The sequence below is a fragment of the Amblyomma mixtum genome, chromosome 2 (genome assembly GCF_055824585.1).
Source record: "Amblyomma mixtum isolate Tamu chromosome 2, ASM5582458v1, whole genome shotgun sequence".
Classification (NCBI taxonomy): domain Eukaryota; kingdom Metazoa; phylum Arthropoda; class Arachnida; order Ixodida; family Ixodidae; genus Amblyomma; species Amblyomma mixtum.
Window position 1 is genome coordinate 205,569,228 of NC_143013.1, and position 144,179 is coordinate 205,713,406.

A 144,179-nucleotide genomic window follows, 5' to 3' on the forward strand; every position below is an offset into this window, starting at 1 on the left:
CACCAGAATTCCTGTAAATTTGTTGAGTTCAGCTGTTTTCTTTGTGAAGTTGAAATTATATGAAGTATGAGCTTTATAAAATTATTATTTTGAGTTCTTACAGGGAAGACACACTGATTAAAATGTATGGTCGTAGAGTAACGGCAAAGTAACGTGCGATACTTTTTTTCGGTAACGGTAACGGTAACACGTTACCTTTTTTGTAGGCAACGTAGGGCGGTAACGCGTTCTTTTTTTTAGTGTAACGAGTAACGTATTTAGTTGCTTTTTTTCGGTAACGCCTACAACACTGCGTCAAAGTCACCCCTGTGGTGGCATGGCTGGGAAGTACGACCACTGCGCTTCTGTTAATTTGCTTGACATAAGCTTTGTGCTGCTTCACCCTTTCCGTCATATTGTTGGTGTCCCCAGCCTAAACCTCGTTTACATGAACCGGCCTGCGGTAGATTGAATCGGGGGGTCGAGTTGTGTAAAGTCAGCCTGACTCGACGATTGCGTGTTTGCATGAACTAGATTTTAGCGAGTCGAGACCGGTTCAACTGCAGCGACACCAAGCGTCGAGCAGCGCAGCGGGTGAGGGCAGTGGCAGCCTCCAAGACTGCGGCATGGCACCGCTGTCTCGCAGGGGCGATGGCGCAAGCGTAAAAACAGGATCGCAATTTATCCTCTCCCCTCCCGCTAACTCGACTCTTCGTCTCGATCCGGTTTACGTGCTATCTTCCGTTTGGGGTTGAGCGAGTCAACCCCCCTCCCCTTCCTCCCCCCCCCCCTTTCGGCAGCGGAGTCGACTGGACTCACTTCCTCGACTCCCGGAACCGACTGTGCGGTGTTTACATGAAAGCAGTAACCGGTTTTCAACCCAAAGCAGGGTTTTTGCGTACCACGCCTTGCATCTTTTGTGTAGGACGACGAGTCTTTGGGGCAGTGGGGGAGGCGCCAGATAATGGTGTCCGGCTGGTACCCAGTTTCCACCGCTTCCTTTCCGATAATGCTGGCCAAGGTTTTGCTGACGCCTTTTACGTACGGATTGCATACGCGTTTTTGCTCCTGGCGTGTACTTAGCCTAGGCGTAGAATTGTTTTCGTTCCGTGTTTTCTATAAGGATGTTTTCTTTTGTTGAGTTTTAATGCTGCAAGGGCAGCCTTGCACCAGAGAGCGCCATGGAACAGTGTTTTATTCTAGATAAGGTTAGGTCAAAGACTTTTTTCGAATCAATTCACCTCAGAGAAACCACGAGAAAATTTGTATGCATTGGCAACCGATAGGTACCCGGCGGCACTTGGAAGCGAACAACCGAACCGCCCGCGAACCGCATGCGCAAAGCACTGCTGTCGCTGATTTTAAAATAAATAAGGAAGAATTGGGAATCGCTTTCAACCTAAACTTGCTTGAATTTCACCGTACCCTTGAGACACAACTCTTTGACAAAGTTCCTCTCAAAAAGGCTATGACAACGCGACACAAGATTCGCAGAATTAAATGGATGACGAATAGGGAGGGGCGATAGTGTTACATTTCAGAAGAGATGAGGCTTGGGCATGTTGGTAAGACGTACTTAAAGGGAAAAAATAGCGCACACGAGAAGACGGGACAAGCGAGGAGACATAGACAAGCGCTAACTTTCAACAGACGGTTTATTGCAAAATCGGGAGCATATATACACATGTCCAGAATGGCAACAAAGAACAGGAACGAAGATAACATCAACAAGACACACACCCCCTCGGTAGCCATCTGCTTATCGTGCCAGATATGCAAGCTCTTTTTTGTGACAAATTAACGGAAGGTTCACTGACACAATCCGGTCAAGAACGCACGATGTTCGAAGCTTCAACAATCTCCCTGGTAAGTGACTGTGCCTGGGAGAACGAGAGGCGAACAATGGGAGCCCGCCGTCGGGGCTAGTACGGCGTTTCGCCGCCACGCACCGCCACCGGAGTAGGATCACTGCCGCGCCGTCGCTCATAGAAAAGCAGACCGTTCGCAGCTGTTCTGTCGTTGAGTTTTCGGCTGCATTCATGTTGTTTCAAGTACAATCAAAACTTTTTTTTAAAGGGAGCTCAGAAGCACTTGTCGCTAAGGGTAACCGGACCATTTTAGTCGTGTCTTTCGCGGCTACTGCTGTGCAATGCGCTCGCGCGTCGTCTGCTGCGCTGATATGACAGCGCGCGCCTGCTTAAATCCACTGCGTGGAAAATTGTTCTGTCACCTTTAAGTTCACTTGTCTGAGGGTCGTTATTTGAAAGCAGTGCTTGGCAGCAGCTAATACTGAAAGCTTAGGCTCTGAAAGAGCTCCGTCGCGTGTTGTTTACTCATGTAAGTAGCACGTAAAGCCATTAGGCTGCTTCCAAAGCGGTACCTGATCCCGCGTTTCCTTCGTAAAGTTTTTGAGAGTTACCATTGTTGTCACCGAAGCCAGAGTTGGCGCCAGAAAATGTGGAGCTTTGCCAACTGGTTTCATCATTTGATCTGCCGCGCACTTCCTGCAAGACTGCATGGTGTCTCGAGTCGCATCGTTGACGCTCAACTTGAGCGCCCTGCTGTCAGTGCCACCAGCTATGTAACGGGAGACGCTGCATCATCTGCCTGCACATAACGCTGCGCTGAGGTTCATATATTCAATATCAGTGCGCTGTGAGTCAACACTTACTCAAACACGAAAAAAAAAGTATTTATTGTGGAGGCTAACTTCAACACGGCAGTAAAACGTACGCCATCCTCAGAGCCTCGCGTACTTTGGCGAAAGGGGCTTTTTTGTGAAATGTTTAACTACGTCATGCTTGTCACTGACATTCAATGCGTAGATGCAGACAAGCGGCCTCAGGAAACGAACCGATATTAGGTTCATGAGCTCGTTGATGCCATCGCTTGCACTTCAGCAACTTTGAAGCACAAAGGGCTGGGACAGCGTGCTCTACTAATGTAGTGATAGGCTTTTTCAAGGTCTCATCGTCCTGCAGGGCGAGGTCAGCAAAAGCTCTTAATGTGTCGAGAACGAAGAGAAGTTGATCTGACGGGTAGAGCAGCCCACCTCGGTCTTGGCTGCGGGTGAACTGAAGGAGTGGCTGGTTGCTAACCGGCTTCGTACACAAAGTAAGGCAGTTCTCGCAATCCATATGCTCGCCAACAACTCGTGCAATGTAACCGCCCACATAAGCGGTAGCCGAGATCTGAAGCGACGGCAGGTGCTGTGGCAAAATTGTGGTAGTAAGCCTCAGAAGCACCAATCTTGCTCTCGACAGCTTCGGCGCTGCTTGCACAGTCGACGTCAGGGGAGGCTTTGGAGCTGAAGTAGAAGTTGGTTGCGCAGGAGAAAGGACGTCAGCAGGTAGGAGTCTTGGCATCGAAGGACATTCTTTGTGGGTAATATTGGATACTGAATTAGACGCAGCGATCCCGGTAGTAGCTTTTCGAGACCTTACAATGCAGCCCGAACATCCTACATGTCGTTACACCCGGATGACATTCGCAAACTACCAAACAGGGATTCGATAGGATCGCTGCTGAATTTTCGGGTGGGGACGAAAAAGAACTCTTCAGTCAGCATGCTGACTGAAGAGTTCTTTTTCGTCCCCACCCGAAAATTCAGCAGCGATCCTATTGCAGATATTTGACAAACGCGGTAGTAGTGATCAGAATTGCCTGATAGGTTTCGTCTGTGAGAAATTCATGGGTATGCCCAGATCTTTATTTTAGCCCTTCTAAATACATAGGGAAAGTGACTTCAAGCCATTCAAGCCGCGGATCAGCACTGTCGTCGAATTGGCGAGCATCCGGAAAATGTTGGTGTATGTGCTGCGTCGTGTTTCTGCTATTGTGAAGCACGAACCACCAATAAACGTTCTTCATGAACGTAATGGTTGGCCCTACAGCTGAAAATGACACGGGAGAAGTGCGTCCAGCCTGATCCTAGAAAAAGAAACAAGAATCGTACTCCGCGCGTACGATCAGCAGTAGCCGAGCTTCTCGTATCCTCGAGGAGCGCGGGCATCGAGGCACCCGCCGCGCGCGACGTATTCTACTCACACAGCGCCTCCTTGCGGCAGCCGCGAGCGGCGGCGGAGCCAGCGCCCGACGGCCTGAGGAGAGCGTTCGCCCAGGCAGAGAAAGTATAAAGGAGGCGCTGGTTGGTCGCGGTGATGGTACAAGATTAAAGTATCTTCAAAAATTGGACGGCAAGGAGGGTCACAGTCACATGTAGTGCAATGCAAAGCCAGATGCCCGTCGACACCACCTCTGACTTTCTTCGGGTGCTCTTGTAGGCGTACGTTGAGGCATTTGCCCGTTAGCCCGATGTAGAATCTACCGCATGACAAGGGGATCTAGTAGGCTACCCCCAGCCGACAATGGACGTAGGTCTGCCTATGTCTGATAGTACAGTCGGGTGTACGCTTTTTGACCGGGCAACTCATTCTGCGCAACCGCGACCAACTTACCAGGGAGATTGTTGAAGCGTCGAACATCGTGCGTTCTGGACCGGATTGTGTCAGTGAACCTTCCGTTAATTTGTCACAAAAAAGAGCTTGCATATCTGGCACGATAAGCAGATCGCTACCGAGGGGGTGTGTGTCTTGTTGATGTTATCTTCGTTCCTGTTCTTTGTTGCCATTCTGGACATGTGTATATATGCTCCCGATTTTGCAATAAACCGTCTGTTGAAAGTTAGCGCTTGTCTGTGTCTCCTCGCTTGTCCCGTCTTCTCGTGTGCGCTATTTTTAAGCGCGAAGAAGGATGTGAGCAGGGGCACAGGGAGAAATGGGCACCTGAACATCGAGAGAGCAAACTCCGCAGAACTGCGCATGCGCGCCCAGAGAGTAGGTGGAAAGGAGGACGTTTGGCGGATGTGACGCCGGAGGGTTTTTCGGTTTTCTGTTTTTGCGGCATGTAACTCTCAAACCCAGACGCCTAAAATTAAGCCGAGACCGAGGATGGCGCGCGTTTCATTGAACGGGCGAACTCGTGTACGCTCCAGCGCCTCGTTGCGCTATCTGCGCTTTCGTTTCTCTCTCGTGAATCGGCCCGCTGCTGTTTTGGTAGATGCGAGCTCGGTGAATTTGCTCTCAGTTCATGGTTTAGGCAGTCCTACCTTCAACCTTTTCCAGACTGAGGTGAGTGCTGTCAAAATAATTCATTGTGCACGCGCGATGGATGTTGTTTCGTACTTGCCCGCCAACTAGATAAAAAGTGTTCGTCGTCGCTCTGTCACCGCCTTGTGGCTTGTTGAAAGAGCTGCTGCACGACTGCGCAAGTATGTGACGGTCTCGATTATTAATGCAGCGTCTTCTGACGTAAATTTCGCGACATCGTGCGGGTGAAGGCGCGCGAGGAGACCGCGGAGTGGCGTCGATGAGGTCGTTTTTTCGCGCTTGAAAGGACTGTTGCATGTTTGCTACTGTGCACCTATCGATAGTCGGTTGCCTCTAACGAAGGTTTGTCTTTATCAAGATTCATCTCCTTCGCTCATGGCCTCTGTACAATTTGGCCGCAGCTGTTATTTATGTGTGCGCCAGCGTAAACGCGCTGGACTGTGGGATTTTACTGCCTTCCTCGCAGCTTCAGCAGATGGGGTACGTGACTTGCGCTATGAAAGCGTCGGGATTCCCGACAGGTAGGTGGCGTTTACCTGTGCAGAGCAGTTGTATGTTTTCCTTCCTTTTTCACGCGGTGCTGCAATGCAGGAGATCAGCTTCTTTGTGATACTTCCGAAGAGCGAAAGAAGGGGTTGCTGGCCAGCGGAGAGCCTAAGTTTAAATATGAGCTGGCTCAGTGTGAAAAAAATAACTGGCGTACCTGGGAGTGCCACGAACCTTCTGTACAGCATGAGACTGCAGCAATGCATTCATTGTGCTTATCCGCTCAGGCCCGTCACTGCCAAGTAACTCATGTGTAAGGCGACGGATGCCGCAAGGAATACGTGAATTCCCCAGACAACACACCTACATCCTAAGGGCGTCCTTGGGAAGTCCGCGGCAGGACTTTACGCACATCCCGCGGATGTCCCGAAAAATTCCTGAAAACATCCGAAGTGAAACGCCGAAAGAAGTCCTTCGGATGTCTGACGAGTACATTTTTGGGACCTTCGCAGGACTGCAACAGGACGTTACTATTTTTATTTTTTCCTTGGCCAGGACCCAATATAACCTCGTGTCCTTTTCAGAAGTGTCGCTACTGGTCACGCATGACTGACCAAAATACCAAAAGCAGAAGCAGTGCCTCATAGCCGCAACAGAACCAGCTTCCGCTTCTGGCATTTCGGCCAATTGCATATGGCCGAGAGCGATGCTATAGTAAAAACGACACAAGGTTAGAACACAGGCCTGGATTATGCTGCAGAGTGATTTAAAACACAAAGCTTTGGCTAAAATAGTTTTATTCAAATATATGGGGCATGCTGATGATCAGGCCGAATGCTGATTCACAGCTGAATTTTATTTTTTAATAACAGCACATGAAACAGAACTCACATAAAGGAAGCACTAACACAGCTTTAACAGCTCCTCTCAGGCATTTCTCGTTATTAAGAGCAAGTTCATGGATGGTGTGCACATAGACCTTGCTTCGCAATGTGTGTAATAGGCTTCATTAATTATGTTTAGCTTGTCTGGTTATTATGAGCCAACATTATCACGTTTTCAAACTTGAAGCAGTAGGATTCCGATACAATAAGTAGCCAAGCCAACCCCAGATGCAGAGTTGCAAAATAGAGATGCAAAATAACTATACGGCTAAAACAGCAGGTATATACATATAAGTCATGTAAGGTCTAAACAGGCTTCGGGATGATTATCTTGGTCAGAACAAAAAATATTAATTGCACTACAAAGGGCATGACATTAAAACAAACAGTAGCGGCATACTGTAAGGCATGAATATTATATGACTGTCTCATAAATAATGAACGCAACAAAACACAAATATGCCACTCAGTGCCTCATTCGTCATATGGTGCTCGGCTGCTGACCCAAAAGACGCGGGCTTGATCCCAGCCATTGCAGTCCCATTTCGAAGGAGGTGAGAAGTTGATGTCACTGTGCGATGTCAGTGCATGCTAGAGGACTCCAGGTAGTCGAAATTATCTGGAGCCCTCCACTATGGCATCCCTTATAGCCTGGGTCGCTTTGGGATGTAAAACGCCAAAAACCAAACTAAAAACACAAATGCAACTTTTTTTTTGATGAAACAACAATACAAGCATACGCAGCAGAGGTGAAAAAATCTAGATCACACTGCACGTAGCATAGCTACATGAGGCAAATTATGTGACTGCAATAAAGCATAGGAACTATTTGTCTTATTTAGAATAATCAATGTTCTTAAAACACAAATGACCCTTTCTTGCTATAACAGCAATACAACCCAACTACACAGATTACAAATTAAAATAATAACATAAGCACTATCTGTCAGGATCAAATTTCAGCAAGCAAGCAACTAGAGATAAAAGCAGGCATATAGCTGTGCATAAGTAGTAGGTGGCCTTCAAGGCAATTAGCATGGTCGGAAGATAAACATTTCAGTCAAGCTGCATGTGGAATGACTAAAATAAGACAGGTTGTCTGACTGCTACAAGGTACAGGAACTATACTTGTCTCACTCAAAACAATAAAGATTATTAAATCACAAATGAGCCTTTTTTTCGCTATAACAGCAATACATGCACACAGATCAGAGGTTGAAATATTGACACAAGCACAACCATTCAGAATCACATTTCAGCAAGCACAGGACTAGAAATAAAAAGCACGTATAAGTGTGCATAAGGAGTACATGGGCTTTAAGGCAACTAGCGCGGCCAGAAGAAAAAAATCTAAAACACGCTGCATATAGTATGATATTAACATTAACAAGTTATAAGACTGCTACAAGCCACAGGAACTATGGTCGTCTCTTACATAGACAATAAAAGTCATTAAAATCCACATATCCTCTTTTTTTTGCTGGAACAGCAATACAAACGCACTACGGGGGTGAAAAATAACTCTAGTAGTAGCAGTCAGGAGCAAATCTACACAAGCATAGTGGGACTAGAGACCATAACAGCAAGTATAGCTCGATACAAGCAAATTTCAAATGGGCAACAAAATCCCCAGCTTGGTCAGAGAAAAAGAAATTGTTCAAGCACAAAGCATCGCATTTCTAGACACTTGAGTATACTATGTACAACTGCTAGGTATCAATAAAGTGACACGTTCAAGATATCGCTCGGCTTCTCATTCTAGGCAGTCTTCTTTTCGGTTCTGCTATAATGTCACCGAAAAGAAGAGTCATATATACATGTAAAGCAGAAATCCTGCCACCTGGGCCAATGCTGAAATAGGCTGCCTTGCTGGAAGGAAGACAAAAAAAAAACCCAATACATATAGACACTTCTTTCAGTTCACCTTTTTTTTTCAATCACTGACTGCATTTGAAAAAAAAAAAAAAACTTGCAGCACAATATACAAATTGCAGCACCTTCACATGGTGTTGGCACCAAATGGTACTTGCGGCAAGGAATTAATCCTTGCACAAGTAAATGTATATACTTCCAAGATTAAAACCACCACAAACAGACGGCCAAGTAAAGAGAGGTGCGTGAGGACTTAGCAGGCTAAGAATACCCAAGTTAACTTAAAGATACATTTCATGATTCTACCTAACTACACAGGCTGATATGCAGGCTGATATGCGTTTTCACGGTATCTATTGAAATAATCTACTGAATTCAGTGCTCTCTCAAAATCGATCATCTCTCAGCACAGTGTCACAGGAAAAATATCAACAGTTTGGAATGAAAAATCCTCAACCCAAGATAAAAAATCAACAAAAAAATGTAGCACACTAGCAACACACTCACCATTGTTTTCTCAGGAGCACAGCTTTGTTCCCCCGTTTTCTTGCGCATTACCCGTTCAGTTGCATGCCGAAACCATGACATGGCTGCCTTTTCGATTTCTTTCAGCGTAGTTTGCTGTGCCTGAGTTGAGGTCTGCTGGTCGGTTAGGCAACCTATATACAAATGAGAGGGTATATGTTATGTATTTTTTTATAGAAAAATATATCTCACCTCTAAAAATTTTTGTACCAAACTTTACTGCATTTCCTTAATTTTGAACCAGCAGGCAAAGGGCATGGGCTTGAGTAACAAAGGATGGCATATTTCTACACATCTTATTACCAATTCCATTGCTGGACCATGCCTTCTGTGCAGGCAGTATGAAAACAGTCCCAAATGCACACTACGAAAGCTGTAATTCTAGCTTGTTCTAACCTGTGGTAACATTCATGGCACTGCAGCCATGAGCCAATGAACCAGATGACAACAAAAATCCATGTGGGTAGTTGTGAAGTGCGTGAATGTGCAGATCTGAAAATAAACAATGAAAATTTGGCATTTTTTTTTTCGAAGCAAATATCACTGGTCTTGACGCAATCCTACCAAGAGCTACAAATTCAATTATAAGCACTTAATGTAGATATTGATTCTGTGATCTTATTTATATTCGAAGTCTTAAAGGGATACAGACACAGTGTTTTGAGGTGTTCATTTTTCTGCTTTTAATGAGACGTAAAAGCCTATTAATCATGGAAATGAGCTTAAATATCTAGTCCACAGTGTGAACAGTTAAAATGTTCTATATGAGTACTTTTGGTCTCTGTCAGGTCAATGCCAGTGCTGGAGTCCATTATGGCATCATATGATGGCATGGTTAGGACTTACCCCATGTTTTGCTAGTGACTGCCAACCAGTCCATATATAGAAGATAGATGTCAGCATTGGCTAACAGCTCCTCTGTCAATGATTTTTGGCATGTGGAATCAGTGGAATCAGAGAATTTGGAATTGCAAAACCCTTTGTGCCCAGGACACAGATTGGATCACTTATTTGAGTTTAAAATTTTATATCCGTGCTCCTTTAAGATTTGAAATAGCTTCCTCCAAATAATACTTACTGCACATGATTTTGCATATATTCAGCTCACAGAGCCTGTTCTTCCCTTGGCGCCATACCAGCTGTAGCTAGAAGCCAGTTCAGATGTTAGAATACTTCGCAGAATGTGAGATGTCTTTTCTCTTGCAGTGTCTCCATCTTGCACAGTCATGTGATTTCTCTAGATCAAAACAGAATTAGGTTCGAAATGAGACCAAGAAAATAAAATCAGGATTTCTAAAGTTAACAGTGGGGAACTCTATTGCTATAGTCAGTTTTAATCATATTGAAGGCAGCTGGCATGCTGTTGTGAGGTATCCCTAGGCGGTACAATTAAACATGCATATACCCTCCATTATGAGCCGTCCATATGACACGGGCAGATTTGGCCCTCGCCAGCAAAAAATTCATATGTAAAAACATGCATGACCTCATTTTTTGGATGCAAAAGGCCCAAACAACACATATAGTTCAAATGAAATTGCAATAGTTCTCTTCAATACTATATATATCTAGGTTACAAACCAATAAAAGAAAATCTATGTGCATGCAACAGTTATAAACAGAATACAAAATTAAAACAGCCCCGGCCCCGCTCAGTGGTTACTGCGCTCGGCTGCTGTCCCGAAAGGTGCGGGTTCGATCCACGCCGCGGCGGCCGAATTTCGTTGGAGGTGAAATTCTAGAGGCTCGTGTACTGTGCGATGTCAGTGCCCATTAAAGAACCCCAAGCGGTCGAAATTTCCGGAGCCCTTCACTACGGTGTACCTCTGAGCCCGAGTTGCTTTGGGACGTTCAACCCAAACAAACCAATAAACCAAATCAAAATTAGAACATGAACTTTAAGCGCATATTCAGTCGAATGTTGAAGGCACGGAACATGCGACGAGCTAGTATCTAGTTGCTCTTGCGACTTTGCAGCAGCACAAGGATCAGGAAGGGTCGTATGCAACACCATCGCCAGCAGCCGACGCTATTAGCTCAATATCACGACGTGCCTCTCGGCGTGCACGCCTGTAAGCAGTACTCCTCGGCACCGTAGCCATTATGCTGTCACCAAATTAATATACTGGCCCCCAGTAAGCTTCTGCTCATGTTGAGCCAGCACCAGTCACTGAACTTTAATACCGCCGCTAAAATTACTTCGAAAGCTAGAAATCACGCTACACGGCTCACACACCAGGCGAGGACTACCGACTGCCACTTACTTTCACTTGCCGCATGTGCCATCCGTGTTTCCCGCTGCTGGAACCTTGCTAGAACCCGTAAAAAAAAATTACACTCGTTACGCAACCAACATGCAGTAGGAGCGTCAATAATTGCCTGAAATTTTGGTCCAAAAAACGGAAAACTGGCTAATACACGCCTCAAACCCTCAAACCTTCAGTAGTGCGATGACGATGGTGGTGCCATTGAGCTAATGAGCAAAGAGCCTTTTTAAGCAACATGCACCTAAGACAAAAATAAAACTGTGATCCTAAATAAACAAAAAAATAACTGCAAAAAAGGATGTGTGTTATTGATTTTCATGATAATTGCTCTAAAAGCACGAACAAGTTGCCAGTTGTTGTTGCTGTGGTGTCACTGCCATCGTCAGTGGCTGTTATGGTCGGGAGGCGGGAATACAATTTTGCGTCAATGTGGTTATGTTGTGAGCTTGTGTAAGCTCACCCTCGATAGCTATAACAAAACGGGAATTAGACTATTTGAGCCAGGTTCAGTTAGAGTAATTAGGTCGCCCTTCCCTAATTTCGAAGTTTTAAAATTTAGGGTTTCTGTATTCAGATGGCCCTTTTGGAATTGCTTATTTTCGTCCTGCTTTTAACAGTTTTTTGGCTCTTTCAAAAAATAAGTACTGGGTTGTGTATTACTTTGTGACATCTTGCGCATATACATCGCATGGATTATTGTTTACTTGTTCTAAACAGCTGTATCAAGCCCGCTTGCCAAAGACGTCGGAAAAGGACAGTGGAGCGTGCCACTCGAGCGCTCATGAGAATTGTATGGCCATCTGCACGATTCAGACCCTCTGAATATAAACACTTCCTTATAACAACCGATCTGCGACTGTTTTCGGGATGATCCCACCGCGGCTTTTATACGGACGTCATGTCCGTATAACGTTCGAGCCGCGACTGTTCCCGGGATAATCCCAGTGCGGACTTCATACGGATGTCCCAGGGACGTCCTGTTAGGGATGTGGGACGTGCGTACATTTTTGGGACGTCCTACGGATCTTTGGTGTTGTCTGGGTCATTAGCCTTCAGCTAGCACTAGGTCGATGCCCATGGAAATATTTATCGTTTTACAACCGAAATAACTGCACTGGTATAATTCTTTGCGTTTGTTTAAACATTTGGGATGCCTGTCCCTACCATAGTTTCCCAACACTTGTTCTGTGTGCTCCAATGCATTCGAGGAAGCTATGGGAAAGATTTCCAGAAAAAAATTAATGCATTCATAAGTAACAGGCAGTGCGTGCCTTTAAGTCGCTGCCAAGGGCACTGAGAGGGTATTCAGACAAACCAAAATGACGCTGAGCCAGCATGTCTTTTGGAGGAGAGCTAGCGGCCGCTGTGTGGACTTCATGTGGCTGTCAAGGGACAAGGCAGCAGCTGCTATAACCACTTTCCAGCGCAGTTCCATGCAAGCAGCATGTGCAGCACTTACTGTATCAGTGAATCCACTACACTGTTTCGTTTGTTGTAATTAATTTTGGAAATGCACATCTAGTGCATTTACGAAACAATTAATTCGTGTGTGTATCAACCAGCAGCTACCAATGTCGTTACTTTGTTTTTCTGCTGCAGCAGGAGCCCTCACTTGCTGTACTCAATTCTGGGAGTGAGTTTGTTGAATTCATCTGTGCAAACGGGCCGTGTTTGTAGCATTACTCTGATCTGCAGCGAGCGCCTTTGCTTATTTGCAGATCCTTCCACCAGCTGGATTCTACCTTGACCTCATTACCACAGTGAGCAGAGATTGGCATGGCATAATGCATACTTTCGCTGTTTCCACAGGTTCAGAGCATGCTCCTGGTCAAGTTTTGAAAAGTTTGAATTTTTGAAAGCATGCCCGCAATGTATTTACTTTTATTGTGGAGTGTGTATTTTGGCACCTCTGTATTTTACGGTACGGTGTTGTTTGAAAAGTTGTTCGGAGCACTTTCGGCTACGTGATTTGCAGAGAGAGAAGTTGGGGAAACACAAATGCACCTATGTAATTTGCCTACGGAATGAAAGCAGCAGATTTAGATCTGTACAAGTCTGTACTAGATTCATAAGCAGACAGTGTGCCATATAGAACAAGCTATACACAGCCTCTTGTACATATATAACAGCTATTGTTCTGTGGGAGCACCCTTTATGTGAAGCTGCTGTGATGCCTCAGTGATTATTTTGCTCTGCTGCTGACCTGAAAGATGCGGGTTTCCTAATGCCTAAAATTCCTTAAAAAAAAAGTCTTGTGTGGAAGCACTGTGCGATGTCAGTGCACATTAAAGAACCCCAGTTGGTCGAAATTTCCGGAGCCCTTCACTATGGCGTCCCTCACAGCCTGAGTTGCTTTAGGACGTTAAATCCTCATAAACCATAAACCTTCATGTGCGGTGGTGTCCAAAACATAGCTTTGTTGAAGGTAACTTGGCACGTAATAGGCCACAGCTTCTTGCAATCACTTGAGAGCGTCTGTTGCAACTTGTATGAGGCAACATGCCCCCAGATCTGTCGCCGTGTATAGCAGTTGCTTGGGTATACTAGAATTCAAGACAACCCCTCGTCTGGTTGCCTTTGAGTCAGGTGCCCAAGTGGTTCAAAGTTGAAACTCTTAATGGACTACAGACACCTATTTTTAGTTGCATGTTTTCTTCTTGCAAATGACGCATTGGACAGTGAACTTATGAATCACCACTTGCTTTTGCCTGCAACTGCTAAATAATTTATAACTGAATTTCTTATTTCATGTTGTTCTTGTTTCGGTTTTTTCAACCGAACAATGGCAGTGACATGTAGTTGGCCTTTAGGTTGCGTCAGCAGGAAGAAACTTCACTATACATGCTTTTACGTAGGTTTGATTCACTACAACATTTAAACCAGCCTGCTTCTAGAAATGGAGTTGTATTGCCGTTTTTATCGTGTCTCATGTGACCTAGATACCAATTACACATCACAGCCATCGTTCAGTTGATGAAACCGAAACAACGTCAAGAAGAAATATAATTCTAAATTATTTACCGGCCATAGGCAAATATCACACGGTGGTACATGTATATTAATGTCTAATGCATCATTTGAAAGAAAACACGAAGCAAAAATTTGGTGTCTGTAGTATTTTAGGCACCCTGTGAAATACTCTTGTGGAAGTGCTACAGAGAGGAAAGGAAAGCCCACTGCATTGACAGCATTTTTGCTGTTTTCCTTCATGCGTTTTCTCACCTGAAGAGTTTTTCTGTAGGTAATGTGCAAACACAAAGAATTGAAACTTCTGTTTCTTCAAGTGAGGACTAAATTTATCTTAATATCTAATATTTTATTATTGTATTATTAGTGCACGATTTATATTGATGATTCTTCTTCCAAAACTTCAGGGCCTTATTTAGCTCTCTTAGGCTGTTATGCCATTCTTTAAATCTCTAGAGCTGGTTAACTGCTTCATGTTTTTGTGCTTTCTGTTGTAGTATTTCTGCTCTGTTAGCAAGAAAGATTAATCTCCAGCAAAGTGCGCCCTCCCAAACAGAGTGGTGACATGCTCGGTTTATTAATACCCCTCCGTCTCTTCGTTATACTCCTGTGTACATGTAGGTCTTTGAGGAACTGAAGTTTTTGTGCATAGGTGAGTATATATAGTTTGGAATTGAGATTTGAACTTACAGTTGTAAACCACAATTCTCAATTTCGCAGTACATGCACCATGACATGGTGCACCATGACATGGTGCATGTACTCGTGTGGGAAAAAGTAACACACCTGTCCCCTTTGTTTCAAACTGCATTTGATTTCCACTCTTTGGAGTGCAACTTTATTAAATCAAGCTCTGAATATAGAATCACAGCAGCAGCTTTGTTAGCCGGGCCACCAGCAATGCAGACAACAGTACCGTCGATACACCCATCTCTGTATGGCATTTGCGAGTGCACCGTAAGCACAGTTAGAGTAGTTCTAGGCAGTGGTGGCGGCAGCGAAGGTAGCACACTATTGGAGAGATCAGTTGCCAGTGCTAATCAGTGGCAGTCGTGGAAGTAAGCCAGAATCTTGAGCTTCTCTCAGCAGCAGTCCTAGTGGGCAGGTCGGTGCAGGCGTAAGTCATGAGCAGGAACAGGGCAGTCTGAAGTCCATAGTCACCACTCATGGGGAACTCTGGGACAGAAGAAGGTATCTGGGTTCACAGACATATACTTTGGTGAGGAGTAGCTCAGCTGCAAAAGAGCAATGTCATTAGAGGGCAGGGACTGCGGAACTTTTTTTGGGGGGTTGGGGGTAGGACTTGGAGTTTGTTCAGTTATTTGTTTATTTATTCCATGTTTTACTAAAATAATTATTGAATTTTATTTACTTTTGGTTTATACTCTTGCATTTTACTGCTCAAAAGTATATTTTATTGCATGTAAAACTTAAATTGAAATCGGCAGCTTTATAACCTTTTTCTGACCTAGCGACCGGTACACTGGACATCAGAAAAAAAGCAATGAAGAGATCAAACAAAGCTCAATCAAAACCAAAACTATTTCCACGGCTTCTGGAAGAGACGAGGAATATCTCCATCATGATAGTTCCTCTCTTGGCCGCATTTTTTTAGGAGGGTAGCTTCCACGAGCAGACCGCCACGCGCGACGTGCTCAAGCAAACAGTTTCTTTTAAAGTTTCCTCCATCCAATTCAAATATACAAATTCTCGCAAGTGAATCAAATTTCATTTTAAACAATGTAGTTAAAAGTTTGCCCTAGTTGTGAATAGTTTTTCCGCAATGCAATAATATTTTTATCTCCAATGTTCTGGTCACTAGGATTGAATTGTTCGTATTGTTCTAATCCCTGCGCAAGCAGGTTACATTTGATTTTCAATATTCTTTGGCGCCAAAATTACATAACTCCCACTATCGTTCTAGAAACACCCTGATGTGGATTTGTCGTGCAAGTAACATGCTTCTGAGCACCATTTGGTTGTTTTATTTATAGGAAAGACTCTCACTAATGAGGAAATTTAGGAAATTTTGTTTGGAGACTACTCAAACCTTGATGTCAATTCGTACTCAGGTGGCAAAGCAGAAAAATTCCAACCACAGTCTGCTTCATAGTGAAGAAAGTAGCTACAATTCTTAAAGTGCAGATGAAAATGTGCTACTCCTAGGGCAACAAATAAATTCCAGTGTTCAGTATACTGGGCATGGTTCTCCCTTGAAAACCGCTGTACTTACTGCCCATAGCTCCGACGAAGAGGTGGCCGCCGTCGTCGTCCAAGTATGCCGCACGGTAGTAGAGCTTGCCCTGAGTGAACACCTTCGCGGAGAGCTCAGGCGTGGGTGGGCGCACTGCGCAGCACGGTCGGTGACATGATCTTTTAAGCACGCATATATCCCACACAGACAGCGACGTGCTTAGAAAATTAGCGAAGAGGAATGAACTATGCCGTCGGCACGTCGAGCTTTTTTGACGTGCCGAGCTTTTTCGAGCTTTTTAATAGCTTCTTAACGAGATAAAACCACCACAAATTTTTGTGCTCGCCCACAAAAATTCGGGATGAAAAGGGATAAAGATGTAGATGCAAGGAGTGCATTCAGAAAGTTTGCGCATAGTCTGTGTGAGTTCTGCAAATCACATTCATGAACAGGGGTCAGTAAATCAACTAGTACTGTAGCGATGTGATTGGTTGAGGATACTCAGATGAAATGCTTTATGACTGGCTATAAAGCAACTAGCTGAGCCCCGCTGTGCTTTACATTAATAATGTCCTAAAACTGAATGTCAGAAATCTCATCTGGGTGCATATATTAAGTTGGTCCTTAAGGTGTATTACAGTATATTTAAGAAAGTGATGAATACATGCATGATACAGTAATATACAGTGAACATTCCAGTAACCTGTATAAACATTTCTTTCATAACAGCTATATATGAAAATCAAACTTTATTTGGCTGTTAGCACTCCCCTTCCCCCACTTCTATGAATTTGCCAGTCATGCCAAAATTAAATTTATTCATTCATTTACTTGGCCGTCATGTTCAACAATGGGAAATGGGCACTTGCTGCTGGAGGAGTAAGGTAGAAATTGAAAGCTCCACCTTAAGGGTATGAGCGATGGGTTGAGCGTAGCGGGTTCTTTCCCATAAATGCAGAACATCATTCTCTATTTTACATTCAGAGGTCCCTGGGAGTCCTCATACCACTCCTGGTGCAGTGGTTTAGAGGTGCCCCACTGCTCTTCTATGGCAGGTGCTGTCACCGGTGGGACTTGTGCGACAAAGGTTGCTCTTCCTGAGCGACCAATCATTAATTTAAATGCCACCCGCCACGGTCACCAGAAAATCCGGTGTCAGCGTCAGCATTGTGAGCGAAAAACCGCGTGCATGGCTCGGGCAGGTGGTGCCCATAGAGCAACCTAGGAGGCAGGCGGGCCGCCTTGTGTCACGTGACCTTGCGGCCTCATCACAACCTGCCCACCGGATAGTGAGCAAACTGCCTACTTTGGCATGTGGCAGTTAAATTAATGATTGGTCGCCCGGGAAGAGCAACCTGGGTCGCACAAGGCCCAACACTGGGAGCACCTGCCATCACAGGGCAGTGGCGCATCGCCTAACTGCTGCACCACTGCTCCAGGAGGGGCATGAGGAGTCCCAGGAGACCGATAACGCTATCGTGCCATACCCTTAGGGCCGAGATTGAGTGTCCCTTCCAATTTTTTTTATGCTAGGTCGTGGTCTGCAATTCCTTCTGTTTCGGTTGCTATAATTTTTTACCAGCTGCATAAAAACCTGCTTCTTAATTGTGGCTGTCAGTGCAATTGCTTCATCCACTATGCATTTCACTGTGCTAAACAAAAACTTATTCAAGTTGTCGGGAAGCATGGGTAACCACAAGGGGAAAGTTGCACTTCTACTGCCAGGGCAGCTGTTGTGGTTCTTTTGTGTGCTTGCAGGTCCAGGTCAGCTTCTTCAAGCCCTTGTGCTTCACTGACAGCATCCTAGCAAGTTGTATTCCTTCTGTCAAGGAGGATGTTGTTTTCTGAAAATGTTCTGCGAGGACTACAGCAATGCATCGATTGCTCCAGTGATGACATACACTGCGTGCAGCATGAGAAACCAAATGGCAATAGAAAGAGCACATACACATACCAGCACTGCCTCACAAGTTCAGGCTGCAGATATTATTTTGTCACAGCTACAAGACAGTGCTGGCACGCATATGTGTTTGTTCTATTGCTGTCTAGTTTCTCACACTGTGCACAGTTTTATGTGCTGCCTCCAACTAGCCCAGCTTGCATTGCAACCTACGTTCACGGCTGATAGGAGACTGTGTATGCAAGCTGCTGTTTACAGAAGTGGTATGCCTTGATATACAGGGTGCCTCGTATTTATCAGTCGGGGTTGTAAAAAAATTCTCCTGCGCAAACTACTTACCTGTTTGGGCTTGAGCACTGGTCATAACATAGCTTATGATAGTCTGCATTTTTCAATAATTGGTTTAAACATCAGAACTTGCTTGAATTGTCCGGAATCGGCAAAAAACTACAGTTGTCTGCGCGGAGAATTTTCGTCTAGGTAAGCGGAGCAGCATATTTGACAGGCTGTGCCAACTGGGGTACTGCGAGACCTTCCCCAGCTCTGAGCAGAGATATTGTTTGCCTCGCAGTTCACCAGATGGCAGAGCCTCTCAAATCGGCTATCCCACTCGCCTCCATGAAAATTCCGCGCGCAGACGACTCCAGTCTTTCGCCAATTCTTGGCAGTCCAGGCAAGTTCCGACGTTAAAGTATTTATTGGAAAACACAGATATCATAAGCTACCCTGTGGTCTGTGCTTTAGCAGAAATAGACCAGTGGCTTGCACAAGAGAATTTTTTTACAACCCTGACTGATAAATATGGAGCACCCTGTATATAATGCCTGTACCATGCAGTGAATGCACTGGCACAAAGTACTGCAAAAAGCGACCTACATTAAGATGGTCATTTTTCTTTCCACGATTTCATTCCAGAGTGAAACAGTTATATTTTACTTCTGTTCTTGGAAAAAAAGGACACAAACACACACACACACACACAAAAAAAAACTCACGCAGTGGCTCAGTGGTTATGGTGCTTGGTGTCTAACCCGAAAGACGTGGGTTCAATCCTAGCTGTGGCAGTTCCATTTCAATGGAGGTGAGATGCTGGAATCCTGTGTACTGTGTGATGTGTCAATGCATGTTAAAAGACCCCGGGTGGTTAAACCCACAGCCCTTCCTCCACTATGGCATCCCTCATAGCCCGAGTCGCTTTGGAACGTTAACCCAATAAACCAGACCAAACCTGTTCTTGCAAAATGTGTTTCTAGTTCATCATTCTGATGCTTTCTGCTCTCATTTGGAAGATAACACTGCACAGTGCTGTGATCGACAAGAAAAATGGCCTGTAGTTGATCTCCCGCTCTTGGCTTCCACTTACCAAATCTTGGCAAATCGTGCGGCTGATAGCAAGGGCCTTGACGAGTCGGAGAGTGCCGCTTCACGCATGCCTTTTCCGTGCCCCACTATTCGGCGGATCATGCGGGTGACATTGAGACCTGAGGTGCGGAGTGTCTACAGGGTGTGGGTGGGTTTTCCGTCATGCTGAACCCAGAGGCCAAGGACCCAGATAAGCGGGCATTTCTCAATGAGATGGTCATGGCTTCGGAGGCAGATAGAGCCAGGTGACTTGTAGCGGGGTCCGTGTGTTTGAATCACTTCAGTTTTTTCCAGGGCTCGTTGCATGCCACTGCTGGTGACGAAATCCTCAACGGTTGGGATGGCTTTTTGAAGAGCCTCTTTCTTGGCTGCGAGGGAGCCCCATGTAGACCTTGAGGAAATATTGTCTGCATACATGGTGTAGCTGAGGTCCTGTTGAGCAGCTAGTTGGTGGGCCAAGGGGGCCATAGCAATATTAAAAAGGAGTGGGGAGAGGACAGCTCCTTGCAAGGTGCCCTTATTATGAGTGTCGAAGGGTTGGGATCGCATAGTGCCTATGCCGATTGTGGCGGTGCGGTTGGAGAGGAAGGCGGTGATGTACTGATAGATGCGGGTGCTGTAGTTGATATGATTGAGGTTGTTCAGGATGGCTGTGTGGGTGATGTTGTCAAGTGCCCCCTTGAAGTTCGCCTCCAGATGGCATGCCCGTGAGTACGTCGTTTTTAGCAGGAGAAAGGCGTCCAGGGTGGAAAGTCCAGGGTGGAAACCGATCATGTACAGGGGAAAGAGGTTTTTAGCATCAGTGTGGTTTCGGAGACTGGTATGAACGATCTGTTCATAGATCTCGCCGAGGCAAGACATGAATGGGGCAGAGTGCCTTAACTGAAGGATGTTTGTTGAACTTCGGAATGAGGATGACCTCCACATGTTTCCACTCTGGGGGGAGCTTTGGCTGGTGCATGGCACAGGGATAATGGCAGATCATTGGGAGAGCCCTTTATCCTGCACAGGCATGATGAATCGAAAACGCAGTTTCAAATGTATTTGACCACCATTCAGAGTTATCTGTCTGAACAAACATTCAAGGTCCGTGTAGGGAATTCCTTATCTAAGCAGTTTTTCACATGAGAATGGTTTCCCTCAAGTCGGCGTTCTTAGCTGCACCCTTTTCATGGTCAAAATGAATTACTTGAAGAGCATCTTACCGAGATCAGTATCCTACACTATTTATGTTGACGATTTGCAAATAAGCTACAAGTCGTGTAATTTGTCCATCTGTGAGCAGCAAATTCAGCTAGGAGTGAACAAAGTATCAAAGTGGGCACACAAGAACGGATTTAAACTCAACACAGAAAAGACAGTCAGTGTACTCCTCTAAAAAAAAACGTGGTGTTAGATCTGAACGCGACATCACACTGAACGGGCAGAGTATTGCTGTCCAAAAAGACCACAAATTTCTTGGCGTCATAGTCGACGAAAAGCTTATGTTCGGCACACACATTGAGCAGTTATGGCTTAAATGTATGAAGGCAGTGAACCTTCTAAAAATCGTGTCACACCAGTCGTGGTGTACAGATGGAGACTGCCTGCTGAGTCTTCTAAATGGCGTAGTTCTATCATGTATAGACTACCGCTGAGTAGCGTACGAGTCAGCTCGAAGAACCACCTTAAAAATGGTTGATGCAGTGTACCACCTGGGTCTGCGGTTGGCTACTGGTGCTTTCCGTACAAGCCCAATTGCTAGTTTGTACAATAAGGTGGACTGATAGCCACTTGAACTAAGGCGAAGTTTACAAGTATAGCATACGCCACCAAGGTATTATCTCATGCCGACCATCCATGCAGCGTGCCTATGTGAAACCCGACCAGTACACTGACTGTTTTCAAAGAGACCGTCTGAAACCCCACCTTCACCTATTAGAGTCGCCACACTTGTCCAAGAAATGAGCATACCAGTCTCTAATACTGATGACTTCTTCTAGAGACGTGATTGCTCCCTGGGAAGTGCATCAAGTTGTCTGTGACAGAACTTTTTGTGAGGTTGGCAAGCATGGGTCGCCAATTGGCATAAAACAGCACTTCATGTCCCTAAAAGCAAAGTATCAGTGCACAGAGTTTTACACTGATGACTCCAAGACATCTTCAGTTTGGCCCTGCCGCGGTGGCTCAGTGGTTACGGCGCTCGGCTGCTGACCCGAGAGACGCGGGTTCGATCCCGGCCGCGGCGGCCAAATTTTGATGGAGGCGAAATTCTAGAGGCCCATGTACTGTGCGATGTCAGTGCACGTTAAAGAACCCCAGGTGGTCGACATTTCCAGAGACCTTCACTACGGCATCCCTCATAGCCTGAGTTGCTTTGGGACGTTAAACCCCAATAAAACCAAACCAAAACCAAACATCTTCAGTTTCATGTGCAGTTCACAGCTGTCAATTTTCTGAGACAAAAACAATGAATAGACACAAGCATATTTACTGCAGAATGTCATGGTATCCTGCTGGCTGTTAGGTCCATCCTGCAAAAGAAAATCCCTACCTCTGTTATTTACTGTGATTCCTTACGTGTGGTTGTAGCCCTGTCCTCTGGGAAACCCTATAAAAGCCCCATTATGAATTCCCTCTTGAAATGCTTTATGTTTGCGCGCACATTGAACCTTAAAATTACAATATGCTGGGTACCAGGTCACTGTGGCATAGATGGAAATAAAGAAGCTGGTAGGCTTGCTGCGTCAGCTGCTGAACTGAGTCTTATTAATGTTAACCAACTTCCATACCAGGACCTCAGTCCACATATTAGAGGACTACATTCCGCAATGAGTGACAGCAGGACTGGGATGAACCTAGAACAAACTGCACACAATAAAACCAAGGATTGCAAGGTATGCCACGGAGAAACAAAATAGATTCAAAGAAGTTGCTCTCTGCACACTGAGGATAGAACATACATACATCACACACTTGCATCTTTTAAAGGACACCAGCAACACAGTGCGCAAGATGTGGAGCTTACCATCTTAGTTGTGCACATTTTAATCATGTGCCCGAGATTCGAAACAGAAAGACGGCAGCACTTCCCAGAGCTATACACATACAAAATACCATTGCACCCTTCTTTATTTTTAGGTGATGACTGCATGCTTTCATTGGGTAGGGTTTTCAGAATTTTAACACATGTAGGGTTCCTGCAAGAGATCTCTTACTCCAAGCAACCTCAGCCCCTCCTCATTGCTGAGGAGAAGGCTGAGCTTAGCCGTAGCTGCTAGATGCCTCGCTCTTCTTTTCCAAGCAAGGACTGTGGTTGAGGCTACCTGGCTTCGTCTTTTATATGCAACAATTCTTAACACAATTTTTTATTGCGAAAGCAATACTACTTGCACTTTCACGCCTTTGCCGTGCCGCGGCGGTGTCCACCACTGACCTCCATTTGACCTTGATTGCATTAGATTGGATCAGATTAGATTGGACTGGATTGGATTGGATTGTATAACCGATGCATCACCACAAGTCTAACCACAAGCACCACCACCAGCTGTACCATGGCGTAGGTACGGATATTGCTTTCGCAATTACCGGGCTTAACCAAGCTAAGCCACAGCGAATCTTTGGCACTATACACCTCTTTAGGCCATTCTAGCTGATTTATACACCCTCCTGACACACTGTGGTCATGAACATACTCACTACTCTTGGGCTCTATACACCCGGTATTGATTTTAACACGTGTAGTACGTACTTTAGCCTGAGCCAACCAAAAACCTTGTGTTTGGCGCTCTTTGGCCTTAGATGCCCTTGAGTCAAGAAAACCCAGCATCATCAGTTTCCAATGTATTTCAACTTCACTGCCCATCACTGAGTGGGAAGCTTATTTGCCCAATTTATTCCATGTCAAGGTTTCATTATGAACGGAGTGAAAAGACACAAGACTAACAGTCTTTCACTTGGTCTTCATCTTTTTGCGCTTTTTGTCATGATGAGCTATTTCCACTTGCCTGTTAACTGTCCATTTATCACCAAGTTTTGACCTGCAGTAACTGGGGAAACTCATTTTCTTGGGAATGTTGCAGTTATATCATAACTGAATCAGACCACATCTGTTTCTTTGCCACTTCTGTCCCACTGAGACAATGGATTTTCTACAGCGTAAAAAAAAGTTTAGCATTGCTCAACAGCAGGTGCTTGTGTGCAGACCCGCAACGACACTCGTACGCGCACGCTGAAACTAGCGAGTTCAAATGACGCGCCGTTGCGAAGGCTTGAGTGACAGCACTACAGATGGCGACACTGCCAAAACTCAACTAACTTTTTTTTTTTTCAAAAAGCAGTGCACTTAAAGAAAGCTAAAATTTGGTGCTTTTGATTTTGTGCACTGTTAGTCTTTCTCTAATTAAAAGGCGTAGTTTCGCCTGCAACAAAATTTCAGTAATGGCGCTGCGTGCGCTTTTCTCTTTGTCCCTCCCCTCTTTTTTTTGTGTGTGACGTAGTGCTAGGGTCGTGGCGCGTGTATGAAATGTGTTGTAAATGATGTGTGTCGTGTTATTACTGTCCTTTTCGTGCTCTGCTGCACCTGTCGTATGCTTTTGCCAGGTGCTGTAAATGCTAACGAACCAGGCAGGCATCCCTGCAGAGTGCCGGCGAACCTTCTCACGCAGTGAGCATCATTTCGGTAAGTTCAGCAAGACAACTGGCAGTTCTGCGTAAGGAAAAGGTGGTGTGTGTTAATAATTTCTCGAATGTCAACATACTTGAGTACCATGGTGGCAAGTACCGCGCCTGCCGTTCGCATATCGTCCACAAATCGCTATGTGAAATAAGCGGGAACGATTTGCTTCGGCACGTTGAACTCAACGAAACTTAGCGGCTAAAAAATATTTTCTGGCAGCACATGAGCTTGTCTACGCGAAACGTATGCCAGAAATGTTTTCACTTGAATTGAGCACGAACAGGATGCGCGCGGCTTTCACTGGCAGTTCTACCAAGATCATCGAAACCATGAAACATCGGGTTTACATTCGCAGCTGACATCGGACGCAACCTTTCGAGCTGATTTTTCAAGTGTGCTGCTCGATCTTTTATGCATGATCATCGTAAGGTTTTAGCTTGCCGACTAATTGAAAATGTATGTTTGAAATATGCTGGCCGCTTCTTTTCTTTGTGGAGTGTAATAGTAGTTGTCTAGGAAGGAAGCTTTTGCACAAATGGGAAGCTTTGCTTAAGTGGTGCACTGCAGAGCAAGCAAGAAAGCGTGATTATTCTTTAGCTGATGGGGTTACATACTCGTTGACCTGATTTCTGCAAGTACAGTGCACTAATGTAGGCGTACGTAAAGCTGTCGGTTGGTCCCTTCCTCATGTATTCTTTTAAAACAGATTTACTGAGCATAGCCGCGCAAAAATGTGTAGTGTCTCATATTTTCCAAGTTTTTAGGGAAGGCACTGAAACAGGCTGACTGAATGAGACGGCATAGGATCTTCCTCTGTTCCTGCTCAAATCTGAAGGCAACAGATTTCATCTCATTGTAGGCTTGATTTCTGCTCAACTCATTTGTTTCAGAATATTGTGGATAGCCATTTGGCTTCCCAGTGCTCATCCCTCTGCCTGTTAGGATAGCCGTTTTTGTGGACCAGAACATGGAGGAAGCCTGTTCATCCATCTTATCCGCTGATAGCTACCTGCCCCGTGGAAGTGGTGTGTGGTCAGCCATCGTGGGGTCTGTGATGCCATGTACGAGTCATCTTATGTTGTTGCTTTTATGCAGCCCACCTTTGTGCACTTTGATGCAATGCTCTTTCATGCTTCTCAGAAAGGGCAGTATTTATTCTGTTCTGGCATCATTTATGGAGTTCACGCTTGCACTTTTACATTGTTCGGTTGATCGACATCTGAAAGCTGTAAAGGACCTTGAGGATTTACCCAGTGCATTCAACTCTGGCTGCAGTATGTGCATGCAGTCAGTAAAAGTGCCATTATTTTTGTGTATACAAAATAAAGTTCTGCCTTTTGCATGTTGATTTTTATTATCCAGAAAATATTAGTTGCTGCTAAGAAAGGCTGCAGTGTAGAAGAAGCTTTTGAATGCCTTTTTGCTGTTTTATGTGCCTGGTTATTATTGTCTAGCACACTAAACTTTGCAGCTTATGTGCAAAATATGAGAACATTTTTACTTTACTTATCACTAGAAAAAACAAGGGAAAAAATGTTTCAGTCCACCAAAATGTCTAATTCTATACACTGGTGTGATGTGTGTTAGTCCTCTGCTTCTTAATATAAAACCACACTAAAACAAGCAAAGGAGTCATTTTTCAATCACACTTTGCCACTGATGCTAACTGATAACCAACAATTTCGGAACATTGCTAACAAAACGGATTACTTTACAGTTAATCTAAAAGCATCAGGTGGCCAGGTAATATCACATATCCTCGTTATCCACCTTGTAATTTCTTTCTTGTGAACCCCATTGTTATGAACCTGTTGGGGTTGAAGAAATCAAGATATCACCTCCATGCGGTATGGACAACATCAACTCTAAACTTCTAAAAAAATATGAAAGTTTATAGGGCTATAATTAATTTCTAAACTGTTTGAGCAATTTATGGAGTCTGGTTAGATCCCCAATGATTGGAAGGTGGTTTTAATGCACAAGTCTGAAGACAAGCATTCTTCTATTAACTACCAACAAATTTCATTTATTAGCATCCTCTGTAAGACCATGGAACATGGCATCTACTCTCTCCTTGCAAGTTTCCTAGAGTCAAATTCCTTTCTCAGTTACTGCCAGCAAGGGTTTCATGGAACATTTTTATGCAAGACACAGCTTTTTTTTGTATTACACATGATGTGCATTTCATCCTGGCCAGGGTTCTATGGCAGACTGCATGTTCCTCAATTTGTACCGTAACTACAAGCGCACCTTCTTCACAAAATCAGATGCCTCCCAACTCGCCAAACCATATACCCAGGATGAAAAGAACTGCCTCTGGAACTCGCCAAGTCATCATTACATCTTTCTCCATTCCATCGACCCACAGCTCAAATCAAGACTACCACTTGGGCCTCCGCGTCATCTAGAAACAGTATATCATTGTGTTTGTCTTAGTGTTGCGTTTACGAACAGTCTACGATACTGCTTCAAGCAAGCAGACAGTCCATATTGTGACAACTGCAGCTCAGTTGAGACTGTGCTTCATATCCTCTTCGAATGTCCAGCGCACGCCAACGGACGTGCACACTACGAACAATGCATGCAGTCCGTCACCCGAGTGCCACTCACAGTGGACTCTATTAGGTTATTCACAGACAGCAGCAACGTGCAATGATATTCTTATTTGCCTATTTCGACGCTTTTGGTGTTTTAGACAAACTCTAAATTGCCAAGCACTTGATCACCCTGCTGTCCATGCACAGAACTTGACTTTGGTCTCATCCAAAGAAGCCATCATGCGGTGAACTACTTCGTTGCGACCCTCTACAATGACTGCGCTGTTTTCTACCACCCTTCTTCCATCTTTACTTCCCTATTCCCTCCCCTACGCAGATTAGCATGTCAGCGAATATTCACGCCGGCTAAAACCTGTTTTTCATTAAATAGCTCTCTTTCTCGAAAGCCTTTGAAAAAGTTCAAATTCAGTAACCTCGTCTTCCCTCACTAACTAGTATTCTCAATGTGTGACTGCAGATCAACTTACCTCCTGTTCTTCTCCAGTGGGCTCGAGCATTCCCCAGGGTTCTTGGGCCCTTACTTTTTCTCGTTTGTATTAATGACTTGCCTAACAATGCTGCCTCTTTTGTCTTTAGGCTGTGAAATTAACAGTGACTCTTACGCTTCTATTCTTCAACCTGATATTAACCGAGTTTTGAAACGAACATGGCACTAGGAACTTAACATTAACAAGTGTGTGCTTCTTAATGTGGCGTTGTAACAGCCACTTTTAAACTTTGCAATACTACCTTGGAAACTGTCTTTGTACTAATACTTCAGTGTGCATATAACTTCTCACCTCTTAGAAATCGCATTTTGAATTTACTGCTAACAATGCTAACCGTACGTAAGGGTGTCTGTATCTGCATCTAAATTCTACCTTTCCTCTCGCTCAGTAAAATTACTTCACTCGTTCTGTCTAAATTGGAGTATGTACCATAAGTCTGTGGTAGATCACTAGCATCTGAATTTGAATCTGCACAAAACCAACCATTGCGATTCATGCTTTCCAGTTATCACCATAGCTCCAGTGTTACCGCTGTGAAGGCTACCTTATCATTGCCGCTGCTCTCATGCCAAAGAAAAATTTCTTGCTTATGTCCTGTTCACAAGATATATGATACCAATCCCCTCCTTAAGAGGTGGCTGCTAACCAGGCCTACGTGTTACAGGCTGCACAGATCATCTCCACAAAATAGGTGTTCCTTCATGTCACACTGAACATTTCTTTTATTAATTCATCCCCAGTACCTGTGCGAGTTGGAACGACCTTCCCCACCATGTAGTTGACATTACTAATACTTTTTTAATACTGCCATATGTAGTCTCTCTCTTCAAATTTGTCTTTTCTTTGAATTTGTTCTCACTGGCTTATTTCCCACAATAATTGCATTTGTTCTTGCCGTTTTCTTTTTCTTTTCTTGCTGTACTTTATGGTATTTACTGTACGTTATCCCACTCCCCTCTGTAATGCCTTCAGGCCCTGAGGGTAATTAATAAATAACGGTGGTACGCACAGGTTGTTTTTGATACGCATTCTTCAGCGTCATACTTGATCTCCGGTTTCAGGCGAGGTGCAATCTATTTTTACAAATACACGATGTCCTGTATCCACATTTTGTAGAACTTGGCTCATGGGCAGTGGTTATGCGGTGTCCACTTTCAGCTAATGTATTCTATTTTAGCATGGCCGTGGTATTGCTATGAATTCTGTCAAGTGTATTTTTAACAGTGCTGTTAGTGGACAGCCATATCCAGTTTTTTTCATCATGTTGTGCGAGTTGTCTGGCGTATGGCTGTTGAAAAATACCAGATGGTTACCGAAGCTTTTGCAATCATTGTGGTCAATTACGTACCTTTTAGGCCTTCTCATGAAGATGTGTGCCTGTCACCAGAAATGTTCTAAATTGTGCTTAAATAAAGTATGGCCGTCTGCCATTTCTGTCCTCAAAACTGCTTCAGAATACAGCTGTTTTCAAATCTTTGTGGACAATCATCCCACCAAAGAATCGCCAGTCTGCATGCTAGTCATCGATGTTGGTCTCTCTGCCTCTTCCTGCGTGATGGCACATTTGCCAGGAACACATGTATGTATTGCCAAGTTTAATTTAAACAACCATATGCCGTATTTTTCTGGACAGAAAAAAAAGCTGCTGTGAAGCTCTCATCTTCACTGTAATCTCTTTTGCTTAATAAACACCAAAAAGGTCAGGAACCAGACGTCCTAATGAACTAAAATTGGTTAGTGCACGTTAGTTACTGGTTGTGAGGCCTAGGCTGCAATGGTAGGTACAGACGAGGTTAACTTGGCTGCCTTACACGATCTTAACCATTCTCGAGATATTTGTCAACACTCTTGAAATGCATTTTTTCTGCTACTCATGAAAGATGAGGGACAAGGAGAATGCTACACAGTGTACGCCAGATTGGTCACCGACTAGTGCGGTGACATGAGTTAAAGGAGTAGAGGCACCAAATTTTTCGGCGTGTGCTTTTGCCCTGGAATAAAGTACGAAACATTAGTAAACATTGATCATCGCGTGAAGTTCAGTACTCAATAAATAATTTGTAATTTAATTTTTTTTTTCCATTTTAGTTTCAGTTGCCATATCACTAGCAAGTACAAGGTCACGTAAGGCACACAGAAGCGACAGTATAACCACTGCTCTGTAGCTTTAATGCACTGAAACACTAGCACTAAACTGCTCCAGAAGCCACAATGGCAGCACGTGAACAAAGAGCTATTATAGTTCAGACTGTGTATGCCTCGCATGATCGGATGCTTACTTGTGATGCCACAACCATCTTTCAACTGCTGAAACCAAAACTGCATCGAATAATTAATCCAATAATAAGGTTAGGCAAAAATAAAGTACACCGAATTCAGTTTTCAAAATTTGGTTATAAGTGAAAAAGGATAGTATTCTTTAATAGACACGTTACACGCACTAGGGCAAAGAAGAAAATTAAGATTAAGTAGCGCAGTCATGCATTCTAAGGTATTACTCTGCTATTCTGCACACCTCTGCAAACTGGGAGGCTTCAAGCAGTCAAATTGATGGGCTATAGTGCAGAGGGTCATAAAACAGCCAACACCCGGATCCACTAGCTCAATGTTTTCTTCAGCTATTTCCTTGGGGCTTATTGCGAGGCCCTCTCTCCCTTCTCCTACCTTGTGCCATATGAGTGGGCTTGTTTGAAAACAAACGCTGTAAACTGCAGGAACGGCGGTCTACGAAAAGTCAAGGCCTTGGAAGGTCTTCCTTCCTACAAGGCGCAGTCAACACACAGATTCCTCAGGTTTGGAAAGGGACATGAAATGTGGCACTTCAGCACCACACCGCGTGATGAGGACCACATGTTCCAGAGACTAACAGTGAAGAAGTGAGCGCGGGCAGAGTCGTGCGCTCAGACCTAGCTGCATGGTGGCTCCCATTCAGTAGCTGCTATCGTTTTGAGTGTGTGGTCTGTGCTGTAACTGTACTTAAATGGCTTCGTGGAATGCACGTAGTGCTCGTGGGCATCAGCATGCTACAGGTAAGGTGGCTTTCTGGTGCCAAAAGGGGAGACTCGACCCTGCTTTTGGTGGAGTGACGGAGAGAGCAGGCAGGGCCAAGACAGGGTGCTGACGCCAGTCCAAAAGAGAGGAGCCACTGCGCTCTGCACTTGTTAGGTTGGTCAGGCTGATGGAGTTGTGTGAGAAGGAAGCTCTGGCCCAACATTCCTGATTGTTAAATTTGCATGATAGCAACCGCCTTGGTTGATTTGTAGACAGGTTGTAAATAAACTGCTGCATGTTGTTAACTGCCATCACCCACTTAGTGCAGTTGCTTAGTTGAGTGGGCTCCTCCACTGTATGTAGGGACACTCATGCGAAGCCATACACAAGTGCCACGAAAAAGTATGATATTCCGGCTACCTCGATGGTTAAGCAGCAGTTCCGTCGCTGTCAACATGCAGACCACGTGAGACCCAACCTCTCTCCATTCAGTGCAGAAACCCAACATCAGCATGACAACCTAGCTTTTGCAAGTCAAATTGCACTTGTATTTTTGACTTACAGTTCCTTCCATATCTTTTTTATAGGTGATGGCATTTCTTCCTATAAGTACAGCTGTAAATTTTTTGCACCATTTTTGTGCTGATTACTAGTAAATAAAATCCTCTGGCTGAAAAAAGGTTAAAAGAAATTGTAGGCAACTTTTTACCACACAAGAGTATTATGTTGCCGAAAAAAATTCATTCCAAAATAAGCACCAAAAAAAAGAGCCAAATTTTAGAAAATAAAAACCGAAAAGCCTGACACCTGTATATAAGTTCACTACTGAGCGCAGGTGAATTTCACATGGTGATTTATGTTTGCTAATGTCTTGCACATCACTGAAATGCAAAAATACACTATGAAAATTTTGGTGTCCCTAAACCTTGAACAGTTGTCAGCAGTTCCTTGTTTGAAACTGGACAGTGGCACGCACACAGCACCGAAAGTGGCACCCATGTAAAGCTTGTGCAACCAGTGCTTCTGAGGTAGGGACACAGGCGCTGGTTCGGGTCTGCACAATGGCTTGCCTAACCTGTCATTATTGGGACCCACAATCAGTTGTCTGTCATCAAGACTTAATGAGATAAGCTGCATGCATGGACAATGACTGCCTACGGACTTAAAAGGACTAACTGAACAAAACACCCTACTAGGTTAAGTAGGAAACAAAATGACCTTGCCTCATATTGGCAGATCCAAGCATTATAATACCCGTGGAATCAGAATAATTTTTATTTACCGCTGAAAATTTCATAAATCAAGCTGAAGCAACATTCCGCAGAGCAAAACTGAGCCATTATTGATGTATCTGGCTCAGTGGTTTGGCGCTCGGCTACTGAGCCGGGGTTCCCGGGTTCAAACCCGGCCGTGGCAGTCGCACTTTGATGGAGGTGAAACGCAGACGCCCATGTGCACGTTAAAGATTCCTAGGTGATCAAATTTATTCCGGAGCCCTCCACTACGGCACCTCTTCCTCTCTTTCTTCTTCCACTCTCACCTTGATCCTTTCCCTTGCAGTGCTGTTCGGGTGCCCACCAAGATACGAGACATTTCCTTTCCTCAAAGACCAAAAATGGTGCAAAACCATGTGACGACATCTCAGTAAAATGTGATATACAGTTGATTTTTTTTAACTTTTGCACAATTTTATTTTGAAAAGCATGAGAGATACATCAATGTGGCCTGTTGAGTTGGATTGTACAGCAAGGCAGACATTATGTGCCTCATATGAATTTATAGCATGCCATCGCGGTTCGGCCACAGAAGACGACGACAGTCCCAGCACACCTGCCAAGCACGGGCAGACTAGATTTCGTGGCTGCTCAACTGGATGCCGGAGGCGCTGTCCCGCTCCCGCCTGGATGAGTGGGTCCTGCCAGATATATTTGTGGAGACCCGACAACGACTTGTGTCTGCGATTCATCTCCACAAATTTGGTGACCCAGACTTGATACATCGATAGGTTGCCCTCGACCCTACGTGCCTCCACCATACCGACAAACTGTCTTTGATGCCCCCATTCTTTGGCCCATCCTGGCATCCGCGCAACACAGCGCCTTGTCACGGCTCGTTATGTCGGGCCTTGCATCAACATCGACGTTCACTGGTGCTCGCGCACATGGCTCAGCTGTCAGCAAAGCAAAGTGCACTGACACACTGCGACTTCGCTTGGCACCTTCCCGCCTCCCCGCTTCAGCCACCTGCACGTTGATATTGTCGGTCCCCTTCCTCCCTGCGGGAACCGCCGCTACCTGTTAACCTGCACTGACAGGTTCACGAGATGGCCTGAAGCGATGCCCCTTCTGGACATAACCGCGGAGTCGATCAGAACAGCACTCATCACACTCTGGGTAAGCAGCTACGGTGTCCCTTCCACCATTACAACTGATCGTGGCTGTCAGTGCAACTCCACATTACTTGCCAACCTAACTCGGCTTCCCGGCGTCAATCACATCAAGATGACCTCTTACCACCTAATTTCGAATGGTGTCATTGAGCATTTTCACCGGAAGTTGAAGGCTTCAGTTATGGCATCCGCTTTTCCTTTGCCATGGATCAAGTGCCTACCCCTACTCCTGCTTGGTTCCCGCACCGCACTTCGCAGTGACTCTTCTACCTGTGCAGCAGAGCTAACGTTTGGCACTACTCTCCGTGTTCCTAGAGAATTCTTCTAGACCTCGCCACCCATGCCTGCTGACATCTGAGATTACGCATACCATATACGCAGCGCTATGAGCACTGTCGTTCCACCACATCAGTGCCAGTATTCCGTTGTGTCCATGTCCCTCCCAGACCTTCAGCAGTGCACTCACATCTTTGCTCGCCACGACGCTGTACGCCCACCCTTGTGGCCACCATACGATGGTCCGTTCAGGTGCTCCGGTGTGCTTCTAAGCACTTTCTTCAGCTCATCAACGGCCGAGAGGACACAATCTCAGTCGACCGCCTTGAACCTGCTCACCTTGACACCGACGTCATCGCCAACTATGCAGCTGCATCCACACCCGACCGTGCCAGTCCTCGTCGCGTACGATTTGCGCCAAGAGTATTCGCTTTTCGCCATTCACACTTTGCTCATGGCTTCATCGCTAGAGGGGGGGCCCTATAGCGTGCCATCTTGGTCCGGCCGCAGAAGATGGCGACAGCCCCAGCACGCCTGCCAAGCACGCCCGCCAAGCACGTGCAGACTGGATTTCAGGGCTGCTCAACTGGATGCCGGCGGCACGCTGTCTCGTTTCTGCCTGGCTGAGCGGGTCCTGCCAAATAAATTTGTGGAGACCCAACAATGACTTGGGTCTGTGATTCATCTCCACAGACTAATGATGAATTAACTAAAATCAACTAATTTTTTATAGCAAAAGCAAGGTTATATTGAAAAATTGATGGCAGTCAGCATCGAAGGTAAGCTACATTTTTTAAAATTTATTAATTACCAGTGTGGTTCAAAATATCGACCACCAAAAGTATGCATTTGAAAGCTAGCAGAGTTTGCATTCCTGCATTGAATATTTATAACAAGCCTTCCCCCACACGTCTTACGTGTCAGAAACAGCAGGTGCAATTGGAGCATTTGATGATGTAGAAGAAGTTGATTTCGGCAATGCCAGGTGCAGTGACTGCATTCTATAATTAGTGTGCGAAAATCAGCTCAACAAGCTTTCAAATGCATGTTTTTGACAATATTTCGAATGATATCGCGTATTAAGAAAATTTAAAAACAGGACTCACTTTCGATGTTGAAGGCCAGCAATTTCGCAGAACTTTGCCCCCTAAAATGAAAACTTAAATAGTTCATCTAGGTTAACTAATCGTCTAATTCTTGATCCATATGAGGTACCAATATCCGCCTTACTGTACTAATGTAGCTCAACAGACTGCACCAAAAATCTCAGTTTTTTGAAGAAAAAAAAATCTGTAAAGGTTAAAAAAAATCACCCTGTATGTGGTTAAATGGCCACAGTTAAAGTGCCATTGTGTTTTGCATATGTCAGTCAGTGTCAGTGTGCTAAAACTCATCAGCAAGACATACGTGAGTGTGCTGGCTTTCATTAGAGAGAGGCAGGTTAACACTGATTGCCAAGCTCGGTTTCTGATTCCTTAGTTTTGTGAGTGTGCAATTGCTACTGCACTCACCATTCATTGTTTCCAACATTGGGAGTACTACAAACAACTGTAACTGCTGAACAAAACTTTACCCATAAAATGCTATGCCATTTCTAACAAAACCATTGCCAAATTGCGTGTCTTGCATACTAAAGGTTCATCATCATCAGCCCGACTACGCCCACTGCGGGGCAAAGGCCTCTCCCATGTCTCTCCAATTAACCCTGTCCTTCGCCAGTTGCGGCCACTGTAATTACTTCTAATTACAAAATTACAGGTAATCAATTACCTGTAACACATTAAGTACATCTCTGGCACTGGCTACCTGTGTGTTTGAGGTCGTGATGCACTGTGTCAAGATGTGCAATGGTGCTGTTCAGTCCAACATTCCCATCGTCTCAACACACCCGTGGCTTTTGCATTTCCCTCTCTCTCGAGATTCCGTGTAAAGGATACCCAATGGATGCCTACCTGTGGCATCCATGTCAATATTCTGATGTGACCTTTGTCAATTAAAGTATAATTAGAAAAATCTATTTGGCTTACTGTTATAAACTTTTTCTGCTTTTAACTGAGAAGCCAACGTGTAACTATGCGCGACCAAGTTCTTTCTTGGAGTCCTATTCTCAAGTTCATCAACTGTATCGTAAAGCGCTAACTGCATGAGGTGATGATTTGCAGCAATGAGCTGAGGGCCGCTGAACCACTGTCCCTCAGGTTCTAGGTTTGTAGGAAACTTCGCCCATTGCCCAGTCATCTTGTTCCACTCCTTAAACCGGGAAAATCACCACTCGACATTTCAGCATACCGCCCAACTGCACTCTCCAGCAGTGTCGGGAGAATCATAGATGAATGTTGTTAACACATGCGGAATGGTACCTGGAGCGATATCAAATCTACCCTGGATTTATGTCTGGGTTTCGACGTGGCCGCTCTTACATCGACAATGTGGCTGACCTTGTAACATCCGTCCAGCACCAAAAAAATTTGAAAAGATTGAACGTGGCGCTGTTCTTGGACATAAAGGGCGCCTACAACGTAACACAGGCCATTTTGGATGCATTAGAAACTGCTGAGATTTGAGGCCTCATGTTCAGCTGGATACGCAGCTATTTGGTCGAGAGGTCGTGTTTTGTTCAGACTCAAGACGGACCAATCTCTTTGCATCTAAATTCACGCCGAGTCCCACAGGGTGGAGTGCTGAGCCCAATACTTTTCAACCTTGCTCTCATCAGCCTGGTTGACTCATTGCCACAATCTGTTCAGATCTCTATATATGCCGATGATATCTGTATTTGGGCATCAAGCGTGACCCGTCCCTAAGCTCATGTGAGACTGCAAAAGGCGGCAACGGTACTGACGTTATACCTTCGTCAGCAGGGCCTAAATATTTTGACAGAGAAATGTTCCCTCGTGGCATTCACACGAAAAAAAAAATGACAAGTTACCCCATGTTTATTAATGGCAATGCCATTCCCTATGAGAGAAGTCACCGCTTTGTTGGCACTATTATCGATAGGAACCTCTCGTGGAGTCCCCATCTCTACCTCATGCGAAAGAGACTGACAGCGATTGTTCATATTCTCTCCTTCCTCGGGGGAAAGCCCTGGGGCACATCTGTGCACTCGACGCTTCTACTATACCGTTCGCTGTCCCTGGGATATATGCGGCATACCTTTCCCATTTTAAGCAATATTAGAAAGACAAACATTCAGACACTTCATAGTGTTCAAGCGCTAGCTCTACAAATCTGCCTTGGACTACCTAAATGTGCCTCAACAGCAGGCACAATTTTTGTCGCTGGGGGGCATCCCGTTACTTCATACATTGCTGTTGAAACCATGAGAACACACATTCGGCACGTCACACGAGTTTCGAGTCATCTTGAAGCTCTTCCAGTGCTCAGACCACATACTGCATTGGCAAAAGTAATTCAAGCTCATCGTGCCTATCTTCCTTCACAGTTCACTCATGCTTCAAGACCATGCTCACCCACATGGAGTCTCCATGAACCTTGGGTACACCTCTCTATTCCGGAAATTACTAAGAAATCTGGTGTATCATTGCCTGCTCTCAAACAAATGACACTGTATCATGTGCATTTTAACCATAAACACCGCATACATGTCTACACAGATGGCTCAGTGACTTCAACAGGCTCTGCTGGGTCTGTGGTGATACCGGCCAGGTCTATTTTAATGAAGGTGAGGACTACCTATCTCACCTCTTCAACTGGTGACAATGCAAGCAACATGGCTGGCAAGTACTCCGGCATGCAGGCGCAATTGAAAAAAATCAACCCTCAAGCTAATTTTATCCCTTGCGCTGCCCACTCACTAAACCTGGTCGGGGCACATGCTGTAGATCCTTGTGTGCAAGCCATTAGTTTTTTTGGGTTTGTACAGCGTGTATACGTTTTCTTTGCTGCATCTACTCATCGCTGGGCTGTGCTCAAGACCCACCTGAAACAAAATGCGACAGCGGTAATCCCAAAGCAAGTCTCAGACACGCGGTGGTCAGCTCTAGCAGATGCAACGAGGGCTCTCGTGGTCGGCTCTAAAGAAATCATAGCCCCCTTGATGCAACTATCCGAAGGTCAAGATGAGAGAGGAGGAACGAAGCACGAGGCAAAGTGCTTGCTGAAGGCAACGACAACGTTGGAAACTGCACTGATGGCCGAGTTTTGGGACAGAGTTTTGCAACATTTTGACGCCACCAGCAAGGCACTTCAAAGCCCAACGCTCTCATTGAATGCTGCTGTCAGCCTAATGAAATCATTGTGTGAAGGAAGCATCAAACAATGCTTCATACAAGGCAAGCACCCAGAGAAAACCAAAACAGTCGACACGACACGACAGCGCTGAATGTACAAGCACACCAGAGACGCAAGATCCTTCAGCTAAATTTCGTTGTGAGACTTTCTTCGTCATGATCGACAACCTCCTGCATGCGCTCACAGCTCGCTTGAGTGCTTACACCGAAGTCTGCTCGCAATTAGCTGTTATTGCGGATTGAAAGAGCTTTTCCCCAGCACAGCGGCAGCCTAAGGCAATGGGCCTCGTCACAAAGTATCCTTCTGATCTGGCCGGCACATTTCCCGATGAGCGTGAGCAGTTTATTTCATTTGCGAGCAACGAAGGCTGTTCTTCTGCGACAGACACGCTGAAACTTCTAATTCGAGAAAAGCTTGAAGGTTCCTTTCCGGATGTTCACGTCGCTATTAGACTTTTTTTGTGCTTGATGGTTACGAACTGCACAGGCGAACGATCATTCAGCAAGCTAGAACTCATCAAGAACAGGCTTTGATCAACGATGACTGACAGCCGCCTGAGCGATTTGTCGCTGCTAAGCGTGGAGACGGAGATTCTGAGGCGGGTCAAAGTTGAACATCTGATCAACAAACTCTCCCTGCAAAAGGCCCGAAAGCGCTTGTAGAACTTGTAGGATGTGGGTTAACATCCCTGCCTTTCCGCCCTCTCTGTATCTATCTATCGCCCATTACCCGAAAAAAATGGCTCGTCAAAGTAGCCAACAGAAAAAGGTGTTTCGGGTACAAATGTGACTAGTTTTTATCACATCTGCTTGCGCTAGCGCACGCATGTGCGCCAGTCATGGGCTCCAGCAGTCGGGAGCGTGCCCCTGTCGGATGCACGATGACGCATTCGCCTTCTTACGTACAGAGTGCACTAAAAATAGCCGCGTTGCATCAAGCAGCACGAGAAAGGCAGAGATGTGGAACAGGCACAGAGGCGGCCATAGCCCTGGTTTTAAAAGGAAGGGCTCTTTCGCGGGGAGAGGACTACTGACGGCAGGAGTGCTTGCCCAATTGCGTCATACATAAGTGTGTGCTCGGGCGCTTATGCCCAATTTCTTTATGCCTATTCGAACGGGTTACCATTGCCTAGCCTAGGCGCTTCATTTTTCGAACTCGCGCAGGCGCGGGCGTTTATGTTGTGCTTTGTTTTACATTGCCATAATAAAGGCACCTTTTTTGTTGAACCTGCGTTGTTTGTCGGATCATTCGCCATTCCCGAACCCCTTTGGATCAAAAGGCGTGGATTCCAGCATTTAATAAAGAAAATAGTTCACTGTTCTCTGTAGGTGCATCCACAATTCACTTCGGCAAGCCCAGCAATGATACGTATTTTGCAAGAAGAGTTTGTGTTTTCAGCATGGTTTAAGCGAACAAGCTGCCAACATGCATACACAATTCACTGAAAGTTTGGTAGGAGCTGTGGAAAATTGAAGGGAGTATAGGCTGCACCTCTCACTTATTACATTTCATAGCACCTCAGAAATGTAATTAGGCACCACTGTGCAGTGTACTAGTGCAGGTGTCTGATAACACAAGGTCACTGAAGCAGCCACAACCAAGCAACACTGCTGAACGCGCCGCTCTGCTGCCAAGTTTCGCTTCACACGGGTGTACCAGTGGCAACGGCAGGCAATCGCCGTTGTCATTGTACAGTACGTCGCGACGAATGTCACTTCATGCTGTTACACTTCAGGTAAGATCAAATGCGCTTTTTCTGCCGACATACATTTTCTTTTTAATTGTTTACATGTTTTCAATGTGCTATGTGCCATTAGTGAGACATTAGCCCAGAAATTTGCTCAAACAAGATTTTTTGTTTTTCTATCGCTTTCCCTTGTTTGATCAGAACATTATAAATAGAGGATCTCATGTTACTTAGCCCAGCCACATACCGCATTAACATTTCTTTCTTATTCGGGCCAGTGTTTGACTCGATAACAGGTCATAAACGCGAGCAGGGCCGCAGGAAAAGAAAAAAAAAGATTGTCACTTCTGTAGGCACCCATCAGTTGTAAAAGTGCTCATACTGAACAAGGGTCATGCCTGTGGAACAAGGGTCCTCAAGTTGCTGTGGAACCCTGTGTCCCGACTTCACACCTTCCTACCTAACATGAACAAAAATACCCAAATGCTATTTGTAACAACTGGATGAACAGTGAAATATCCTGCTATCAGTAGCCATACTATTAATCAGTCCCAAAATAAAGTGGGCAAAGGGAAGAGGGCAGAGAAAGGAGACTGATCTCGGGAACCAAAAAAGTACTCCAAGGAGCCCATTTTCAAAACCCCCGCTTTGAAAGGAGTCCGAGTCTAGCTTGTTTATATGGCACACTGTATGCTTATGAATCCAGTGCAGATTTGCGCAGGCCTAAACCTTCCATTCATTGTGAACCTGGCAAGGAACTGCACACGCACATTGGTGTTTCCCCAACTTCTCTCTCTGCAAATCATGTAGCCGAAAGTGCTCAGAATAACTTTCCAAACAACAGCATACCGTAACATGCAGAGGTGCCAAAATACACACTCCACAATAAAAGTAAATACATTGCGGGCATGCTTTCAAAAATTCAAACTTTTTAAAACTTGACCAGGAGCATGCTCTGAACCTGTGGAAACAGCGAAAGTATGCATTATGCCATACCAATCTCTGCTCACTGTGGTAATGAGGTCAAGGTAGAATCCAGCTGGTGGAAGGATCTGCAAATAAGCAAAGGCGCTCGCTGCAGATCAGAGTAATGCTACAAACACGGCCCGTTTGCACAGATGAATTCAACAAACTCACTCCCAGAATTGAGTACAGCAAGTGAGGGCTCCTGCTGCCGCAGAAAAACAAAGTAACGACATTGGTAGCTGCTGGTTGATACACACACGAATTAATTGTTTCGTAAATGCACTAGATGTGCATTTCCAAAATTAATTACAACAAACGAAACAGTGTAGTGGATTCACTGATACAGTAAGTGCTGCACATGCTGCTTGCATGGAACTGCGCTGGAAAGTGGTTATAGCAGCTGCTGCCTTGTCCCTTGACAGCCACATGAAGTCCACACAGCGGCCGCTAGCTCTCCTCCAAAAGACATGCTGGCTCAGCGTCATTTTGGTTTGTCTGAATACCCTCTCAGTGCCCTTGGCAGCGACTTAAAGGCACGCACTGCCTGTTACTTATGAATGCATTAATTTTTTTCTGGAAATCTTTCCCATAGCTTCCTCGAATGCATTGGAGCACACAGAACAAGTGTTGGGAAACTATGGTAGGGACAGGCATCCCAAATGTTTAAACAAACGCAAAGAATTATACCAGTGCAGTTATTTCGGTTGTAAAACTATAAATATTTCCATGGGCATCGACCTAGTGCTAGCTGAAGGCTAATGAATTCACGTATTCCTTGCGGCAACCGTCGCCTTACACATGAGTTACTTGGCAGTGACGGGCCTGAGCGGATAAGCACAATGAATGCATTGCTGCAGTCTCATGCTGTACAGAAGGTTCGTGGCACTCCCAGGTACGCCAGTTATTTTTTTCACACTGAGCCAGCTCATATTTAAACTTAGGCTCTCCGCTGGCCAGCAACCCCTTCTTTCGCTCTTCGGAAGTATCACAAAGAAGCTGATCTCCTGCATTGCAGCACCGCGTGAAAAAGGAAGGAAAACATACAACTGCTCTGCACAGGTAAACGCCACCTACCTGTCGGGAATCCCGACGCTTTCATAGCGCAAGTCACGTACCCCATCTGCTGAAGCTGCGAGGAAGGCAGTAAAATCCCACAGTCCAGCGCGTTTACGCTGGCACACACATAAATAACAGCTGCGGCCAAATTGTACAGAGGCCATGAGCGAAGGAGATGAATCTTGATAAAGACAAACCTTCGTTAGAGGCAACCGACTATCGATAGGTGCACAGTAGCAAACATGCAACAGTCCTTTCAAGCGCGAAAAAACGACCTCATCGACGCCACTCCGCGGTCTCCTCGCGCGCCTTCACCCGCACGATGTCGCGAAATTTACGTCAGAAGACGCTGCATTAATAATCGAGACCGTCACATACTTGCGCAGTCGTGCAGCAGCTCTTTCAACAAGCCACAAGGCGGTGACAGAGCGACGACGAACACTTTTTATCTAGTTGGCGGGCAAGTACGAAACAACATCCATCGCGCGTGCACAATGAATTATTAGAGCGCAGCTCTTTGGCGTCCGTTCCTGGGTTTCGCGTCGGCGTCGGCGTCGGCCTCGTAACCAGCTCCGCCCCCAATGTCACGCTTTTCAATTGGTCGAAATGCTCGTGACGTCACAGTGCGCGAATTTCAAATGGGGCCAATTGTACTTTGGCTAGTAACCATGCAACCAATCAAAGGGATCGTATAGTGATGCTGCAACTAAGTTGTACTGAGTTTAGTTAATTGCTTAATTAATCAATTAGCCTAATTAATATAGAGGAGAATGAAGAGGTCAGAAGAAAAGAAAAGAAAGACGCGCGCCGCAGCGACAATAGCGTCCGCGGAAGGAGACGCTGCTGAAAAAAACAGATAAGTACGAAGCCGCGTTCCCTCCACCACCACGCACTTCCCCACTCAGTAAGACGTTGCTCGTTTCATATACTTTGTGTCGAACATCCTAGACAGTTCCAACAATTGACAGGTTAATGACAGAACACGATGGATAGAAATACAATAATATAAATATGAAATAGCCTAATTAACCTTTCTAGTTAGACCGCATAAATCAATAAAACCGAGAACAAAATTGGTCGAGTTGGGGAATCGAACCAGGGTCTCCGGAGTGCGATACGAGCACGCTAGCCACTCCGTAATGCCAGCTGAATGGTTTGGAATGAACAAAGGCGCGTCTAGCTAATACGGCGTCTTCGTTCACTCCCATCTTCTCCCTTTCCCTTACGGCGAGGTGCAGGTGTCCACCCAGATATGCGAGAGAGAGAGATACGTTTCCTTTCCTCAAAAAATAAATTTACCGTCCAGCAAGGCGTACAGCCGAATTGGCGATGGCGTTCTGTGGACTCCCTGGCAGCGTTGCAAGACGCTGTCGCGTTCCACTCTTACAGGCGAAGCTTAACATGTTAACCACACATCAGTAACACACGCAGACAGCCAATGGACGCGTAATTCGCTGGCAGCACTTGATTCATCATTCACAACCACATTCTTAACGTACGCTCCCTTGCCGCACATGCCAAGGACGTACACCACGATCACATTCTGCGCCATTCCTCTGTACTTTGCTTTGCTGAAACCTGGATGGATCCCGAAGAGCCTCTCGAAATCATAGATTTCCTATACTGCTGTGGTGCTCGCAGAGACCACAACAGAGCGGCGGGAGTCGCTATCTACTCGCGCACAGGTCTCTCTGCAATACCAGTCGAAATGTTTGGCACGTCACATGAAGTTGGCGAACTGTGCGCCGCAAAGTTGCCCAACGGCTCGCTGGTAGTAGCTGCCTTCTTCGCCCCTACCGCACTCACGAAAGACGTCGTGCACTTCCTGCAACTCGCATTAACCGTCCATCGATCCACACCGATGTTAGTAGTGGGGGACTTATATGTTGACATAAAGACAAACAGCAATTTCCTAACACTTATGCGGGAGAACATCCCGTTCCTCTCGCTCGTAACGCGTCCCACGGCTGTGACAACCTCGCGAGGCACTTGTATAGATCTCGCCTTTGAGAATCAAGCATTGGTGTACCAAGTCGAACATATATCAGTCTATTTCTCCGACCACAAAGCTTCCTTCATGACTGTCAAGAACTGTTAGTGGAGTCTTTGTTAAAGGAATACGTGTGAAAAATAAAAAAAAATTATGTGATAGCGCATACATGTGTTGCTCGATTTCTTTGCCTCAATCTATCGAAAAGGTGAAACAGCTTATTTGCTGCGCTCAAATTTCGCATTAGGAAGTAACGTAATCGTCGGTAAGTTTTTTTTTTGACAGCACTCACCTCAGTCTGGAAAAGGTTGAAGGTAGGACTGCCTAAACCATGAACTGAGAGCAAAATTCACCGAGCTCGCATCTACCAAAACAGCACCGGGCCGATTCACGAGAGAGAAACGAAAGCGCAGATAGCGCAACGAGGCGCTGGAGCGTACACGAGTTCGCCCGTTCTCTGAAACGCGCGCCATCCTCGGTCTCGGCTTAATTTTAGGCGTCTGGGTTTGAGAGTTACATGCCGCAAAAACAGAAAACCGAAAAACCCTCCGGCGTCACATCCGCCAAGCGTCCTCCTTTCCACCTACTCTCTGGGCGCGCATGCGCAGTTCTGCGGAGTTTGCTCTCTCGATGTTCAGGTGTAATGGGCGTTATTTTCAAGAAGTACGTGGGTGACTGGTGCGGGGGTAAGGGGGAGGAGGGAGCAAAGGGCAGTAGGGAGAGGGTGCTGTCTCCCGCTGTACCTTTGCGTGCGCCTTTCTCTTTTTCTCCTTTTGCTTTTCCTCGAGCCGTGGACCGCAGGCCGAGAATTCTTCTAAAGTGCGCTGTTTTTTTTACTTCCGACGCTGAAGAACGACAAAGCTGGCGTGTCTGCCAAACCGGTCCTGACAGGTCTCATGCATGAACGCAGCCTTGCCGGCTCACGTAAAAAAAAAAAAAAAAAAAACTTCACAGCGCCTAATGTGTCACTCCTGGCGAAGGGTCAGTCCTGAAGCGGTGAAACATTTCTGACAAATCACATCAGAGTTTTGGGAGAGAATCAGTTGCATTCTTTGACGTCCTGGTTACGCAAGACTGCCACCAGCTTTGTGAAGAGCGCAGTGCAAGGCACAAAGAGTGGCACAAGAACAAATTTTGGTCGATTTGGCGTGGCTACGGCAAATGCGAATTAGGTGTGTTAGCACTGCGGTTTCGATATTCGGATCCACTGCGCACGGCTGGAAGTTGATGCAGAGCAGAAGATACCCAAAGCACACCGCGAGAGACTGGTAGTTTAGGACACGGGATGTTCGGCTGCGGCGATGTAAGAGCGAGTGCTGTGCTGCTGAGGTGTGTCGTATTACGCGTCATGTCGATCTGCCACTGTTTTCCTCATGGTTTGTACATGGTTTATGTACATAGAAAAAAAGGCGATGATGTAGTGGTCTGATGCAGTGGCCAGCAAACTAATCTAATCGCGCCGTCCGAATTGGAAACCCACTCGCGGCCGTAAGGTATTTTATTTTAGTTAATTTTATTTAAGGTCAAGAAAACTCCAGACATGCAGACGGACCTCGGCGAACACTAAGATTGAAAGCCTCACCGCCGGATAAAAAATTACCGACGATTACGTTACTTCCTAATGCGAAATTTGAGCGCAGCAAATAAGCTGTTTCACCTTTTCGATAGTGAGTCAACCCCAGCTGCGGAGTTGGTTTCAGGGACAACGCCGCCGATGCCGACACAAACAATATGATACCCTCGCTTCCGCAGCGCTAAGAACCAGGTCTAGCCGTGGGAAGGTGGTCACGTATTCGTCGACGTGCCGGGGCCTACGTGAAATAACCGGCACGTCGGCAACTGAAGAGCACCCTATCCGCCACACAAGAACAGGGGGGGGGGGGACCCTTTCCTCCTCTTTCTGCATGGCGGCGACGGTGTTCTATGCAGTCACGTTATCTTGACTCTCTAGCGGCGTCAGCGGCATCCAGCGGTATCAGTCGGTCGCTGCTAGCGCTGGGGGGATGAAAGGGGGGCGGAGCTGGTTACGAGGCCGACGACGACGCGAAACCCAGGAACGGACGCCAAAGAGCTGCGCTCTAAAAAAAAATTCGATCGCATCAGGTCGCTGTTGTCCCACCGCCATGCGGAGGCAACGGCAAGGTGTTCTCCGGCCGCCCGATGGAAACGCATCATCGTGCGGCCGTGGTTCGCGTCTGTTCACTTAATGAAGAAGACGGTACAAGAAAAGGCTCTACCTTAGAGCCTTTACTTCGTAAACAATTCATTACACAACCATTATGAACAGGCGAGACTTTTGTGCGGCCACGTAATTGGTGAAAGCTTCGGACACCACGTGTCCTCAGCCTGTGTGTTGCAATAAACCAGCCGTATGGAGCAAGGTATCCATTTCTCTACAGATCATTTGTAGGTGATGAAAGCGACACAGCCGGAGGATCTGGTTGCCTGTTGCGTTCTCGAATATCTTATTTACACTATCACAAGACAGACGCCTGCACTTGCAAAGCATCACGTCCTGTGCCGATCCAACCCCTTCTAACCGCTGGTAAGGTTCCACCAGCGCTGGTGGAGGCCTATCGGTGGTCTAGCTCTTAGGCCTATATCAGATGTTAGGTGTGTGTGTGTGTGTGTGTATGCGTGTGTGTGTGCGCGTGTGTGTGCGCGTGTGTGTGCGCGTGTGTGTGCGCGTGCGTGCGTGCGTGCGTGCGTGTGTGTGTGTATGTGCGCGCACACACACACACACACACAAAAGGCAGCGAAGAGTGTCAAGAAAAAGTTGCGTGAATGCAAGCGCTATTCCTATGCAAGCGCATCAAACTATATCATATACGAGGTCTGTTAGAAAAGTATCCGACCTTTGTCCGAAGAAAAAAAACTGGCATAACTGGAGCGTTAAAAACCTAATAACCTTCAAAGTAGTCTCCTTGGGGCTCCATATACATCTCCCAGCGGTGCTGCCATTGTTGGAAGTATTCCGAAAAGGCCCTTTTCGGAATGGAATTTAGCTCTGCTGTCGTTGCAGCCATAATGTCTATTTTTTTCTGAAATCGCGCTCCTTTCAATGGCATATTGATTTTAGGAAACAGCCAGAAGTCGTAGGGGGACATATCAGGAGAGTAAGGAGCCTGTTGAACTACAGGAGTCAGGTTTTTAGACATAAAAGTCTGAATCAAATGCGAGGAATGTGCAGGAGCAATGCCGCGAGGGATGCGCCAATTTTTTGTTGACCTTAATTCCGGTCTCTTGCGCCACACAGCACCACGTAGGCGATGGAGGACATTCCTGTAGTACTCTTTAGTCATTCTTTGACCCTGTGGGGTGCGTACTCGTGGTGTGCCACACAGAGGGAATCAAAAAAGCAGTCAGCATCACTTTGACATTGCTGCGCACTTGGCGGGCCTTCTTTGGTCTTGGTGACGTGGAATGCGTCCTCTGTGACGACTGGGATTTGGTTTCCGGGTCGTACCCGTACACCCAAGACTCGTAACTAGTGATTACGGCGTCGCTAAAGTCAAGGTAACTGTTTGTGGAATCCAGCATCTCCTGTGAGACTTCAACACGAAGCTGCTTTTTCTCCACCGTCAGCAGCTTCGGCACGAACTTCGCCGCAACTCTCTCCATGGCCAAATCTTCGGTGATAATGGAATGTGCAGAAAAATTGCTGATGTCCACCTCTTCCGCAATTTCTCGGATAGTCACACAACAGTCCCGCATCACCACAGCGTTCACTTCGGCAATTACGAGGGGGGACCCAAAAGAAACCGGATTTTTTGTATAAAAACATTATTTATTAACTCTTGCGCAAAATTCCTTCAGTCACCTTCAAAGTACTCTCCATGAAATGCGATGCCCTTGTCAAGTCTTTTTTCCCACTCTTTGAAGCATCTCTGGAACTCTTCAATTTTGATATCGTGCAGTGCCCTTTGCGAAGCTGTTTGTATGGCCTCCACATCACCAAAACGCTTCCCTTTTAGACTTTTCTTCATTCTCGGCAAGAGAAAAAGTCGCACGGGGCTAGGTCTGGTGAATATGGAGGGTGGGGAACGACAGTCCATCCCCGAGAGGCCAAATAGGGGGTCACTCGTAAGGCCGTGTGTGCGGGGGCGTAGTCGTGATGAAGGAACCAGTCACATGATCGCCAACGTTCCTTGCGTTTCCTCCGCACACCCTCTCGCAGACGTCTTAAAACTTCCAAATAAAAGAGCTGGTTGACAGTCTGGCCAGGGCGAACAAATTCTTGGTGCACAATGACACGAACATCACAAAAGACAATGATCATTGTCTTCACATTCGACTTCAACTGCCTTGCTTTTTTTTTTGGTCTCGGAGAGTTGGGAGACTTCCACTGGCTTGGCGCTTGCTTAGTTTCTGGTTCATACCCCTAACACCGACTCTCATCACCTGTAATGACTTTGGTCAAGAACTTTGGATCACTTTCAATCTCTTTTTTAAATCCCTACTCAAATTTAATCGAATGTTCTTTTGATCCTGTGTGAGAATGCGAGAAAGAAATTTAGCGGAAACACGTCTCATTTGCAACTGCTCAGTCAAAATTCGCTGACAAGAGCTCCAACTCACCCCTATCTCTTCTGAAATTTGGTCTATCGTGAAAGGACGATCTTTGTTCATTTTTTGACGGATTTTTTCAACGTTTTCATCGTTTCGCGACGTTGAAGGACGCCCAGAACGAGCATGGCCTTCGACACTCATCTCACCGCGTTTGAAGCGCCCAAACCACTCGAAAACTTGTGTGCGGCTCATAGCATACTCTTTAAAAGCCTGCTGCAACATTTGATAATCTTCCGTTGCCGATTTTTCAAGCAGGAAACAAAACTTCAAACACACTCTCTGTTCTTTTAAATTCGCCATAAAGATTTCGCAGGCGGAACAAAATAGCTGCAAGCGAAACACAGCACTACAATCAAATGTTTGCCTACAAATTTATGTCGTCTGCACAGCTGTTTCGTGAAGGTCTCCACTAACCCCATCTAGCGGTAGAACTCTCTACTACGTCTACGAATGGCAGGGCGCTCTCAGTTCGGTTTCTTCTGGGTCCCCCCTCGTACCTGGTCATTTCGGCATGTTGATGGCCGACCGGAGCGTGGCTCTCTCTCCACGGATGTGCGGCCGTCTTTAAAACAGTTGCACCGCTGCTTTATCTGTGTGCTGCTCATAGCATCATCACCGAAAGCCGCCTGAACATTTCGAATGGTTTCCACTTGGCTATCGCCAAGTTTCTGGCCAAATTTGAGGTAGTAGCGCTGCTCCTCTCGCGCCGCCATTTTCCTTGCAACAAAAAACCGACGAGAGCACTGCGCACTGCCTCACTCAAACGCTGCTTCCCAGCGACTGACGCTATCGGCAGGCGGGGAAAAATTCGTGCATGCGCAAGAGGGTTCAAGGTCGGCTGCTGTAAGCGCGCTTGTTTCATATCCATCAGGTGTTCGCAAAAAAATAAAAAATAAAGTCGGATACTTTTCTAACAGACCTCGTATGCGACGGCAGATCTCATGAAAATGGATATACGTTTCAGTAGAGCTATCTCCATAATACTGCACGGATGCAGGAAACGGGCGCGGTGGATATTGTGTTTCTCCGTTTCGGAAAAATGAAAAGAACATGGTGACTGAGATTATGCGTAGGTTTGAAATACCGTAAATTAGCCGCATGTCCTGCTGCATGTATCCGGTCACCATACGAGATCAGCCTACATTGACGGACCCATATGACTGCAACACATCCGCAATGCCGTGTTTTCAATAATGCTTATGAGGACGCTAGTTTGTTCAATAACAGTTTCGCGTGGCGGGTATAGCATGTGGTAACATCTGTCCTGCTATAGGTAATCAGTCCTTCCTCTGCGTCTTGAGGCAAGCTCGTCGTACTTTAGGCGGTGCGGCAGGGCAGTATTATATTTTTAACTGCCCACAAGGCACCTATCGAAGCCCCCCCCCCCCCCCCCCCCCCCGCCCCCGTTAGCTCGACATTTAACCCGGGCTACTCTCGAAAAAAATTCCTGCCTACGTGCCTGCTGTCCGCACTACATGTACATTGAGGTGTTCAGGATGTAACTGGGCTTTAAGCTTACGACATGTGTTTCTGATTAGTCGATATGGCAGTGATCTGCAGAAATTATTTCCTCACAGAAAAACCCAAATAACTGATATGGAAATAATTTCGTAAATGCAAAAATCATTCGTACTACGTAGAACATGTGCTGAACGCAATTATGACAAAACTAGGCGTTTAGACTATCTCAATTTCTCACGACTCAAATCAATCTGTTTGCGTGGTTCTTAAGTTTCTTAGGTTCCATTTTTCGTTTGATGCACTGTTCACCTCACGGCTGTCCAGACTCTTAATTTTTAGTGATACACTTTCTCTCAGAATGTGTGTGCGCATTTACCTTGTTCTTCATACTTTAGAGAAGTTGTCGATGGTGTTAATGAGAGCAACTGCCGGGCTTTTAAGGCGCCAGTGTCTGGTTATCGCAGCAACAAGCTTGTCTTTATCAGCTGCTTTGGCATACTCCTTGTTTCGAAGTTCTGAACGGCGTTTGGAACTTTTGTGTATTTCTAGTCTCGTATGCAGACTTGCATTATTTGTACGAAATCACTGTTCCGGTGTGTAAATCCCGAGCAAGATCTTGCTATAATTGTAAGTTTGTGCCAAGAACATAGCAACTGCAACATAGCATCCGCAGCGACATAGCAGCGCTGTAATGTAGCTATGTAAAAAAATGAACAAACAAACAAAAGAAATATTGCCGCGACGGAGTTTGCAACCCGCGGCGGTGCAAACAGATGTCTCGCTGGCCGGTACACGAGAGCACTATGCTCTCGCCGAAGCCGATCACCGCCTCGTGCTAAACTGCAACACACTCTCACGCTGTGCTTTGCGCCTCGTCGTCTCCAGCAACTTCCATCTGTGCCCAAGTCAAGAAAGGAAAAGAAACAGGTACGCGGCGTTGGTGTCCACATGCAAAAACTTGCTTTCGAAAAATATTTCGTAGTTAGCAGTGCTAAACCACCCGCAATTTTTTGATGAAGACGGCGTGCCTACACCGCAATAGCCACGGTCCGGCTTCTTTTCGTTCACCCCAGCAAAGAAGGGAGCGAGTAGGGGAGCCACACAATCAGCGCGCCCTGAACACGCTGGGTGACAAAAGAATAAAGAGAATCTCAGCCGGGGCGCCGAAAAGCTGGGTTCACGGTGGGGGAGTACCAGTACACACTAAGTGGACAATGGGGGAAGGCGAAGGCATCTCTCTCCCAAACCAGGAAGGAGGAATGTAAGAGGAGAAGGAGGAGCTCAACTTCTTGCGGCGCGTGGTGGCGGATTTGTGAACTAGGGGCGCATGAACCAGAATCCTGGCCATGAGCGTAGTACTGCTTCCACAATAAAAACTTGTACAACAAAATGAAGCTCCACTGCCTTACCTTGATTACACCAATCAAGTTCGATCTAGAGCTTCAAGGCTAGAACAGCTTCAATGTCCTACTAGGTTGTTGGTTGGAACATGAGAAAATTACTATCGCAAGCTTGCGAGAGAATATTTACCCGCTCATCATTTAATAATTCATCTGTTTGCAACACACCTGTGCCTTAAAGACCAAGAAAAAGGGCAAAAACTTGGCGCTCTTTATTCCATTCCTTGCGTTGATTCAAAATGCTAACAGTTACTGTTTTTTTTTAGTGGGCCGGCTGTCTGACACCGGTCCGTAATTTTCGGCTTTATTTTCTCACTTCAGAGGTTTTTCACTTTTTTTGTGGCGTGTGTTCTCGACGTGCGACGACCTGGGGGTCCCTGGCAGCCGGCAAAAGCACGTCGAGCGACCTCCTCGGCGCTGTGCGCCGTATCAACGCCGACACGGAACATCACCACCAGCTGAACTCCATGCTGCACTGATGGCAGCAGCGGCAGCGGCGGGTCCAGCGGCCCCTGTAGTTGCGGCTACAGACCAGGGCCCGGCAAACAAGAGGCTGCGTGACGACCAAGCCAGCAACGAGCCTGACCGACCATCCAGAGGACATGGACCAAGCAACGTTCACAGTTGTCTCGTACAAGAAAAAGAGAGCTACCGGTGTTCCTGTAGTCTTCAGGCCCACCGAGGAAGGAGGAAGCCTATGGAAAGCCAACCCCAACACTGTGGCGTCGGCGGTTGTAGCATCGGCACAAGAAAAAGTCTTCAGCCATCGCATTCACAAGGATGGGAGCCTGATGGTTACAGTATTGACGCTGCCCGCCGCCAACCGTCTGCTCACGGTAACTAAGCTGGCTGGAGTGGCCGTAGAGGCCCAAGTCCCATACTCTTACTTGGCAAGCTATGGCAAAATACAAGATGTACCTGTCACCTACACAGACGAAGATCTGAAGGAATATCTACGTGACCAAGGTGTCCTTTCAGCAAGGAGGCTAACCGCCTACACTCCTGAGGATGGTGGAAAGATCAAAGAGGTACGCCGTCGCGCAGTTATATTGGAATTCGCAAAAGATGCGCCGCTACCAAAAAGAGTAACGCTTGGGTTCTGTAGTTACCCTGTAACTGAATACGTCGGAGCAGCAACTCAGTGCTATAAATGTCAGAGGCATGGCCACATATCAAGATATTGTAACGGTCCCGTGCGCTGCAAACTGTGTGCGGGCCCCCACTCGCACAAAGAATGCACTTCGAGAGCACAACCTAAATGCGCTAACTGCGGTGGCCCTCACCCTGCTTCCTATGGTGGGTGTTATAAAAAGAAAGCAGCCACAGTTGCTCGCACCGCAGAGCAAACACAAGGGAAACCCCCTAAGCGCCATGAACCACCACCTAACCCCGACGTGGTTTTCACGACTACGCAAGCTCTTTCCGAGAATCAGTCAACACAGCGTGGGAAAGCACCTGACAAGACCTACGCAGATGCAGTAAAAAAGAAGCGTGGGAAGTCCGTTGGTTCTTCTCCTTCATCAAAGCTGCTGCAGCGCACTGCACAAGACCCGACAAACAGCGTCGCTCGCTCTGAGCCTAAGGCGCCACAACATGACAGGAAGATCAGCGACAAGCAAACCGGAAACTCTGAACAAGATATCACAAGCCTACTCATTCCGATGCTGTTTGCAGCCATCAAGGCTCTTATCCGTGCAAACCCCTCGTCAGGAGGACTCCCAGAAGTAGAAGCTGTCCTTGCAATGGAGCCGTTGGTGTCGGTCTCCTACGCTCTGCAGGGGCGTAATACCACACTTCAGTAATTATGGCTTCAACAGCGAGAACATGGCCGCAGCTGACAATCCACAACATCTTTCGTACATGCACCATTTTCCAGTGGAACGCTCGCGGGCTACGCTCTAAACTCAGATTTCCGACAGCTCGTGCGAGCGTACCGCTTCCCCTTCATAGTCATCTGTGAATCACGCGTCGAGGAAACTTTCCGACTCCACGGATACTATTTCCATCATTCACAACGACCAGATAACGTCATCAGATTGCTGATAGGCTTTCGCAAGGATATCCCGGCCTCATCGGTTGATGTCCCGCCGCACAGCGACAATGAATACGTGTGCGCTGTCACAGTTATTGCCGGACAACAGTACGATCTGATTGGAGCATATCTTGAGCCAGGCACGCCATTTGATGCTATGAGACTTGATAACTTGATAGCAAGGATGCCCTCACCGCATATTATTTGCGGAGACTTCAATGCTCATAATGAAATTTGGGGCAGCTCACATACATGTGCCCGAGGTGCCAAGCTTGCAAAACTTCTCTCCAAGCATTCAGTTCAGCCATTGAATGATGGCAGCATCACCTACCTCCGAGGCCCGACGACTACCAGCAGCATTGACGTGACATTTTTCACAAGTTCATTCGCCCACAACTTTGGCTGGTGCACTGATTTGGAGACACGCGGAAGCGACCATTACCCAATCCTCATATCGGCTTTCCATGCCCAGAAATTCCCAAAGAAATTCCTTACAAAATCTACAAACTGGGACGCATACAAGGGCGCTTTAAGCAGAGGAATTACTGAGGCAACTCGCAATGAGGAATTAGCATCAACAATGGCGTATTGCCTGAGAGTGAGTACACAAATTACAACTAAAAATGATAGCCTACCTTCAAATGATGACACATTTCAAAGGTTCTGCGCTATACGCAGGCGAGCTGAAAGGAAAGCTCTGCGCACAAAAAGCCTCAATGACCTACGTGCATGCCGACGGGCACAACGTCACATTCGACGCTATATGGATGAACTCAGTCGGGAAAAGTGGCGTGACTTTTGTTCTACGCTGGATGTGCGCCAACCAGTAACCAATATTTGGCGGATAGTTAGAGGTATGCGCACGCCGCCTCAACAACTCCACCCCTTCGCTGCACCCTCCCTACAAGAACAAAAATCTATAAAAGAAGTCTCAGAAGAATACTGCAGGCTACTGTCGGCAGGGTCAGGGCATTCGACACTCTCCGCAAATGGTCAATCAGGCATCCCAAAGGCGGCAGTGCCAGCGTTAGACCTGCCTTTCACAATGGAAGAACTATCTACAGCTATCGCGGAGACAAATAGACACACGTCTCCGGGTCATGATGAGGTGACTTATGAAGCCATTGCAAAGCTACCCCACACCTCCCGTCTTCGACTCCTGGAGTATTGCAATTCTTCCTGGATGACTGGTGAGGTCCCCACGGAATGGAAGCTGGCGAAAATTGTGCCTGTTTTGAAACCCTGTAAGCAGCCAACAAGCTACGCATCATTCCGGCTCATTGCCCTACTGAGCTGCGTAGGTAAGCTCATGGAGCGCATGATCTGCAAACGCATAACTTGGTTCCTAGAAAGCCGAAATGAGTTCCCCCAAGAAATGAACGGGTTCCGTCAAAACAGGTCTGCGACTGACAATATCATCTCCCTCGTCTCATCAATTGAGGAGTACCTTCATGCTGGGTACATCCCGACAGCCGTTTTCCTAGACATCAAGGCCGCCTTTGACTCTGTCTTTCATCATGCAATTCTCGCCGCCTTTTCCAGTCTTGGCCTTGGAGGAAAGCTATACAAATGGATTGGGCATTATTTGAAAGAACGGCAAATTTTTATGACCACTCCGAACGGTCCAACGCGCTTTCACGCAGTAGAGAGGGGCGTACCACAGGGAGCGGTGCTCAGCCCTCTCCCGTTCAATATTGCCCTTATACACATAAGAAGAAACCTTTCGCGAGGGGTACGTATAACAATTTATGATGATGATATCTGCATCTCGACCGCATCACGCTCGCGCTATATCACCCAGCAACGTCTACAGAGAGCGCTATTGCACATTTCGATGTACCTGGCTTCCAGAGGTCTTCGTCTCTCGCCAGAAAAGAGTGTTGCAATGGCGTTTACAAGAAAAACGATGACCCGATATCCGCTGCTCCTAGGCGGACGATCGCTACCATATGTACGATCTCAGCGATTCCTGGGTGTTGTAATCGACTATAATCTGTCATGGACACCTCAGATAAAAAAACTCCGCGAGAGGATCACTGCAGCATCGCAAGTGTTTAGGTTCATGGCGGGAACAAGGTGGGGTAGCAACTGCCGATCAATGCTTCTGCTTGAAAAAGCCTACGTTGAAGGAACCTTGCGCTACTGTCTACCAGTGTTTCAAAGATTATCTACATCAAGCAATAAGTCTCTCGTTGCCGCACGGAACAACTGCCTGCGAATATGCCTTGGCCTCCCAATGGGTTCCTCTGTATCAGGAACAGTAGCGGAGGCAGGATGTCTCCCACTAGAGGTGATTGCCGCCCAGGAAACTATGCGTACCCATCTCCGCCATGTTGTTCTTCAAGGGAAGAAGCACTTCCTGCACCGTGTCCACCTAACACACAGCAACTCTAGCTTTGGCCAGGCAGTGCAGCTCCTGCCCATCGCTACTATTAATCAGCCACAGAAACTACTACCTCTGGCCTTTCCTCCATGGACACTCTCTCCTCTAAAGGTGAAGAAGTTTGTTCCAGGTGTGAATGCAAAGAGCTGCATGCCACAGGCAGCGCTTCTGCAAACTACTCTCGCCTACTTAACGGAGGAATATAGGCAGCACACCCATATCTTCACCGATGGTTCAACTACTAAAGAAACCTCTTCATGTGGCCTTTATGTGCCCTCAACAGGCCATGCCCTTTCTTACCGGCTGCAGCGGAGGACATCCTCTACGACAGCTGAGCTTCACGGCATAAAGGAAGCTGTTTCTTACATCCTGCGCCGAACCGCCGACCATTGGGTTATCTTCACCGATTCGAAAGCATCTCTCCAGATCCTGGCCAACCTGCTGAAGAAAACGAATCACCAGCCAGTTTCCCTGGACATCGGATATCTACATCATTTAGCTATTGCCGCAGGCCACTGCATAACATTTCAGTGGGTACCTGCTCACTGTGGCATTCAGGCTAATGAAAAAGCAGATGAAGCGGCCCGTAAGGGCCATCAACATCGGAGATACATTAGAACTTTTTTTACGAAATCTGATGCGTCCCAGGTGGCCAAAAGTTTTGCTTCCGAAGAAATGTATCGGCTTTAGAGTTTGCCGACATATCAGTACCAATTTCTTCACTCAATCGACCCACATCTTAGACCAAGACTTCCACCCAGAATTCCTCGACATCTGGAAACACTTTATCATCGACTTCGTCTTAATGCTGCATATACAAACGGCTTACGATACCGTTTTGGACAAATGGACAGTCCGCACTGTGACAACTGTGCCGCGATAGAAACTGTGGAGCATATCTTGCTTGAGTGCCCTGCATATGCTAACGAGCGTGCGTACTATGAACATTGCATGCAGAAGCTCTGCTCAGTGCCCCTTACAATGGACAAAGTTTTAGGTCCCTTAGCCTGCCTTAGGCAACAGAGACTTGCAATGACTTTTCTATTCACATATTTAAAAGACATTGGACATCTCGATAAGCTTTAAATTCACTTGCACGTCACCTTCATGCATTTTTCATGCAGTGAACTTCGTCAGCCCATTTGACGGACTATGCACTCCATCACTCCATAGGTTACATCAATACTCGCCATTGCATCCTTAGTACCCATTTCATGGCCGCATTTTATCTTCGTTTTTTTTTACCTCTTCCACTCTGCTCTCCTTCCGTCTTTATCTCCCAAATTCCCCTCCCTACGCAGAGTAGCATGCCAGCGATTTTTAAAACGGCGGCTAAATTCTCTGCTCTTCATTAAAGAGTCTCTCTCTCTCACTGTTTTTTTGATAACAATCATATTCCTAATGTCGCTTCTATTCTATTTGGCTACAAATTTGGCGCTAAGATTGAATGACATGGCTACTATTGGCTACTTTTGAGCTCAAGCTTTGGCTCCTTTTAAAATGTTCCCAACGGCAACCCTGCATGGTTTCAACACGACGGGGTGCCTACGCACTTCTCGTCGAGTGCAAGGGATTGGCTCGACAGAAACTTCCCCGTTCAGTGGATAGGACGCGGTGGAATCATGTTCTGGCCACCTAGGCCACCCGACCTAACTCCATTAGGCTTCTTTCTTTGGGGTTACGTCAAAAGCGGTCTACGCAACTGAACCCGAAAACTTAGCAGACCTCAAACAAAGAATCATCAAGGCATGTGCGAATATACCCCCGCACATTGTGAAACGAGCTTTCTAACCGCTACCAGTATCTCGTTAACAGCCACAGGTCCAAACCTCTTCCAGTATGTATCAGTTCGCAATGACGGCACTCGACAGCATGAAGGCCAGAACAAGAAGAACAATGTTTATTGCAGGGCATTGATATATATATATAGCCTTCGTAATACCGCGGTTTACGCACTGCGCATGTCAGGCACATTGTTATCGTGTTATCACGCAAGCCCGGTACATCCTTCCAAGGTTAGCACAAGGTTGGTTCAAGTTCATGATAACTGATTGAAAGCAGCGTCATAACGAAGACGTTGGGGAGGCTTCACGGTACGAGTCGACCTCCTCAGACTGATGACACTTGTGGCTTGCTCTGGATGGGTAATCGAAGCTGAAGGCGTGGCACCGTGGGCTAGATGTTGGTCACAGATCCCCGGAGGCTGCTGGGGTGCTGCACTTGTGCCAGAAGGCTGCGGTGTCACACTCCCTGGACTGTTCCTTGCATTTGGGTCAGCTTCGTCTGCGCAGTCGTCGTCGGTGTCATCGTCACTTGTTTCAGCATACTGCTCGCTGGAATGAAGCAGGTGTCGCCTGTTGCGCCGAAGAACACGACGACTTTCAGTAACAACGTGGTAGGACCTCGGGGCAGCTTCCCCAACCACCTTTCCTTTCTGTGACCAAGTTGTGTCTCGCAGCCTGACGACGTCACCTTTACCTAGTGGAGGCAACGGCTGTCCTTTGGGCGTCTGGCGGTGCTTCTTGACTTCGATAGTCTTCATACCGCGAAAATCGGGGAGATTAGATCGAAGGCGCCTGCCTTGAAGAAGCTCGCCAGGGGATTGACCATCAATCAGTGGCGTTGATCGGTAGGACAGAAGGCCTAGCCAGAAGTCGTGTTGTGCATCTTCAGTTTTCTTCATTATCCGCTTGACAATTTGCACACCTTTTTCGGCAAGGCCGTTAGACTGCGGGTAGTGTGGGCTAGACGTGACGTGCGCACAATCATACTCTTTCGCAACCGATTTCGCATTATCGCAAACTGTGGTCCATTATCAGTGCACAGTTTGATAAGAATGCCGTATCGAGCAAACATAGCACTGAGAGCCGCAACAACACTTCTTGCACTTGTGTCTGGAAGCCTCTCGACATCTGGGAAGTTGGAAAGAGCATCATATACGACAACGTAAGAATTTCCCCCAAAACAAAAGATGTCCGCTCCGACCCTGTACCACGCACACTGCGGCACCGGGCGCATTATCAGCGGTTCTTTGGCGTGCTGGTACGCGAACTTTCTGCATGTAGAACAGTTTTGGAGAAGCACTGCTATGTCGTTGTTCAAGCCTGGCCAAAAAACGAGAAGTCTTGCTCTTTCTTTGCATTTGTTGAAACCAAGGTGGCCGGCATGAATTCTTGCTAGCATTTCTTGTCTCATGCCTCTCGGTATGACAGCTTTTGTTCCTTTGAACAGAATTCCGTTGATTACGGACAGTTCAGAGGAAAACGGCTTCAGCTCACCTTGAATTGGTTTTCCTGCTGATAAGTTGCTGACGACAGCCTGGAAGGAGCTGTCACGAGCAGTTTCCTTTGCCAGTTTTTGCTGAGTTGTTACCGTGACCATGCCGTTCAGGAGCTGTAGTACGTGAACTTCGACGTCTTCTGTGGCACCAGCATTGTCGACACCCCCGGGTGTAGTCGATCGTGAGAGCATGTCTGCCAAGACCAGGTGCTTCCCTGGAACGTACTGTAGAACATAGTCATATCTGAGAAGTCTTAAAAAAAATCTCTGCAATCGTGGGGGCATGTCACAAATTCCTTTAGCAGCGATTGACAGAAGTGGCTTGTGGGCGGTCTCGATAATGACCGTCTGTCCATACACAAACTGATGAAACTTCTCGCAACCGAACAGAATGCCCAGCGTCTCCTTTTCAATTTGCGCGTAACGCTGCTCCGGTGGTGTTAAGACTCGTGAAGCATATGCCACCGGTCGCCAGTGACCACCGTGACACTGTAAAAGCGCCGCTCCGACGCACTCCTTGGACGCATCGCAAGTTATTTTTGTTTTCTTTTTGGGGTCAAATATTGCTAGTAAGGGTGATGTCGCAAGTGCCTGCGTGATGCATTTCCATTCCTTCGCGTGGTTTTCGGTCCACTCGAACTCGACTTGCGGTTTGATAAGCGCTCGCAGCATCGCTGTTCGTTCTGACAACACTGGCACGTATTTTCTGAAGTAGTTGATCACTCCTAACATGCGCTGTAGATCGGTTTTGCTTTTTGGTGTTGGCATTTCCAACAGATTGCGCACAAGCTTCGGGTTCGGGGAAATTCCTTTTTGTCCGATAACGTCACCCAGAAAATGCACCTCTGTTAAACCAAACTTGCATTATTCGGCGTTTAGTGTCAATCCTGCTGTTTCGGCAGCTTTCAGAACTGCTACTAGCCGTCCATCATGCTCTTCACGTGTAGTGCCCCACACCAAAATGTCGTCGATATACACGTGAACGCCTGGCAGCCCGTCAAACAACTGACTCAGCATTTTGTGAAAAAACTTCCGGTGCCGATGAAATGCCAAACGGCAGGCGCAAGTAACGGAATTGACCGAAAGGAGTGGCAAAAGTGCAAATTTTTGATGTTGCGTCGTCGATGGGTATCTGGTGAAATCCAGAGTTTGCATCTAGGCAACTAAAGTAGCAAGCGCCGGTCAATTCTGCTTCAATATCTTCTCGCCTGGGAAGCTGGTAGTGTTGCCTCTTTATATGCTCATTGATCCTTCTCGGGTCCATGCGCACCCTAAGACTGCCGTCTTTCTTTTTGACCAAAACCAAAGGGCTTACCCAGTCGGTAGGTCCATCTTTTGTGATGATACCAGCTCTCTCCATTCTTTGAAGCTCGTCGCGAAGCGGTTGGCGCAAAGACAGGGGCACCCGCCGCGCTGGCTGGACGACTGGGGTAGCATCTGGCTGTAGTACCATGCTGTATGGTTGCTTTAGGCATCCTAAACCCTCAAAGACGTGCCTGAAGTGCTTGATCGCTTCGTACTCAGCAGAAGTGCTGACAGTGTCCACTGTGCGCTGCACAAGGCCTAGAGCTTCGCATGCGTGAAGCCCCAGTATTGCACGACGTCCATTTTTCACCACGTAGAATTTCACTGTAGTTGCAGCATCTCCAACTGTTATTTTTTGGACTGTTGTTCCGAAGTTGGTGATGATGCCTCCATTGTATGCTCGCAGCACAGAGCTCTTAGGATTCAGTTCGGCAGTTTTTAACTTGCGGTATATTGAAAATGGTAAGAGGCTTGCTTGTGCTCCGGTATCCACCTTGAATAATGCTTTACGACCCCCAACTTTGGCTTCGACAGTCCAGTCACCAGTAATGCAGCTGTCGATGCAGACGTCAAGAACATCAAACTCATCATTGAACTGTGCGCCTACTTCGTTGACGACCGCCCTGGCCGGACAACAAATCGCAAAGTTATGCAGCTTTCGACAAGTGTTGCATCTTTTTCCGTAAGCAGGACACTGCCTCGGCTCGTGCCGTCGGTTGCATTTCTTGCACCGGTACGAAGTACCGTTTACTGCACTGGTCTCTTGCACTGGTCTCTTGCCGGTCTACGCAGCGGTGGCACGATGCCCTACTGCGAGAGACGGAGTCAATGCTGTCACCAGGCCTGGCCCAGACCTGATTTCTTTGTGCAACTGATTCCGCTACCCTGCACATTTCTTCAGCCTTTAACAACGTTAAGCCCTTTTCCCGCAGCATTTTTTCACGCACTTTGGAATTATTCGTCCCAAAGACGATCTGATCCCTGATCATGTAATCGTGCAGTCCTTCGAAGTTGCATTGCGCTGCTTGCTTCTTGAGGTCTCTAATAAATATTTCGAACGGCTCTCAGTCTTCTTGTTTTCTCGAGCGAAAAACATACCGCTCATGCACTTCACTGCTTACCTCGGCACAGTATGCTTCAAACTTCCGGACCAGGGTGTCGTAATCTTCCTTGTCTTCTTGCTCACCAAACGTAAACGTGTTGAAGACGTCAAGTGCTTCGTCTCCGGCAACGCTCAACAGGAGTGCAGCTTTCGCTGCTCCGCTTCTTGGGTCGTCCTTTGGCGTGGTCGCCTTGATGAAGACTTCCAGTTTTTGCTTAAACCGCTTCCAATTCTGCGACAGGTTACCGGAGAGCTGCAAAGGTTCCGGGGGCTTCAGCAGGTCCATGGCGCTCCGAGCTACGCCCTGCCCAACTGGCCACTTCTCACACCATGTATCAGTTCGCAATGACGGCACTCGACATCATGAAGGCCAGAACAAGAAGAACGAAGTTTATTGCAAGGCATTGATATATATAGCCTTCGTGATAGCGCGGTTTACGCACTGCGCATGTCAGGCACATTGTTATCGTGTTATCACGCAAGCCCGATACACAGTAACATCAGGGGTACCCCAAGGTTCTGTACGTGCTCCCCTCCTATTCTTAATCTATATAAACGACTTACCCTCAAACCTGGTTTGAAATGTTCGTCTGCTTGCCGACGACTGCGTTATTTACCGCACAATTTCGAACACCTTTGACCAATCACAGCTCCAAAACCACATTGACACAGTGCATGCCTGGTGCGATGACTGGCTAATGTCGCTTAATCCTAATCAATGTAAACTCGTATCTTTTCACCGCCTGCGTAACCCCCATGTATTCACTTACTCGGTTGCTAACGTTCCACTAGAATCCGTATACTCATACAAGTACCTAGGCGTCACCTTGTGCCAGGATCTCTCCTTGTGCTCTCATGTAACAAACATCGTCGCATCGGCTAACCGGTCATTGCGTTTTTTGAAACGTCACCTACGGCACGCCCCTCAAAGTATTAAACTTCTCGCCTACCAATCACTCATACGACAAAACTAGAATACGCATCTGCTATCTGGAGCCTGAAACAAGCATATCTCATCAGTTCACTAGAATCTCTCCAAAATCACGCCACGAGGTTCATTCATTCTGCCTATTCGTACGGCATCAGTGTATCGTCACTTAAACGACAATCAGGTTTATTAACTCTTGCCCATCGTCGTCGCATTGCTTCTCTTAGTCTGTTCCATAAGTTTTTTTATAGTTCCATCGGCCAACCACCATACATCACACCGCCAGCTCGCATATCTCATCGCACCGGCCATCCACTGCAAGTTACATGCCAACGCGCCCGCTACGTCACTTTTTCCGCATCCTTTTTTCTTCGCGCTGCAAAAGACTGGAATGGCCTCCCCCACGACGTTGGTGCCATTACCTGCCAATCAAGTTTTGTTAACAATTTAAATATACACTTCATAAATATCATGTAGGCAATCATATTTCAATCTATATTTGTACTCCCACCCCTTATGTAATACCCCCAAAGTGGGTTTAAGGTAATAAAGTGATATGAAGTGAAGAGTGCTCCAGTCCATGAAGGAGGTGGTGGTAGTGGTCTAAAACACTTATGTACAGATACACTTCACGAGGTTAGGCATGAGCTGACCCAGAGGAGGCCAGCCCTCACAAGTACTAGGTTGAGGTGACTAGTTCGGGACCCCAGTGGCGTCGGCCGCCACCCGGGCTCGCGCAACCAGGGCCCGTTGGGCCTGCAGGTCAGAGCAGCCGAGCAGGGTCGCCTCCCAGTCCTCCCGGGTTGGGTTGGGGTGAGGGGGGATAGCAGGGTTGGAGGGGCAGGCCCACATCATGTGGTAGATGTCCGAAGACTTCTCCGCACAGTGCGCACAGCTGCCCGAGAAAGAAGGGTCGAAGTGTTTTAGAGCTGCCCGGCACCGCAAAGTATTAGTATATAGGCGAAGCAGAAGCCGCTCCTCCGCCTTTGAGAGTCCTTTACATGGGCGGGATTAAAGGCCGTGGCCAGACTGATAAAGTAAAATAATGTTTTTGAAGGAGTAAGCTGGAGTGAATTCGAGTTCCTGATCGTCGGGGTCGGAGGGGATGTTCGGTGAGAGCGCGCGGGCGGAGGGGTCAGCTGCCTAATTTCCCTCAAGGCCCACGTGAGCAGGATCTCAAACGATAGGCCGATGAGCGGAGTCCCCGGTGTAGACGCTGTTTTGGAGAACGCGGTAGACTAGGTAGGGTACCCAGCCCTGCTCGACGTTCCGACAGGCCCCTCGCGAATCGTAAATAATTGTCTCTGAAGTGGGATCAGATGCAGCCAGCGCAGTGTCGACCTCCTCCGCGTGTGTTGTCTCAAGGGCTCGGAAAGTAAGACCGTTCACTGTTTTGGATTGGTGGACGACTGCGGCCGTGTACCATCCCTCATGGTGGGGGCCGGGGGCATCCACGTAGAACACGCCATGTTTCAATCCATAGTGGCGGGGCATGGCTTCCGCCCGCGCCAAGCGCCGGCATTTATGGTCATCACGGTTCATGTTCGCGGGAAGAGAGCGCACGTGGAGGGCGCATCTCCGCTGAGATGAAATACGTACGCGCTCTTACATGAGAGTGGTGTGTTGGATGTGTAGTCGGGCAAGGAGGCGGTGACCCGACGATGCTTTCGAGAGACGTGTGAATTGGTTGGTCAAGTGGGCTTTCCGGAACTCCCGAAATGTGTTCACCATGCCCAGCCCCAGGAGGCGCTTGTTGGAGCTGTTCACTGGGAGGTCCAGAGGCCGCTTAATAATTTTGCGGAGGATGACTTCGAGTGAATCCTCCTCTTGCTTCCGCAGGTGGAGGTATGGAGTCAAATACAGAATTCGACTGGTTACAGATGCATGCGCCAGCCGCAAGGCGTCGTTACAATGTAACCCCCCGCGCTTGTTAGAAACGCGGCGGTAAGCAGCCCACCTGGTCCCCCACCTGACGGAGTTTGGACAATGTTGTTTCTGACTGTCTGTCCTGATGTATAAAGAGCCCCAGTACCCGGACTTCGATATTTTCAGGGATTGTACCTGTCTCAAGAGACAATGAAATTTTGGCTGTGCACTTTGTTGAGGGATGTACGTGCACAAATTGAGATTTTTGGGCGGAGCATTGCAGGCCGCAGTGGCGAGCATAACGGTCCACTGTGGTCGCCGCCTCCTTTAGGTTGGCCTCAATGTCTCCAAGTCAACGCTGTGTGGCCCACAGGGTGATGTCATCGACGTACAGCGCATGCTGCACACCGGCGACAATGCCCAGCTGGGCCGGTAGGTGCATCATAGCCATATTGAATAAAAGGGGAGAGAGCACCGCGCCCTGTGGTGTACCCCTGGTTCCTAAACGAAAAGGGCCATGCTCCTTATCCTGGATTCGAGTGCAAGGTTGTCTGTCGGTCAAAAATTGCCGAATGTATTGAAAGGCGTTTCTGACAGAGTTAGTTTGAGAGAGGTGGGTGAGTCTGATCTCGTGGGTAACGTTGTCGAATGCTCCCTTCAAATCCAAGGAGAGTACGACCTTTTCATTGTGAGGGCATTCGACGGGGTCGAAGACAGCCCGATTGAGTTGTAGCAGGACATCCTGCGCAGATCTGTGTGGGCGAAATCCGAACATGGTATGTGCGAAAAGATGTTTGGATTCCATGAACTCGGACAGCCTGTCGCGTACCATCGTCTCTATGAGTTTGCCCGCACAGGAAGTCAGAGAGATGAGGCGGAGGTTGTCCGTGTTGATGGCCTTGCCAGCTTTAGGAATGAAGGTGACCAGGACAGTCTTCCAGTCGATGAGGAGTGGCACTTCCCCAAGCCAGATTGAGTTAATGTAATTCAATAAAGACAGGTATGCCGGGTCGGGGAGGTTGGCTAACAATTTGACTGTAATTTTGTCCCGACCCGGAGCGTTGCCGCGTTTCATTTTTGCCAGGGCGGCCCTCAGGTCATGGAGCTGGTACGGTTGATTCAGCTGAACGTTCACAGAGCCTGCATAAGAGTACGCTGGCCCGCGGAGGTCCTGAGCATTTTTAACGTTAGTGATGCATAAAACCTAGCCACCGAGATACGACGGGGCAACAGTCATCAGTTCACGTCGTTTAAAATTACTTTGGATGAAAAATAATAAAGTACAAGCGAACAACTTCAACATTAGCCTTGTTTACATGAACCCAACAGCGGCGGGTCGAGTCAGGGGATGGAGTTCCGCAAGGTGAACCCATCTCGATAACTGCGTGTTTACATGAACTAGGATTTACCGAGCCGAGACCGGTTCGACTGTAGCGACACCAAGCGTTGAGCAGGGCAATGGCAGAGGGCTGTGCTAGCCTCCAAGATCGCGGCATGCTTCCGCTGTCTCGGAGCCGCGACGGCACAAGCGAAAAACAGGTTTGCCTTTAACACCCCCCCCCCCCCCCCCCCCCCAATTTCTCAACTCAATCCGGACATGTGAACGCCGCTACTGTTCCTTTCTTGGCCGTGCCAGAGCGGAAAGGGCAATTTTGCGCGTTATCACCGTGCTGCTTTTTCGAAGCCGCTGATGGCAGGAAACGTGCCTCCAAGTTCAATGCCAATGACGAAAAAAGAGCGCGTGCTGCTCGCGGAAATAGTGATTATGCGTTATACTCGAGCACCTGCCTGCCGCAGCCGCAGCTATCTATAGCCTTGGTGCCGCCGGTTGTCGTCATCATTTCGTCAGTCTCTTACGTAGTATCGTGGGCGGGATTTCTGGCGCACTCTGAGCGTTATTTCCCGAAATGGATCCGGAAAGGATGAAAATTGAATCGCGAATATCTCAATACCAGCTGCACTTAGGAACATTCTGCAAATTGCATTTGCTTTGAATCATTGCAGTCTCCAAAACGGCGACTGCAATATGCAGCGTGGAGTGAAGAATTTGATAAATAATTAACTTTGACCGCTATTGCCTTATCTTGCGTCCACCACGCCGAATGTACATTGTGTGAAGGCGGCATTCAGGATACTACTATAGCCTTATTTTTTTACGTGTAAATTGTTAAAAAGCACCCTGTATATCACGTCTATGTGTTTGTGCTCTGCAAAACAAGACTTCCTGCCAGAGATCAGGGAGATAAAAAATGTCGTGCCTCGTGTCGTCTGCTTCCGCTCTTTCTCTCAGGTTCGCGTACAGCAAGACGTGAATTTTACATAAATAAGCCGGATATCACACTACGAGTGGCTGAGCTTAGTAGCTAGTGGTATGCCTTGCTCAACAGTATGAAATGGTGGTCGGCCGCTCGAGTACCGGTGAGAATTTTCTGCTGTTTTAATTAGTTCGTTTTTCATTAAATAAGCGTCCCTCCAAACTAAGAGCTCTTCATGTATGTAGCAATACGTGATGAGAACAGTAAAAGGTGGATTTAATGTTTGTAATATAAATTACCGGTGTATTTTTGCAGCGCAACTCCTTTTCAGTTGTCATGAGACATGCCCCGCCGTGGTGGCTCAGTGGTTACGGCGCTCGGCTGCTGACCCGAAAGATGCGGGTTCGATCCCGGCCGGGGCGGCCGAATTTCGATGGAGGCGAAATTCGAAATGGCACGTTAAAGAACCACAGGTGGTTGAAATTTTCGGAGCCCTTCACTACGGCGTCTCTAGTAGCCTGAGTCGCTTTGTGACGTTGAACCCCAATAAACCAAACCAAACCAAACCAAGTCATGAGACAAGGAATGATTCGATCACGGTCACATGTGTTTTCCCGAAATCCGCTCCTTTCGTTGGAATATTTATGTTATTCCTCAACGTTAGTGTTTTGACATAAGCCGTTCGTTTCTTGCGGATGTGAATTTTCAGTTCCAAGATAACGTGCTGATATTCATTATATCACATCTTCCATCAGCGGGCTTACACTTATCAGCAGGGCAATGGGCCTGAGTGATGCTTACGTCACTGGTTCTTTGCCTGGTTTTAGAATGCCGGCGATATTCTCTAGCTTCAACCTCACTGATACTTCTCATACAAAGATTTGTGCTGTTCCACCACACACGAGCATATGTTGTGGCGTAGCTGCGTGATAGCCTTGTTTTTCCAGTTCTGCCCTGTGGTGAGAGCTTGTTTTACATTAACGCTACGTATCAATAGCTGTTCTGCAGTGATATGGCGATATAGACTAGCTTGCACAGCCTCCTTTTGAGGGTCGGGGAGACAAATGTCGGCAAATTGGTTTTGGTGTTAAGGCGTTTATCCTCTCAAAACTACTCAGGCTGTGAGGGACGTCGTAAGGAACTGCTTCGGATAATTTTGAACACAAGGGATCTTTACCATGCATATACATCGCACATTACAGGGGCCTGTAGCATTTCGTCTCCATCGAAATCTCACCGCCACCGGAATCTAACCCGCCTCTTTCGGGCCAGCAGCCGAGCACCATAACCACTACGCCATCGCGGCGGCTGATTGAAAAAAAAAATGTCTCAGGTGTTCCTCTCTCGAATAGAATTTCGCAGTGTTGTTAGAAGACTCTTTTTTTGTTATTTTTCTTTGATATATGAAACCACAGCGAAGTGGTGAAGCTGCCGAGGCTGGGTGCGCGTCCTATACTCACATGCGAAGTAATCTGTAGTGGTCTATGCGCAAAAATGTTGCACAAACAGTAGCACTAAATAGTTACCAGCTTTGTCGCTTATGTTTATAGAAATAGAGCCACGTACGTAGTTGTGCTCGCCGATCGGCACGACGGTTTTAAGTACCTTTCGTGAGCAGTGCTTTGTCCTGAGTGGACCTTCGAGTGCCACAGTCTTTCGAAACCTTCATCAGTTAATGATATCAGTGTGCTTCGCAACACGGTTAGCCCTCGGTGCAAATAAATACGCGAATGTTAGTGTAAGTCCGAAATTATCTGCAGGAGAGAAACTGTGCAGTAAAGTGATCAACATGAAGACTCTAACGCAGCTGCGCGTCGTCGGACTTTTGAACATCATCATCAGCCTAACTACGTACACTGTAGGACAAACGCCTTTCGCATAATTATTCGATTATCCCTGTCCTGCGCGCCAACTACGGCCACTGTATCACCGCTAGCTTCCTAATCTTATCCGCGAGCCAGACTTTCTGTCACCTCCGAGCGCTTGCCTTTTCTTGAAGTCCAATCCGTTGCTTTCAAGGCTCACCGGTTATCATACCTACGTGTTAGATGACCTGCCGTTGTTCATTTCTTCCTCTTGATTTTAACAAGGATATCAATAACTTGCGTTTTTCTCCTGAACCCTCCTGCTCCCTTCCTTCTCCTGAAGGTTGCACCTATAATTTTACTTTCCATAGCTCGCTGAGATCTCCTCAGCTTAAATTCCGGTCTTTTCCTTAGCCCTCCGTAATTCCGCCAATTCGATGAATGCTGGCAAGGTACATCTGCTACATCCCGTGAACATACATCCCTTAAACGAACTTAAAATATATCATCTGGGTGGTCATCCACCCAGCAGTGTTGTAAGGAAAAAAGGCGTAGAATAGGATGGCATGCCAAGTGCTGTGTCGGACACGAAGATACCTGTACGCGGCGAGCCTGCGGGAGATCATTTTGTTGAAGCATTCCGTTAGCCCGTTACTTTGCTGGTGCTCGTGGGCTTCTTTCGGTGGCTCGTTTCTCAGTAATGCAGGATTGCTTTAGCAAGCTCAACAGTAGACAACTATGTCCTTTATGTGATGAGAATTTTCGAGGTACCGTGGCGAAGGAGGATGTTTGCAACGAAGAATTTGGCAACTTAAGCTAGGCTACCACGTTTCGGGAATTTCCTTTCAGCGCAGCGAGTCAGGTAGTCGATTGCTATCAGTACATCAATCACCAGCAATGACAGCTTAAGTGACATCAGCCACAAGACCGTCCGGGAGGAGCTTCACAGACTGTTCCCACCTTTTCCGCCGGTAGGTTGGGGCGGTTACGGGCGCGGTTCGTGTAAAAGCCTACTAAAATCGTTAGCGGCTAAAGAAAAATCTTCCTGGTCCACACTTGGACCCGGAGCGACATCTTATTGTCGGTTGCTAGGTCACATAACACGGCCTGGGGCACATCTCCTGAGGTTTGTGTTGTGCTGCATTAATTATGTAAGTGCCCAGAGACCGCTTCTGTTATGTAAACGTTTGCACGAGGAGGCAGGCCTACGGAGGAACCACGAATGCAATTATCATTAGTCCACAATAGACTATGCCTATATCAATGCCCCTACTGCTTATTTGAGCAGAGCACGTCTCCAAGCCTGGCATTCTCCTACTCCTTTATCCCCCTTTATGAAAATACGCCTTGCGGCGCACTCGCTAAAAAATATCACATTGGTTACAACAGCCATTCAAGCGTTACAATTAAGAAAAACCTTGTATCTTTTTAAAACTTCAGATTTACAACGGCTGTATGTTCAAGCCGTACTTTCTCACAAGACTGCCATTGCCATAAAACTCGCTTTCAAGAATTTATCAGCGCAACTCATTCTGCCCGCTACGTTTCGTTATTAGTTATTTCTAGCAGACACGCAGTCAACACATGCTTAAAATGCACACCTTCCCACTATTACTCTCGTGCGTCGTCACGGGAGCCGAACTCGCTTCCAGGGGTCCCAAACGTGGGCATCGAGTGCGCATCCTGATGATGACGGATTTTTATGGCCCAAGGGCACCTGTGATCAAAGAACGCCGTGACAAAAATTATTAATGTCTTCTCAAGCTGGGGTCAGAGACCCATTGCCCAAGCATTTCACCCTAAAGAAGCCGTGCAACAGGCAGGGGAAAGCTTCTACCCGTTGTATCACCGGTTGGTACCCGTTGGCACTGGGTATCGAACACCGCACCTGCCGCATGCGAGGCGGATGCTCAAACCACTGGGGCACCGCTTCGATGAGTGCGCATCCTACTGAGAATTTCGGTTTGGTTTGGTTTATGGGGTTTAACGTCCCAAAGCGACTAAGGCTATGAGTGACGCCGTAGTGGAGGGCTCCGGAAATTTCGACCACCTGAGGTTCCTTAACGGGCACCGACATCGCACAGTACACGGGCCTCTGGAATTTCTCCTCCAAAGAAATTCAACCGCCGCGGCCGGGATCGAACCCGCGACTTTCGGGTCAGCGGCCGAGCACCATAACCACTGAGCCATCGCGGAGAATTTCGCTTCTACGGCTTCGAACCGAAAACCTCATATCGCTCGTGATCGTAACAAAAGTGGGGGCACGAAAACAAACCAACGCATCGCAATAAGGAAGACCTCCTTAGTGCTCCAGTAGGAAGTAACATATAGTGGGTCCAGTACATAATGTAATCACTGTGTCCATCTTTGTCGCGAAGCAGACAAAAGGTGCTGTATTGCCTGAAAGAGTCGGGTGTCTCACGTAGACGTCACTTATCGATCGTGACGAACGCAGGCTTAAGAAATCTACTCAGAGAATATTATAGCTGGGCCATTGTGATATCAAATATTTTCACTTCTCTTACAAATTAGCATTAAATATTAAGTGCTAGTGTTTTACATTCATTGAGAAAGAATGCTTGTAACAGCTGTAGCTTTCCGGTAGTGTTCTATGGGGCATGAACAAGGAGGTTAACGGAAAATATGCGAATAAATTGAGGAGAACGTAGTGAGTTATGGAAACTAAAATGATAGCTATAGCGTTGCGACATCTGAAGAGAGCAGAGTGCGTCAGGGAATATTCGCATATTCATGAAATCCTAGTCGAAATCACGAACGAGTATATATATGCATGAGCAGGGCATGTAATGCGAAACCAAGATAACAGATAAGGGTGAATGGGTAGATTTCAAGAGATGGCAAGCGTAGCAGGGGGCGGCTGAAAGTGAGATAGGCGGATGAGTTTAGAAAGCGTGCGGGGATAAAATGGCCGCAGCTGGCACAGGATTTTGTTAACTGGAGATAGATGGTTTATGGGGGTTTAACGTCCCAAAGCAACTCAGACTATGAGGGGTGCCGTACTGAAGTTCTCCGGAAATTTTTACCACCTGAGATTATTTAATCTGCACTGACATCGCACAGTACACGGGCCGCTAGAATTTCGCATCCATCCAAGTTCGGCCGCCGCGGCCGGGATCAAACCCGCGTCTTTGGGGTCACCAGCCGAGCGCCATAACCACTGAGCCACCGATGCGGCTAATTTGAGATAGATGGTAAAGGCCTTTGTCATGCAGTCAGGTTTTTTGGCGATCCACATTGCCTCTCGCCCGTCTGAGGCATCTCTCTCTCTCTCTCGTTGCCTACCACGGCTCTTCCCCTACCAGCTTCCTCCGAACGACAGCGGAGTAAGCGCGGAAGAGGCGTCCATGTCCTCCTTTCCCCTTTGAGTCGTCGGCGGCCGCGCGGGCCGTGCCGAGTTGCCGCGCACGCAACGGACGAGTTGAAAGCGATACGGCGGACTTACCGGACGGAGGCGACCACATCTTTGCGGCCGACGGGACCAGTTGTTTCCCGTGCCTGCTGCCTGCCGCTGCCTGCCTGCTGCGGCACTGCTGCTTGCGCCCGACAAAGAGAGGCCGTCCGAATTCTTTCGGAGATCCCAATAAGCGGTGTGGCCTGCGGGTTATTTCTCGGTGGTGTTGTTCTTCGCGACCACAGCTGTGGTTTGAGCCAGTGGTGTGGTGTCGGCCCTGAGTACAGGGTCCAAGGCGCGCTAGAAACTCCACAGTTGATAATGCTGATGATAAACAAAAAGTGATTATACCAGCCGGACACTATACCTGGCAGCGTAATGAGTTGCGAACCGGCACTGTAGCTTGCCAGCATTAGCAAGTCCCCCCGAGCGCAGCGAACGCTTGTTCCTTCTCATCGTTCGACCCTTGTATTTAGCCGTACAATTTTAGAACATTGCAATTTGGACCATCAGGTGATGCAAACGCTTCACAGAGACACCTAGATTCATTATGCGCTGGCAATGTGATAGCACTCTACTGTTCATACCTTTACTGCATGTGAGGTCACTCCCCTCCATCCATTTGGAATGCTCTTAATCGGTGGCGTCACTTTATTGCTATCGCATAAAACGCATAGTTGTGAACGACATATCTGGCTGTCATGCCGGGACAAGGGTAAGGGCCTGGAAAAGATGAACAACGATTAGTGAATGTCGAGAGGTTAATGGCTTCATTGTTTTATTAATACTGGCTTTAGAGGACTTACTTCCAGAGAGAGGTTGGCTTAGGAGTAGTGTCGGGATAAGCAGAAAAATGCAGAAATTAAACCGACGTACTACAACGAAAGTAACCTGAAGGCAACGCACGTGCGAGCAAAGTGACAGAATCATCCTAGCCTCATCATGCCCACTGCAGTACAGAAGCCTACAAACACTCCAATTTTCTCCTGTGCCGGGTTCGGCCACCTTATCTCTGAAAACGCCTTCATTTCATCCACCCATCTAACTTTCTGCCGCCCCCTTGCAACAGTTGTCTTCTATGGTATCTCCGTTACCCTTAACGACCATCGGTTGTATTGCCTACTCGTTAGATCCCCTGCCTAGGCCACTTTTTTCTTCTCGATTTTGACTAGGATGTCATTAACACGCGTTCCTTCCCTGACCCACTGTGACCTCTTCCTGTCTCTTAACGCTACACCTATCATTTTTCTTTCAGTCGCTCGCTCCTTTGTCTTCCATATAAGTTGACCCTTTTCGTTAGCCACCACTTTCCTGCCTCGCAGTTGACTATTGTAACGCGCAGCTGTTATACTCTCCATTTTTCTCTTGAGGTATATTGGTAAACAGACATTCATGATCAGAGAGAACCTGCCAAATTCGCTCATCCCCATTCTTATTCATCAAGTTATTTTACTGTCGTGATAGAGATCTGCAGTTTCCAACTGCCCTAAGTACACGTATTTCCTTACTATATTCAGCACCTCGATGCTAGTCATAAACTGCTGCTGCCTACCGAGACTGCTAAACATTACTTTTGTCTTTTTCATACTAAGTTTAGGACTCACAGTTCGCTTTGCCTGTCAGTGATCAAGCTTCGCAATTCATCCTCTCAGTGACTTAGCAAGGCAGTGTCTCCAGAAAATTGTAGATAAGAAGTATCGTAAATCAACTCTTGTTCTCAACTTTGCCCAGACTAGGACTATAAATACATCCCATAAAGAGGCTGCTACAATCATTGGCCAGATCGTATCTGCCTGCCTGACATGATTCCTTATTGCAATTTTGTGAAAGACTTTACGAAGGCCTACAGCGGTGGCACAGTTTGTAAATATATTCCAGTATTTTGCACAAGGCTCATCTACGCCGTGATTCGGCAATACTTGCACGACTACTGAGGTTTCCAATGAGTCAAATCCTTTCTCGTAATCTGTGACGGCATTATATAAGGGTTAGTTATATTGTTAGGTTTTCTTTAGCACCTCATTGATAGTGTGAATGTGGTCTATGGTAGAGCAACTTTTAGAAGAACCTGTCTGATTATTTGGTTGATTGAAGACGACGGTTGTCCTGATTTTATTCGCGATTAAATTAGCAAATACCTCGTAGGCAATAGAGAGCAAGCTCACAAGTCTGTAATTTGCAGCTTCTTGACATTACCTTTCTCATGCATCACACGATGTAAGGATTTTTCCAAGCCTGCGGTTAGCTCGAGGCCATAAAGCGTTTCGTATAGAATGTGGCTAGTTTTTTTCTAGCAAAATCTTCTCAGCATCCTGTAACAGATCAGCTTTCACGTGATCCTCAGCAGCTGCTTTTCCCCTTTGCATTGCTCACAAAGCTTTCTTTACTTAATCTTTCTTTACTGGCGGGATGTCCCATTGCTGTGCGCTACTGCCAATCTTATGAGCGTCCTGATTACATTCGCTATTGTATAGATTTGTGTAGAACTCTTCGGTTACTAACTACACATTTTTAATTGCATTTCCCGTTTTGTATGCTAAAGCGTACATTTGGTTCTTGCATTTGCCTAGTCTCTTTTTGACCGTTTTTGGACTGCTTCCGTTCTTTAGAGCATGCTCGATTTTCTTTTTATTAAACTTCCTTAGGACGGTGAGCTTACGCTTCTTGATCAGGATTGATAGCTCTGCCAGTTCTATTCTGTCTGCACGGCTAGGGGCTTCAATGCTCTGGCGTTCCACGTGATAGCATATGCAGCTTGTTTGGCCTAAAAGCCATCGCTGTGACCTAAGAATAACAGGAAGGCCTCAGAAATGTGACCTGAATATGCCCACAAGTTTGAAATATTGGAATAAATTCGCCGGCATTAGGATTCGAGCCCAGGCCCTCCACGTGCCAGGTGGGCACTCAACGCGTGCGCCACAAAGGGTCATTGGCTGAAGCGAGTTAGATGGGAGCGAAGTGAACGCTTTGGGTTGTACGAAGTGAACGCTTTGATAGTAAAATATGCTGTGGATGTGTACTGATGTGTTACTAACTGAAGAAAAATAAAAAAGAAGGAAAAGGCGCTGTAGCGTCTATTCTTAAGGAGAAGCTCAAGCGTCCTCCTAATTCATTAATCAGATCTCTTAGTCTCCTGAAAAAGTTTGCCGGTATCTTGTATATCCATCCTAAGCCTGCTCCCTCTGCATGCTCCGTAATGATAGCTTTGAGATTATTATTCTTTGCTTGACCACTAAGGTTGCCGTCCGTAGTGGAACTGAATATTTGTTCTGCAGCGAGACCCTGAATTCCTCCACTTTCCCTCTTGGCGATAACTCGTTTATGGTCTTTTGACTTACTAGTTTCTTCCGTTCCCTCTTTAAGCCTAATGCTAAGTTGCGAACTTATCAACTTAGCCGTCCTGGTTAGCTCAATTGGTAGAGCGACTGCTCCGGTGAAGCGGTGGTCCTGGGTTCGAACCCCGGACCAGGACGAATTTTTCTTTAACTGCGAAGTTTCTGAGAAAGCTGTATAGCTTTCCTTTGTAGCCGTATGGCTGCGCTCGGGTGGATGCCAATGAGTAATTACTCCCTTATTATCATAGTAAGGTCGCTTCATCGAATAGCCGCATCACATGCTACTTCCGCATTCTTCAAGATGCCGAAATGAGCGCACAGTACGAAGTATATTTCATTTTTAGGCGTAAAACTGGGGCTCTGCCATGCGCACTTGCTCATCTTCCGTTGGGGGAAGAAAGTACTAATAATCCGTAAATTAAACCTCACTGACCCTCTGAAGTGACTCAATATGATCAGCCGGTTACATAGAAGCAAACCAAAACTGCGAACGAGAGGTACGGGAGCTGTCTGAGGACAAACTGGGGGATAATGAAGTCTATTAATGAGTATATTTTGCACACAGAACCTGGAGATTATAGAGAGGTTTGTATGAGCAACAAGGTGTGGTGGAAAGCTCCTGTGCTTTGGTTCAGTGATACGCCATTCAAGTAATCCGAAGGGAACGAATAAAATTACCGAACAAACTGAATCAGCAAATAATGCGTAATATTCTTCACAAATTTTCGATAATTACGAAAGTGGCCCAGCCCAATCTACAATTATGGATGTAAAGTCTTTGTCACCGTCAATACTTCTGCGCCTTCCGCGCAGTAATGGCGAACTACGCTAGATGCTAACATGGAAGCGTTCCCCGAAGTCGTTCAAGTGAATCAGCGCAGTTTGTTTTGAAAAACAAAAAAACATAGAGGCAGCTGTTACGTTTCGCCTTCATCGTGTAGAAAAAAACGGCGCGGCTGCAGCGGAACGCCTACTAGCCACGAAAGGCACATTGGGTCAACGCCTGGATTATTCAGCGAGCGTCTCCCCTACACCGCGTCTCCCCTACACACGTCCGAACGTATGAACTGCGCGGGAACGCCACTCGTGGACATTCCAGCGTCTGCGCGACGTGGATGGCATCTTTCTGCCTCTCCCAACATGTGAGGGGGCGTGTTCCCTAAGGAGAGAGTGTGTGATGGGTGCCACCGTGAACTTCCTTCCTCGGCAGACCCGGCCCCCATCTAGGGAACCTAGGGAAAGAAAACGCTTTAAAAACTCGGCAGCGAGTACGACCGGGGCGTCTCATCATCAAGCGTTTCACCATTGAGCGTCGCGTCATCAAGCTCCTGTGTTTCTACATAACGTAATTTAATTGTATAAAGTTTTTCTCCTTGTCTTTCCCGCATCCTCGTCTCCGACCTTCCTCATTCCCTCTCCGGCCCGAACATGCTACCTGATCGTTAGCACAGCTCAAAGCGAAGACAAAGAACTACAGAAGAAAACATGTCCAAGCGTCCTTGCTGTAAATTTCCGAGTATGGCCTTGTTTCAACAAGAAATAACCTAATAAGTGCAGTAGCAAGCACTGCGTAGTTTTAAACACACCCTAAAACGCTACTAAACATCTAAGCGAGACTCAATTACACTACTCTGAAAAGACCAAAAAAACGAAGCAGAGTTTGTTTTTTCGCTGTGGTTTTCCCGCTCGAGCCGAGATACCTGTTGGAGGCTGCTCAAAAATTAAAATGCAAAACAGCGCCAACAGGTGAAGTTGCCGTGTCGGATAAATACGAGCCAGCACAAATTTCCTTGTGTCAACGGGAGAGCGGCGCACGGCTGGCGTATTTTCGCGATAGCGCATTCCGTGCCGGAAAATTGGCGGGCCTCATTTGTGTTCGCGCATTTTCTTCTCAAAGCGCACCGCGGACGGTCGCTATGCCGGACCTCAAGGGAAAAGTGGCTCTTATTACGGGTAAGAACCGCTTTCCGTAAACTTTGAGAGCGCGTTCATTTCATGACTTCGGACCACATGCTGCGACACTCTTCGGACATTTCGCGGATGAACATTTCAGTTTTGCCTGATTGCTAACTCTTCCCAGTATAAAGCAGTCACCTCTTTGAATGTGTTGTACGCTGCTCAGCACTTGAGATGTTGTTCCCATAAAAGAGTTAAGCATGCCTTTAAATCAAAGTATGGATGTAGTCACTGCTCGCGTAGGCCTTACTAAATGTGAGCATTTTATTGCGGAGGCGTTGCATGTCGACTATCCCAGTGATGGTGCCTATATACCATGCGTCAATTGTGTCATTTCGCTAGTATTCATCGCGCGTTCTCAAACCCATACGTATTGAACATATATCCTCCGCAGCAAACCTAGAAAGACGGCTCCATTCTGAAAAAGTTTTTACATCTGCTTATCTACAACACATAAAGGGTGTTCCAAGGAGGCCCGCCGATAATTAAAAAAAAACGGGCTTTTAGATGTAACAAAAAAACGTTTGCGGCATCGTGATACCCGTGTTGGTTTGACGTCACAGAATACATGAATTATGCGAACTAGTACGGTGATTGAATAACTTCTACACTTGAACTTTTTTCTCTGTTACAATTAAATGTCTGGTTGTAATTGGAGCTTTTAGCTCCCCATTAGTGACGACCATATAAGCTTTCTGTAATCCCAGAAACGTAATAAGCTTTGGCGCTGTGGCTCTACAAATTTTGGCCCTCTCAATCGCAGTTCACTAATCACGCTGTTCTGGTGCACGCACGGCAACTTGTGGCAGTACACGTCACCACGTGGAACGTTGCCTACGTAGTGACGGATGCTGGTGGGCGTCTGCACGAGCGCCGCAGCAGCGGTAGTGAGAAGGCCAAATTATTTTGTATCACAATGGTCATGTTAATCCTTTTTACTGGAATCCTTAAAATGGTAATTGTCAATAATGCTAAAGCATTACTAGTCTATAACGGCGGCTTTCCGTCATCAGCGGTTGTGGGAAACTGTAAAGAGATATCGTTTAAAAAGTGCCTATAATGGAAGGAGGATGAGGCGAGGATGCGGTGCAAAAATATTGGTGCCAATCGTATCATTAGTTAATTAAGTAGAGCTTAAAAAGTGACCAAAAAGTGGGTGTGATGGGCCCGGGAGTGGAGTGAAATTTGAATTGCCGGAAGTGAAGTACAATGTGACACCCCATGTGATGTACCTCGTGATTACCCACGTGACCGAAAGGTGAGCGGAGCCAATGCGCGGCGTGAAATTTGAATGTCCTAAATGAATACCGAGAAGAAACGATGGGGGTTATGGATTTAATCGAAATCTAATTAATAATGAACAAATTATAGAAACGCCAGTAGTAAATGAAGATGACTTAAGGTACATTAGAGTGAATTAAGGTAAATTAATTATAAATTAAGGTGGATTAATGTGGCTATAATGTGACTTATTCGTAGATTGCAATGAATTGAAATAAATAGAGTAAACGAAATGCGAATTAATTGTGAAGTAAGTGTACATTGAATCATTAAATTCCGAAATAAATTAATTACATGTAATTAAATTATGCGGTTTCCGAAGTGCCCTCTAATGTTTTACTAATGGCCAGTTAGAAATCTCCAAGTGCAGCCAGATGCCTAATTGTAAAACGGCAGTGCCATATTTATTTGCGTAAAGGTCGATCTGCTTGCTTTTTTCTCAAGATCACACACTCCAAACTATGGAGTCTAGGAATACGTGAACCACGGGCTGGGCTGGGCGCAAACCCGGCCTAAAAAGCAAGACGAGGAAGAATGACGCCAATGACATCTTGCGGAAAGTTCAGCGTTCAGGCTAATACCGAGACTTCACTACAATATGACAATTCCTTACAATGTTGGCGAACAAAACTTTCAGGTGCCGATTCTTCTTCAAGAGAGCTACGAAAAATATTCTTCTGTGGGGCAGATCCAAAATTTGCGAAGAGCTCCACTGCACCATCACCTCTCCCACCAACCGTTTCAGAGACCCAGTCGTATAAACGGAACTCATCCCAGTCGCTGAGCGACGGGGCAGTCGTTCCTTGGAAACGTCGGCGACCATGCTGAGCCGCATTTAAGCTGGGCGTTATCATACGCGTGGGTGTTTACAAAAATCGAGCGGGGGGGTCACCCTGGTGCGATGTCGCAAAGTCCATACGTCTGATGTTGGGGAAAACAGGGACCACGCCTTTTAGCGTGCAATAACAGCGCCTGGATTGCCTTGCACCCATGGAGGATAACTGTCATTAAGGTGCTACATTAGTGCGCTTCACACGTCTAAAGTGTCTGCCCAGATCGAGCGCTATGAATCAAGATATTTATGTGTGGGATTGCCGGTCACGCCTTACCAAGGACGAAGCGTCTTTGTGTTTATTGTGTTTTGCTGTCTCCGACGATGAGCTTCTCTTGGCGCTACCACTGCTCTGACATGTAGTAGGCTGGGCCGGCCGCCTGCCTTGCACGTTGGCGGCCGTGAGCTTCCGTTGATGAACTGTAGGGCATTGCAAGAGTTTTTTTTTTATTACTTCGAGTTTCCACAGTTAAGTGGTAATCCAATATATCGCGCTGATCAATTAGCGATTAATACGGTTTACTCTTTAGTTAAACGTGAATTTCGTTATTAGCTTGTCTCTAAACACAATTCACTTTTTTTTCTGACGTCCACTTTAACTAGTGTAATAATTGCGAAAGCTGTCTTCAGATGTACAGGGTCCTTCAAAATATGTGCGAACACGGCGAAGCGTGCCCGCGCTCCGCGGAGCGCGGGCACGCTTCGCCGTGTTCGCACATATTTTGAAGGACCCTGTACATCACCGCTGACACTTTTATGGAGAAAAAATCGGATTTCTAACTTATAAAGCCAATCTTTAAAAATTGTGCAAAGTCTTAGCTGAAACACTCTGTATATGAGAATAATGGTTATACCTTGTAACCTAGTCAATTTTTTCGCTTTTCAGGAAAGTCAGTTCTCGTTGTTTTTCCTATCGTTATCAACACCTCCATGTGTAGGGCTCCGACTTTACCGCTTACACATCTGTGTTTCTCGACCTGCAAGCAATATATCTCAGTTACAGTACAGATATAAAGTGTAGGAAACGCCATGCATAGCTTGGAATTCTTCATGTACACACTACAAAAGGTAAAAGAATAATTCAGGGTGCGTATTCATTGATAACATAGGAAAATGTGTACAATGAAAGAATTACTAAAATATATTGACGCACACCAAACAAAAATTATTTTCCCACAAAAAAATATTTAGCATCAGGATTGCCTATAGACTCGTAACACGAAACAGGTATTCGTAACAGCATGACAGTTAAGCTATCGAGAACACTGCTCTGAAATACACGCGTCCATGGGAGCCACGTTTCGTAATGTGAACAATATTTTTTTCAGCGGAATTTACACATATGAGCTGCGCGGTACAAACGTCGAAACAAACTGCGATTCGAGTGCACAGACCAATAACAGCAAGGGCCTGGTAGGTGCCACATTTCTAGGAATGCATCATATTTAAGGAGTGCGCTCTCTTGAGGCAAATTCTGACCAGGACAAGCTTACGACGCAGCGCCGCCTTCAAATTATTGTAATTGCTGCATTCCACTTTAGTGCTGCCCTAATCAGTCCATGCGGCCTATGCGTCATCGTAACTGTTGCGTGAATAGCAGTTCTGTCTGAGAGAAATCAAGAGTCTAAAATGTGAAGGGGTCCATCTTACACCCTAGAATTCAATGTGATAGAAGCTTCCTACCACAAGCCTCCAACGTACGCTCTCAGCAGTTCTGTCCTCCCCCTGATAGCAGTACATTAAGCGCTGAGTAATACTTGTTGGGGGGCTAGTTGGTGCATGTTTCCAGAAAATGGTTGAAGCGCCGAAACAGACAACACACAGAAAGCATGCGCCTGTCCCGTCTAGCTTTCTGTGTGTTGTCTGTTTCGGCGCTTCAACCATTTTCTGGAAACATTAAGCGCTATATGCAGTGGAAAAGTCATGAAGTTTCAAATAAAATTTTAGTTGCAAGTACCGCCCTGTGTCGTCTTCTTTCTCTGTCCCGTGTCCGCTGCGGTGTTTAGCTCCTTCGTATGCAGTCACTTCCAGCACCACTGAGGTCTGCGATATTTACCGTGAGTATCTACGGTTTGGCAGTTAGTTGCTTTAGGATGTCGACCATTATAATTACGGATATAAATTATCAGCTACAGATTTTATATAAAGTGTTTGTGCTTCCCCTCACTTTTTACGCGGAAATGTTATTCCTATTTCTCGTTGAACAGAGGGGCTAAATTTATACTTTTCGACGTGCAGCATTCAAAATATGTGTTGGTAGGCTGCGTTCGTTGTCACTCTATGACGCTGCAACCCCATTTACTGCAGGATACGGAGCTCATTAATCGCCTTATTCATTCCTGCACTCTCATCCTTTTCCCGCAGGAGCATCCTCTGGTATCGGCGAAGGCACAGCTCTTCACTTCGCCTCCCTCGGCTGCTGGCTGGCACTCACTGCTCGGAACAAGGCTGCTCTTGACGAAGTGGCCAAAAAATGCAAAGGGCGGGGTGCTCCGAGTGAGAAGGTATGAATACAGAAATAGCATTTTACAATGCATCTCACAACTACGACGTGGTCCAATGAGTGAATACTCTGCTGCATCGGAGGTATATCAACAGAATATGCTTTACCGATGTTAGAAACCGCATCCCTCCATGCCTCCATGTTGACAACGTTACCGTCACTGACTATAAAGAGCCTACAGGTGTCGAAACTCAGCCTCATTTAAACCGCCCCGTCATGACCCTTCTCACTTTTGCCACAGTATGCGTGTTATACTTGTCGCCGATGGCGCCACAGCTCCGTTATCAGGCATAAGCGTAGAGTGCCAACAATTACAGTAGTAAGTAGCCGCGGCGGTGGCTCAGTGGTTATGGTGCGTGGCTACTTGACCCGAAAGACGCGGGTTTAATACCGACCGCGGCGGTCACATTTCTATGGGGGCGATATTTTAGAGACTGCTTTACCGTGCGACGTCAGTGCACGTTAAAACGCTGCAGGTGGTCAAAATTACCGAAGCCCTCCACTACGGCCTCGCTGACAGCCTGAGTCGCTATGGGATGTTAAGCCCCATGAAAGTAATTATAGCGCTGATGCGTTCGCCATTTAAGACCGGTGAATAAGCCCTGCAAATTCTTCTCTGTTATCGTGAGTTTTTGCCCACATATTCTACTCTCATAGAAAGCAGCTGAATCCAAATGCTACAACTACTTCTCATTCGTCACAACACTTACAAGTGAGAGAGGTGGTTAAAAATTTAACACTGCTTATTTTTCACCAAGTCGTGGCGTGCAACGGTAGGCTTTTAAAGGTTGTTTGCGCACGGAATTTTTTTGTATCGATCCCTTTTCTGGTATATAGCGTAGGAAAAGTTTTATTAAAAACGGAGCTCCTCCTGACAAGGGGCGCTGAAGATTTGTTAACTATTCGGCACGGAATATTTTATGCAATGCTGTCTCACTTCAACAGCTAACTGCTCCATTGCCTCAACTTTCTTCACAAGACTTACACAGTTTTTAAACATAGGCTTTTTGAATTACAAGAACACTTTTTTTTCGTATAGCTATATGAGGCGTGTAGCACTCCAGACTACAGCTAGCACATGCTAACTAGCAGGCTGATTAACTAATATTAAATAGTTAACTCTTTAACTATTACTCTTAGTCTCATCTATATTCAGATGCGTGTAGGCCCCCGGAAGCAATACCCATATCATTTTTGAGAATTTGAAAAACGCTGTCACTATGGGCGCTGTGGCCCAAGAGATTTTAGCTACATCGCGAAAAAATACTTTTACTTTCCAGAAGCCTGCAGGCAAAGCAACCTTTCCAGTGCGCGTAACACGTCGAACTGCCCAAAATTTGTTGGACCACAGTGCCGAAAGTAACCGCGTTTTTCAAATTCAAAAACCTGATATGGATATTGCTTACGGTGGGCTACATGCATCTCTATAAATAAGGAGCCTAACAGTAGTATTTAAAAAGTCCACTATATATCATTGGCTAACCAGCCTGCTAGTTTTCACGACTTAGCTGTATGACGAACTATATCGCTGACATTGTTATACCGAAAAAAGCGCTCATTTAACTCAACAAGCCTATTTGTTAAAATTGTGTAAAGTCTCCGGTGATCTTAGGTCGTACACCTTGCATTGTTTGCTATGGCTTGGCTCAACTCACAGCATTTTTGAAATTCCGCATAATTTTTTTTTTCGAGCTGTTTGCCATCAGGCATAATGAAAAAGGAAAGAAAGTTATAAAAAGGAGTGCAAACAAGCCTCGCTTAAAAAGCGGCAAAAGTTCGTGATATAGCGATTATCTAGAGTCCACTTGGTATAGTCGTCTGCAACGTCCCATCGCAGGCCAACCTTTCTTAGTAAACGTCGTCTCACGGAAGGTGTAGCCGGGCAAGTCCACAGCAAATGTTTTTCATCACACTGGTCGGGCGCAGCACCACAATGGGGACACTTGTCTGTCACTTCGTAACGTTTGTCACGCCACCGATGACGCACAGAAGGAGTCAGAGCCGCTCTTGCCCGAATCCGGCGCACAGATACCTCCTCCTCCCGAGTGAGACTCCGGGGGAGAGGGTACGAACACGGAGGAATTAGAGCGCGTGTTCGCTGACGCAAAGACTGTTTCTCGGAAACATGGGACAGGAACGGATCTGAGGGAAGAGGGGAAGGTGGCGGGATATCGGATGTGTCAAGGTGTGTCATTGCATCCACATGAATATTATGCGGATCCTGGGCATGCCCGCGAATCCAGTGTATACGCACAGGACAGGGGTATTTTGTGCAAAGTTGGTGAATGGATTGTGTAACTTGGAATGTGCGCCGGACAGCCTTAAGCTGCTTAAGGGCGGCAAGGGAGTCGGTGTAAATGTGTACAATATCGAAAGTAGGTACGAGTGGAAGGGAAGCAATGGCATTGTGTATCGCCTGAAGCTCCAAGGCCAGGGGGGAGCAAGTATCCGTGCTATATGTAGCGCGGGAGTTGAGATGAGGATGTGAGGGACTGTAAACTGCAGTAACTCCCTGCACTGCTGTGTGTGATGCATCGGTGTATATTATGCACCCTGAAAGAAGATGGGCGGCTTATATCGGCGTCGAAGCAGAGGGGCGATTGTCTGTGAGCTGACAGTATGGCCATGGAGGAAGAGTCTGTAAACGATGAAGCTGAAGCGACATCTTGCGTGCTCTGTTTGCCTCACGCTGGTCGATAAGTTCACTCAATGTATTAAGTTGAGCGTACTCTTGCAGAATGGGTATGGGTGTGATACGCGGAAGATAAGTTATGGCGCGCATAGCCTCCCGATTGATTGATTCAAGGGAGTCCCACTGTCGGCGGGTGAGGCGATGAAATTGCGCTTGGTACACTATCCGCGGCTGAAGGATGGAGCGCACGAGCTGACGGGCAGTATCAAAACGCGCTCCGCCAGAGCGCATAGCTATGCGTCGAATCAGACCGAGAATAGCGTGAGCCGATTTACGGGCCGCGTTTAGCCACGGAGTCCCAGTCCCAGATGTATGAAGTAGAAGACCTAGAACACGCACACTTTCAACTTGAGGAATTGGAGAATTGTCTACCGTAAAGGTAAAAGGTGCTGCTTTCCGTTAGCCACTTCTGTTGCCAATGCGAATGAAACAAGATTTATTACACGAGAGGGTCAGACCCAAAGGGGGTAGTCGTGATGTTAAGGCATCCAGCGCTTGCTGAAGCGCCGACTGTTGCACAGACGCATCTGGATTACAGGACCACAAGGTTATGTCGTCGGCGTACGCAAGGACGCGCACAGAAGGAATTTTCTCTAGGGCTCGGACAAGAGGTATAAAAGTTACATTAAATAATGTGGGGGCGAGGACGGAGCCCTGGGGTACACCGCGGTTGGAGGTAAAGTGATCAAAAGGCTTCCCATGGATACGTACACTGAAGGTTCTGTTTGTTAAAAATGAGTGAATTGAAAGGAGAAAGCGATGCGGGAGACCGAGATCTTGAAGGGTGCCAAGAATAGAAGAGTGTAGGACGTTGTCATATGCCTTTGTGATGTCAGTCGCGATCACCGTACGAACAAGATGACTATGGGGAGAATGGTTTAGTACGTCCGCAGCCAAAACCGCCAGACCGTCACTATCGAAGAATAATTAGGCGAATTCTGTAATATTACTTTTTGGCCGAAACGCATTTCGGACGATGTACAGCGGGTTCGAAAGCACCCAATTCACTTCTATTCTGCTATGCACAAGGGCGATGACAAGAAACGCGAACAGAGCGGTGCCTAGGCGTTCTACCGTTCTCCATTCATTCCGTAATGCTTTTACTTCGGTGTTAGCGAAAAGACGGTAGCCTCGTCCTTGATGCATTCCAGGACGGCTCTTGCATCTTACCACCCAGGAAAAAGCGTGATGAAAAGAGATTAGAACAGCGGAGCGCGTAGGCGCCGCGTTGTTCGCGTTTTCTTTCGATCGCGATAGCACATCTTGCGCGGCGCTATTTTCCGGCGTTAAGGAAAGCACTCGAAGTATGGACGCAAAAATATGGCTGCGCTCCAGCGCGTTACGCTAAAGCGCTCTTGAGCGTGTTTTCAACAAATGAAGCCCGCGCGCTGGCAATGTAAAGGTCAGTCGACCACTCATTTCTCGGGCTGCGTAATGATGTAAAAAAAAAATTTGGGGCTTCCTTAATCACTTTCTTAAGAAAAAATGCCATAACATTAGGAAGTTACTCAACCCTTAAATATTCCGAAGGAACCGCTAAATCTGGGAATAGGCCCAGCCCAAAAAATGGATTAAGGTGGATTAGTTGGTGGATTAAGGTCTATTAGTGGGTGGATGAAGGTGAATGAGTGGCGCCGGTTAGTGTGATGTCATATAATAATCGAAAGAAAAGTGCTTGAGCAATCTAGTCCTCATGTTTTCCAATTTGGCAGTGCTAACTGACGTAATTACTCTCGCGAACAATCAGGTAACCAGGTTACAAAGAAACCCGGTGCTTTTTCGAAGAGAACTTAAATGCTAAGGCATTAAAAAAGGCGCTCGCGTTACCTTGAAATAGCGTCTCTGTAAAAAGTAACCAGGAGATATGGTTTGCTGCTCACTCGTTTCTGTAAAGGTGAAGAGATCTGGGAACGGGAGAACGAGGCTTCTACTTATATTACCGACATTAAGAATTTGACAACGGTTGGTTTGGTTGGTTTATGGGGTTTAACGTCTCAAAGCGACTAAGGCTATGAGAGACACCGTAGTGGAGGGCTCCTGAAATTTCGACCACCTGGGGTTCTTTAACATCAACTGACATCGCACAGTACACGGGCCTCGAATTTCTCCTCCAAAGAAATTCAACCGCCGCGGCCGGGATCGAACCCGCGTCTTTCGGGACAGCAGCCGAGCACCATAGCCACTGAGCCACCGCGGCGGTAATTTGACAACGGGCGGTGCGCTTCACTGTTCCATTGTGAAGCAGACTGTACAGCATGGTTACTTTTAGCTAAGACGGTACGGGAGTTCACCCCCTTTTCTTTCTTTTTTATTTTGTATATGTGTCGAGTGATCATATAATTGCTATATCTCCATCCGTTTTGGATGGGCGTGCTTCTAATATTCGAGGCATGGGTGCTCACGCATTTTCAGACGGATGCTGATAGCAGCGTTGTCCTCTCACTTCAACACGGTAACGGTGCATGCTTCGTTCGATTAAGCCGCGGTTAATCGAGAGGTTGTACGGTGGCTCGAAAGCGCTACTACGAGTTCTGTATTTTTGAAGCCTAAAGCTTCACTGGGCTTGTGAACACCGCGCTTCGCGTGAGCCACACTACAGATTTGCCACAGCTGCGCATGCGCGAAACTGAGTGACGTCACGCGGAGCGCATGTGGCTGCTGCTGCCGCAGCCGTCGTCGCCGCCGCGCGCTGACTCCGTCGCCTGACCTTTCGCCGCCACCGCGCGCTACAGCGCTTGTGCGCCGCCGCTTCTCCTCCTCACCACCGTTCGACCTTTCGCCGCAGCCGTGCGCAGTGCGCATTTGAAAGGAGGGGTACATAAGGCGCGCTTGCCCATAGAACAGGCGCAGACACTCGCCATGGAAGGAGAAGAAGAAGCAACAGTCGGACGGCGCAGAAACACTGATCCAGAAGTGGTAGCTTGGGAGTTGGCTGAAAAGCAGCGAGAGCTTTTCGCTTCGAGATATCCAGGCTTAACCTTAGCTAAGCCACAGCCAATCTTTTTTTTTTACGCAATAGCGTTAAGACTCTCGATCCATACAAAAATCCGGTGTCGGTGTTGTCGTCGTTGAGCGAAAAAGCAGGTGGCCCACATTCCACTTAGGTCACGTGATCTTCTGGTGTCATCAAAAGCTACCCAACGTGGCGTCACCCACATGCCCACCAGATTGTGGGCAAACTCCCCACTATCCCGGATGGCAGCCCCATTATGGGCTGTGTTTGTGAAGCAGCCACTTACTGGGCAGCGGCCCATTGGTTAACCGTTCCATCAATGCACCAGGAGTGGTATGAGGTCTGCCGGCGATCTATGTATGCATAGAATGGCCGTGTCTGCGAGGTTATATGTAAAGAAGACCCCAGGACTAAGCAGGAGCGCATTAACGCTGTTGCGTCATACCCTTAAGGCGTTGCTTCGGTGTCCTCTGAAGTATTTTTTTTTTCTCATTTGGGAGGCTTCCTTTCAATACCGGGAAGAAGGACCACGCACGGGGTACTTTCCTGCAAAATACTGAACCTTGTGATTTTGAACACCTGCTAGAATATAATGAAGCAAGCTTGGGCATAAACTGAAATCACAAAATTTGAAATAATTGAACTTAGTTAATGCGTGGATAAGAAGGTATTACTTACTATTGATGCTTATTATTGATTACTGAGAGGTATTACTCGTTAGAAAGAAAATACTCTTAAGTTGCGCCACTGCACCGCAAACAATATTGTCACCGACAAACGGGTGAAGAAATAGCCCAGGTTCTAATTAGACGAGGTGGGCGTGCCATCCAGCAGGCAGCTCGAGCGAGGAAGAAGACGATCTTCGATCACCTCGAATGCCCAAGGCTTGGCAAGTCCCTGCTTAAACAGTTCGGCCGCGGTACGGCGCCACTGATTGGTCGGACGGTGGCATTGCTCCCACTCTTTGAAGGGCACCGACTCGGTGCCGCAGCAATGGGCAGCACGAAGAGAAGGGACGCTGCATGTGTCCGGCGGCAGGTGTAGACATGCCTGAAGCGCTAGCGGGCGTGGTACGGCTTCATCCGTGCGACATGGACAACTTCGGAGGTCGGCCGTCTGGAGGAGCGAACTGTTCCTTGGGGAAGGACTCCATAGTTCACCGCACTTACTTGGCGGAGTACCTCGTAGGGCCCGAGATATCGGCGCAGAAGCTTTTCGGAGCGTCCACGCATGCGGATTGGGCTCCAAACCCAGACTTGTTCGCCGGGCTGGTAACTAACAGCTCTGTGTCGGAGGTTATAGCGGCGAGCGTCGTGGGTTTGCTGGTGCCGGATGCGCTGTCGAGCGAGTTGGCGGGCGGCCTCGGCGTGACGAACGAAGTGGTCAGCACCCACAACAGTTGAGGTAGTACTAGTTGGAAGCAACATTGCGTCCAGCATTGTGGTGGCTTCGCGACCATGCACTAAACGAAATGGAGTGAAACGCGTCGTTTCTTGTCGTGCAGTGTTATAGGCGAAAGTGACGTAAGGGAGTATGGCATCCCAGTTCCGGTGGTCTGCGTCAACATACAAGGAGATCATGTCGGCGATCGTCTTGTTGAGCCGTTCGGTGAGTCCGTTCGTTTGAGGGTGGTAAGCGGTTGTTTTTCGGTGACTCGTGCCGCTAAGGCGCATAACCTGCTGTGTGAGGGCCGACGTGAACGCCGTTCCCCTGTCAGTTATAACGACGAGGGGGGCACCATGACGCAGCACAATGTTTTGGACGAAAAAGTTCGCAATTTCGTCAGCGCTACCACGGGGAAGAGCTTTAGTTTCACAGTACCGGCTGAGGTAGTCGGTGGCCACCACAATGTAGCGGTTACCCAGCGAGGACTGCGGAAAGGGGCCGAGTAAGTCCATGCCGACTTGGTGGAAGGGGTCTTGTGGCAGATCAATGGGCTGTAGTAGCCCGGCTGGCTTAGTCGGTGGCGTCTTGCGACGTTGGCACTCGCGGCAAGTTCGGACGTAACGCTGTACAACTGCCGCAACCCTGGGCCAGTAGTACTTTTGGCGTATCCGCGCCAAAGTGCGAGAAAAACCCAGGTGACCAGAAGATGGGTCATCATGGCACGCCTGCAGGACTTCTTCGCGCAAAGCCGCAGGTACGACGAGCAGATAGACAGCTTCCGTCGGGCGGTAGTTTTTCTTATACAGAACGCCATCGCGCAAACAGAATGACGACAGACCACGTGAGAAGAGTCGCGGGGGCGACTCTGCGCTTCCTTCAAGATACTCAATGAGAGGCCGGAGTTCACTGTCGTCTCTTTGGTGTTGAGTGAGGACGGACGTGGAGATGGCGCCGAGAAACACAGAATCGTCGTAGGGATCAGCTCGGTTGTCCTCGACAGGGGCACGAGACAGACAGTCGGCATCAGGGCTTACTCCCTTAGCGCTCACGATGTGGCCCAGAAACTTCAACTCCTGGAAAGCGAAGTGACACTTTTCGGGCTTGAGGGAAAGACCGGCCGAACGAATTGCGGCGAACACGGCGCGCAGGCGCCGCAGGTGCTCTTCGAACGTAGCGGAGAAGATGACAACGTCATCCAGGTAGACGAGGCAGGACTGCCATTTTAGGTCGGCAAGCACGGTGTCCATCATTCTCTGGAAGGTGGCAGGAGCTGAACACAGTCCGAAAGGGAGCACCCGGAATTCGTACAGGCCATCCGGTGTAATAAAGGCGGTCTTTTCCCGGTCGCGCTCGTCCACCTCGATCTGCCAATAGCCACTACGTAAATCTAGGGACGAGAAATACGTGGCGTGGCGTAGCCTGTCCAGGGAGTCATCAATCCGCGGCAGAGGATAAACGTCCTTTTTTGTGACTTTGTTTAGACGCCTGTAATCAACACAAAACCGTAGGGTGCCATGCTTCTTCGCCACAAGAACAACAGGCGATGCCCACGGGCTCGTCGACGGCTGTATCACGTCGTCCTGGAACATTTCTTGAACTTGTCGGTGAATAGCGTGACGTTCCTTCGAAGAGACCCGATAAGGCGGCTGGTATAACGGTCGCTGGTTTGCGTCAACAATAATGCGATGCTTTGTGAGCGGAGTCTGCCTAACTTTAGAGGTCGAGGCAAAACAGTCGCGGAAAGAGTCGATAATGCTCTCCAGGCAGCGTTTCTGATGAGACAGGAGGTTCGGGTTGACGTCGGTCTTTATGGGAGTGGTCGGTGCCTCCACTGATGCCGGGATTTCGGACAACGCATGCTGTCCCGCGAATTCACAAAGTTCTTCGAAATACGCAATAGCTGTTTTGCCAGGCAAACACTGAGGTCCAGAACCAAAATTGGTCACCAGAAGTTCGGTTCGCCCACTGTTCAATTCAATAATTCCGCGAGCAACACAGACTTGCCGACCAAGGAGCAGCGAGATGTTGGTTTCAGCGATGCCACGAGTGCTGGGGCTGTTATCGCACTCTACGGTTACAAACATGCTGGCTCTTGACGGGATTACTACCTGGTCGGCACAGACGCATCGCTTAGCCCTTCTTGGCTCGGTATCGTCGTCGACAGGGCCTTGGGTGGAAAACGACACGATGAGCTCCTGTAGATTGATAACGGCACCGTACTCTTGAAGAAAATCCAAACCGAGTATGAGGTCCTTGGAGCACTCGGGTAACACAGCAAAGCAACCAGGGAAAGTAACTCCACGGATCTGGATTCGCGAAGTGCAGACACCGATCGGAGTTACGACGTGGCCACCAGCTGTCCGGATCTGCGGCCCAGACCAAAGGGTCAGTACCTTCCTCAGGGCCGTGGATAACCGACTGCTCACTACAGAAAAATCGGCGCCGGTATCCACCAGTGCAGTAACGTCGTGGTTGTCAGCGGATACCGGAATTTCAGCAGAAACCAGTCGGTCGCAGCGTGTCGTTGAGGTCGTCGGGTCAGGTCGTCGTCGGTCGGAGCGTCGCGGCGGATCTTCGAATGGAGGCTCTTGACACGGTCCAGTAGCGGCGGCCCTACCCCCGGAGGACGCCGTCTTCAGTTTTCCCGACGAGGGGACGCACCTCTGAACTGGCCAGAGGTCGATGGGCGGCCGGGCGAAGAGAACCGCCTTGGGGATGGCGATCTGGACTGGCGCCGCTGTGGGGTCGAGGACTGCTCGTTATCAGCCAGGTACAGCTCGATATCCCGTGGTCTTTCACCGTAGCGCGGTCGAGGTGCGTCAGGTGAAAACCCTCTTAAACCCATTCTGCGGTAGGGGCAGTGGCGGAGGATGTGGCCGGGCTCCCCGCAGTGGTAACAGAGAGGCCGATTGTTTGGCGTACGCCACACGTGCGCTTTGCTCATGCGGGGCCTGTACTCCTGCGGCACAGATGGTACTGCTGCGCTCGGGTACTGCAGAGATGGCACTGGCATGGGAACGACGGGGGAAAAGGCTTGCATCGCTGGCCCAGGACTTCGTAGTGCCTCGTGGTACGTCATAACAGAGGGCGCCGGGTGTGGCTCTGGGGGCGGCTGCACAGCTCGTCGGATTTCGTCACGGACTACGTCCGTTACGGCAGCGACACTGGCCTGTGGAGCTTCCAAGCGAAGTTTCGCCAATTCCTCGCGCACAACGCTTCTTATAAGCTCCCGAAGCTCCTCAGCGGGCAGCGACGTAGGCGTGTACTGGGAAGCGGCTGCTACAGTAGCCTCACGTCCGTAGTGCGCGCCCCGTTCCTGCAGAGAGCGCTCGATACTCGTTGCCTCCCTTGTGAAGTCGGCCACTGTTCTTGGCGGGTCACGGACAAGTCCGGCAAATAGCTGTTCTTTTACGCCGCGCATTAAGTGGCGCACCTTCTTCGCCTCTGGCATAGCAGGGTCGGCCCGATTGAACAGACGCGTCATGTCCTCGACGAACATCGCGACGCTCTCGTTGGACTGCTGGGACCTCGAGTACAGAGCGATTTCAGCCCTTTTCTTTTCTTTCGTTGGTGGTCAATGTCGCTAGGAGTTCTCGACGAAACACTTCCCAGGTGGTAAAGGAGGCTTCGTGATTTTCAAACCATGTTTTGGCTGAGTCCTGCAGCGCAAAGTAAACATTGCGTAATTTGCGCTCGCCGTCCCATTCGTTGAAGCCCGCCACTCGGTCAAAGCTGGCCAACCAGTCTTCTACGTCCTCGAACCTGTCCCCGTGGAACGGCGGCGGCGACCGAGGTGCGTGAAGGACGAATGGCGGGGCATTCCCGGAATGCTGAGTCGTCTGGCTAGCCACGGTTGAGGTCATTGCTCTTACCGCTCTTACCTGCACTGTCAGTTGGCTGAACTCCGGTTGTAGGCCTCGCAGACGGCGGCTCGCTTTGTGGACGGGTGTTGTGTCCACGCGTCGAGAACAGGTGTCGAGAGTGTCCTCGCAATCCGAGTACATGGGACGTTACCCAGCACCTCCACCAAATATGTCACCGACAAACGGGTGAAGAAATAGCCCAGATTCTAATTAGACGAGTTGGGCGTGCCAGCCAGCAGGCAGCTCGAGCGAGGAAGAAGACGATCTTCGATCACCTCGAATGCCCAAGGCTTGGCAAGTCCCTGCTTAAACAGTTCGGCCGCGGTACGGCGCCACTGATTGGTCGGACGGTGGCAATATATCCTTGGTTTCGTCTATTCACGGTGTACCGCTTCTTTTAAACCTTGACTCAACTCATGTGTAACACCGACTATAATTTGCTGGACATACATGCTGCTGTTGCGCAAACGTAATGTTGTCTTCGTTAAAGAACCACTGCTACGTCCAAACGATGTTTTCTCGGTTGAATTCTTCGTCTAAGCGCACATGAACTTACTTAAAACACGGAATGATGTGAACGGCATTAATCACCGTTCTCAAGGCTGAAAAAAAAAAAACTCAAAACTTCAACTGGTATCGGCGATCGCAAGAAAATCACTTTTAACTGCGTTCTTGCATGCCCTTCTGCTCACGCACAGTAAGCTGCATTCTTTAAAACGCCTATTCGCTGCAGAGAACGATCCCGCGGCTGTGCTTACCGACTGAAGGCGTCTAAAAAACATCTCTTGTACCCTTCTCGGAACAGTCCGGTGTATGCGCGTTCCCTGAGGATGTGAAGCCTGAGAGGTTCTTTCTCTGATTACGTAGTTGGTATATATATATATATATATATATATATATATATATATATATATATATATATGAGAGAAGCCAACAGCCACAGAAACCAAGGAGCACAGGGGATTTTTTTTATTAATTTATTTTTTTGTGCTGTTGATCAAGTAAGAATATTACTGTCGCTTAAAGCTAATTGATTAGAAAAGCAGAAGAAAAAACAACCACATGCCGCCGGTGGGATCCGAACCCACAACCTCCGAATTACGCGTCCGGTGCTCTACCTCTGAGCTACATTTCCAATTACGTTTTGAAAAATTGTGCGACTTCGGTTGCCCCGTATCTAGTTGCATTATTTCAGAAATCGTTAGAGAATTCTTCTTTACCCCTTGACTGGAGAAGTGCCAATGTCGTTCCGATTCATAAGAGTGGTGACAAAACTAAAACATGTAACTATAGGCCCATATCGCTGACGAGCGTGTCGTGCAAAACACTGGAACATGTCATTTATACTCAGTTAATTAGCCATCTACAAAACAATAGTTTTTTCTGTTCGACACAACATGGATTTAGGTCCGGCTTCTCATATGAAACACAGCTCGTGGAATTCACACATGACATTTCTGTTTCCTTAAACTCTGCCGGTCAGGTAGATTGTATATTTTTAGATTTTCGAATAGCGTTCGATTTAGTTGCTCACAACCTATTGCTACAGAAGCTTTCAGAATTAAATATTCCTACCTCACTCTTATCCTCGATTGAAGCGTATCTTGCGGAAAGGAAACAGTGCGTGGTTATCGACGGTGTCAGCTCGGAAAGTGTGGGTGTAACTTCAGGTGTTCCGCAGGGGTCGGTTTTGGGCCCTCTTCTTTTTCTCATTTTTATAAATGACCTCACTAGTAACATTTCAGGTATAATCAGACTTTATGCTGATGACTGTTGTATCTACCGCAACATTTCTTCTGAAGCAGATGCAATTTCACTACAGCATGACATCAACTCTGTATTCTCTTGGTGCAACAACTGGAATATGGCGCTAAATATCTCCAAATGCAATCTGGTCCGGTTTACAAACAAGAAACAATTCTTCCAAACAGACTATTTCCTTGGTAGCACTGAATTATCCACAGTTTCAACTTATAAGTACTTGGGAGTCTCTTTTTCTACTCACCTATCATGGAATACACACGTAAATTACATATCTGCTAAAGCCAGCCGCACATTTAACTTTCTCAGACGTAACTTTAAGGACGCTCCCCTTACGCTGAAGGAGACATTATACATGTCTACTGTACGTCCGATACTTGAGTATGCTTGCGCGGTTTGGGACCCGCATACAAAACTGAATATTGAGGAGCTGGAGCGCGTCCAGAAACGGGCTGCTAGGTTTGTGTCTGCCGATTATAATTTCCAAAAAAGTTCTTCTGGTTTGCGCGAGAAGTTGGGATGGCCGTTACTTGAAAACAGGCGCAAATATTTGAGACTCTCTTTCTTTTATAATGTGCTTAATAATAAAACTGGAATTCCAAAAGAGAAATACATTAATGAACCCAGCTACATTTCCGCCCGCACTGACCACCCACTTAAGGTGCGCGAGTACAATAGCCGTATAAACGTATTCAAATATAGTGTTTTCCCACCAACAGTGCATGACTGGAACTGTCTCCCTTCTCGGGTCGCTACCGCTCCTCCTACATCGTTTCTGGCCGATTTGCAAAGCCACCTGTCAATATAAGTGCAATAATTCTTGTCCGAGTGTATCATGCTGCTTTTTTTCAAATTTTTACAAAGTTGATTATTCCTAAAGCTTTATTCTTTAAGCAGTGCTGTATTTTAAAATGTATCTTTTGTGTGTGTGTGTGTGTGTGTGTGTGTGTGTGTGTGTGTGTGTGTGTGTGTGTGTGTGTGTGTGTGTGTGTGTGTGTGTGTGTGTGTGTGTGTGTGTGTGTGTGTGTGTGTGTGTGTGTGTGTTTAGGGTATGTTTGCCTTTCTACAATGGTTTTCTGTATTTTCTCTGTAGACCGCATCATTTGCCTAATTTATTGTGTACTAGATGTTTGTTCTTATTTATGATGTTTCCCCCCTACAATAATGCCCCAGTGAGGGCGCTGTAGGTACTGTGTATAAATAAATATAAATAAATACGGCGACGGCTGTCTAGTCTTCTGCTTTCGGGGGTATTTTTGTTTCCAAATAACCTAACTTGAGAGTGTTCATCAGCGCCACCCGCGTTCGTAAGCGGCGGACGTAGCACGTCCTAAGGTACCACTGGTGTGACGTGGAACGTCATCTAACGGCTAGGGTGCAAGCTGTGTGAGAACCCTCTTAGGCTTCCTATGGCGTCAAGGCGGCCAGAACCGATGCCCAGAACCGAGGCTCTCCCCTTGTTCGCTTATTTGCTTACTGAGGGCCTCGGTTCTGGCAGCCTTGACACCATAGGAAGCATAAGAGGGTTCTCACACAGCTTGCACCCTCGCCGTTCGATGAGGTTCCACGTCACGCCAGCGGTACCTCAGAACGTGCTACGTCCGCCGCTTACGAACGCGGGTGGCGCTAATGAACACTCTCAACTTAGGTTATTTGGAAACATAAATACCCCTGAAAGCAGAAGATTTGACAGCCGTCGCCGTAGCTCAGAGGTAGAGCACCGGACGCGTAATTCGGAGGTCGTGGGTTCGGATCCCACCGGCGGCATGTGGTTGTTTTTCTTCTGCTTTTCTTATCAATTAGCTCTAAACGAAAACATATTCAGTACTATTCTAAATTGATCAACACCACAAAATAAATAAATAAAATTAAAAGTGCCCTCTGTCCCTTTGTTTCTGTGGCTGTTGGCTTTTCTCTCATATTCATAACGAGCCCCTCATTCCTCTCCCCTTGTTCGCAGATATATATATATATATTGTAGGGGTGCGTTTCTTAGGCGTCCTCAAGAGACCGAACCGCCGTGCAGGATCTGGCAGCGTAGACGGGCGTAGCCAGCACCAAGAGAGCGGGGCAAATTCGTCGTCGTCAGACGCAGCGTAGTGTCGGCGCATAACTTCGTCGTCGTCAGGCGCAGCGCAGTGTCGGCGCATGGCGGTAGCGGAACCTGTCACAGTTGGCACACTACAGTTTCCCCCCGGTGAAAAGGAGCCATCCTGGCGTCTTAAGGGGAAGGAAGAACAGAGGGGTCGTAGTACGGCTTCAGTCGGTCGACGTGGACGGTTTCGCGGCCACGGCGACGCAAGTCCGCAGCGGGTGCAACAGGCTCAACAATATAATTGACCGGAGATGTTTGCTTGAGAACCCGGTAGGGACCATGATACCGATGCAGCAGTTTCCGCGAAAGGCCGGGAGTTGTGGGAGGCACCCAGAGCCACACAAGGGAGTCGGCAGGGTAGGAGGTAGAGGCCTCGGAAGTGTCGCGGTCATGTTTTTGCTGCCACTGGGTCTGCGTGGTAAACGAGCGAGCAAGCTGGCGACATTCTTCGGCGTACCTGGCAGCGTCGGACAGTGGCGTGGACTCGGAAATGTCGGGTTGGTAGCGAAGAAGAGTATCCATCGTGCAGGGGGGCTCTCGGCCGTACAGAAGAAAGAAGGGAGAGAATCCAGTGGTGGTTTGTGTCGCAGTGTTATATGCGTAGGTGACGAAGGGAAGAACTTGGTCCCAGTTGGAGTGGTTGGCGTCGACGTACATGGACAGCATGTCACTGAGGGTTCGGTTGAAACGCTCGGTCAGGCCGTTGGTCTGAGGGTGGTAAGACGAAGCGGTTCGATGGATAATGCGGCATTCCTTGAGGAGGGCCTCAAGAGCGTCAGACAGGAATACGCGTCCACGGTCGCTGAGCAGTTCTTGAGGAGCACCATGGCGAAGAATCAGGTTCTTTAGAAGAAAGGAAGCCACGTCGCGGGCGGAGGCAGAAGGTAATGGATTGGATTGGATTGGAGTAAACTTTATTTGTGCCTGCAGTTGGGCGCTCGCGCGCCCCGACGAGGGCCTACGTCGTCTACGAGGCTGCCGTTACTCGGCGCGGGTCTCCGCTCGCCGTTGCCGGCTCGCTGGGTCCCTGCCTTTCGAGCGCCCCGAGGACCTGCTGGACGGCCCATAGCTGTTGGTCATGGTCGTTGCTCTTCGCTGCTGCCTCCAGCCGCGGCGGGATTGTTCCTGATCTTGCTTCTTTTGGATTTCTGATGCAGTCCCACAAGATGTGCGTCTGATCTGCCGGCTCCCTCCGGCAGACTCTACACGTATCGGTCGGGTAGGTCTCGGGGTACATGCGATGCATCAGTCCCGGGCTTGGTAGCGATCCGGTCTGGAGCTGTCTCAGTAGTACCGCCTCCGCTCGACTCAGCCTCGGGTGCGGGGGTGGGAGGGTCCTGCGAGCCAGGCGGTAGGCCTTCGTGATTTCGCTGTAGTCGGTCATGCGGTCCTTGGCTCCGAACCACGTCGGACGGTGTGTTGCCGGGGCGCGGTTGGTTAGCGCTCGCGCCGCTGCGTGTGCCGTCTCATTGTGGTTCGCACTGCGTTCCGACGCGTCGCCCGCGTGCGCCGGAAACCACTTGATTCGTACTCTTCTGTCTTGCAGTTTAGTCGCTCGTAGTACGCGCTCGGCCTCCCTGCAGACTTGGCCTTTGGCGAAGTTTCGCACCGCCTGTCTCGAGTCACTCAGCACCGTGTAGCAGTCTGCGTCGGCGATGGCCAGGGCGATGGCCACCTCCTCCGCTTGTTCCGCTCCGGCGCCTCTCACGCTCGCTGCCGTCCTCGTGGCGCCGGTCGACGCCTCTATGACGACCGCTGCGAAGGCGTTCCGTTGGTATTCGGCCGCGTCCACGTACCGCGCGTGCTCGTCGTTGGCGTGCAGGTCGATGAGAGCCTTGGCCCTCGCCGCTCTTCTTTCCTTGTTAAACTCGGGGTTCATGTTCTTGGGTATGGGGTCGATTCTGGTCTGGCGTCGGACCTCTTCGGGGACGGGGAGCTTTGTCTCCGCGTCGTTCGAGTGTCCTATTCCCAGGTCGTCCAGTATCTTCCTCCCGGCTTTGGTCGTGGACAGCCGCTCCAGTTGAGAGGTCCGTTGCGCTTCGGCTATTTCTTCGAGCGTGTTGTGGATCCCGAGTTGTAAGAGGCGGGTCGTGCTCGTGGACTCGAACAGGCCCAGCGCCGCCTTGTACGCTCTCCTGATGATTACATTAATTTTGTTGCGTTCGTGTTGCAGCCATCTATGGTAGGCTGCAACGTACGCGACGTGGCTGATGACGAAGGATTGGACGAGCCTGATTAGGCTCTCCTCTCTCATGCCAGCCTTCCGGGAAGTGACTCTTTTGAGGAGTCGCATAGCGTTGGCCGCTTTTGCCGTGAGACGGGCGATGGTTTCGCCGTTTCTTCCATGCTTTTCGATGACCATGCCTAGGATCCTGATTTTGCTGACCTCGGGGATCACGTTGCCAGATTTGGTTACGATTCTGATTTTTTCGCATTCGCGTTGTCTGGTCTTGCATCTGCCATTGTTGGTAGGTGGGAGTATGAGGAGCTCCGATTGCATCTCCGAATGGAGACGTTTCAGCATAACGTGTGAGATGATCCACGGCCACGATAATCCAGCGGTGACCAGCGGGAGTGGGAGGGAGGGGGCCGTAGAGGTCTATGCCAACGCGGTCAAACGGGCGGGCAGGGCAGGGTAACGGCTGCAGTGGAGCAGGCGAGGTATGAGGCGGACATTTACGCCGTTGACAGGATGGGCAAGATCGCACAAAGTGGCGAACAAAGCGGTACATGCCACGCCAGTAGAATCGGAGACGCAGACGCGTATAGGTTTTCAACACGCCGCCATGTGCACACTGGGGGTCCGCATGGAAAGCGGCGCAAATGTCGGTGCGTAGATGGCGGGGGATCACTAGGAGCCATTTGCGTCCGTGGAACAGGTAATTGCGACGATAGAGGAGACCGTCCCGAATAGAAAAGTGACGGGCTTGACGTAAGAGGGAACGGGACGAATTATCAGTCGTAGGACTCGAAAGGAAGTTAATAAGAGTGGCGATCCAAGGGTCTTTCCGCTGCTCGGTGGACATGTCGGCAGTGGCAAGCGAGGACAAGTCGTAAGCAGACACAGGAGCAGGCGATGAAGCACTAGGTAGCGGCGAGCGGGAAAGAGCGTCCGCGTCATTATGCTTGATGCCAGAGCGGTAAATGACATGAATGTCATACTCCTGCGATCGCAGAGCCCAGCGAGCTAGGCGGCCTGACGGGTCTTTGAGAGAGGCGAGCCAGCACAGGGCATGGTGGTCGGTTACTATACAGAACGGGCGACCGTAGACATAGGGACGAAATTTTCCAATAGCCCAAATGATGGCCAAACATTCTCGTTCGGTAACAGAATAGTTGGCCTCCGCTTTGCTCAAGGTTCGACTGGCGTAGGCGACCACATATTCACGGAAGCGAGGTTTGCGTTGAGTGAGAACGGCACCCAGTCCAATACCGCTGGCGTCAGTGTGGATCTCAGTAGGCGCAGTCGGGTCAAAGTGGCGCAGGATGGGAGGCGAAACCAAAAGGCGGCGCAAGGTGTCGAAGGCGTCGTCGCAAGCAGGCGTCCAAGCGGAGAGGTTGGAGCTGCCTGCGAGTAGCTGGGTCAGAGGAGCGATGATCGTGGCGAAATTCAAGATGAAGCGACGGAAGTAAGAGCAAAGGCCAACGAAGCCACGGAGCTGCTTCAGTGAGGTGGGCTTCGGAAATTCGGCAACTGCACGAAGTTTGGCGGGGTCCGGAAGAATGCCGTCTTTAGAGACTACATGTCCTAAAATGGTGAGTTGTCGGGCAGCAAAGCGGCACTTTTTCAAATTCATCTGGAGCCCAGCGTCAGTAAGACAAGTCAGAACGCGCTCGAGGCGGATGAGATGAGAAGAAAAGTCCGCAGAAAAGACGACGATGTCATCGAGATAGCAAAGACAACTCTCCCACTTGAGTCCACTAAGGATAGTGTCCATCAGGCGTTCGAAAGTTGCCGGGGCGTTGCAAAGGCCAAACGGCATGACGTTGAACTCATATAAGCCGTCAGGTGTTATGAAGGCAGTTTTTGAGCGATCAGCGTCAGCCATGGGCACCTGCCAGTAGCCTGACCTCAAATCCAGCGAGGAGAAATACTCAGCTCCCTGCAAGCAGTCCAGGGCGTCATCGATTCGTGGCAGGGGATAGACGTCCTTGCGTGTGATGTTGTTGAGCCGGCGGTAATCAACACAGAACCTGATGGAACCATCTTTCTTTTTTACCAACACAACAGGAGACGCCCACGGACTGTGGGAGGGCTGTATGACACCCCGACGGAGCATGTCGTCCACGTGATCAGAAATGACGCGGCGCTCAGAAGCCGAGACACGATAGGGGCGCTGGCGAAGAGGGGCGTATGTACCGGTGTCGATGGTGTGCGCAACGACAGACGTACGGCCCAAGGCAGTCTGAGGAAGATCGAAAGAAGAACTGAAGCGCTGGAGGAGGGCGACGAGTTGATCACGTAGCGCGGGTGGAAGGTCGGCGTCAATGGCACGGTGGAAGACGTCGGAGGGCGGTGGATCATTCTGAACATCACAAGAGCTGAGCACATCGACATCGAAGGAAGCGGTGGTATCGAGAATAGGGTAGGGAAGGCAGGAATCAAGTTCTTCAATACGCCCGAGGCATTCACCTCGGAGCACTGCTGACGGGCACGAAGATGGGTTCGAGACGTAAATTGCACTTTGTCCATGGTCGATCGTCAGAACAGCAAAGGGAAGCAGGAGGCAGGGATGGCGGGAAGCGGTTTCGGAAGGCGTGAAGAAAACAGTTGAATGAGGGACGCCGACACAGGAGAGCGGCACGAGGGCAGCAGAAAACGGAGGAATGTCGGTATCAGTCGCGACCACAAGTTTGGCAGACTGCGTAGGTACGTCGCAAAAGGGAGCGTCACACAGCGGAGAAAAGGCGATTTCAGCTCGAGCGCAGTCAATAACGGCACGATGAGTCGAAAGGAAGTCACATCCCAGGATGATGTCGTGTGAGCAGTGAGAGAGCACAATAAACTCGATGGTGTACAAAACATCTTGAATGAGGACACGGGCCGTACATGCGGCTGAAGGATGAATGCGCTGTGATGAGGCGGTGCGAAGCGAAAAGTCAGAAATTGGGGTAGTCACTTTGCGGAGTCGGCGGCAGAGAGCTTCACTTATGACAGACACTGCAGCGCCCGTGTCGACGAGGGCGAGAACCTTGGCACCTTCCACGAACACTACGATTACATTAGCGGGACGACACGGAGGACTTGAGGAGTTCGAAACAAGCGCAGTTCTTGCCCCCGGAACTGCGGCTGTTAGTTTCCCTCAAGCGCGGAGCTAGAACGTCGCAGCATCGGAGAAGGGGAACGGCGTCGAGGGGAAGGCGATCGGCGAGTGGTGTAAATTTGGCGATCAGGGGAAACAAAGGGGGGACCAGGTGGCCCTCTCGGCGAGGATAGTTCGGCATCGTACGCGTAGGAGCGCAGGTCAGGTCGAGAAGGCGGAAGGCGCTGGCGGCAAAGCCGCGCGACATGGCCGGGCCGACCACAGGCGTAACAGATGGGTCGGTTGTCCGCAGTACGCCAGGGATTGGTAGGATGTGGGCGAACCCTTGAAAACGGAGCTTGAGACGGGGGCTCAGACGGCGGCGGAGGACGGAAAGAAGGGGCGGCCTGGTAGGAATCGGTTGCCGGCGTATGTCGTGGCCTGGCCACCGCTTGGGCGTACGTCAGGGGTGCTGTCACAGGCGCGGGCACAGGGCTGGACGGTAGCAGATCAGCGACTTGGTCTTGCACGACACGGCGAATGGTAGGAGCCAAAGACGGGGTCGAGTCAGGAACTTGGCGGGCGGGGTCTTGAAAATGGGATATGAGGGACAGCTGGCGAGCGACCTCTTCACGAACGAAGGCTTTGATTTGGTTGAGAAGAGGGGAGTCCTCAGGAGTAGTACCGCCCAGGGCCAGAGTGGAGAGGGCTTCGACGCAGACACCGGCACGCCGTGTAGAAGCGCGCTGCTTGCGGAGCTCGTCGTAGCTCTGGCAAAGCTTAATGACCTCACTGACGGTGGTGGGATTTTTCGCGAGGAGCATCTGAAATGCGTCGTCAGCGATGCCTTTGAGGATATGGTGGATCTTGTCCGCTTCTGGCATGGCGGCGTTGACACGTTTGCAGAGGTCAACGATGTCCTCAATGTAACTTGTGAAGGTCTCGTCGGTGTGTTGAGCGCGGTCCCGTAAGCGCTGTTCGGCACGGAGCTTGCGCACCGCAGGGCGGCCGAACACTTCCGCAAAGCTCTTCTTAAATACGGGCCAAGTGGGTAGGTCCGCCTCATGGTTTCGAAACCAGAGGTTCGCCACGTCCGTGAGGTAAAAGATGACGTTACTCAGCTTGATAGTGTCATCCCACTTGTTATAGCTGCTCACTCGCTCATACGATGACAACCAGTCGTCAACATCTTGGTCGGCAGTGCCACTGAAGAGGGCAGGGTCACGCTGCCGGATGGCGCCAGAACAGATGACGGTGGTTGAACTGGCCGCCGGTGTTGGGGCAGTCTCATCTGGCATGGTTGACACAGGCGGCAGCGTACGGCTCCGGAGTTCCAGGTTGGTAGGGGACGAACTCAGCACCTCCACCAATTGTAGGAGTGCGTTTATTAGGCGTCCTCAAGAGACCGAACCGCCGTGCAGGATCTGGCAGCGTAGACGGGCGTAGCCAGCACCAAGAGAGCGGGGCAACTTCGTCGTCGTCAGGCGCAGCGTAGTGTCGGCGCATAACTTCGTCGTCGTCAGGCGCAGCGCAGTGTCGGCGCATGGCGGTAGCGGAACCTGTCACAGTCATATATATATATATATATATATATATATATATATATATGAGCAAGATCATTGCATACAACAACTGTTCTCTTCCCCAGGTTCTCGTGGTTGCTGGCGATATACGCCGTCCTGAAGACGTGGCAGCGATTGTGAAAAAAACAGCTGACCACTTTGGCAAGATCGACATACTGGTGAGTTTGTGTCGTGCTCAGGCAGGCAACACTCTTTGTTTTCTCTTTTCTAACGTTTATAACGCCAGTCCATCGTGACCAGACTAAGTTTTCAAGAGCAAAAGAAGAGTTGGCTGCAGTAAGAAATTTCTTTAATTATTACTCATTCCGATCGCGCTGCAAAGTATTTTCACCGTCGGGAATAGCAGCAACATTTAGTTCGTCTGCGAGGCCAAAGGGAAAACAAAGTGGAAAAGAACAAAACAGTCAAACAGAAGAGGACAGGTGAGTCTTAGAAAAGAGGTCCTCACCGTGTTTGGCTCCAAAACTTCTCTACGACTGCGCTTTCTCATCGCTGCGTTTGATCAGCGCAACAGTTAGATGTGTTGATTCATTCCTATGTCTCTTGCACCCCACGAACCTATTTTGCGCTTTTAACCTATTTGGAATTCTTATTCATTCATCATTGCGGTAAACTTCAGTGCACGTTGTTCGAGCAATGAGATAAACTGCGCTCTGTCGTACGCGTTGCGCCACACGGGCCTCTTTTCGCCCGTTTTCACCTCCTCGTTGTTTATCTTCTTCTTCGGAGCCCTTTCACTCTCTCCACGCCATCCTCCTTTGATGTTTCCTCCTAATCCTCTTGCGGGTAACGCCGCCGCCGAAGTCCCGAAACCGAAGGAATAGGCGCTTAACAGCTGCGCTGTAAATGTTGTAATCCCCGGACCCGAATCTAGCAGCGTCGTTTCTTTGACGCGTTCCATCATAGATAAATAAGCAAATCCAGGATCCCATACCTCACAGACGCATTCTTGACTACGCCTCATGTGAGTTGAATTCAATTTCTTTTCCACTTGAGGTACCTTCGTTGAAAATACATTTCAAGAAATTCAGCATTATTCAAACTTTGTGTGCAATATGCCAAACTTGCCTCATTCGTCTCTTTGGCAGGAGAGAAGAAAGCACCAGAATGCTCATATTGAAAGATGCTTTCCAGTGGACTGCAATTTAATTAGTGTCGGGTAGGAATTGCAGTAGGATTTTGACTAAACTAGACAAATTATTATTTTGAAATACTGACGCAAGCATTCCATTGAAGCCGCACCACGCATCATAATTCAATCCACACTGAAGACTAGCATTATCATGGGAACTCTGATTGACATGAGAAATCATGTAATGGTCAGCATAGAGCAGCACATTGCAGGTGCCATGAACAATATTACTTTTGCTATATTAATGATACTATAAATCAGCACATGAAGGCGCTCTGACGCAACCTTCGTGAATACTAGAACATACACTAAAATAGGTGGAGTGGCATCCAAGGGGTGGACATGAATGTCGGCATTGAACAAATCAAGGACAGAGGGATGAAAACCAACGCAAGATTACTTCGAAATACGTAGCGCGAAAAACAAGACACAGGCAAGGTGAAGACAGGACACGAGCGCTTCTCAAGACTGATTTTTTTATTGGGAAGGATATCAGAATATATACCATAGATATGGAAGCGGGGAAGGAGGAAGTAAATACAAAATAACAACTCAAAAAAAGAACAAGACGAGGAGATAAAAGGCCGGCGATGGAAGCAAGTACATAGCATAGGAACATAAAACACGTGCATTGTTACTTAACCGATTGGAGGTACACAATCTCACTTTTTGTCAAGGCAATGGATGCGTCACTAATACACTTCCCCCCCCCCCCTTCGCGATATGGAACGCTTCAATAATCTCTCTCATACGTTGATAATGTGCTTTGTCAAGTACTACAGTCTTATCGAAAAGGGGGCGACATTTGTTTTTCGCGCTACGTATTTCGAAGATGCAATTGCTCCGACTAGCCCAGTTTAGCTTACTTGTGAAAGATTACTTATCTGGTAGCACAAAATTAGGTGCAGAATCAAAGGTTTTCCTCAAGTCGAAAAATAATGAAATATGTTCAACTTAGCATAATGTCCAATTCTCACATCCAAATGAGCACATCGGCATAGAAAACGACAACTGACAAAAGTAAGGCGTTCATCTCCTTCTTGGCTTGTTTCAGAGCCCTATTAATCTCAACGCATTTGAATTGGGCCAACATTAGCGAAAAAAAAAACCGATGCTTGAAGTATTTAACTTTTTTTTTGGCAGCTTGAATCCATGAAAGGGGGAGCTAGATTCTGTATACTGGGTGTTTCAGCGAGCACTTTTCAAAATTTTCAAAAATAGGCTTCTTGGGATAAAGATATGGCTTTTGCAGCATAGTATTACCAGTGTTGGCGGACACCAGAAAACTGGTGAATCGCCTTAAAAAGTAAAATGGTAAACTAATTTTTAATAGTTAACTTTTTAATTAGTAGAGTTAGGCGCCTAGTTCCAATTATAGATTTGTAGCCGGCCCTTAGTAACAGCCAATGCAGTCTTTATAATTTCAGTTGAGTTCAGTTTATTACCTTAGAAGTCCCCATGTAGGGGCATGACATAAGGTCAAAGGGGCTACAGCAGCCCATTTCGAAAACGCGTTTAGCATTAGCGCTGTGGCTTGAAAAAATTTGGCTTTTTCGACTGGTTACGTGCACTGGAGGTGTTGCTTTGCTTGCATGCTTTCGAAATCGCATGTATTTTTGCACGATGTAGACAAATTTTGAGTTGGCCCACAGCAGCGAGGGTACTGTCATTATCGAAATTCTAAAAACGAATATGGCTATTACCAACGACCGGCTACAAATCTCTGATTGCCACCACTTGACTATCTGTGATAGTTAGAAATTAGTTTTTAGAAATTAGTTAACCAGCTTACTACTGAAGACAATTCACCAAGTTTTCGGTGTCCACCAACTCCGGTAACACTACGCCGCAAAAGCCATATTTTACCCAAAAAAGCCAATTTTTGCAAATTTTTGAAAGTCTTTTCTGAAGCACTTGGTATGTTGACGGTGTTAGGCAAAGCCGCCATGACCTCAAGCCCCAGGGGCTACTCCATGAATAAAGACGCGCGCTATAGCTCACGCCACAGAGCGAATCGGACGTACGACTGGCTGACGGCAAGCAGAAAGGTTCGCGTTACATACAGCTCTAAGCCAGTTTGAGCTGTCACACTGTGACCACAGAAGAACACATGCTGAGCCAGTGGCAGTAGCTGCGGAGGTAGTTGCTGTACCCTTTTAAGACTCCTTGGGGATGTCCGGTTATGAGTGGAAAATAACACTTTACATGTCGCAGTGGGCTAAATGTTTTCTAACCTATTACGTATACTTTCGTAAAACAACAGTGGCGGCAATAATTTATTCTTGCGCCTTTCTCTCATTGATTCCCCACAAGAGGTCAAACATCATTTATGTGTATTTTTTTCTTGCTCCCCTTGGACATTTCCTTGTTATTCCGTGATCAATGCATTTTTGGTGTGTAAATTGGAGCGAGGTTTTTGTGAATGAATTTTATTCTTATTGCGGGGTTACAGCTCTGTTGCTACGTCAGTGACATGTGATTCGCAGTGGGCGCCCAGAGACCGCCCGTTGCTTGTAATAAGGAAGACGATAATACACGATGTCACGCCGCAACTAGGGTGCGCCGTGGTAAACAGTGTGAGGAGTGCTGCCTAAGGGGAGCAGGGGAATGCGGCGACAAAAAGGGAAGGGGCGAAAACGGCACCGCGTGCAAGTGTCGTGCTTCTCGGCCCCAGCGAGTGGAGAATGGTTTCTTCTCGGAAGTCGGTTCGAAACACGAGACGACAACAGGACGCCTGGAGTGGACTGGCGTGTGCTTGTTTTTTATTCCCGCTAGCTGGCCAGAGCGGCTAACAGTGGAGCGTGTGTTTTAAATTGTTTCTTTTTGTTGTAATAGCGTAAAGTTAGCCATGGCTGCTTACAGCGAGGCGTGTGTTTTAGATTGTGTACTTATCTTTTGCCTTGTGACCTCTTACTTCTAAACGACGGTGGGATAGTCATCTATTGGCTAAAAAGTAAGCTTTGGCGGGAGGATTGTCTATTGGCTGAGGATGGAGTTTTTGGCATGAATGTGACGAGATGGGTGCGCGCGAAGTAGAGCGCCGAGGTTGGGTGTGAGGCAGCCGGACAGATCGGTCGTGTGTGGCCGGTGGTGGTCCCGGGGCCGAGAGCGTATAGTTGGAGACGGGAGTTACTTGAGCGGCGGCCGGACGGGTTGGCCGTGTGTTCTGGCCAGCGGTGGTCCGGAGTCGTGGAAGTTTGAGGTTTGACTTTTAGTTGAAGTGGAGAGGCCGAAATCTTTTCGGCATATGTAAATCAGTTGTGTATATATTTGTATTAAATAATTTCTTGATGGAAACCTTCCAAGTGCCTTATCATCCGAAGACCTGCACACCTGTCTAAACTCACCAGTCGCGAAGTACGTCCCCAGGGTCACTCACGAGACCCGCCCTCTACCAATCCACATCAACATCAAGGAGAACAACAACAACATCGAAGAGAGCGAAAAATTCGTGACTCACGACTTGGCAAAATGTTCAAAAACAGTATAGTACAGGAGGTGGACAAAATATGGTAAACAATGATTTAGTAAAAATATTGACGCAGCGATGCCAATAACTGTCCTCGCTTTCGCACCGTCCTTAGAAGAACTTGTGAGGCATTTTGCTGCTATGCTAACGCAGAGACAGTTCAGAGGCGTAAATTAGCGCATTCGAGACACCGGCACCAAAGTCGCCCTCACTGGATACTAGGCGCAGCAGGCAAATGTTTAGGTCACAAGCTAAGCGAAACTTGACAGAAATAATAATTCGCTGTGGGGCGCAATCAAAAGTGTAGCTGCACCAGACTATCTTACTGAATAATCATGGTAAGATATATTACGGCCTTTATGGGGTAGTGCGCGAGCATAAACTACTGCTTACGCATTTCGCTACTAAAGTAGATTTTTTTTTCAGCAGCTGCAAACACGGATTACGATTCAGGGGAGCGCACAGTGCGGAGTCTAGTGTCTGAGAAAATTGAGCGTAAAAGGTCTTGTATGTATTTCACGAGTTCGTGAGTTGATAATTCATGCCCCGGTGCGTAGCTGGGGCGGCGCTTTGTTTACAGCACTGTTGAATTTCTGTGATGAAGACTCGCTTTCTTTCTGCGCTTCCTATTCAGGTTAGCAATGCTGGCGTGGCGCCAATTGGACCACTTGGCAACATTCCACTGGAAGAATTTGATGATGCTCTCAATACGAACTTGCGGTCCGCCTTCAACATTACGCAGGAGGTCCTACCGTACCTGAAGAAGACGAAGGGTCAGGGCCTTATGTACCATCTTTCTATTTAGAAAATTAAGTTTCGCCGCCAAAAAGATAGAGTAACTTTCAGCTGAAATTAGCAAAGAACTTGTAAATCGTAGAGAAGCAAGCGTCCGGTGAGACATATACCGCGCTCGACACTTGAACACCTTTATCTTATACCTCCCCGTTAACGCTGAGCAGACTTGGCAAAGGAAAGAATGGTGCAGCATCAATTAACGAAGACAGCAGGAGAGCGTACACAAGCATCTGCGTATTCTCCTGCTGTCTTCGCTAATTGATGCTGCACCATTCTTCGCTTTAGCATGTCTGACCAATTAGCCAAATCCCATACGCGACTTCGCAAATATATTGGATAAGTGTATTTTGTGATCCTGAAAGAATTCTGTGTTTATGTGTAACATAAAAGACATAAATAGATCAACATTCAATTAAGAACAAGAGAAAGTTTATGAATAAGGCTTGATATAACATAAAAGGAATGTTTGTGGACACCACGATTATGCGCTGGAAAGATGGTGCTCAGCCTCATACAGTGACGGAATGAGTAATAGACGGAAAGCGACGCAGTGGAGGGCGTTATCGGCTTGTAAGAGTGGTAGGGTTGGGGAATGGGGCTACAGTAGGGTTCCTAGCCAGGCACAAAATAGGGGCTTTGGGAGATAACTTGAAGAATTCTTTCATTATGCAGCACGCACAATGCGGACCAGGTCAACACACCCCGTAATCCTACGGAGGCAGAAATACGGCTGGAAGCTGGGTGTTGTGATAATTTTTTTTTATCTATGACGAAGAATACTTATCTTATATAGCACCAAAAGTTCCACTTGACGCTGGACGACGAATACCTGCAGCACTTTCACTGATCATTTAGTTTACGTGCAAAACATCTCCAACCAAACAAACAAAGGTAAGGGTTTCGAAAACAGCATGCACCATTTCCTGACCACTAGTTGCAAATTTAAAAACTCCAATTAATAATACTGCCTACGACTCAAGCATATAAAAGGCCCAAGGGGGTACAATATAGTTTACTGTCCTGTTCTTGGGAATATCAGACGTCTAGGAGGGCACTTTTGCGGTTACAAAAGGGTAAGGTATACTCTGTGCCCTCTTTTCTTTTTACAACTGTCTCTTCAAGCTTATGGTCTGCAATCTTAGCCATGGTGAAACTTTCTGCTGCTCTGCGATGTAAAGACCCTGTTTTTCGCTCTTATTCCCATAAAGGAAGCATCGTGTACGTCTCAAGTATATCGACAATGAGACCGGTAAGTAAGAAATGCACTCATTTAGGCTTTGTGCTTTTCCTCATGCGGCCACAGGAAGCTGCGCTAGCATGCTTGTTCTGTCAGTTAAGAACAAGCATATAAATTATCACCTTACGCAGTGTTTTATGTTGATAGTATAAAATTTTACTCGGTTCTAGAAACCCATCACTCCTTCAATTTCAATGCTCATGTTGTATAGATTTTGAGCGTAGCTCGGGCACGCTTAACAAAGCAGTAAATAATATATATCTAATCATATTTACCGCTGAATTAACCACCGGAAAGAAGACGCAGGACAAGCCTTTACAGAAGCACAGACACCCAGTGTGCTGCTCATGAGTAGTATCCGCTCTCTTTGCGCTGGTTCTTTCAGTGTCAGGCGGCTACACAGAGATTTCCCTCGCCGGAGTGCTCTTCATATTTATGTGTGCTAAGCATGGGACACACGCAAGCAGCCGTTGCCCTGTAGGCATACGAAATCGAAGAGTTGGAGTTAAATGCGTGCACCCAAACTGCACTTGCCGCACTAACCAAAAGGACTTGGCCACGGCAATTTGGCGACGTGCCGTTCTTTAAATGTACTCACTTCCAAGATGGCTCTATACACTGGTTTGTACGGCTGCCTTAGTACAGCACTGTGTAGACAATGGCCAGTTTTTAAATATTTTATGTCTGAGCTCCACGCAGCTTCTGCGAAAGCGATTGTCGCAGCGTACTTGGTGCGCAAAACTTCATCGTGCTATATGTCTATAACACCCTTTAACTATGTGCAGCGTTTCGTCGATAAATTAATTTGGCTTGGACTTTGATCCTCGATCTGAGCCTCTGCTGTAAATTCCCAGTTATATCTGCACACAAGCTAGGAAATACACAAAAAAGAAACCTCCGTATGATACGGAAAATCTGCAGATGATGAAACTGATCTCCTTAAGTATCTCAGTTGGTTGGTGAATTAGGATGCCGCTTTCAATCAACCTCAGCGAGATTGAAACGCCGAGTTCCCAGGACATGATGATCACTTTGCGACTCCAAGTGGACAATTTAAATTCCATTTTGTAGTCAAGTATTACGATGAGTTGACCGCGGAAAGATTCATCATCATCATTGTCATCGTCATAACAAATATGCATTCATTAATAATCATCATTGACCTAGCAACGTGCAGTTCAGGAGCAACACCTGTCGTATATATCTACAAAACCATGCAGTCATATGCAAGCTGCAGCAATGTCATCCCCGCAAACTTCGTAATCGCAAACATTCTAATATCTGACCCCTTTACGCCCATTCTGCGCTTGCCTTCTTTTCTAGTCTACTGTATTACCTGTTCACGAGACTTTAATTGAAGCCGAAAGCTCAAGCCAGAATGCTTGTTTGTACATTTATTTCCGTCAGAGAATTTAGACGAGCTCCATATGCCAAGGCTGTAAAAGTAGAATGGTACCGCCTAACAAAAAATAGGGCAGGGTGTGCTTCGCAAAGGCAAAATAAAGTTGGTCGCTAAGGGCGAACATCAAACTCATAATGACAGCCAACGATGCTTAAGCGGATACAACTCAAACGGAGACTGAGCTACTAGTCGCCAGAACTGTCCACGGCTTGCGTGCTAATCAATACAACGGCTAATTTCAGGCTTAGTTTCCAAATACAGATAAATTGCGCCACACAGAACTTCTGATAGACCACAAAAAAAAACGGCGAACTTAATACATCATCTATGTGCGTGAGTCTAGCGGTGCGCGTTGCTTCCTGTTCACGACTTCATACGAGAAATGACAGTGGCATGTTTTCTGACTGTATAGTTTTCCATCTTGTGGTGGTGTTAGTTCCGAAGCCGTAACAGTCATGTATCTCTCCTTTCTATGTTGGCAAAAGGAGCAAGCGGTTCCTCTGTCAGGCATCAGCAAAGCCGCTGTAGATCAACTAACCCGAGCATCTGCACTGGGTAAGTTGTTTGTGGGGTTGAGCGCATTTTTTTCTAAACATGTACCAAAATACAAAATTCTTGCGCTGTGACAATACTTCTCTAGCCTTTGATAAAATACTCTGTTGCACAACATTCCGGGCAAAAACCATACATTTTTGGATATTTCTGCCTCTCTCACTTAGTTAAGTACAAAAACATAGCCTATACTGTCCGACCTTGTGATGAATTTTCGCGTGAGTTATTTGCTTGAACTTAGCAAGCGGTATTTTATTGGGCCCGCTGCGATCGTGATAACGTCGCAATATGTCACTTTCTGCTCATCTCGTGGCCCCATTTCCTTATGCGGTACCAAAAAATAGTCGAAGCATGGCAAATCAGTCGGTATTTTGTCTATCCGTGGGATACGAATTTACGAATACTCTACTTCTACTGCTTCAAAAGGGGCTGAATTGGACATTTACCGTTTTTCGACGGCTATCAGAAATGACACCTTGATCCGGAGCTCGCACTGGAGAAATAATAGTAGATTAAAATAATAACCTGTTAAAAGAGAGCTTGAATCTTTCATCGCATGCACAGTCATTGGCGCATTACAAGCTTACTATAGCGTCACAAGAGAACGCGGCAACATTTGTGCATTTGACTTTTAAGGGTGCGTGCTGTCTTTGCAAAAAAGGGACTAGGGTTTACATATCGGACTTGTAGTGGATTCCATATGGCACCGCTAAAGGCCAGAAGTTTTTGAAAGTTCAGAAGAAGGGTTCTCGCTACTTTACACTGATTTATAGCCTAAGCGGTCCTATTAGTGCACACCTACAGGGCAAAGAAGAAACCCCGTTTTTTGGTTACTTTCCCAAGACGGCACGCTTACTCAGCTATCTTTTTGAAGCGCTCCGTGAAAAAGGTTCTATTATTTGCGTAGAATCTTAGAAAATAAAAAACAGAGACATGCATCTCAGAACTGTTTTCTTCGGGAAAACAAAAAAAAATGCCGCGAACATTCTGCGTCAGATCACTCAGGACGTTTCCGAACAACCTAAACCCTAACCTATAGCAATTTACTATTCGGGAAAGTCTACAGGGTTGACACTTCATAAATCGGAACGTCGACTATCTGGCGAAAATTTGCCTCGCCGGGAGGAGAATTTGAGAGGAAAACTGATCCCCCAACAATATTCTCATGGTAAAACTAACGTGTCGGTGCCAACTCGGCATTTTCTTCGGGGTTGACTTCCTGGATGACGGTGCCTAGTTGGCACGAAATTGTCGGTTCTCCCATGAGAAACAAGTCGGAGTTTCACAGTATTTGCAGTTACCCTCTGAAAGGTAGCGAATAAACGCTCAAGAACTGATTTCCTGGTGCTTAGGATTAGGTTGTAATCTATTGTAAGTCCAATATTTTTAGCAAGCTCAAACGAATTCCGAGATGACAAGTAGATACTTCCCTTGAGTTTCCTTATCTCTTTCCTCTCATTTTATGCTCCCCTTACCACTGTCACTGACCATCGTCCCCCTTGATGAACTTAAAGAAGCAACGTAAATACACAAATATTTAGCACGTTGGATGAATTGTGCAATAGGACGGGTGAGCGTAGTTTTTTTAGCTATTAATTGTGTGTGGTTTTAAACGATGTTATTTAACAACTGGATATATTTGCATCTTATCTGGAAAGGCATCAGCAAAGAGTGACTGCAAGCACTGAAAATAAGAGTTTACGGTTGTAGCATAACCTGTTGGTCACCCACCACCAATTATTGATGCCGTAATTTATTTTTCCAGAATTCGCCCACTACGGCATCCGTGTCAACTCCGTCAAGTGAGTGTTGTGGAATCATTTTCTTCCGCATATTTAGCACTTCCCACCTCTAGTCGGATTTGATCGCTAGAAAACTAAGAGCCTTACGCAAATTATCTGTGAGGCCTTTCTTACCTGAAAATATTCCTTCCAAAGAAACTAATTTCTGGATCTCTAATTATTTTGATACTGAACGCGGAAAGATATTAAGGTGTATGCACAAAGGAAAGTAAATTCAGGGAAAAAAATTGTGCCTGTAGGCAGTCCAAGGGAGGAAATCGGTAGAAATGATAATAGTAAAAAAAAAAGCTGGGAATGGGGGGGGGGGGGGGAGGGGGGGAGTTTTAGCCCGCGCGCTGAAGAAGTACTTACAGGGCGACTTGGACGATTTTTCCCCTCGACTTCCTTAATGGCTGAGACTTTATTTGATAGCTGAGAGTTTAGCTGAGGCTGGTTGGTTGGTTGGTTTATGGGGTTTAACGTCCCAAAGCGACTCAGGCTATGAGAGACGCCGTAGTGGAGTTCTCGGGAAATTTCGACCACCTGGGGTTCTTTAACGTGCACTGACATCGCACAGTACACGGGCCTGTAGAATTTCTCCTCCAAAGAAATTCAAGCCGCCGCGGCCGGGATCGAACCCGCGTCTTTCGGTTTTGCTGAGGCAAGATTTTATTTGCCAAACTACTAAGCTGTGATTTAAAATCAGCAAAAAAAATCACACGGAAACCGGGACTCCCGCTCACGGCCTGCAGGTCTGTGTGCGCGGTGTTATTAATGATGCCATTCGCGAATAAATTATCGACGTGTCTTTTATTATCGCGTGATGCACGGAAATCTCTCTCTCAAGTTGCTAAATTAATATTTTAGTATACAATGCTCCGTCTAGAGGCTGAATAGCACCTATGCAACCTCGGTGCAAGTTCCCACAAATTGATCACCCTCTCTGGTAATTGATTTCAACGCACTAAAGCGTACTTCGCGTCTGAAAACAAAGCGCTCCAGGGGCCACACATACTACTTGCTCTTGTACTCGCCGCACACACGTCGTAATGTGCGAATGGCTTAGCACAATGGTAATTTTCGCTAAGTAAATATGTACACACGGTGACAGAGAGTATTAGCATATAATGGCACACTAGTCCCTAACCATACTTCGCTCTATTTCTCTACAGTCCTGGTGCAATTGAAACCAAGATGGTCTTCAGAGCAGAAATGAGTCCGGAGCAACAAAACATGGTATAACCTTTAAACAGTGCGTTCTGCGTTTATGCGCTTATTTAGCGCTTTTTTTTTTCATCCTTGCGTTTCGCTCAAGAAAAGAAGTTTGTTACTGTTTTCTAAGATATCAGGGTATATGGTGGCTCTTTTTAACTTAAAAAACTTGCATACTTCGATATCACCTCTAATTAACAACTGAAAATACAGCAAACGTATTAACAGCCCCACGAGCTCCCATGTAATGACGTCGGGGTGAATCGGTGCGCACGCAGGCTTTTTTTTTTTGGTTAGTTATAGCTGGAGCAGGGCACTGGTGATCGGAAAACAATATAAGAGGCTTTGTCTCGCAAATGTCTTATTCCAGTCGACCATTTCAATTAAGGTAATGAAGATGAGGTGTTCTCGAAGTTGGATTGAGCATCACTCGTGTCAGAAGCTCGAAGCCACCTTGTATATAATCATGTGAAGATTAATATACCCCCTTGACTGCTTGTGCGAACAACTTCACGCTTTCACAGTGATGCTAAGATCCCAAAAGTCTATTTGACGCCAGCCTCATTTTATGCTTGGGATCTTGACAGGCTCGCTACATAGCCACGGCACTGTAACTGTCATACTGTGCAGATGCAATAGTAAGTAAATGTAATACTGTGCAGATGTAATAGTAAGTAAATGTAATACTGTGCAGATGCGGACGCTTCACTGCCCGCTAGGAATGCTTAGAGCGCTTATTTACGTCTACAAAGTTTTCAGGTGCGCTCAGTGTCTAATCCGCTTTGAGTTCGGTTTGGTTGTGCTCAACTTATATATAGAGTAGTTTTGCCTATAGGAATTAGGTTTCTGGCCAAGGGGCGTTGGGTCGCATGCAAATGAAAGCCTGTTCTTAAGTGCTGTATGGTCAAGGCTTGAGCACAAGCTCGTACCAACTCTTGATGGGAGAAGCCTTTATACCTTTATACCTTCAGTTCAACATCAGGGATGTTAGTGGTGCACCCAAAAAGCCTATGACTGGCTTGACAGAGGGGCGCACCCCCGTACATAAAAACCGGCAGCAACCAAACACAAACAGAGCAATAAAAAAAAGACTACAGTGCACAGGTAAGCATAATATTGAATAAAAATTAGTGACCATCCTCTTGCAATTATAAGTGAGTGAAGTCGGCAAGATTAACACAAAACGCTCAAAGACACTGAAAAATACAAAACGAAGAATAACAATAAAAAATGAAACAGGGAGAAAGGAGAAGAAAACTTGCAGTAAGAAAAAAAAAACGTATCATAAGGTCCTCAGGGCTCATTGAGCCGATTAAAAAGTTGGAATTATATGTCGCAGCACATGACCACCGTAATTAGTACGAAACCTTGAAATCATCTCCCATGTTTGCCTTATGAGGGGTGTGCCTGTTGGGAAAGAGGTAACACTCCGTTATAGCATTCACTGCGCTTTCTCTTCCGACTTCTACAGTTGCGGCACGCGTTGTCCGCATCACACGCCTTGGGGCGCATCGGAACCGTCGAGGAAGTGGCCCGCGCCATCGCCTTCCTAGCCTCGGACGACGCGTCGTTCATCACGGGCCACTCGCTGCCTGTCGATGGCGGGAGTCTGCTACTCGGACCCTCTTTGGTGCCAAGGGTGGGATCAGGCGGAATCCCGAAGTTTAATTGTTAAAGGCGCCCGCATATCGAGACGGCGTATTCCACTGCGGTCCTTCGTGGCCTAGTTTTTCGGTTTTTCTTACCAGCAGTATGCAACACTCGCACTGTAGGATTGCAAGTGTTGGTGAAGGGTTCATTTCTTTTTGAGGAAGACGACAAAAGTATTGTGCCACTAACATGTCAGTCTATTGTATCACTGTGTTGTCGTTCTCTGGCGAAACGAGTTACTGAAACTATATTAAACTTGGTATTTACTGTTTCGCTAGTGCTAACTGCTTCAACCAGCTTTCCCCGCTCTCGCCTCCAAACGCAATAAAATTTAAGGCCTGTATACTCAAAAATTATATTGTTTTTACTTATTCTCATGAAATCCATTAATATATCATCACGCAAGGGTGACAACGCCGCGGACAGCAGACGAGCCGAAAGAAGTGACAGTTAAAAAAATTATTTAGCCTGGTGCATTGCGCCCACAAAGAACTGGATGCCTCAGAATGACTCGGAACTGAATCATTGTATCTTTAGAACAGTTTCCGGTGCGAATTTCCCTTCTACACTGTGTGGAAAGCCTGGAGAGTAGAAAAAATGTTTTTGAAGTCTGCTTCAACCTTCACTGGATTTCTGAACGTAAGCTGCGTGTCATGTAAATTTTTCTTCCTTTTTCCTTTAATGAAAATGTATGGTTGTCACTTTTTGTGGTGTTGTTTTCTTAGACATGTGTATACTGGGCACAGAACATCCTATCAAGGATTCGCAGCTAATCAGCCTCAGAAAATAAGACTTCGATACTATACCATATGGTTCAAGGAGTGCAACAAAAAGACGGCGTCAGAATAGAGAGAACAGTCGTGAAGAACTCAGCACCAAAAAGTCAGCAACAACGGAGAAAGTTTTGAAAAAGAGGCGTTCAAATTTGAGGCCCTGTTTACTAGTCCAGAGGTGCCAAGACTGTTGTAGCCTTTGGTGCCGTTTTAAAAGCATCCTCACTTGGCCATCTCACCTGCCCCCTTGCGCTTGTGATGACTTCTTTCTCTGCACGCCAAACTTTTCACCTGGCTGTGGTAGAGCGTTGCACAGTAGCAACGGCATCTGAAGAGCGCGGCTGCTCATCCGTGGTGTCCGTCGTGTGGCTTCCTTCGCGGATCAAGCCATTTTACGCAGACGCTCTACGAGCTTCAAGTAAAAGCGCAAAAACACAGACGGGACACATAGAACGAGAACACACAACAGCGCTCGCTGTGTTTTCTCGTTCCATGAGTCCCGTCTGTGTTTTTGCGCTGTTACTTGAAGATTAATAACCAACAAGCCCTAGATGCTGCTCTACCAGCAGAGCATGAAGTGCTGGTATACGCGTATAGGAAGCCCTGCGTAATGAATTCGCTCGAAGTAGCCCGTAGAGTGGTACTCTTAGCATTGTTGGTCGTTGGCGGCTTTCGATTCCAGATGTCCAAACAACGTGCTGTTTTGCACCTCTTTTCCAAGTGGTGTCGATCGCCGAAGACAAAAGTGTCGCTGAAATCAAAGCCCAAAATAATGCAGCGTGAGACGAGCAAGCGCCCCCGCGTTTGACGAAGCAATTTTTTGTACTTCCCTGTATATTTCAGCACCGAAAATTCGAGAGAGCATAGAAAATTAGCCGTCCGACGGAATACTGATTTTTAGGCAAGCGAATTTTTTGCCATTTCTTACACAGTGTTAAGTAGCTCGTCTCGCGGAAAAGACGGCGTCAGTGGCGTTTAACGTGAAAATCCCTGCATGGTCGATAGGGTCATGACGTCACAGCCGCATGACCTCGCGCGGAAATTTCAAACCCACAACACTAACGTTAGAAAAAGTGGCTAAAGCATGACTATTAAAGCTAGTTAAAGGCCACTGCATGTCTAAAAGGATTTAAAATTAGGAATCAATTGATTTGCCTTAAAGAAAAATTTTAAGAATTACAGCCGGGATAAGAACCCACGACCCTGCGGTTGCGAGGAGCCAGTACTCTTATTGCATGGTACAACGATATTGACAGCTTTTTAGGCTCTCTTAAGGCCGAGCAGAACACGCAAGGCACGCTTAAACGGCTTGCGAACATGCGAGATTTTATAAGGACTACGTCATGTGGTCTTTCATTTTAAGTGATATCTCACGACAGTATGCTAATGAGAAGGGGTGTAATCAGTTAGGACTACAGGCCGCTATTGCGTTATAACCTTTAGGCGGAGCTTGGTGCCCTCCCAATTTTTAAAGCCGCTTTCTCCCTTAAGCAGGAATAAGGTGCAATGCAACATGTGGCCGATTGCAGGTGTCACAGTCTGAATATCATCCTTTATTTATTTTATTTATTTATTGAATACTGCGGACATGCTGTATGTCCAAGCAGGAGAGGGAAATACATACAGGAGGGAAAAGCAAAACAGGTGCGATAGTAACGAACGATATAAATACAACAAAACAAGCAACGCAAAAGTACAATTGAGAACGCGGTTACAGCACAGCTACTAAACCAGCAGTGAAAATCAAGAATGATTACAAAACAACGGAGAGTTCTCCGGTAGAGCATTCCATTGAGAAACTGTTCTCGGCAAAAAAGAAAACTTGTAGGCATCTGTGCGTGCAAAAATAGGTTTCAGGCTAAGGGCATGCTTATGGCGCGAGGTTCGTGTGGAATCATTAACGATGTAATTTTCAGGTCGGATACCAAGTCGAGAAAAGTATAATGAATGAAGGAAGTTGAGACGGGCTTTCTTCCTTCTATCTGCCAGTGGTTCTAAGTCTGCGAGTTTCAACATGGCGGAAGGAGAGTCTAGGCGCCTGTAACGGTTGTAAATGAATCGTGCCGCAAGACGTTGCATTCTTTCTAGTTTTTGGATGTCATCTACCGTGTAGGGGTCCCATACAATGCAGGCATATTCGAGACTTACCAGTATCCCTTACCAGTATTCCGGCAGTAACGCCGCCGCGGTTGCTCAGTGGTTATGGCACTCGGTTGCTATCACTAGAGGCGCGGGTTCGATCCCGGTCGTGGCGGTCGAATTTTGATGGAGGCGAAATGCTAGAGGCCTATGTACCCTGCGATGTCAGTGCACGCTAAAGAACCCTAGGTGGTCAAAATTTCCAGCACCCTTCACTGCGGCGACCCTCATAGCCTGAGTCGCTTTGAGGCGTTAAACCCCCATAACCCAAACCAAACCAGTATCTCGTTCACGCACGGCTGATGAAAAACGGCATTCTAAAAAGCTGTGTTGTGTTGCAAAGACCTTGTATACAAAAAACCGTGGTTTTGTCTGATTTCGGATTTTCTGTCCCTGCCATACCAGTTATGCATAATTAAATGCACATACTTCGTCTTTGATGGCCTTAGATGCAACCTGAAAGGGCAACTGAAGTGCTTTTAGAATTTGATGAGTTTGAAATGACCGATTGTGTGAAACATGCAACTAAGCCTGCGAAATCATTTGGCGCAACCATTTGAAATGGTAGTGTAATCGCCGAATAAGGTGGCGTTGGCAGTCAGGCTTGCCTGCAGTGTACAACGACGGGCAGAGGCTCCGATAATGACGTCACGTGTGACGGCGTTGAGTTCACGGAGCTGAAACAGTTGTTTCATGGAAGAAAACAAATGTCATTGAAGCTGAAGCTCACGCAGCATTGTTTGGCGGCATTGCATGACGCACAGTAACTTGCAGGTGAAGGCAGCGAACATCTGAAATTTCGACGATAATGACGTCACTACGAGTTTCCCCGCATACTGCAACGGAGTGAGGAGAAGCCTGAACATCGTCGCGACTTTCGCAATTTTAAATGCTAGGGCAAAAATATTTCGCATGATTTACCTAACAGCTTCATAGATTACAATTCTTGAATAACCTCGAATTCTCAAAAAACCGTTTCAGCTTCCCTATAAGCAATAGAGTGCATAATGTGTATGAAAAATACCAGGTGTATGTAAATCGGACTAACTTTTGGCGATGACTTTTAAGCATGAAATGCTTTTAGCTCCCGTTGTCGGCAGTGTGGCGACGTCACGCCGAGACCGAGAGCCAACATCCGGGCACTGAATTCTACTCATCCGGGCACTGAATTCCACACATCCGGGAGCCGAGACGAGAGCATCCGGGCACCGTACGAGATTTAACGAGACTCTCTAAGCCCTCCTACAGGACCGGCATACAAGCGCCGGTAGCTTCGCGCCGAACGGCTGCTGGCGTCTCTCTCTTCCTGTACGGTGCCGTTCGGGTGTCCACCGAGATGACAGAGAATTACTGCGCCATTTCCTTTCCTCACAAAGCGTTGCGTTCAAAGGGCAAGGCATCGCGCCAAACTGGTGGTGGCGCTCCTCCCTTCCTTTACGGTGCGGTTCGGGTGTCCACCGAGATGACAGAGAATTACTGCGCCATTTCCTTTCCTCAAAAAGTATTGCGTTCAAAGGGCAAGACATCGCGCCGATTGGGTGGTGGCGTTCCTCCCTTCCTTTACGGTGCGGTTCTGGTCTCCACCGAGATGACAGAGAATTACTGCGTAATTTCCTTTGCTCAAATAGCGTCGCGTTCAAAGGGCAAGCCATGGCACCGAACGGGTGAATGAATGAATGAATGAATGAATGAATGAATGAATGAATGAATGAATGAATGAATGAATGAATGAATGAATGAATGAATGAATGAATGAATGAATGAATGAATGAAAACTTTGTTGTACTACAAGGGTACTTTCTCGCAGCGTAAGAGGAGCCCTCAGTCCATGGCCCCAGCGGCCTTTGCAGTCTTGCGAGCCCTGTCGATCAGCTTGAGCTGCTCTTCAGGCTTCGAGCTGGAGAGCGCAGCCTCCCACTGCTCCGGTGTTGGTGTGTTGTTTATCGGCGTTGCCTGCATTTTCTGAAAGGCCCATGTAACGTGGTAAAGCGTTGGGTGTTCACCGCATAGCGGGCATTTGTTGTCATATGTGGAAGGATAGATTTTGCTGAGTCAACTGAGATTGGTGTATGTATTAGTCTGCAGTTGTCTCCAGGCAACCGACTGCTCTCTACTAAGGTCTTTGTGGGGAGGAGGGTATTCCTGAGGCCTCGTTGGTGTTCTAAGATGGCTCCATACCGTCTAGTGACTGCGTCCAGTTCCCATTCTGTGCGCGCCTCCCGGTTGGCGTATGCTCGGGCGTTGGCGTCCGCACATTGGTTCCCTTTGACAGCCTCATGGCCTGGTGTCCACGTGATAAAGCATCTCGTAAAAGTGATTGTCCTCGCCTTGAGTATTTGAATGGCTGCAGTGGATATGCGTCCACTGCTGTACCTTCTGCAAGCCTCTTGCGGGTCTGTAATGATGTGTGCATGGGGCTCGTCACTCTGCTGGGTGATGGCGAGTGCAATTGCTGCTTCCTCAGCCTCGAGGATATTGGTTTTTATGGAAGCGCAGTTGATTTCCCTAAGCTGGTGATCCACCACGCTGGCTACCGAGTCGTGTCGGTGTCTGTATGTTGTTGCGTCAACGTATAAAACGTCTTTTGCCCCGGCGAAGCTTCTTTCATGGAATTTGGATCTTGCCTTTCTTCTCGCCTTATGTGTATCGATGCATGTTTTTTGGAATTGGACTGATCTCAATGATCCTCCTGATTTCATTTGGAACGCTCGCTGTGCTATTGAATTCTGTCAAAGCGTCCCTCATGCCCAGCAACCGCATCGTGTTTTTGCCTGTTTCGGACAGCATCAGTCTTGTTTTCTGCGGAAGAAGGTGGGCCTCGATATGTTCTTGTACTGTGTTGTTTATGCCAAGTTTAAGGAATTTCTCCGTCGAAGTGTTGACCGGCAGTCTGAGAGCGCATTTGTATGCTTTTCTAAGAATTGCCTCGAACTGGTCCTTTTCTTGCTCGAGCGGTGTTGTTTGGTAGGGGACGCCGTATAAGATCCTGCTGACCACGAGGGCCTGTACTAGCCTACATGTGTCTTCCTCCTTCATACCACTTCTTCTGTTGGAAATTCTTGCAATCATGCTGGTGATCTGTGCTGTGGTATTTGCTAGCTGTCTGATCGTGTGATCCACATGCCGAGGATCCTAACTTTCGATACTTCCGGAACCTTCGTTTCCCCTATGTAGATATCTATGGAGTTTTGCAGATCATACCCTTTTCTGTAGGCTCTGAGCACCTCGGATTTTTCAGGGGAGCATGCAAGTCCACAGTGTCCGGCGTATGCAGTGACCGTGTCTGCTGCTCGCTGAAGAAGCTCTTGTTTTTCTCCTAAGGATCCCCTTGTCACCCAGATTGTGATATCATCTGCGTAGATGGCATGCCTGATTCCTTCAATTTCTTCGAGCGCCCTTGCTAAACCAATCATTGCAATGCTAAAAAGCATATGTGATAGCACAGAGCCTTGCGGTGCTCCTTTTTCGCGGGTGTTGAAGGTGTCAGTCCTGATGCCTCCAATTCCAATGGTAGCGGTTCTGTTAGTCAGAAAGAGTTGAATATTCTCTGCCCGCAACCCCGTTTGCTGAGCCCCTCCAGCACAGCCCTTTGACTGACGTTGTCGAAGGCCGCTTTAAGACCGGGAGCGAGCAAGATGTTTTCTCCATATCTTGGGACGGTAGTAAGCACCTCCTCCTTGATCTGCAGGAGAACGTCTTGTGTTGATAGGTATTTTCGAAATCAAAACATAGTGTGCGGCATGAGTTCGTTGTCCTCAAGATGTGTCTGCAACCTGTGATGCACAACTCTCTCGTACACTTTTCTCAAGCATGATGTTAACGAAATGGGTCTAAGATTTTCCAGGTTTGAAGTCTTTCCGGACTTAGGAATCATTACTATTTCCGCATGTCGCCAGTCGTCTGGGAGGGTCCTCTGTTCCCAGGGCTTATTGACGAATTCCGTGAATCATTTGATTGAACTCTCATCCAGATTCCTTATCATGGCATTGGTGATACCATCCTTCCTTGGTGTTGTGTTCTTTGCGGCGGACATCACAGCGTGTCTGACTTCTTCTATGGTAAGGGGTTCGTCCAGAGCGGGATTCACTTCGCCCGTGTATGCCAAGCTGCTGTCGGCGTGTGTTGCATTGCCGATATAACGCTGCTTGATATCCTGTAGCATTTCCTCGTCCGTGCCTTGGAACTGGTGCGCGATCCTTTGGGTCGTCTTACTAGTTTCGGATTTTGTCGTGGTTGAGTCTATGAGAGCCCTTAGCAAGGCCCATGTCTTGGCCCAACCTAGAGTCCCCTTGCAGTTCGTTGCATTTTTGGTTCCAGTCGCGCCTCGAGAGCTCCGTCGCATATTCTTCGGCTTGTCTGGTGACCTCAGCGATCTTACGCTTGAGCCGCCTATCATGCTTTTGCCTTTTCCACCTTTTTAGTAGGCCCCGTCTGGCGTCCCACAGGTGTAAGAGATGTTTTTCCACCTCGGGTGTGTTGTTAGTGAGGGCGACCTTTCGGATTAGTTTTTGCCAGTCTGTCTTGATTCTTGCCACCCAGCCTTTTAGGTCGGTGATCTCAGCGTCTTCAAACTGTGCCCTGGATTTCCTATAGGCCTCCCAGTTTGTCAGTCTAGCCTGGCCATGTTGTCTCCTGATCGGAAGGGCTTCTATATGGATGCGCAAGATGCAGTGGTCACTGCCTAGAGTTTCGCCGTCGTTTTCCCATCTTGCGCGCCTTACCCCTCTGACAAATGATAAGTCTGGACACGAATCTCGGTTCATGCTGTTCCCCACTCGCGTGGGTTGGGTGTGGTCAGTGATGAGGTGAGCCTTCTACGATCAGCTTCCCAGGCTAGATCCCTGCCTTTCTGGGTCTCCCGAACGTAGCCCCAGCTTTTATGCCAGGCATTAAAGTCCCCCAGGATAACGATACCGTTCTTTCCTGCTGCTGCTTCTGCCTTGCCTAGCAGGTAGCTGAAATTGGCTTTCCTCTGGCTTGGCGGGCTGTACACGTTAAGTAGGAAGGTGCTCTCTTGACTTCTCTTTTGGGTAATGATTTCTATAAAGATGTGGTCAATGTCCGTTCCGTAGATGTTGTGTCTGATTGCGGTGACTACTTTCGCAACCAGCGTGGCGACCATGCTTTGCCCCTGCCCTCTGTAGACGGAGTACCCCGCGAGAGCGAGTGAGCAGCCGGTTTCCTCTAGGGCGATAATTTCTGGCGGAGAGGTGCAATTTGTGATGTGTTGTTTAAGAAGACCCTGTTTTCAGCGGATCCCACGGCAGTTCCACTGCCATATTTCGAAGGTTTCCAACTTTACCGAACGTTTACGGTTGCTCGCCATACTGAGATGGCCTGTTATAGGGTTTTCCTTTGGATTTCATGGCTGTGAATTGTACTAGACGCTCTCTATACTGGCGCGTCTCGTCTTAGATGTTCGAGATGAGGTTGCTAAGATTAGGCAGTGCGTTGTTAACAGCAACCATGACAGTTGTAAATTCCTGGCGCCCTATAGTTGTCGCCTGATCTTCGTCTGTTTGCGGGTTAGTTTTGTTCTGCCTTGTTCTTTGGGCCTTTAGTTCGTCTATCAGATCGTTTAGTTCTGTCTAAGCTCGGCGTTTTCTGCCTTGAGCGTCTGAATTATTTTTCTTAGCTCTCGAACTTCCTCGTTACGTTCCCCATTAGCGTTGTTAGCTATCGCTGTTTTCAGTGTGTTAGTGTTTTTTGGAGCAGTGGGAGAGGTAGGGAAAAGATGCTCTTTCCAGCTCACCCTGGTTGCTTCCTCCTTTTTTGGTGTGGTCTTCTTCTGCTGCTGCTTCTTTTTGGTTTCCGGAACCTCCCGGGTCCTGGACGGCGATCTCGACTTTGACCCTGATCTCGATGCCGATCTGGACATGGATCTCGAAATGGAGTCCTCGCTGAACCAGCGTTTCAGGGCCCGACCGCGTCCACCGTTGTCTCCGCCGCCTGGTTCCTCTTTCTTTCTCGTCCGTGGTCTCGGTTTCCTGAGGCGTTCCTTGCACTCCTTTGCCCCTGTAGGATGCGCTTCCGTGCATAGCACACACCTGGGCTCGCAGGAGTGTCCGTCCTCGATCACTGGCTCGGTGCATTTAGAGCAGACGACGACGTCAGGTGTCGGGCATACGTCCGCCCTATGTCCGGCCTTTAAGCATGTATAGCAAACTTGCCGCGATGATCGATAGAGGGAGCAACGTATCTCGCCGCCGTAATAGTAGACGTAGCGCGGAACGATCTTTCCCTCGAAGGTAATGACCGCGTTTTGGGATTTGCCAAGCATTCTTGCATAAAGTATTTTGATTCCTTGGGTACGCACCGAAGATGTGATAGTAGTTCAGTTCGCGTGGTCCCGGCGTCCACTCTATGAATGACACCTTTGCACGAATTGTCCGGCGCGGCTACGTAAGCCGTCACTGCATAGTCCTTCGCACCAAAGCGTAGACTCGAGATACACTCCACAGCACTGGCAGTCTCCATGCTTGGCGTACTGAGTATAGCGATGTCGGATCCGTTGCGCAGCCGTATAAGGAAGTTGCCTTCGTTGCAGATGTCTGGTTTTCCGCATGCTTTGGGTATAGCCCGGGCCATCTGATGCGTGCTCAGTTCGCTGATGTTGAGTCCATTCTTCGGTCTAAGGATGACTTTGAAGTCGTTTTTTGGCAAAGGCGGTAGCTTCTCTCGCCGAACGGAATTCCACTTCAGTTTGGGTTGGCTCAGCGCTGAATTGTCCGCCGCGTCTGTCCCGGCCTCCGGAACGGCAATCGGTCTTGAGTTCTGGTATTTGGCAGTGAATCATCGCTCGTTGTCGATTGTTCTCTTCTGCGAGAGGTCGGTAGCGTTGTCGGTAGCGTTGTCGGTAGCGTTGTCGTCGCTTTGAAGATTCTCTTCGAGCGGTGTCGTGGCTCCGGCCGACGCCGCCGCGTCAGCGTCAGCTCTCCTCACGGGAGCGGCGTGAGCTGTAGCAGTGTTCCTTCGGGCCGACGGCCCGACGCCGCCTAGGCTTAGCGCGGCGTTCTCCACCTTGGATTTTCAGACGGGCAGGAAATGGCAAAATCTGGACTTACGGATGTATAGCACGTATCCACAGATTTCGCTTGATCAGTAGAAAGCGATGGAGTACTTCATTTTTTACTGCGGTGAGGTTTGCCGAGTGAAATGAAGAGTCGAGGCAGGAGCACTTGCGAAAGGCGTTCTCTTCGTCTGGCCCCCTAGCGGCGTGTCCCGAATGGGTGGTGACGTTCCGTGGACTGCTTGGCAGCACTACAACACGCTGTCACGTTCCACTCCTAAAGGCGAAGCTTAAGCGTCATTAATTAGCAGTTAATTAGTATTTAGTCATTAATGAGTAATTAGACACTAATTAGTAATGTCGTTACTTTGTCATCAATTATGTGTGACGTAATCCAGTGGTGACGTTACCAGTATCACATAGGCAAAGTGGTGCGGAAAACGCTTTCGCCTCTACGCACTTTAGCCAGTTTCGAACGCGCTGCATATACATTCTTGTCAGGCCTGCTTCTCGTCGTATCCGCGTACGCTTCTCCATCCTCCTGCAATTCAATACCGCCACCGTCACAGCTACAGGAGTATTCGAACGCGCTGCATATACATTTTTGTCAGGCCTGCGTCTCGTCGTGTCCGCGTACGCTTCTGCATCGTCCTGCATTTCAATGATGCCACCGTCACAGCTGCTTAAGCCGAGCAATAGAGCTTGATGAAAGGAGAGGTAGGAAGCGTCTTTGGAAAGCGATCGCTTTCCGAGGGATACGCCACAGCAGAAGACTGCTCGCCCCTGCTTCCCGTAAGCATTTCATGCTTACTCTACTCTCGGTTACGGGAGAAGGAGAGATTGTGGTCTTTACTACGCGTTAAAACGTATACGCCCCCAACATAAGACACGCGTAATGGACTACGACGAGAATAAATTATTTATAGACGAGCAGCCAAACTTCTGATGTAGAATATTGAAGGCCTTTCTCTTAAGTTTGAATGGCCTTTGCTGCACTCGTCTCCATATAAAAGATGTGGTTATTCTCGTGCAGGTGTGGTGTAAGTACTTTCTCTACATATTTCCATCTATTTGCTGCAAAATGATTATAGCATATAAAATGAATTCCCTGCACAAAAACATTCACCAGGTAGCTGTTGTGCCTTTATATCTAAATCCAGTAAATACTCTTTCTCTCAAATTCAGTGGCGATCAATTGGATTCAGGCGGAAGAAAAGAGGCAGCACTTACCTTTCACTCGCCAAACTATTCCAATTTTGTTTCTAGCACAGTTGTAATGCTATTCTTCTTCCGATTCAAGCGTATTTGCAATTCGTCATTTTCCGTTTTGCTGTATCATTTTTAGTTCGTAGTCTCTCTCCCATCCTTCAAAAATGGCGAGTGAGAGGCGAAAGGAATTAGGAAAGCGAGGCGGGGGGGGGGGGGGGGAGAGGAAGACTGCTGCCAGGTGGCAGATGTCACGACGGAAATCGCTGTTTCAGTGCCAACAATTTCTACGTCATCTCAAGCGATTTCATGCCCTTCTTTTTCGCTTGGTATGACGTAGAAATCTTTGCTACAGAAAGAAGCCTCTCAGCACGGCTCCACCTGGAATCACTGATCACACAGCTAACATCGAACATTATCAACAGGATTAAGGGGAATCTTCACCCGACTTGCGCGAAATGTGTACGTTGACTTTTAAAAGCTGCTTAAGTTGATTCTTACTCGGCCGGTTCTTCATTGTGAACAAGGAACCCGTAGTGGTTCTGAAACGTCAGCTAAGAGTTTTTTGACAATTGATCACTGACCCAAAACTTTTCGAACATGCTACTACCTGGCCAGACGGCGTACCGTCAAACCCTGGATTACATCGACCATCAGGTTCAGAGCTGAGCACGCTAACAACTAATCCACGCCGAACACTGGAAAGAGCGCATTATTTTCTCATGTCGATGGCCGATGTGCATTTTCGCATTTTGTAGTTTTTCACAAGTGAACGCACTGCAGTCGTAGCACTCCTGCTTGCCTTGCAAATATGCTAAATTTGTCACGTTGTAGTGACGGCAATCCAGCAGTCAAGAAGACAGCAACAAAACTGGCGAACGAAGCTCTTTATTTGGGCTGAGTTGCGCCCGCAAAAGAACTGAATCACTCGGTGGCGGCGTAAGGAACAAACTTGCTCGTCGGTCGTCGAACTAAGAATGCCCGCCGCTCGCGGCATCGCTCAATTTAAAGCCGGCAAGGAAACTTCGAGATAGCAGGACAAGATCATCTACAGTAATCTGGAAAAACCTAGACGCATCCTTTCATGGCTGCGATCAATCGAGATTAGACTGGTCGCTTCTCGCGTCATGAACAAAAATGATAACAGCCCTTTCCTGCAGCCTTGAGCGTGAACGAACAAGCACTACAATGATACGTGACATTACCCCCCTTCCAAAGAAGCATCGTCTCGATGCTTTAAAATGAAATTAAACACGGAGAATGCTTCGAGAACTTAACTCTTTCGCTACCGCGGAAAAATGCACGATTTGGAGCGTATTGAAAGAAAATTTTTTTTCTCAAGAACTAATACACCCAGCACATATTGCAATGCATGAAATTGTAGCTTATTAGTTACACTTCTGAATGAAACAAACACCAGAGTTGTGTGTGCAAAAGTAAATGAACATTTATTTGTGATATTTGCTAAAAACACAAAAAAAGTAAATAGCAAAAACAGAAATTACCGGCTGCACTAAGCCCGAACTTGATTAGAGGAAAACTGGAATATACAAACTGTTGCACATGTTTATAGCTGTCATTATTCACAGTTTCAGCTATGAGAAAAATTTACTGCACTTTCCATGGCTTGTCAAGTCAGGGGTCATGACTGTGGTGCCACTGTGAAGAGCAGTCAGAGGTGAAGATGTGAAGTAGAGGTAGACTGACAAGTGCTTCACATAAGGTTTTATCTTTGTTCCTCCCTTGTTCTCTGATAGCCGAGCTTGTAGTTTCTTCTTTTTTTCATTCTTTTCGGTTGGTGTTGAATGGATTCTATGAGAGGATTGGGGGCGTGGACTTCTTTTCCCTCATCATACCCGAAGATTTCTTGAATGAGCTGCTCCCTGAAAGCCAGCTGATAAAATTTGGCATTTTAGGCACGCTCTAAAACATCAGGATCGATGAAATAAGTTTTATCGATGTGGTTCAAAAGCCAGGACACTTTTCAAGTGTTGCCAATAGAAGCTGCCGCCACTGAATCATCCGGGTCCGTTACGTGCAAAAAAACAAAAACAAAAAAAGCGAAAAACCAATTTTGAGAAAAGATTTTTGATGGCAGAGAGCCAGAATAGATTATTCTGGTATTTCAGTAGAGATACAGTCGTGGCAGGTCAACAATTCCAATGTATATGATGATTCCAATGAACATCAGAATCTCCAACAGATGCACGTCTTCCCATGAGCCGTCACGCCGAATTTGCTGAAAATCTTCATCCATGCATACTTATTAGTGTTTCCGCACACGATCTTCATCATTTCCGCCGTGAAGAGCATCAAAAAAAAGTCGAGAACTCGAGCGAATCTCCGAGCGCCGCTCCGCAGCGATGTGCCGATATGGACACCTAGCTGTCGTCTTGGTTGAAAAACGCGACGCGACCTTGAGCATTTGGCAAACTGTCTTCGCCATACGTTGTCAAGACCCTGAAGCACAAAAATAAACCACTGTCATCAATTACAAACCGTAAGCACCGCAGAAAACACACAGCGAACGAAAACAGAACTTACATGCAAGTACGCGCTGACGTTCCAGGCTCCCGAGGCGAAGTCTTGCTGCCGAAACCGAAATCCAACGTTTGTACATTGTTGCCCGACTAATAACCGCTGCTTTCGTCGCAAAAAACGAAACTGAAACCGGCCGACGTGCTCGGTGTCAGCTTTCGCTTCCGAGGAGCGCGCGGCGACGCGGACGCCATTTTCTCCGGCTGACGGTGCTGCGGCCGTTCAAAGTTTTATTTTTCACGGCGCCCCCTCATGTCAAAACACTGAAACCAAGGCTGCAATCGAAAGAGCAGTTGTTGAGCTCGCTAACTAGATGGCGGAGCACGTCCACAACGCTCCAAAATTAGCTTTTTTGCGCGGGCGATTTGAATCGATCATATGCGAACGATCGCCTATGGCGCGGTAGCGAAAGAGTTAAGAGTCCTTTAGCTTTCCTAATAAGGTGTAAGGGCAGCGGTAAAAGTTTCAAGTCTGGCCGTGTCGTAGTCGTCGTCGGTGTTGTCGTAGTTTTTGTCGACGTATTTGTCGTCGTAGGGGTCGTCGTCGTCGTAGGGGTCGTCGTCGTCGTAGGGGTCGTCGTCGTCGTCGTCGTCGTCGTAGGGGTCGTCGTTGTCGTAGGGGTCGTCGTTGTCGTAGGGGTCGTCGTTGTCGTAGGGGTCGTCGTTGTCGTAGGGGTCGTCGTTGTCGTAGGGTTTGTCGTTGTCGTAGGGTTCGTCATTGTCGTAGGGGGCATGGTCTTCTGTTTTCGTCGATGGAGGATCTTAGTTCTTGCGCTCAGAAGCAACCTCACCTCCAGAGGCTGCTTTATTCAGTTTAACCTTCGGGGCTGGGGAAGCGTCCACGCACTGCGTAGCCTCGGCTAGGAGATACTTAGCGCGGTGACGATGGCGACGGAGAACGCGATAGGCGACTCGGCGATGAGTATCCTTCCCGACGCAAAAAATCCTCGATTTCGGCTGGTCGCTGGCCGGGTCGGGGTCGTGGGGCGTCGTAAGGGAACCCTCGGATGCCCATTCTCCTGTATGGGCAGTACCGGAGAATGTGACCGGCTTCTCCGCAGTGGAAGCATTGTGGGCGGCGCTGGTCGGGTGTTCTCCACTCGACGCATTTCCTCGGCCGTGTACGACGCTCGTAGGACGGGCGAGTTGGGGCGAGAGGGCGGCGAGAGGGCGGCGCTCCAGCGCAGCTGGCTAAGTGCGATAGGGGCTTGGGTCCCGTCGTTGAGGTACAGGACGGCGCACTGCTGCAGCGTAAGTCATGGCTGGAGGCTCCAGAGGCTGCGTGGTCGACTGGAGTCAGGTCTTCCGGCGAATAACTCAAAGGGCTGGCGTTACGACTTGCAGGGGTTCCCTTACGAAAATGGCAGATATGGGCCAGATATATTTTATATATGGCTGTATATACTCATATATGGGATCATATACAGTTAAATAGGTCCATATATGGTCGTATATACGGCCAGATATGACCGTGGGAAACCTGATATGCCGCCATATACTGCTATATATGGGCGTATAAGACCACAAATACGGGCAGATACGGCCATAAGGTACCTTATATAGTGCGATATACTGCTATATATAGTCGTATTTGCGTCCTTATATAGATGCTCTTTCTTTATATGGGGACCTTCAAATCCTTACATGGAAACAATCTCGCATATATGGAAGATATCCTACCTCATATATGGGATGCTTGTGCCATATACTTCCGGACTTAAATAATTAACTTTGTGTCAAACATGATATTATTGGTTAATTAAGATGGTGAAACACACCGCACAACAAGCTACTAAGCTTTGTATGATTGAGGCTTCAATCAAGTTAGACTGCTATTACATAGCAGTGTTTAATTAAGGTGAATTAAAGTACAGTGCTATAAATCGCCTTCAACTTTGCTATGATTTAAATGCACTAATACATGCATTTACGCGCTTTCTATCTTGGGTGGACTTCGAACCTTCCTTGCGAACTGAACCTTCCTGACTGGGCCTAAATAAGTGGATTACAAGTCCAGCGAGTTGGTTGCGATCGAAATCATAGTTTTTAGGAACATTGATAGATTATAGAGTCCCGAACGTACAACAAGCGCTTGGGGATCGAACTCAGCCCCTTCGCAAACGTGATGAATACTCAAACCATCAAGCCGGTGGTGCGGTGTACGTTCCTTCTTTGGGCGCTGTTCCCCAAAACTATGTCGTTCTGAAGGACTGGGAAACCTGCATTGTTTGCGGTAATGCCAGACAACAAACGTTTGCAAAACCGCTGCAGCATACGGCCATTTCTTGTCCAGGAGCGTAAATAACACATCGCTCCTTGCGACACAGGGATGAAGATTAAAACGCTGTAGTATAATTGTCAGAGAAAAAATACAAAATATTTGGAAATTCATCTATCTAGAGTTGCCAGCAAAACGTTTACAATGCAGACGAGAAAAACTCCACAGCAACAAGCAAATCTTTTACCCATCGCCTTTTCCGCGCCGCCGAGTCTCCGTGGTGTACTGACCAAGCTCGCCATTCTACTCCGACTGTTGTGCGAAGCTGAACAGTTTGTAAAAAATCTTCTGCAAATAGTTCTTGATACTATGCGCGTTGATCTGTTTCTTTTCTCCTTAAATTTTTCTTCCCTTCATAATCCAACTTCCCCTGCCGGCCGATATTCAGATGCCAGTTCTGAGACAGGCCGTCACGGGGAAGCAAGACATCCTTTATTTGCGTAATAAATGAGTCGCCGCTGTGTCCACGGTCAGCCACCATATAGTGCCTGGAATATAGCCACCACTCACGGCAAAAAGTTCCTTACCCTACTGAGCGAGAGATGGCGTTGCTGAGGCGGTGAAAATGCGGACCCTCGAGACCCCCCCCCCCCCCAGAACAGCAGAAAAGCGACACATTGCCGCCTTCGGCGGTGCTCAGCAGATAGCTGGAGGGTGGGTAGTCCAGGTCCATGTCATTTTCCCCCTTTCTTTCGCTCCGAAAGGCACGCCGAGGGTACCGAGGGAACCAGAGCTTTGCAGAGGGGCGTTGCAAGCGCGAGTGAAAAGCACCATAGCATCGTCTCCCGCGACTCCCCACAATTGACCGGACAGACCTGTCACCCATACCATTGAGAAGTTGCGCGTAACGCCCTCTCTTTTGAAAAAAAACCAGTTCCGCACATGCTTTGCACGTGTTGGACTGCCTGGAAATCTGTTTGCGCTGACGCTTGCTTTTTCCTTCGTGCTAGGACGCTGACGAGATTAAGAGGATTAGGAAAATGTACAAGGACGGTAGAAAATAATGTGAACAGCATGTTGCCTACGCACTGCGAAATTGGAATTCATGTCTGTAGCCTACTTGTGTTCGAATTAGGCGCCGCGCTGTTCGCATTTCTTTCTATCGCGACAGTACCCTCTCAGGTGCAGGTTCCAAGAAAGAGTGGTCAGCGATTTTTTTTTCTGCGCCGAACCTCAAAAAAAAAGAGAACTGACAGTGCATCAGGTCCACTTCGTGGAACAGATTGTTGACGAAACCGCCGTCACCGTTGCACCGACATGTGTGTCGCAAGTAAATGGCAAGTTCATTTAAGACGTGGAATTCGAGATTAATACCTTTTTTTATATGGCAGGGACATTTTCGCAAAATACTTAATTTTGTTGGGTAGCTGAGCAGTTCGATGTACGCAACTTTTTTGGCCAAATTGTTGGATTTTTTTTACGTTTTTCGCTGAATAAGAACGACTATGTGTTTATTTGGAAGTAAAATAAAGAAAGGCGAGGCTGAAAAGAAAAACGAAAATACGCGCGAAATGTGCTTACCAGCTGCTCGCTTACGGCTAACAGAAAAAATGCTATAGTTTGGTCAGTCACTGCGCAGTGGTTGGTACATTTAATTTAATGCCGATTCCAGCGCACCTGCATTCCCAAAACAATATATTTGCAGAGCCATCGCTTATATTAAAATGCTCACTCATGTGCAAGCTAAAATCTTTACTACTTTTACTTTGAGACATTTTTTACATCTAGCAAAATAACTTGGAAATTGAGCCGGGCGTCACACAAAGGAACAATGAGGCGATCACTGACCTTGCCTCACAAGCGTCTGCCTAACGCAGCTGTTGATGTCAGCCTCCAAAATATTTGTTTGCGTTACCTGACCGGCGGAGGGCTTTACAGGAAAAAAAAAATAGTTTCGTTAGCGTGAGCTCTACGACTAAACACTGCATGCTTAGTGAATTACAATGAAAATTCGTCAGAAATAATATACTCGCGCAACATACCAAACCAATTTAGCAAGAGAAAACCGCCTACTTCAGCTTGCGCACAGAAGTTATCCAGGCTTGCCGTCTCTCGTTCTCAATCATTTCACAGACAACAATTCCCTGGAAAACGATTTTTGAATGGGAAAAAGTGTATGAACGCATTTTTTTATACACTGGAAGACTTCACTATACCAACCTCCCGTCGACATGCTTGCATGGTTTTTTTTTTGTCTTGCTATTAATGTTTTTGTTATCGCTCGATGCGTGCGATGGAAAAGTTCTGCAAGATTTTGCTACACATCGAAAAGATTCCCCGTAACCTCCAAAATTTCTTCAGCAGTAGATTACAAATTTCGAATATTGATTTTTTTTTTTCAGGAATGTGGGACATATGTCCAGGAAATCTATAGAGTTACACTGGCTGCTCTTCGCCGTTGATGTTGTGAGAACTATTGTGGCAGCAAACGACTCAACAATACGTTTCTCCACTCTCTCAACGTCGCGGCATTCCAGTCATGACTCACAACGAGCGGCAACCCCTCTTTTGTGCACCCACGAGCAGGACGGCACGTGCTCACAATGAAAGAAAGAGTGTCAGCAGCGCGAGCAGCACGGGTACCAGTCGAGGCGTTGCTGACTCCATGCGCTCCGCCGGCGACGTGCCCGCACAGAATTTCGGAAATGACCAGCAGGCATGAAAAAAGTGCAATATAATCGCTGTTTTACATTCGTTACAAGTCCGGATAGTGAAGCTGGCTGACTGGCTCCAGCATTGTAGTGAATTAAAACGAGGACGCAGCTATTATATCGCAGTTTTTCATGCCTCACTCATTGACGTCCCACTCATAGTGAAGTTATTGAAGTTTAAACAGCAAGACAAAAAATCGATAATAAATTATTTAGCAGTTCTAGGAACACCACGTGGTACTCCATGTATAATAATGCCTCACGCATCATTACAAAGAAGAAAACACGCACCCAAAAGTTAGGTGTCCATACTCCTTTAAGAGCCCTTACAGTTTGAAGAACAGGTGTCTAATTGACTCACATAATGAAATCAGCCGCATACATAACATGGTCGGCTGGAATTGCGAAAAACGCATCGTTACTACACAAAGACAATGGTAGTGCTATATACTGGATGTCTTCAGGATGAACACTGGTTTGCTTTATGTACATGTATTCCGCTCAGAGAAGCATAGGTGTAAGTAAACAATAAGACTAAGCATTTCTTGCTGAGTATGTTACAGGACTTTTGTGTTAGGTATTTCCTCAGGGCATTCATTTAATTAGAGACGGCAAAGGAATTTTGACGTGATGTATCCCATTGTGATGATAAACTTCAGGAAGGGTTTAGCGATGTGAAATGCACTAAATTACTTTACAAAATGTAATGCCCTTTCTAGTTTTCTTTCTATTGATCAAGAAAAGGTTTTAGATGGCGCGATTTCACTAATATCAATATAAAAATTTTAAACCGCTCTATGCAACGTGATACAAATCCATACAGAAAAACTTGTAAGCGAAACATCGTGAAAAACTACAAAAGCACGCTCAGAAAAACGACATCGTACCCACAACGCGCACGCATGCATGTAAAAAAAACCGCCCTAACCCGCTGAACCACACAGATGTATAAAAAACTGTAGTCTGAAACTACAGATTCCCGCTCCAAGAACGCCCCCCAAAACCACTGCCTATTACTCAGCGCATTACTTCTCTTTACACAAAGAAACAAAGCAACTCCTAGGACTCCTACCAGTGATGGCACATTGAAAACACCCTAGACTACGTAAATCCGCTCCCAGTTTGCACTCATGAATTTAGTTCCAAAATACACTCTGTTCCAGTGGACCCTCATGTGCATGCGCAAGCATGCATGATCTCCATGGAAAGAGATGTAATTTTATCTTCGATATATAAACACAGCAGTAGGTCGAGCCACCCATAATTAGCGAAGTTTGTTTTCGCTTTCGGAGGGAATATCTTGGAGCTCTCCTAGCTGACTGCAAACTGAGCGAGAGAGCGACGTCCATCTTCCCCCCGTCCCCCTTCCCTGTTACCCAGATGACGTCACTCGTGCTCGCCAAACTGCAGCGCATGGAGCCTATACTTTGACACCACAGCCATCATTCGGCTATTAAAACCCTATTCGAAACACCATGTGAGAAAAAAAATGCTATGTAAATTATCTACTGGTCAGATGTTAACAGCCCATTTTGTTCCGTCTACAGCAAGGCAAGCGAACAGCCCATGTGAACAAAACAAAATATTTTGCCTGTATACTTTCAGCTGTTGTGCAGAACTAGGCTGATTCCTGTGTCTGGGTTAAGGATCTACCTAAGTACATATTTTTTAACTGGCTCCAAGTGAATACTTATCTGCAATGTAGAAAAAGAAGGCGATATGCGTGTTCGCGTTTTATTCCGGCTGGATTGTATAGCCGATCCTAGTTATAATGAACCTGGCGCTCCCGCTCATTCTGTTTGCTTCTTAGTATGATGACTCCCCATATTTCCGCAAAAAAATACTAAATCATAGAAAGATAGCTTTTGTCTCTTGAATTGAAGTCCATTGTGCACGCAACCATACCATATCACGGCGCTTTCCGAGCTCTCCAGCGCCGTCATGAGCTGCTTCGATGAGACCCTTGCTTTCGACGAATAAGCGCTAGTCCGCATTGTTCGCGTATGTGGTCTCGGCTTTTGTGGAGAGCGAATACACAAGTTTTGGCGAATGCAAATGGTCATAAATGAAGTTTTGGAAACTGTAACCCTTAGCGGAGGATTGCTGCTATCGCAGGACGAATAGAACGAGCGGGAAGCGCCGGTGTCACCCGGCATGCGGAGCATTGCTTTAGGGAGCTGTCAACAGTCGACCACTGGCGCCGCTCGTGGATAACAAATCAGATTATTTTCATTGATGCGATCAATCGTCGAACATGCTTCTGGATAAAGCAGTTCAGCACCGAGTATTTGTGGTATGGAAGAAAGCGGATCTACCACGACCGGGAAGCGCCAGTTCTCCGGCTATCAAGTGTTTCGTCGCAATCATCCGGTCTTCTTGCAGTGATCATGCTGTGTAAACAAGCATAGTTACAATCCGCGCATCAGAAAGAGAATATTCAACATAGCTTGCGTTTTATGCCATATACAAACGATAACAGGTATGCAGACAACGGTGGTACTGCAGTGCAGTCGACATTTGTGTATTCCCGCTGAAATTTCACGCGCACGCTGTAAATGCTGAATGACGAGTCATTAACTTGAAGCACTTAATTAGCGACAACGCAAGCAGTGTGCTAAACAAAGAGGAGAAGAAACAAGTCAGCAGCAGATGTCGAAATCAAGAGGGCCGAAGCAGTTGCGGGACGCGGCTCTGAGGCAAGATAACGGCCACCGCCAATGACAGGGGCGGTCTCTGTTCGCATTTCGTAAGCATTTGAAACCGTCGAATGTCGGCCGGACGCCGAAGAGCCTCTGAGTGCTCAACTTTCCGCTAAGATATCTTTTTCTCATTTTCCGCAAAGCTCTGTCGACTCGAGTGGCGATCGGTTCGACGGGATTTCAAGCAGCCGTGTAGCACGCATTGGGCATGGCAAGGAAAATACTAGCGATAACGTCAAGGGGAGCGATTAGAGTATTACTGAACAAACTGGTGTCATCCATATTTTAGCACTAACAAAATGCGGAAAAATGAGCTTAGGGTGGCCAAGTAACGAGCCGAACAAAGGTCGGCGTTTAGAGTGGCAGAGTGGACTCCAAGGGCAGCGAGTCACAGTCAAAGCTTATGGAATGTCTGATGAGCAGATGTGACAAAAAACAAGGGTAGCCTCACCCTGCCCGACTGAATTCAACAGCAGCTAATCGGTGGTCGATGGGAGGGTTCTTTGTCTTGTAAAATTGATCACGGATGACGATGATGGCGATCCCCGTCTTCAACTTTGGAGTGAAAAGCGACCCTCAGATCAGGCAATTCGGTTCTTATAGCCGTTGCAGCCTTCTGCTTCTCCTTTAAGAACTACAACATGTTGTGTGCTGCAATGGAGTACAGCGCACACAAATCCCCCCCCCCCCTCAAAAAAAAAAATTCCGACCCAATTCGTGCAATTATGCATGCAAAACAGTATATACCAGCGATCTAATTTTTCCAATGAAGTATGCTAACTGCTGTTCCCTGGTAGAAGGCATTTGTTGCTGATTTTCGCGTGTTCATGACGACGAGCACTAGATGAAGCTGAAAAGTGTTTTGTTTCATTCTAGGCAAGAGAAATCGAAGAAACATCACGAGATGCACCTGGTCATCACACCAGGGAAAAGTTTGGCGCCCTTGGTCACTCTAGTCAGGTCGTAATCACGTCGATTTAACCGGACATTGAAGATACCTCAGAACGCCGTCGTTTTTTGAAAAATTCAGGCAAATATAACGCCCTAACACAATGACTGCCTGTGTTTTCACAAAAACAAGCACATAAGCCTCAACAAGTAATTAGAATTTTAAGAGGTTTGTAAGGAAATTAACGGTGATAATTCCACCACACTATAAGGCCGCTTGGCCGAATAACTTCCATACAGAAACCGCTGTGGTGTACCGCTAATCATTTCTTAATATAAATTGTGAAACCGCACCTTCACAACATCATTTATGTGTGCAAAAAAATCATGAAACTTATTTCTCCAAAACGGAAATTGCCGTTTGACTAGCTACATATTTGATAGAGAAGGCGCGCCGTCACCTTTGATAACCAGCTGAAACGTTCCCGTAATCCACCCTGTCCTAAAGCAACAAACATGTAAAATGACGTGATTATGTGCCACAACGGGCAGCTAGTATAGGCATTCAAGAAGAGAAGACCGCTCACACATGGGGTGCCGAATCTGCGGAACAAGCAGATGCTAAATCTGCGAGCGAATGCAAACGTCAAGCTGCGCATCGTATCAATCTCTAGGAAAGGCGATTGGGACCTTTGTGATGTATCTGACGTGATGTATGGTCGAATTCATTGCGCAGTGTCCAGCACAAGGAGCAGAGAGCTAGCGATTTTCGAAATTCGCTTTCACAATCACTTCGAATATAACAGGTCTCAATCAAGCCTCTCTTTGGTTTATGTAGATAGGACGAAATATTTATTCGGTTCAGTTTACATAATACGTCCTACAGAGTGATCCGAAAACACGACGCAGCAGAGGTATCGTTAGTTATATTTATTTTGATAAAGATACACGCGATATAAAGCCCCATCTCGATGGACACTTCCAAGGCATACACGCGAAGCGCCTGCGCGCCCAGCACGCACCGCGACGGGCGTCGAAAAGTGGCATGAACCTCCATGCTCCTGGTGCTGGCTCGCTCTCCCTCGGGAGCCGACTGAAAAAAATGTCAAGCCGTGAACAAGAGATGCTTGGGGAGCTGCAAGGATTCCAAGAAAATTTAGGGGAGGAGAGCTTCGAGCCATGAAGAAAAAGAGTCCCCGTCAGCCCCCGCGGTCCTCCCATTGTTGTAAACCGGACCCCGCTTCTGACGCGCGCGCGGCGCCCGTGCGCAGGTGCCGATATCTGACATGCACAGATATGCACAGATATCTGCTAAGGAAGGCATTGGTGGCGCCACCTCTGACTGTCGTCTGTTGCACAGAGCTAGAAGCCGGACTCTGCAGTGTGCTACGCACTTTCGTGCCGGGCGAGCAATTTCCGGTTATACCCGTTGTTGCATCCACTTGTTGCATCCACTCTTTGAAATCATGGTACAGCGCCACACTTGTGCGTTTTGAGGAAGAAGACACTTTTGACGTCGTGATAATGACCTGCGCCAAGCATGCATGGGATGATGAGCCATCGGAAGGATCCAGGGTGCAAGTGAGCGGGAAATACCAAGGTTTCTGTGAACCTGCAATCATCAATATTTCAGGTAAGCGTGAACAACCATTTACTGTTTTTCCCGTATTGCTTTGTTGGTTACCTTTGTCAATGCCTTCGGCAGTTTTCGATGATAGGGCTATAAATTAAGCTAAATGGTATCATAATGCATGATTTATTTCTATGTGCAGTCGGAGAGTAATCTCTCATTTTTCAGTAGTGAAATTTTTACCGCCACCGAGTTGCGTTCCTGCCAGCGGTAGTTCAAGTGCATGATATGAATTGTGTAACGCAAAAAACATAGACTAACCTCGCTAAGCACATTGCGGGGCTAGTTAAGGATGTATTTTCTAAGTAACGAGACGTAGACAACAACCTGTCATGGATTCTGTCATATGCACGTATCAGGAACTGAACCCTTTTCATTGTCGTAAGTAATAGTGCTAATTCTATTTTAACACGGGATCAGCATTGCTGCGTTCTGCGTATCCAATTAGGCTACAATGGCCCCATTACATTTGCCACAAGGTTTGCGCTCTACAGCTAAGGAGGAGCAGTGGAATGAAGAGCTGGTACGCGTTTTATTTGGGGTGGTTAGTGCGAACGAACGTGTTTCAGAAACAATTGGCGTATACCTGTTTCCGTTCGCGGTTGTGCCAGGAAACTTTAATGGTAAAGCCCGAAAAAAAAAGCATGAGGCTAAGCTTTTAAAGGGGCATCGCGATGATTTGCTCTGTACCAGTTAATATTATTAAATAGATTCATCATGCGTTCCAGAGACCAGAGCAAAAAGAATTATTGAAATCGGAGCATGCAAGCGAAAGTTATTCCACTCTGAAAATTCGAAATGAAAAGCTCAGACGAAAACGCATTTCACTCTCCCATTTCACTCAACCAGTACCGAGATTGGGCGCTACAAATCGGAACCGCGCCTAGCGCCCACGCAGCGGAAGCGTCCATGCAGTTGTTGCTTTGTCGGGGTTGTAGACAGCCGCGCATTTTGACGGCGTCTTCCCCCCGTGTACGCGACGCTGTAGTAAGGCCAGGGGCGACTAACGACAAAGGAAGCTCCCCGAAGTTTCTTTTTTAGTCGGACTGTAAGGCTGTCAGCGGTAGCCCCCCTCCCCCCCCCCAAACTCGACTCCCGTCTCCTGTCCGGCCTTTCTCTTCACATTTTGGGCAAGGTGTATCGACTGGCTTTTTTTTCGCTGCCGTCTTGGTATGGTCACGGCCGGTCTCGACGCGCGCGCTTTCTGGTCTGAGCAAACGTTTTTTGAACAGCGCTGGCTGCCACGAAGGTTTGAAGCGGAATGGAATGTGTCGCCCCTAGCTGTATTCTTGTTAGTTTTCGTTCGCTTTCCCTGCTTCTTTCCAGTTTTTGTGGCATGCGAAAAAGCTTTCAGTACTCAAAGACATAATATTTTGGATCCATTTCACAAGTATGAAGGAACAATATGCAAACTGGACGCCCAATCAATGAGAAAGGCAGAGCTCTATCTAGATGCCACCTCATTTCCGCTGCCGCAAATGGCCGCCGCGTTGCGACACCATCGGCTCGAAACAAGCATTTCTAGCGAAGATTAAAATATCAAATATTATGATTTCGGTGATCTCATTGCGCGTTCAGGACTCACAATGTCCCTTACTCTGCATACAAAGATTAAGGTACCCATGCTTTGTGTACGTCGCAGGGCACCTTTAATATCCCACAATGGATTTTACGGTAGGGTGTCTCGGATTCAGTGCATAATTCTTCAACTTATGCTACTGTGGCCATGTGCACAAGTTCTGCGCAGATTTATATCATGATCGCTCTAAATTATCTCCCACGCAGCCTACACAACGGCCCTGCCGACCAAGAAGGGGCGGGAGCTCTCCGGAAAGCTGCTGTTGCTGGCTGTGGGCACTAAACTCAGCGAAATAAGGAGCGAGAAAGAAAAGCATCGACGATAAGAAGCATACAGAACTATAGAACCACAAGAGCATTAAATGTACCCCAATAAAATTTCCTGCGCAATTTCTGTGTGGTAATTGTGTTACTTGTGTTACCTATGCTATATGATTATCAGGAGCTTTAGAGCAGCATAAAACCAAGTGGTTTTTCAATTTAAAGCAGCACTTAGAGATGTATTGGATGACATTTTTTAACGTTTACAGATTTTTATTTTACAAAGTGCGAGAGATATGTCGGTTTGGTCAGTGAAGGTGGCCGTACAGCAAGACGGGCATTATGTACGTAATAGAGCTCAATAATCTGAAAAAATGATTAATTATATTTAACTAATCAGCTTTCATAATTTTGATTTTGGGGCGTAAGTCTGTATCGCGAAGATGAAGGCCGTCAGTAAAACAAGATAACCTTAGCTTTTAAATTTTCGTAATCGTTAATGTGCACATTAACGATTGCAAGTGTGTATGTTCTTGTAGCTTGCAAGTGTGTATGTTCAGTATTTCGAACCATGGTTCGAAATACTGAACATACACACTTGCAAGCTGAGTGAATTGCCTTGTCCGCTTCGGATATTCATAAACGCGTCGCTGCGCGTCGTATCGTCGGCGAATTCAAAGAAACTTTTTCTACATCACAAAATACACAAACGGTGTCCGTGTTTGATGCATAAAAAAAGTGACCGACAGTTTTATGCATTTTCAATGCGGGTAAACCAACTCAGCGAGCTTTGAAATGCGCAAAATCTGGCGCTCGATATTTCAAACCCCTATGCCAATTAAAAAAAAAGTTAGAAACTGGGCTCACCTTTTACGATGACGGCCTTTAATTTGGCAACATAATATTGCCCCTTAGAATCAAAATGAAATGTTCATTAGTTAATGTTAGTTAATTAATCGTCTATTAAATCAGGTTTATCGCTTACATAATGTTAACCATCTTGTACAACCCCCCTACACAGCACCAACGTATCTCTCAAAGTTTTAAAAAAAAATCTGCGTCAAAAATTTAGGCTATATTACATATCTAAAGTAGTAGCGGTAAGGACGTACTGCACAGTCGCTTACGTCTGCATGTGGCGATAACGGCATATGTATGACAGCATTCTGCAATGGTTGTAACTAATTTCATTACATCTTTTATTTGGCCGCCCTCCATCACTGTTTGGAGACGCCACGCCCCAGGCTCACTCTTTATTGGCTAATGTGATAGAAGGCCGCGTCGCTGTTGCAGGCAGTCACTGAGAGCGAGCAGTACAGAACTCGAATGAGAATAGTTTTACTGGCTGTGATGCTGGTGTTGTTCTAAAGTAGCAGCCTGCAACATTGGAGAAGGGGAGCCTAGGTGCTTGCAGAGATTGCAGATTAAGCGCGCCGCAAATCGTTGGATTTCTTCAATTTTTTTTTGTACCGTCTCCTTCGGTAGATCTCGCCGTATGAGGGCACATATACATAGGCTGCCATTTATTATATATTTCCATATGAAAGCTTATAAGGTTTTAATAAGGGAGTAATCACTCATTTTCATTCCGCCAAGCAGTCACACGGCTACAAAGATACCCGACAGCGCTTCCACAGGAACTTTTGCTCTTTCGTAAAAAGATTCGTCCTGGTCTGGGGACATGGTGTATGACTGTGCTTGGATGGATGCGAATAAGTAATTAACTTAATGGAAGTCTGCTCCGCCTTAGGGGAAATTTCCCCTCAACATTTAACCAAAAGTATATAAGGTTATGAGCAAATCTGTCAGTATATGTTCGTATATAGAACTAGCTCCATATATAAGCTCCAGCCAAATATGGACATATACAGATTTATCTATATTTGGCCATATATGGCCCATATAAGTATATTCATCCATATATGACTGTTAGCAGATATGGCTATATACGGATTTGGCCGTATCTGGGTATATAAAGACCATATATAGAAATCCCATATATGGGCTCTATCAGATATGGTCATATAAGGATAGGACATATCTGGCTATATAAGGACCATATATACATATAGTTCCATATATGAGTTCAATCATGATATGGATATATAGGGAATTGGGCATATCAGGCCATATATGCCAGATATATCCTTATATGAGTTCAATCATGATATGAATATATAGGGAATTGGGCATATCAGGACATATACGACCATATATACATATATTTCCTTATATGAGTTTCATTCAGATAATGGTATATAGGGAATTGGGCATATCAGGCTATATAAGCCCGTATATTCATATAAGACCTTATATGCCCAATTCCCTATTTGTTCATATCTGGATTTTTTCATATCAAACCAGATATGACATTTCCGTACGGGTTGTCCGGTACCTGGAAGGCTACCCAGCACCTCCACCAGATGTCACGTTGTAGTGACGGCAATCTAGCAGTCAAGAAGACAGCAACAAAACTGGCGAACGAAGCTCTTTATTTGGGCTGAGTTTCGCCCGCAAAAGAACTGAATCACTCGGCGGCGGCGTAAGGAACAAACTTGCTCGTCGGTCGTCGAACTAAGAATGCCCGCTGCTCGCGGCATCGCTCAATTTAAAGCCGGCAAGGAAACTTCGAGATAGCAGGACAAGATCATCTACAGTAATCTGGAAAAACCTAGACGCATCTTTTCATGGCTGCGATCAATCGAGATTAGACTGGTCGCTTCTCGCGTCACGAACAAAAATGATAACAGCCCTTTCCTGCAGCCTTGAGCGTGAACGAACAAGCACTACAATGATACGTGGCAATATTTCTGCGGCTATCAGCAGGTGTCACCGATGCCCTGCATCTTTATTAAGCATTGGTTGTGGTAGAACCATCTGAGAATGTTATAATTTGTCAGTGCTAGCTTTCGTGTTGTTGCCTCAGAACGCACGTAATTGTTCCTACGCACAATCTGGCTCTTCAATTCCTGGCATAATGCGTCATTTAGCTCGACATGCGGCCATTGGAGGAGCAACGTCAAGAATAAAGATCCGACTAAGCATTCAGAGGCGCATTCAGAGACGGAATGAACCACAGGCTGGTACACGCGCGATGGTGGCAGGGTACATCATTGTTCCAGATTATGTAGATTTCCATCACAATAAGACAACTGACCCAATAG

The 144,179-nt window shown here is 47.2% G+C and overlaps 1 protein-coding gene, 3 long non-coding RNA genes and 1 pseudogene across 10 annotated transcripts; 2 read left to right on the forward strand and 3 right to left on the reverse strand.

Annotated features, from left to right (window-relative positions):
- The first annotated feature begins 5,056 nt into the window (after positions 1-5,056).
- LOC149362326 (uncharacterized) lies at positions 5,057-12,867 on the forward strand. Its single transcript, XR_016288494.1, has 3 exons — positions 5,057-5,108; positions 12,721-12,754; positions 12,840-12,867. It is a non-coding gene; the product is annotated as an uncharacterized LOC149362326 (long non-coding RNA).
- LOC149362327 (uncharacterized) lies at positions 8,270-11,584 on the reverse strand. The gene is made up of 5 exons (XR_016288493.1): positions 11,119-11,584; positions 9,933-10,091; positions 9,251-9,346; positions 8,837-8,988; positions 8,270-8,326 (listed from the first exon to the last, which is right to left on the reverse strand). It is a non-coding gene; the product is annotated as an uncharacterized LOC149362327 (long non-coding RNA).
- A 2,021-nt stretch (positions 12,868-14,888) lies between the features above and the next one.
- Positions 14,889-43,487, reverse strand: LOC149362328 (uncharacterized). 7 transcript variants are annotated; one of them, XR_016288987.1, is made up of 4 exons: positions 40,885-42,068; positions 33,243-40,015; positions 16,322-16,435; positions 14,889-15,264 (listed from the first exon to the last, which is right to left on the reverse strand). It is a non-coding gene; the product is annotated as an uncharacterized LOC149362328 (long non-coding RNA). The 7 variants fall into 7 exon arrangements; XR_016288991.1 differs by lacking the exons at positions 14,889-15,264; positions 16,322-16,435; positions 40,885-42,068 and adding an exon at positions 43,149-43,487 and having other exon boundaries at positions 28,135-39,896; positions 39,982-40,015; XR_016288990.1 differs by lacking the exons at positions 14,889-15,264; positions 16,322-16,435 and adding an exon at positions 43,149-43,487 and having other exon boundaries at positions 28,135-40,015; positions 40,885-40,939.
- A 13,252-nt stretch (positions 43,488-56,739) lies between these two features.
- LOC149362329 (uncharacterized) lies at positions 56,740-59,581 on the reverse strand (annotated as a pseudogene).
- Positions 59,582-75,788: 16,207 nt separating this feature from the next.
- Positions 75,789-116,067, forward strand: LOC149362330 (uncharacterized). The gene is made up of 9 exons (XM_089572988.1): positions 75,789-75,941; positions 80,422-80,561; positions 102,202-102,294; positions 107,372-107,510; positions 108,741-108,781; positions 110,657-110,726; positions 112,489-112,525; positions 113,677-113,740; positions 115,188-116,067. The coding sequence occupies exons 1-9, from the start codon at positions 75,905-75,907 to the stop codon at positions 115,389-115,391; spliced, it is 825 nt and encodes a 274-aa protein (XP_089429114.1). The 5' UTR covers positions 75,789-75,904; the 3' UTR covers positions 115,392-116,067.
- Positions 116,068-144,179: the final 28,112 nt, after the last annotated feature.

Coding starts and splice junctions, on each gene's coding strand:
- LOC149362330 (XM_089572988.1), top strand. CDS start 75,905: ATGCCGGACCTCAAGGGAAAAGTGGCTCTTATTACGG. Junction 75,942..80,421: donor AAAAGTGGCTCTTATTACGG/GTAAGAACCGCT, acceptor CTTTTCCCGCAG/GAGCATCCTCTGGTATCGGC. Junction 110,727..112,488: donor AACCCGAGCATCTGCACTGG/GTAAGTTGTTTG, acceptor TTATTTTTCCAG/AATTCGCCCACTACGGCATC.